Consider the following 144179-nt stretch of genomic DNA (forward strand, 5'->3'; position numbering starts at 1 on the left):
TAAAATACATGAAAAATAATTCAAAAAAATAGAATGACCAAAGTACCTATTAGATGTTAACGTTATTTTGGTCCTTTTATTACTTGTGAATTATTTTTTATATCGTTAATAGTTGTGCCTCTATGAGGTCAACTCAGTGTTAAATTTTCATGTCAACATATGATCTTAAAAAACATAAATAAAAAAAATAAAAATAGGGGTGAGAAGTGTACACTTCGTCCAGGGGTGGAAGAGCACACTTCATTTTTTGAGAAATGCAAACCTCTTGGTGTTGTGCTGTTCCTAATTATCAAAATTGTAGTTGCTATAGTACCTTGGAAAATTTTGATTTTGACACCGAAACTTCTAGTGGGCAAATACTCCTTGAAAAACAAGAGAAAAGAAGAAGCAAAATGCAGATACAAACACCCAGGCCACATATACTTTTTATTTTTTTGTATTGACTTCTGTTAATAAATTAAGGGATGTCTATAAAAAGATCATTTATCTTTTAGAGGTCACAATCATTCCTACTCATTAGATGTCAAATTGAATGGCTTGGGCTGAACCACAAAGTCCGATAATTTTTCCTTTTTGGAACTTTGCGTCCATTCAATAACACTCTTACAACCAATTATTTTGAAATTTAAAGGACGAAAAATGATTGTGACTGTTGTGCGTACAAGCTTTAAACCCGACAGGTTGATTTTTTGGCAAATAAAATATGAAAAATAAAATACAAAACACATACCACAAGATTACAAAGATTTTCGTGGTTCACCCCAGAATAACTACATCCACGGGCATGGCAAACTGAAATCTACTATGAAAGTTACATTAAATATTTTGGAACAAACCTCTACAAAAACTGAGTCAAGAAACCACTCCCCCTTCATTCTCTTGATTCCTGGCAACCATTACCGACAACAACATATATAGATGCGAGATCAACGAGAAACTGATTTTATCTCTAACTTAAAAAGAAAACTGCCAAAAATCTCAATGATAACCATTTCTCTATAAGAAACAAGCATATCAATCTTTGAGAGTCTAAAAAGGGCATTATCACAATGTTTTTCTCTATAGGAAGTTCTTTTCTCTCTAAGAAGAAAACTTGCATCTTATGCACAAGAAGCCTTGCCCCCCCTCTCTCTAGAGGAACCACCATTCCCATATAATGACCCAAATAGGGCACACAAATTTTATGCACTTTCATCCCATATATATAAAATTAAGAATCAATGCTAAATAAGAAACTTGTAGATATTACATATATTTTAAAAACCAAGAGATATATCCATCCAATAGTCTTAATCAGCGTTTTAAAAAACGCCAAGTCGAACCGGACTCGCCCGGTTCGACTCGGAATTCGTGAAAAGGAACCGGATCGGTTGAAAAATCGGAAATCGTCTGGTTCTAGAGAGAACCGGACGATTCTACACAGTGACTCGCCGATTCACTGTACGGAATCGGCGAGTCCGAACAGTGAATCGGCGAGTCCGTACGGATTTTTTTTTTTTTTTATTTTTATTTTTTTTAAGTAATCCATGATAGATTTTTTTGTAATACTTGATCGATTTTTTTGTAATCCATGATCGAATTGTTTTTGTTTTTTTGTAATCCATGATCGAATTTTTTGGTTTTTTGTAACCCATAATAGAATTTTTTGTAATCCATGATCGAAATGTTTGTTTTCTTTTCTTGTAATCCATGATCGCTTTTTTTGTTTTTGTAACCCATGATAGAATTTTTTGTAATCCATGATCGAATGTTTTGTAATACATGATCGAAATGTTTGTTTTTCTTTTGTAATCCATGATCGAAATGTTTGTTTTTTTTTTTTGTAATCCATGATTGAATTTTTTGTTTTTTGCTTTTTTTGTAACCCATGATAGAGTTTTTTGTAATCCATGATTGAATTTTTTGTAATCCATGATCGAACTGTTTTTTTCTTTTTTTGTAATCCACGATTGAATTTTTTATTTTTTTTTGTTTGTTTTTTTTCGTAATCCATGATCGAATTTTATGTAATCCATGATCGAATTTTATGTAATCCATGATCGAATTTTATGTAATCCATGATTGAATTTTTTGAAAATTTGTGATTTTTTTTTTTTAATCCATGATCGAATTTTTTTTTGTAATCCATGATAGAATTTTTTGAAAATTTGTGATTTTTTTTTTAATCCATGATCGATTTTTTTGAAAATTTGTTATTTTTTTGTTAATCCATATTATTCAAAGAGAAAATGAGAGAGATGATGATTCTGAGGCCACCCTATCCCAGCCATATTATTCACATATCGAGTCCCAACAGCAACAGTGTAGGGATGAACACGAAATACTGTAAATTAAATGCTGAATGGCGGTTCATGCAGGGAAAGAACATATCAATATTCGCATATTCATTCAAAAACATGAAAATTCTTAATGGGGTACCCTCATTTTTTATTGAATTCCTAAAAAACAATATTTATAATGAATTTTAATAATTTTTTCGAATTTTTTTTAAGCTTTATTCTGACGGATTCACCTGATTCCCGATCCGGATCGCCGATTCGCCGATCCGGATCGGTTTTTTGGAAGCTTGATCCGGGTCACCGATCCGTTTTTTAAACCATTGGTCTTAATATTTTTGGATTTCTATTTCCATTAGGAAATTTATCGATATCATTCTCAAACCCACATAATATAGAAATATCTCAATTCCACATAATATAAGATTTCCTTATGTGGGTGATTTTGGATAGCACCAATCCAAGAGTGACCTCCATGTACAAATAGATAAATAGTCTTGCTGTAGACAATCCCATAAATTAATCACTGAAACAACCCACCAACATGGTTTCCAATAGATCCAAACACGCCTTCGTATGTGAAGAGTATTTCAACGTGCAATAACAATATAGTATTGTAATTTTGGATAATGTTTAGCCAAACCAAATTGAAGATGAAAAGTGACAGTAAGTGGCTTCACCTACTTTTGTCATACTCTATAGATCGCCAAATTTGTACTCATCATCTCAAGCACAAATGGATAACTCCAACTATTTACCACAAATATCATAAATCTTAATCGGATGCAGTTCCTATAAAGTCTAAGTTTTATGAAAACAAAATAAAGCCTCATTTCGAATCCACATTTGAAAAGTACTTTGGGCATTGCAGTTCTCCATGCTAGCTCTAAAATCAATTTCCAGCATCCAGTATAAAATTTGAAGCTAAAAAAGTAGTACAGATCTTGCGGATTGGTAAACACTTATTTTAGGATAAAATAGAATGATCTAGATAATATGTTACAACTATTTTTATGAGTATTGAAATCCTAATTTTTTCCACAACCATAATGGCCACAACCGAGATGATCGATTTAAAAGTTTCCAATGCTAAAATTGTAATTTTTGGTAAGTTCCAAGGTGAGACTTTATTTTTAATTTTTGATAGGACTGCAGCCTATCAAACCATTATCCATCTCAATAACTTAGCAGATTAGGTTACACATAAGATATGATTGGACTGAAGCCCTATCAAACCATTTTCCATCTCAATAACTTAGCAGATTAGGTTACATATATAAAACTATTGAAATCAGCAATGATGGCCATGTGGAATGATGTGCCTTATCATTTGAATTCAACGCCTTCATAAAAATTTCTTTCCAATAACGTCATGATACTTACCTACTCATCTTATCTTTTGTTAGGTAGTAAAGTTTCCGACATAATCTTTTATGGTTCCAATAATTTGAGTCTTGACCACCATATAAGTCATTATGTTTCATACTTTTCGAGTCTTGAGTCTTGACCTAATTGGATCTTACATGATATTTTGCCTTTGATATTGGGAATCACATGGGCATTCACTTCGAATAAAATCCAATGCAAAAATATTTTGAGAATCATAAATTTTGGGGATGCGACCATTTTAATTTAGCCACCAAATTCAATAAATGGTTTTAATAGGAGTTCTTATATGGAACAGAGAAGAGGTCAAGTCTAACTCAAAATTTAATTTTTATTAGAAATATCTTCCATATAGAAAGCAAGACATATTTTTTAGCAATTGCGAGATTTCATTAAGATAATGAAAGTACAACAGAAGAAAGCAAAACAACTGAAAGAGAAAAAAAAGAACATGGGAACAAAGAAGAGAGGAGCAGAAAAAAAAGGGGTAGGACCACCGTCAATCATGATGTGGCCCTCTTCGCCAAGTCAGTGTCAGAGTTGAAACCTTGGATCACATGATGAAAGATTATTTTATAGTCCCTAAGAAGGACCAAGATTTCATCCTTAACACCACTGAGCTTCCATGGAATGCAGTCTAGATTAGTGCACCATCTTATCACATTTGCCGAGTCTTCTTTGATGATTACTCAAGAGAAAGAGTGGTCCAACTTAGATAATCCCATTTTCAAAGGCCAAAGCTCGGCTTCATTAATTTTACAAAAGCGTGGTCCCATTGTGGTCCAGGAAAAAACCCCCAAAACTAGAGACCTGTCCCTTAACACTATCATCAAAATTCAGCTTAACCTAAGATTCAGGAGGTTTAGTCCAGACCCAACGATAGGAAATACGTCTTGGTTTGTACTGGAACAGATCCCTATAGTTAATGAAGAACATTTCCTTTGGCATTGCAATGAGAGGGAGAAAAGCATAATCCCAAGAGATAATGGACCGTTGGATTGCTGCGAGAAAAGAAGGCAAGTCTCTGCTACACCCCTCAAAAGATATACAAAGCAAGAGATTGCTCATGCCTTATGGTGTCAACCAAGAATAGCTCACATGTTTGGGTCTAGGTTTCGTGTAGGGAATATTTTTTGTCTAGACAATTTGTTTTTGTCTAGACAATTTGTTTAAAAGATTAAATTTTTGTATATCATTTTATGCTCGATTATTCAAAATTTGGATGGTCTCCATTCAATATTGGTTGTTATTTTTTCATGCATATACACAATATGCTATTTTTTTATTTTTCTTATACATATGCAAGCGCAAATAAATCTTAAATTTTACCTCAATGGACTCCCTTTCTTACATGGTACTCCTTAAGCTACCAAGAAAATGACTGTGATGTTCTCTCAAAATGTTGCCAAATAAGTAATATTTTTAGTGTTTGATTTTCCTAGCGTAATTATGCAACTTCACTTTGCATAAAAAAAAGGTAGCTCTTCTGGGTAATTTTTAAAAAATTGGAGAAAGCGTGGAAGAGAACTAAAGAAACAGAGAGCAAAAGAAGAGAACTGAAAGAAAATCTATGGTTTGATTCATTGGGGTTTCACCATTAAATAGAAAAAAAGAAAGAAAAAAAAGAAAACAGAGAAACATAAAAAGAGGATCTTTTAAGAGAGAGGGAAAGAAAATCCTAAATTTTATATTTAATAAATTATTAACTTATATTGAGAACTTTATAATTGAATTACTCTTCAATGATAAATTCGTAGCAGAATGTTACTCATGAAAATAACATATGGATTAAACGTGTACCACCCATCTTGTTGCTAGTTCCTCTTATTAAAGTAGGTTAAAAAATTCTTTATCAATATAAATGTCAAAAGTGAGCCTTTTACCCAAAGGAATAAAAATATAGTATGCTTCTGATAAGAGTACGCTTTCAATGCGCTTTTTAGGGCATAATCATGCACCTCTACCTAAAAGTAAACATTCACCCCTAAACCGTCCCAGCACAATTTGAATCTCATGCAGCTTAATCAACAGGCTACAAGATTCAGAAGTTATTTTCACGCCTAAAATACCAGCAGAAAACGAAGAAAAACTGAATGTTTGCTTTTACATAAGTTGCACGACTATGACCTAAAAGACGCAGGTTGGTTAATCTGTTTTCTTATTGATATTAAGAAACGGTATGAATAGTTACTGGTGTTCAAGGGATAGAAGTAAACACATGGCCAGGAGCGATGAGCCCACTCACCTGTTCTTGTTGTTTATTTTAAAAAGATTTATTTACGTATTAGTTTTTTTTTTCCAGTATTTTTTAAATGGTCCAGATTTTTTCAGATTTTATGCGGGGGTTCTACTTTTTTACATTTTTTTAAATTTTTTCTAGTTTTACTTCAGATCTGATGCTACAAACACCAGACTTGTTTTTTATTTTCTTATTTAATTTTATTGAACTTTAGGGCTGTTTGATAGCTCCGATGACAAGTTTGGTTCAATCCAATATTTGAAATAGTGTACTACCCTAAGGTTGTGTATTTCGATATTCGAAACATTGGATCTCTTCGTATTAATTATATCTCATCTTTTGGAGTGGTACAATGTCTCCAACATCAGATTGATCCGTAATTTCTTTTCTAGTTTCCTTTGAATTCGGTTCAATGGATGAAACATTGGACCATCCTCTATTGTCTTGTTTTCTAAATTCTTTTCTAAGTATTCCTGAACCCCTATAAATATTTAAAATTTGAGTGCTTCATTTAAACTGCAACGCCTTCAACCTAACATTTCCTTTCTGAAATTTAAATATTTTGTTATTCTTCTTACTACTTACCATGTACGGAAATTCACTATGCTTATGCTCAAGTCTCGCCTTTTCCAGTTTTTTCGTTTCTCATTTTACCCCTATTCCATACAGCAATTGTCCAATATGCTTTTTTTTTTTTGTTGTTCAAACATCTAATGTTCGAACCACGTTTTATTTATAACAAGAGTGATTAAAACATTCAATGTCCAAACTACGATTTCACTAAAAAAAGTTACAATGGAACATCTACTATCCAAACTACTTGCTCTTCCCCTCTTCTAAATCCCTTGGATTTTTTGAACTTTGTGGAGCAAAGTTAAGTTGGAGACGCAAGCATCGCATGCTTACATACATAAATGGGTGGTTGCTTAGTTTCATTGAGTTCACATTTTAAGAATTGGAGGCTTTGGAAACGTTGCACATGCTATAATACTTTTTTTTTTTTTTTTTAATGGTAACATGTAATTCTTCTAAATAATTAACCATGTGTAATGAGCACGACGTACATTTGTCATAAATCAACTCCAAAGAGTATACAAATTGACAAGAAATGAAGGCTCACCTTGAAGGGAAACGTTAGAATACTTATTATATATATCAAGAGAGGGAGAAAGAGAAGGAGAAAGAGAAGGAGAAGGGTAACATTCCTTCAAGACAACTATAGCAATACTTCTTATTGAAGGAGATTCCTCCAATGTTATTTCGTAGTGCAAGGAACCCAAAAAAACCCCACAGAAATGGCGACAACTTAGTGGCAGGATCTTGCCGTTGCTACAGCATGAGGAGGTATTATTTGTTAATGCTAATACATAAAGGAACGGTGTTGGTGATAGCCTAGCCAAACAAGCCTCTTTCTGATGCCATGATTCTTGGTTTCGTCTCTCTTTCGACCTTTTTCAATTTTTTCTTTTGTTGTGTTTTGCTCTCTTTTGACCCTCTTTGTACATCTCTCATTGTACAAACGTTTTGTCAAGTCTTTAATGAATTTACAACTAACGGTGCTGGCCGCGGTCTTGTTGCTGTTCTTCAGTGGCTTTCAAGCCTTCTGTTCTGTGCACGTTTGTAGCCGGTGGCTCTCCATCACTGCCGCACCTGTCGGGTGAGGGCGAGGCTCTCTCTTGCTTTGGTTGTGATAGTGTGGTGTTCTACATTCTCTCCATCTCTGTGCTGCCGCAAGTGCAGTTGTTTGATAACCTTCTCTCTCTCTCTCTCTCTCTCTCTCCTTGGTTGGGTTTGCGAGATGGATGTGTGAAGAAAAGGTTGATTGTGGATGTCATCTTTCCTCTATCAATGACGGTGGGGAATAGAATATGTGGTCGTGACGATAGTACTAATTTTTTATAATATAAGGCGGTCGTGATCTTTTTTTAGCTCTCATTTAATATAACAAAATTGAAAATAAGGAAAAAGTTATATAAGGATCCGACCTTATAATGTAGAACTACGGATGCACCTCAAAAATCTATCGAAAAATATAGTTTTAATATTGAAAAACCCTTTGATTGATCATTTCGACATCGAGATGTATGACTATGAAAGCTAAAAAGATTTTAAGTATCAGAAATAGTGCATTTTACAACATATTATATACACAGTCCATTTTCAAGATTTTCATATGTTTAGTCCATTTTCAAGATTTTCATATGTTTATAAATCTACTTGATTTTAACTATTTTTTAAATTTAAAATTTTATAATTAAATATAAAAATAGATTTTGAGATAATTCTAAGAATATTTTATATTAAAATTATATATCATGATAAAATTTGAAGGTGCACCTTACCTCTACAGCTACGGATGCATCCGTATGCCAACTGCACCCTTAAAATAATTATATCGGGTTCTATATCTATTGTGATCTTCTTTTATAAAGAAAAACATTCTTATTGGGAAGGGACTGGGTCGTGGTGGTAGCACCCCACATCCTAGTCAACACATTGTAGTTTCTATTTCCACCACTAATACCACCTCACTAACATCTTCAAAAAGATAACTCTTAATCTACTTGAAGAAACGGACAGGGGCTGTCTTCCCCACTGAATTACCCAAAAATAAAAAAAAAATTCTTATTGCTGTCTTCCCCACTGAATTACCCAAAAAAAAAAAAAAAAATCTTATTGTATACTTTTCTGCGTTAAGAAACTACATGAATACACAAACCTACCTAGATAGAGAAACCAAATGTCACTGCAAAGCACCATGCCTCTGCCCTTGGGGCCTCTCATTATTTCTCACACACGATTTTTACAAGTACATTAATAGAAAGTGGAAGTTTGTTGGTTTGGTTATTTAAGAAAATGTGTTTTCTTTTCACTTTCTTGCCATATTGTTGGATTGGCGTAAGGAATGTGATGAGTAACATGAGTCTCCCTGGATTATATTTTAAAAATTGTAGAATTGGAAAAATATATATATATATATATATATATATATATATATATATATATATATATATATATATATATATATATATATATATATATATATATATAGAGAGAGAGAGAGAGAGAGAGAAATCTTCTTAACGTCTATAGGCGAAAATGAATAGTCATTTCATCTACTCTTATCACCGTTCAAGTTTCATCGTGCGGTCACGATTGTCTGGTAGTATTTTATTTTTCATTTGTTTTTTATAAATCGAAATGACTTGAAAATTGGAGGGCCTTTACATCTTACTAAGTTGCATATAATAAAAATATATAAAAAAAATTATCTGCAAAAATAAAATTGACTGAAATACCCTCGAAAAGTTTTGGGGGTATTTTGGTCGATTTTTTTATGTAAAATATTTTTTTTATATGTTTCAAAGATTCCCCTATTTTTGATAAATACACATTCCAAATTCAAGTTATTCTGTTTTGTAGCAAAAAAAATAAAAAATAAAACACTACTAGACAATCGTGACCACGTGATGAACTTTGGACGGTGATGGGGGTAGGCGAAATCACTGTTCATTTTTGCCTGTAGGCGTTGCGTAGTGTTATATATATACATATATATATATATACAAACGTTAACAACTTTATTTATGTGAAAAGATAACAAAAGCGTGGTTACAACATGAGATACTACAAGCAAGGGCAGAGAAGCACCCCTATTCTTGAGATTATCAACTACTTGATTTGCCTCCCTATACATATGATGAAATGAAATCCGTAATGATTCTGCCAAATCTAATTCTTGTGGGCTATCAATTTCAATTCTTATGGGACTCTTTGCCATATAATGACATTCAAAAAATTCCCTTCCACCATGCAAAAATCTCCATGATTTTCTTTTGTAAAGAGCTACAAATCTTGGCAAAAGGCTGAGAATTCAGCAAAGTTAGCCGTGGCAAAATCAATAGGACTAGCAAAAGAGACAATCTCTACACCATTTCAATCTCCAACAATCCCTCTAATACCCACCACACCAGGGTTACCTAGTGAGCTTCTGTCAAAGTTGAGCTTAAAGCAACCCGGTATTGGAGGCAGCCATTTACTTCTCGGCCTACTTTTGACAACACATATTCGAAAAAGATAACTGCCCAAATTGAACTTTGTAGACATTTTCCTCCCCAATACTTTTAGTATCACACCCTAATTCTAAACATAGTTTTTTCTTATATTCACACCCCCCAGTCCAAAAGTAAAAAAATTGAGACTAATATGCTCTTATCCTATCTCACTCACTCTACCCACCCTCTCTCTTTCTCTCTACCCGCTCTCTCTCACTCTCTTTACATTCCTCTCTATCTCTCTCTTTCTCTCTCTCTCTACCCCCTTTCTCTCTCTCTCTCTTGGGTTTTGGTGTGTGGGGGCTAGGATTTACAGATTGAGGAAGTCAAATTGAGAGACATTTTTTTTCGCCCTCTCTCACTCTCTTTACATGCCTCTCTATCTCTCTCTTTCTCTCTCTCTACCCCCTTTCTCTCTCTCTCTCTCTCTCTCTCTCTCTCTCTCTCTCTTGGGTTTTGGTGTGTGGGGGCTAGGATTTACAGATTGAGGAAGTCAAATTGAGAGACAAGTTTTTTTTTTTTTTTGTGGTTTTGTGTTGGTGGTGATGTAAAATGGCAGATGGGTTCTAATGTGTGGGGCATATGTTTTTACAGGTTGAGGTGGTTAGCTTTGTCGAGGAGTTTTTTGTTGTTTGGTTGGTTATTATTTAGAATGAGATTTCTCATTTCTATGACTGGATTGAAAAAAGGATTTGAAGAATCCACTTGTTCTATTTATGGGGCTCCAAGCTTGTGGTGACGATTCTGCCTTGCTGATCTACGATCAGAAGAGAAAGAGTGAGGCAGCTTCTTTAAACAAGAAGTGGCAAGTGAATCTGTTCCCTATGTTAATTTTGATTAGTAAAAAGGAGAGAGAGGGCGGGTAGCGAGAGAGAATGAGAGATAGAGAGAGGACGGGTCGAAAGAGAGTGAGAGTAGGCAAGTAGAGCGAGGGGGAGAGAGGACGGGTAGAGAGAGAGAGAAATAGATAGGGTCATGTAGAGAGAGAAAGAGATAGGGTGGGTAGAGAAGGTGAGAGAGCGCATATACAGAGAGAAAGAGAGAGGGTAGGTAGAGAGTGACAGAGGAAAGATATATTTTAGTATCAATTTTTTCTACATTTTGACTTGGGGATAAGAAAAAAAGGGGTGCAGTTTGTATAGAGCCTAGGCTCTAAACAGTCAAATTAGAGTCTACCTTCAACTAGTTTCGAGAAATGTGGTTTCAATACTGGAAATTTATGTGATAGCCTTAAAATATATTTTCATGTTTATTTCTAAAGTTTAAAGCTTCAAAAATAGCGTATATCGACATATCTATGAAAACTTGAAAATCCTAAAAATTGACGGTACAAAAATGCGTTACAAAATAGACTATTTTCAAAACTTGAAATCCTTTTTTTTTGCATGTCCATTCATCTTGACATCGAGATGATCAATTTTCAGATATTTGGGCATCAAAACAACCTATTCTAGTAGATTTTTGAGGTAGGCTCTATGTTTTTGGACAAATAGCAAGAACTTTATTAATAAAGGAAGTTACCCAAGAGGGATTACATTAACAAAAGAAACCGAAATAGAAATAGAGGGTAAGGACACACCATCTTTAGCAACAGAGTCAGCAACATAATTGGCTTCCCTCAAAGTGTGTTGAAAAGAGACTGAGAAGCCAAACACCAGATCACAGATCTGAAGCCGAAGGGATTTCAGTTCCCAAGGAACCCTATGTTCTTTGTTACATCATCAGAAGACATTCAATGAATTTCCTTCTGCAATACATACTTGCCCAAGGTTGTAGCTACGAAAAGCTTAAGACCCTGAAGGACAGCAGCCATCTCTGCAAAATTTGCAAATGCTCCCCCAATAGGTCCTACAAAACTAAGAATCAAAGAACCATTGGAATCCCTAAAGACACCCTCAACTCCTTCAATCCCAAGATTACCCTGAGAGTTCCCATCGCAATTCAACTTAAGCACACATTGGGGGGGAGGAAACCAAACAGTGCGAGGCCTTGGCCGAATTGTATCTAGAATGAATAAGTTATTAAGATGAAGCAACACATCAGACTCTAAGATGCACCATCTTTCTTTAGTAGCTGCTAGCCAACACCACAAAGTGTGCTTGATCTTAGCCAAGATTCTGTCAAAGGGTAAGCTTTGTCCTTCAAAAACTCTCCTATTTCGTTCCAGCCATAATTCCCACAAGATAACTCCCCGGACAATTTTCCATATAGCTCTCCCAATCGTTGGCAGTTGCGAGAATGAGGGATGAATAATAACACCAAGAACATTATGTAGCATAGGTATGTTAAAACCCAGAGAGTAGAAAACCAGTGCCAAACCCTAGAGGCGAAATGGCAGTGTAGAAAGAGGTGGGACCCTAATTCAGCATCATCCTTACACATTAGACAAATGTTAGGCATAATTTTTCCTATCTTGATAAGATTATCTATAGTTAAGTTTTTGTTCAATGCAGCCAGCCAAATAAAAATTTTCACTTTATGACGTATTGACCATCTTCAAATCTAGGATACTTGGGCCATGAACCATCTCCACCGGTCACGAAACAACGACCTATAACAAGATTTGAGTGAGAATTCCCTGTCACTCTCAACTTCCCAAATAATCTCATCCTCTGCATTTAGTGGTATATAGATCCCTTTTAGAAAACCCAGCAAGGAACTCAACTCTCCTATGAGAGCTTCACTTATCCTGTTGTATGGTAAAGACACATTCCAAAATATTTGGTCACCAAGTCCTTCGCAGACCTCATAAATTTTGGAATTTTGGTTAGATACCTTCTAAAAAATCCCAGGTAACAAACGTTTTAAAGAACAATTACCAACCCATTTATGGTGCCAAAAGAAGACATCATTCCCATTACCAATCATCCATCTAATATTACTCTCAACAACTCCTTTGTAAAGAGCAATGGGTCTCCAAAAGGTTGACACCATACCCCCACGTCAAGCACCTAACCACATACCATGTCAATCTATCCCATACTTGGCAGCCAAAACTCTAAACTACAACTGATCTTTAAAGTGGAGGCTTCTGCACCACTACTTACAAAGGAGCGCTCGATTAACTAGTTTGAGATGCCTAATCCCAAGACCTCATTCGCTTTTAAGGTTGCACACTTTATCCCATCTAAGAAAGTGAAATTTTTTTTCACCTCTAAATGAACCCCATAAAAAATATCGCATCATTGTTTCAATCTTTTTTACTATCACCGTTGTTATTTGAAGCAATGACATCTGATAGATAGGGAGATTTGTAAGGCAAGATTACAATAAGGTAGCCCTCCCTCCCAAAGAGAGAAATTTTGGCTTCCATATAACCAATTTAGTTTGCACACGATGACACATTATCCCATACTGAGACATGTAACCTTCTATCTGAAACAGGAAGCCCCAAATAAGTAATACGGAATTTATCAACCTTGTAACCCAAAACATCCTCCAATTCTACCATATTTACCTCTTCACAACAAGTACCAATAACAAAAGTTTTGTTAAAATTAACTTTCAACCCCAATGTGACCTCACAAATATTAAAAAAGGTGACAATATTACCCAATTGAGCTAGGTCAGTTTCACAAAAGATTAAAGTATCCTCTGCATATTGCAGATGAGAGACCCTAATATCCCCTAATTTGAAACCATCAAAGTCACCTCTTCCCTCAATATTTTTAATTATTAAGTTGAAACATTCCGCATAAATAGTAAAGAGGAAATGTGAGAGAGGGTCTCCTTGCCTCAAACCCCTTGAAGCTTTAAAAAACCCAGTGGTGCTACCCTTATAAAGCATTGAGAAGTGAGCCGAGGATAGACATAAAAAAATCCGGCTTCTCCATTTTTCTCCAAACCCATATTCTTCATAATTTTCATAAGGACCTCCCACTCCACTCTATCATAGGCTTTTTTCATATCTAGCTTTAACACGACCTTTGAAATTTGGCTCAAAATTCTTGAATGGATGCACTCTTGGGCTATTAAAGCACTATGTGAGATCAATTTATCTTGGATGAAAGCCGATTGAAGCTTAGATATGAGATTAGGCAATACCATTTTTAACCTTTCAGCCAACATATTTGCTACAATTTTTTACAAACTAGAGAGAAGGCTAATAGGTCTGATATCTGAGAGCTCTGCAAGAACAGTCTTCTTAGAGATCAAAGCAATTTAGGTAGAATTTACCCCCTTAAATAGCTCTCTTTGCCTCATAAACTCTTTCACCATAGCAAGTAGATCCAATTTAGTCAAATCCCAAAGTCTTTGAAAGAATATCAAAGGGAATCCATTAGGTTCAAGTGCCTTATCACCTGGTAGAGCAAAAACAACCCTTTTTAATTTTTCCAAAGAAATATCAACCTCAAGTTGGTTACTGTAAGAAGGCAATAACTTTTTAAAGGGGATGCTATGCAGCTTGGGAGTGAGAGAAGCTTCCATAGTGAAAGCCTTTTTAAAATGATTAACAATTGCACATTCCACCTCTTGATGATCATCCCCAAGAATGGTTATACCCGAAATATCATTATGTCTTTTGCAGGCACTAGTAATCGCATGGAAATACTTAGTATTGCGGTATCCCTCTCTTAAATATTTGGTCCTTTATCGTTGTTTCCAGTAAATCTCATCCATTCTTCTTAAGTAAAAAAGGAACTTAAGTTTAACACGCCTATCTACAGCCATCTCTATTGAAAGAACACCTTCATTGAGGATATGAAGATCCATCAGCTCTAGATCTAGTAGGAGCTCATCAATTTTTTACTTAATCGAGTATCTAGTCTCTTGTTTCCAAGTGAGCAACTTCTTTTTGATATCAATCAACTTCTTGTGCAATTGAAAGTCAATCGACCCCACCGCAACTGAGTTTTTCCAAGATTGACGAACAATATGTAAAACCTCTTGTTCCTCCTGGCACCCAATTTTAAATTTGAAAGGTTTTGGATCCCCCTCACTCACTATGAAACTTAGCAAGATCGAGATGTGATCCGAGGATAGTCTAGGTAGAGCACGAACAGATGCCAAAGGTAAACTTCAACCCAACATGAAGAAACTAAGAACTTATCCAATTTGGACAGTGAAAGGTTCGTAGTGCTACTGTTTAACCAGGTGAAAATAATACAAGATATCAGGACATCCAAAAGTGAATTTCTCTTTGTAAAAAAATTAAACAATCGCATAGAAGAGTTGAGGGCAGCCATGGAAGAAGATTCCTCCAGTCATTGAATAAGATTAAAATTCCCATCCAAACAAACACAAAATGAAAGTTCAAACAAACAGTGAAGACAAATTAGAAATAAAATGTTATTTCATAGAAAAATAACTGGACCATAAACATTCAGTAACCTCCATGAGAAACCAGGCAAGGGCCCAAAAAAACCAACCAGCAAAAGTCTTTCCCTTACAACAGAAGTAAAGCATTGCAAAACTGAGGGTGCCACAACAACCATAATCCCCCAAAAGCATCTACTGAGTCTATCCCCAAAAAATCAACCGTCCCAAATTTCCCGAAACCCCGACACATAAGGGATGGGCAATTTGGTCTCTTGCAAAATTAACAATCAGGCTTATACTTAGACTTTAAAAACAAAATGTCTTACATCTGGGGTCTCCCAAGCCCCTCACATTCTAAAAAATGATTAACATTTAACATGGAGGTTTAGAAGAAGAGCAAGGACCATCCACACAAGGTCCAAAATATGCCCCTTCTAACATGAGGGCCTCCTTCAAAACTGATGAGTCGGAGACCTCACTATCATCAAAAGACGACACCTTGCTGCTAATCTCCACCATAGCCTAGTCGTTCGAGGGAAAAAGCTTCGATTTGGGAACACTCTTAATGATGCCCCTAGAAGCATGGGAGTCGATGACCTAGACCCTCAGCAGGAACTCTTCCCTTTTCTCTTCTTATCTATCTTCTTCACCTGAGTTTGAATAGTGTCAGACGAATTCTTTATAACATCCTTCACCAGCATTTTTTCTGCTACCACTCTTGCTTTCTTCCTCAGCTTGATTTCATTGAGGATAACTTTAAAGGGCACATCCCCATCCATACCCATATCTTCCATCATAACTCCCACTTTAGCTCCCTCCTCCACATCCGCCACTTCAACATCTCTTCCAAGCGCATCATTCTCTTCCTCTGTTGACAAACCATCCACCACTGCCTGATTACATAGGGGAGGCAAAAAGGCAGGTAACTGAACTGGCTCAGCCTGAGGAAGCAAAGCCAAAGGCTGAATATCACCCTCAACTGGAGCCAACTCTGGATCGAAGAACTCATCATCAGGTCAGTGGGATCATCAACTGCATCTACCTGATCAAGCAACTGCTGAGCTGGAACAAACTAATCTTCCTATGGGTCTAGAACCACTATAGCCATTGGGTCAATACATAGTGGATTGAATTTGCTTCTGGACCGAGCAGGCTGACTCTTGACAGCCGCAAGATGAAAATGTAATGGATACATCTTTCTCCAAGGATAGGATCAACATAACCAACCACAAAAACAGGGGATGACATTGATGCACACCAAGACTTGTCGAAAATGGGGACCAGAGAGAGAGGGCCACCAAATCAAATTTAGGAAGGCTTTTAGAGAAAGGATGGGTTGCTTGGAGAAATTAGAGAAAGGATGGGCTGCTCGGCTCTATATACACTTGTCCAAAAAAAAAGAAGAGTTTTTTCGATCTAGGGTATGATACTAATAGTATTGGAATGAAGATGTCTACAAAATTCATTTTAGAGAGATATTTATAATTTTCCCTTACTTTACTTCATTGAGTTCACATTTTATTTGACATGTGCATCATGCAAGAGCATATCCTTGGCCACGTTTCAATAATAAACGCACTCTGGTGGGACCTATGCAAGAGGTAGAAACAAAGATTTATTAATTTTAAAGTTTTAGGCCAGTACCAATAGATTTCTAACTCAAACATAATATTATTACTTCATTAATTCAAATAAACTTTAACATGGATAACTATCATATTGAGACTATGGGACCTATCAGTTGTGCAAATACCTAATATTTGTATCACATATGAAATTGTGATGCTATGTTTAGAATTTGATTTGAAGAAACGTGCCATATTCTGAGTAAATAAGGGAAAATGTGGCATGTAAAGCTTACCAAAGTTTGCATAAGAAGGCGACCGGGAATGGGCATGGCTTTGAAGCTTAGATCCAAGGCTACCGACCAAGTAAAAAAAAAATGAGATGAGGAAATTGGCCGGGGTTGGGGGGGGGGGGGGGAGGCATCAACGGTTAGGAGGGTGGATGTCTCAATGTAACGTCGTTTTCTATTCCCGTTGTTAAAAAAGGGAAAAAAAGAAAAGAAAAAAAGAAAAAAAAAAAAAAGGCTATAGCCCCTTCTAAGAATTGGAAGCTTTGCAAAAGCCGCACATGTTATAATATAATATATATATATATATATATATATATATATATATATATATATATATATATATATATATATATATATATATATATATATATATATATATATTGAATGGTAATTTGTAATTCATTCCAAAAAATAACCGCATACATTTGCCAAAAATCAACACAAACGAAGTATACACAAATTTACGAGGAAAAAACTAGACCTTGGATTCAAGGAGCCACATAAGGCTTCCCTTGAAGGCAAATGTTATGATACTTTTATTTATATATATATATATATATAAAAAAGAGAGGGAGAAAAAGACGGAACAGCACAACACTCCTTCAAGACACTATAGCAATATCCTCATTGAAGGAGATTCCTCCAATATTATTTCATGTTTGCGAGGAACCCAGAAAAATCCCACGAAAATGACGACAACTCATGGGCAGAGTCTTGTCGTTGTTGCAATACAAGGAGGTACTATTTGTTAATGTTCATAGAAAAAGGAACGGGGTTGCTGTTAGCCTACCCAAACAACTTTCAAGCGTTGTGATTCTCGATTTCATCTCTCTTTCCACCTTCCTTTCCCTTTTTTTGTTTTTGCTTTTATTTTTCTCTCCTTCGACTCTCTTTGTACATCTCTCATTCTACAAACATTTTCTCAAGTTTTTAATGAATTTATTGTTAATGTTAAAAAAAAGAAAAAAATAACTAAAAAAGAGAGATAGCGGAGGAGGGGCGGGAACAGAGCGGTTACCAACCCGTTTAAGAGTTGGCTGCTTTCCAATCATAACATTTTTTACTCTCCTACTTTTGATATCATATTGCGTTTGAATTTAAAAATTCGTTGAATGATGCTTTTCACTTTAAAAAATTCGTTAATGGGTCTACAACTACATATGAGTCCAACGGTCCAAATTGAATCTGAACCGATCCAATGATCACGATATCATTTTGTATTTGAATTTTAAATTTTTTATAAATCCAAATAACTTACAGTTTTGGACGTATGTTCTTTAAAAATAGAAGAATCGAATAAAAATATCAAAAAAATATTTTGTATAAAATAAGTTGACCAAAATACCCCTAAAACTTTTAAGGGGTATTTTGATCAATTTATATTTTATGAATTAAATTTTTTAATATTTTTATTAGGTACGTCTTGATGAGAATAATAGACGTCTAAAATTTATATAATTTAGATTTGTAGAAAAAAAGTTAAAATTCAAATATGAAATGACGTTGTGTTTGTCTGATCATCCCAAATTGAATCTGGGCTGTTAGGCTCATATATAGCTGTAAACCTACTGGCCTACACTAGCATTTCCTATATATATATATATATAGTCTTCCCAACGCCTATAGGCGAAAATAAAAAGTGATTTTACCGACTTTCATCACCGTCCAAAGTTCATCGAACGGTCACTATTATATGGTAGTGTTTCATTTTTCATTTTGTTTCTACAAATCAGAATGATATGAAATTCGAAACTTGTGTACATCTTAGTGAGACGTACCTAATAAAAATATATAAAAACAAAATTTCAAAAAAAAATTTGACCAAAATACCTTTGAAATATTTCGTTAGTATTTTGAGCAATTTATTTCATATAAAATATTTTTTTGATATTTTTCGTAGATTTTCCTATTTTTGATAAACGCACACTCCAAATTTCAGATCATTCAGATTTGTAAAAAAAAAAAAAAAAAAAAATTAAACACTATCGAACAATCGTAACCATGCGATGAACTTTAAACGGTGATGATGGTAGGCGAAATCACAGTTGATTTTCACATATAAGTTTTTTGTAGTGTCTTCCATATATATATATATATAGCTTTTGCGTGTCAATCAAGAAATTGGTCACAAGTTTGTGCGGTTCAAATACGTGACATACAACATATATTCACAATTGCATCCAATATAAGTGAGGAAAGTTGCCCAAGGGCGTATGGGTACTCACCACAACTTTTACTTAAAACTCAAAGTTTAGATTTTACTTTTTAAAATATATTTTTTAAAGTAGATCTCTACATTTAGCGCATACAAAATACTATTAATAAAATATACTTTTACATATTTCACGGGGGAGTGGTGTACGTGAACTACAAAAGTTAATTTTTATTCTTCCGAAATAACTCATAGCTTTATTTTAAAAGACAATACAATACCTTCCTTATATTTAATAATATACAAATATATAGTATTTCCTTTTGATTGACAGTCTATTGTTATCATCAAATTTGATCGTTATTAGTTTTTATATAATAATTAAAATCATGAATATAACATGAAATTACAAATTTTATGCAATAAAATTAAGAAACATCATTATATCTATTATACTTTTGAAATTAAAAATTTTATTTAAAATTTAAAATAAATTAAAATTTACAATTTGGTAATTAAAAATTATACTTTCACTTTGATAAAATATTTCACAACTTACAAATGAAACAACATATTTGATTTAAAAAATTCTACACTCATGCTATAAATTTTACATTCATGTTGTTCTCTATTATTTGATTCAAAAGCTATAAATTTTATATAAAAATTAATATTTATTTATTTTATGTTATTTTCAAATATTTATTTTGACACTATAAAATTCTTATAAAAATAATGTCAAAAGGTCAAATTATTATTTAATAAATAATTTTAAAATTATAACTATAAATTAAACTTTACAACTATAACGATAAATTAGAATTTATAATTATAAATATAAAATAAAATAAATATTTACATAATTTAAAAATTATAATTATCTATAAATTAGAATTTATAATTATAAATATGGAATAGAATATATAATTTTAAATACAAAATAAAATTTATAATTGAGCAATATCATAACTAATAATAAAATTAAATTAAAATAATTAATACGCATATTCTTCTTTTATAAAGTGTGTGAACACTACGGTGATCAAATTGTTAGGTAAGCTTTTGAATCTTAATTACCTATTTATTAATTCATAAGTGTAATAGTAATATTGAAAAAAAATATGAAGGAAGTAATGTTAGGAAATGCTATTAAGGAAGAAACAATGTTTTTTGAATTACAAGATTAACATGATGATTTTTTTATATCAGTTCTAAATAAACTCTACAATGCGGTTTGTATAGAGCCTAGGCTCTAAACAATCAAATTAGAGCCTACCTTCAAATAGTGTCAGAGAAATGTGATTTCAATACTAAAAATCGTTGTGATAGCCTTAACATATATTTTCATCTTTGTTTATAAAGTTTAAAGGATAAAAAATATTGTAGATCGAGAAATCTATGAAAACTTGAAAGTCTTGAAAATTGACGGTCCAAAATGTGTAACAAGATGCACTATTTCCAAAACTCGAAATCTATTTTTTTCTCATGTCAATGCATCTTGATGTTGAGATGATCAATTTGAGTATATTTAGGCATCAAAACAACCTCTTCTAGTAAATTTTTTATTGTAAGCTCTAATTTAATTGTTTAGAATCTCAGCTCTATATAAACTTTTCCCATCTTTTTAAAAATAAATTTGACACAATTGAGTGGGTAGCACAACGTAGTATTATTATAGAATGCATAATTCACTATAAAAAAGTTTGTCTTGTAAATTATAGTAGTATAAGTTTATTAATTTATTATTTCTAATATATTAACTTATACATATATATAACCAATACATATACAAAGTACCTTACATATTTCTAACTTATAACTAATAACTTACAAATATGTAAAGGGTTTGTATATAATGAGACAATTTACTTTTTGTACTGGGAGGTCATAATTACTTACAACCAATCAAGGTGAAATCTGATAGCTTAGGTGTGTCACAATCTTCGAAAAAATTTGATAGCTTAGATGTGTCACAATGTTCGAAAAAAAATTGAATTTTGAACTTGGTCAATGAAAAAAATGTAACCACCCGATTAATCGTCAAGATTATGTTGGGTGAGTATGGCCATTAAAGGCCTTATGAATGCTTATAAAATGAAAATATATATAGTAGAACATGAACTCAATCGGAGTGTGGTCCAATGTAGACCATACTAAGCAAACAATGTTTGCTGATACTAGACAATGCTTGACATGCTAGGCCAGTTTGGTTGGGAAAACTCATGTTACCGAGACTCAGATAAAGAAACCGATGATGGTTATATGGGTCATCATTTGATGAGGTTGGAGTATGCACGGATGAGTGAACTACTAGACTGTGTGACCTTTGTGTGTGATGGAGGCCTTCAAAGACAGGGCCAAAGCCTCATCATTTGTACCATCATACGGCATACACATCTATAACTATTTTCGGAAAAGCATATCACCTTTTAAGGTGAAACGTGTGCATGTGCGAGAGATATCCCTTGTGCACCATCAAGTTATAGATTGCATCAAGTCAGGATGACCTTGGTTTCGTCTCTAGGGGGACATTAAATCCATATATTGGACTACGACCCCTTATCCATTGGCTAGACTTTGGTGACCCACTAATGATCCCCTGCATGGACAGTAGATCGTGGGCAACACTAGGTCGGTTTGAGATAGCATGTGTGGTTCTTAGTTTGCGGTTGGACACAGAGTGCCCTAGTAGATATTTATTCTTAGACCATATGGATCATTGTCTCATCAAAGCTTTTAATTTTGTTTATTTTAATAATATATGATTTTTATAATTGTTATTTGAATTTTTTTAAATCTCTTAATAATTTATTTATCAAATTTGAATTTATAAAAACTGAGATATTGATTTTATAATGATTTAAATATTCAAATAATAATTTTGTGTATTTTTAAAAATATAAAATAACATTATTGCATAGGAGGTCCAATAAGTCTTTTGGACCCACCATTGCATATTGGGCGGGCCCCATTATGGGCCACCATGGGTGGCAGGCCCCACCTAAAGAACTTTTTAATTTTGTAGTCAAGCTTTGAAGCTTGGAAGATAAGAAAGTATTGATTTTGGAAAGCTTAAGCCTTGAAGAAATTTTGAATACTATTTTGGTATGTTTGAGAAGGTTTATGCACAAAATGAAAAAGGATAATATTATCATATATTAGTTTTTTATTTGAATTTATTGATAGGAAAATGGTTTAGAAAGCGGGGGATAATGATATAGCATATTCCATAGGATGTTGATGACTCATTTATGGAATGGAGAGCTCATATCTCTCACCCCACAAGTCACCCAAGATCAATAGTACATATTCTATCTCACATGAGTAGCAATTTAAAGAAAACCCTAAGAAACTCTAATCTTGTTTGAAGTACTATAAAAAAAGATTGATCCCTACCAAAATCTCTCACCTTATCTCTTACACATAGTTTCGATCTCTTACTCTATTAACTTACCAAAGGGGGCACGCCCCACTTAGAATATCTCTCTCTGCAATAGAAACTCCCTTTCTTAAAAGCCTTAAAGGGGGACACGTTCCACTTTCTCTCATCTCATGGTGTCTCGCATGATATCTCATCTCTCTTTGGGGTTTAGACTATAGGGTTGTGGTAGAAAAGAGAAGCATCTATCACTCAAACTAGGTTGCTAAGAGAATTCACTTATGATTTGAGTTTGTGATCAAAGGGGTTCATGTTCCATTGGTGTGACCTGTCCAAATTTGCTTTCCCGATTGAGATTGAAGGTTGACTATTAGATCCTGCGCCATCGGAATGTGGTGACTCGGTATGGGGTGTAAGAAGCTCGATTGAGGTAATATCTGGCATCTTCTTTTGTTTCTTCCATATTTATTTATTATATCTTTTATTCCCAAGCATAGGTTGTGTTTTTTATTTGTTAATGAAAAGCGTAGTTTTGAATATCTTCGAGTTCTTGAGATCTTATTGTATTCTTTTATTTTATTTTATTCGAAGTTGTTATATTGTACAATGACTTCTTGTGAGTGATCTAGACTGCGAAGAAAAGAAAAAAATTGAAAATGAAAGAAAAAAAATTATTATATACTCTGGCTAGATCACACGATTCTTTATTTCGATTAAATGTGACCACCTTGTGCAAAAGTTAAATGGTATTATTATATACTTTCTCATATGTAAATTGTTTTTCTTATAAGTTATAATAAACTATAACTTATTTAGAACACACAGTTAACAAATTGGTTAATAAATTAATTAACTTAAAAAATATAACAAGACTCCAATAAAAAACTTTTATTGTTTTCTTCTATGTAATTAAAGCATTAAGCCCCTACGTCAATTTGTAATACACATATCCATTTCAAATATATAGTGAAATAATATATTCGTTTTAAATAAACTCTACATTCATGTCGACATTTTTGAAATAAACATAACACAAGTTAAGAAGGTAACAATATAGTACCACCATAGAAATGACACATTACAATACTATAAGATTATTTAAAAACAAACCTACAATATAATCTAGCAAGATCATTATAAAGAACTTGTATTTTATAATTTTTAAGAGATCCAATGCACATGCCCATTTAAACTCTATCATGAAATAATATGTCAAGTTTAAAAAAATTATACATTCATGTTAATTTTTTTAAAATGAATTTCACACAAGTTCAGTAGGTAGCACAACATAGTGGCATCACAAGAACGACGTTTTGCACTGTTCGAAGTAGTGATTTATTTAAGATTAATACTTTTTTAAAATAATTTTAACACAAGTTGTGCGGGTATTATAACATAGTGCTACCACAAAAATGACATATTGTATTGTTCTACGCAGTAGTTACTTAATATTAATAGCAATTATATATAAAGACACCATTTAACATTTGTACATAGTGGTCATAATCATTCCCACTTATAAGTTGTCATCATTCCTTGGTGTTTCCTTGCACCAAGAAATAACATTGGAGGAATCTTCTTCAATGATAATATTTCTATAGTTGTCTTCAAGGGCTGTTACCCCTCTCTTTCTCTTTCTCTCTCGGGATATATATATATATATATATATATATATATATATATATATATATATATATATATATATATGGAAAAAGTTCTTGTACGTTAATGTGTGTACCGCTATAGTAAACGCTCAATGGCTCATATCGAATCTGGGCTGATCTGACGGTCACAGTCGTCCGAGAGTGTTTGAATTTTAAGTTTTTTCTACGTATCAAAATAATCTGAAATTTGAAATGTGTGTACATCTTAGTGAGGCTCACCTAATAAAAATATATAAAAAATAATTTGTAAAAATAAATTTGACCAAAATACCCCTAACACTTTTCGAGGGTATTTTGGTCAATTTATTTCATGTAAAATATTTCATTAACATTTTTTGTAGATTCACCTATTTTTGATGAATGCATGCTCAAAATTTCAGATCATTAAGATTCGTAGAAAAAATAAAAAAAATAAAACACTACTGGATATCCGTGATCATCAGTTCGGCTCAGATTCGATCTAGGCTGTTCTGCGTTTACTATAGCGGTACACGAATCAGCGTACCATAGCATCTTCATATATATATATATATATATATATATATATATATATATATGGGAGTCACTGTTGTGCACCCATATGCGAATGACCTTGATTGAATCTGGGCCATTTTGTCGCCAATCTGACACTCACAGATGTCTGATAGTATTTGAATTTTAATTTATTTCTACAAACTGAAATCATTTAAAATTTTAGGCCTGTGTTATTCTCATCAAGGTGCACCTAATAAGAATATTAAAAAAATAATTTGTAAAAAATAAATTGATCAAAATACGCCCAAAAAGGTTCTTTGATATTTTTTATAGATTCATCTATTTTTGAAGAACATACACCTAAAATTTTAAATAATTTAGATTTGTAGAAAAAAACTTAAAATTCAAACAATATCAGACATTCTTGATCGTCAGATCGGCCCAGATTCAATCTGGGCCGTGGACGTTTATTGTAGCAATACGCACTTGGGTGTATACCATCTTTTCCATATATATATATGAAAAAGCTTAGGTCAGCCCACTAACTCATAGAATAGTATAAGCCCAATGGCTTTGAATCTGGGCCGATTTGACGAACACGAATGTTTGGTAGTGTTAAATTTTAATTTGTTTTCTACAAATCCAAATCACTTGAAATTTTAAACGTGAGTTCTTCTATTCAAGTTGCACCTAATAAAAATATAAACAAAAAATTCATGAAATCAAATTAACCAAAATACCCTTGATATTTTGGGGGTATTTTGATCAACTTATTTCATGTAAAATAGTTTTTTGATATTTTTGGAAGATTCACCTGTTTTTTATGTACACACGCTCCAAATTTCAAATGATTTGAATTTGTAGAAAAAACATTAAAATTCAAACACTACTGGACATCCGTGATCGTTAGATCAGCCCAGATTCAATCTGGGCCGTTGGGCTCATTTTTTCCTATGAGCTAGTGGGCTCACCTTAGCATCTTCCATATATATATGAGGAATGATCCAATGCAACGGTTGTGTCATAGTATAATGCAACGACACTTTTAGAAAACCATGTTTGTAGTATTTGTATGACCTCAAATTTTGTACACACACTCTCTTTATCTCACAATCAATCCTGTCCCAAAAAAAAAGTTCAATTTGAACCCTAGATATTGTCAAAATGAGTCCCCTTCGAAAATGAATCTAGACCATTCATTTTGTGAATTTCAAGATCTTATCCTTTATAACCTCAAAATCATTTTTTTTCTTTGTTTAACATTGTTTATCTAATGATAATAAAGCCATCCAAAAAAATTTGAAAATGACAAAATCTTTCTAAGGCTTAGATCTAAGCATCTCACCAAAATGAACGGCATATGTTAATTGGGCTAAAAAAATACTTTCTAAGTTGTGTTTTCAACTTCTTCTTTTTTTTTTTTTTTTTTTTTTGTGATTGTTCATTAAAATGTAAAGAGTGTATATTTTAAAATTTGGATCAAACAAATGGCCACAAGATGGCTTTTTATGGTTGTTGCATCAAATTACTATACAACGGTTGCAAGATATATATATATATATATATATATATATATATATATATATATATATAATCACTGCCTACCCTCATTACTATCCTAACTTCATCACACGATCACAGTTGTTTGGTAATATTTCAATTTTCAATTTTTACTGATCGGAATGATCTGAAATTTGAAGTGTATGTACATCTTAGTGAGGTGCAATTAATAAAAATATGAAAAGAGTAATTCGCAAAATATAAATTGACCAAAATACTCCCTTAAAATTTATAGGGGTATTTTGGTCAATTTATATTTTATAAATTATTTTTTTCATATTTTTAATAGGTGCGCCTCACTAATATGTACGCACACTCTAAATTTCAAATAATTTGGATTTGTAAAAAAAAAATAAAAAATAAAATACTATCGGACAACTGTGATAGTGCGATGAAGTTTGGATGGTGATGACGGCAGGCGAAATCAATATTCATTTTTGCCTATAGGTGTTGGGAAGAGTTAGGAAGATACTACAAAACGCCTATAGGCGAAAATAAACAGTGATTACACCTACCCTCATCACCGTCCAAAATTCATCGCACGGTCACGATTATCCGGTAGTGTCTTATTTTTCATTCTTTTTTTCTAAAAGTCAAAAGGACTTGAAATTTGGAGTGTGTTTTCCTAAAACATAGTCGAATCTACGAAATATATAAAAAAAATATTTTATATGAAAGAAATGATCAAAATACCCCAAAAACATTTTGAGGGTATTTTGGTCATTTTTTTCATGAATTATTTTTTTTACATTTTATTAGGTACGTCTCGCTAAGATGTACACACACTCCAAATTTTGGATCATTCCGATTAGTAAAAAAAAAAATGAAAAACGAAACACTACTGAATAATCATGACTGTACGATGAACTTTGGACAGTGATGACGGTAGACGGAATCACTTTGAGAAGACTTTTCTTATACTCAATAAATATATATATATATATATATATATATATATATATATATATATATATATATATATATATATATATATATATATATATTAAGTATTATAACACTTGCCTTCAAGGGGAGCCTTCTTTTGCGCACCGTTTTTTTCTTGTTAATTTGTGTATACTTCCTTGTGTCGATTTTTGGCAAACGTACATCGTGTTCATTGTACATGGTTATTTTTCCAAATGAATTCGAAGTTACCATTAAAAAAAATGCATTATAGCATGTACGACATTTGCAAAGCTTACGAATCTTAAAGGGGGTTATAGCCTTCTTCTTCTCTTTTCTTTTCTTTTTTTCTTTTGGACAGGTTAACAGGGGGAATAGAAAGTCGGATGCTCATAACCGCTTGCTAATGCCTCAACCCCATTCCCAAAGTTTATAGCACCCCTCGCTCTCTGTAGCCTATTTTCAAAAGGGTGTGGTTTTTATAACATTGCAACCTTAAACATTTCAATTAAAGGCGCTTTCCAAATCTTAAACGATCCAAACTATGCAAAGGTTCCAAATCTTAAACGATCCACTCGCCTTCTTATGTAGACTTTAGTGAGCTTCAAAAGCCACAATTTCCATTATTTACTCAAAATATTGTACGTTTGTTCAAATCAAATTCCAAACATAGCATCACAATTTCATATTTGCACTGTGGTAGTTATCCAAGTTCAGGTTATTTGAATTAATCAAGTATTAAGTTTAGTTAAAAATCTATTCATACCGGTCTAAAACTCTAAAATTAATAAATCTTCTTTGAGTGATTTACATACATACCCTAAAATTTTACGTAAATTACATAATGCTGGTGAAACCCTTTATTTTTATTTTTTCCACAATCGATTGTTTCAAAACTTATAAAAAATAAAAAGGAACTGAGATGGTGGCATGGCCAATATTTTAGCTTGGCATTTCGTCAAAACTCATTTCAAGTCAAGAGGTAAAATGGTGACGTGTACTTGTCAAAAAAACTTAAAACAAACGTAGTTCCGTACGTACCCGTAACCAATAAGCCAAATAATCCATTAAACCATACCTAAAGGGTGCGGTTCGTATAGAGTCGAGGCTCTAAATAATTACATTCAAATAGTATAAAAAAATATAGTTTTTGTATCAAAAATATTTGTGATAGCTTTAAAATAATTTTTATATTTAATTATAAAATTTAAAACTTTAAATATAATGTAGGGTGTACATGTTTAAAAATTAAAATCTATTTTTATCTCATATCCTTCCATCTTGACATGGAGACGAGTAATTTGAAGTTATTTGAGCGTCAAAACCCGTCGTCTAGTGACATTTATTGACGCTCTATATAAACGTTTTCGTACCAAGAGCCCTTATCCGTTTGCATAAAAAACTAATAAAGAAAAAAGACGTGTACTCCTTCGCTTTTCTCCTGTAGATTTGGTCGGGGATAAACCCTCGGATCCGTGGAAACCCCTGAGTAATAACGTGGAAAACCCTTCACTGACAACGTGGAAAAGAAGATCACGCAAGAGCATCATTTCCACGCGCTTTATTGTACAATTTTTGTAATTTAGCGAAGAGGAAACTAAATAGACGCATCCTTATAGTATGCATTGTAAATAGATTTTGTTTTTTTTAATAAATTAATCCTTGTCAAATTTTTGAATTTAGCCCTCCCACTTTTTCATAACATTGCAATTGGAGGTATTTCCCCATCTTTCAAAAACAATATTTTAAGAGCTTCTCTTCCCTCAACTCTCCTTTTTTTCCTATACTTTATTCCCTTCTCTCACATGTTCTATTTGATATGAAAATTAGATACATTCTTTGCTAGTTTCACATTTTCTCTCTAAAAATCCATCCCACGAATGCCTAAAATATTGGATGCAAATTTCATCTGAAAAATGGATAAGGGAGCGACGACGCACATCTATATATGAGTCGGCCGAGGGAAAAGTTTATATAAGGTGTCAACCTTATACTGTATAGGTAAGGTGTACCTAGAAAACCCACTAGAGAATGTTGTTTTAATATTGAAAAATTGACTTTGAAATTCAAAGACAAAAAAAGGGATTTGTAGTTCAAAAAAAAGATGCTAGGGTATAAAGTGGGCAACACGTCGGGTGATGAAATTTGCGGTGTTGGATCCCAGGCTTGAGTCCTATAGGAAAAAAAAGAGAAAAAATACAAATTTTTTTATCATTATTATTTATCAAAAAAAAGAAAGGGATTAGTAGTTCAAAAAATAGTTCATCTTCTAACCACATTATCTGAGCCATCTATTTTCAAGACTTTCGGCATAGTTTTGAGACACACCTTACTTCAATAGTATAAGGTCGACACCTTATATAAACCTCACCCTTTATTTGGATCTTCTCCAATAAATGACAATGACTAGAGGTGGCAACGGGTCAGGTCGGGCCCAGGATCGGGTCCTAACCAGACCCAAAGTATTGCATCCAGACTCGGATCCAATTGGATCTGGACCCGAACATGATTGGACCTGACCCAAAAATAAAAAATAAAAATTTTAATATATCTAAATGTTATGTTGAATGTACATATGTATTATTGTATAGGGTGGCAATGGACCCGGACCCAACCAGGGAACCGACATTCTGATCTGGCCTGGGTCTGGGTATGGGTCCAAGAATTGGACCTAGCGGGTTGGGTCTGGGTCAAATCTTGGACTTGAACAATATTCGGGTCCAATTCCATGTGGACCCGACCTGAACTCTATTCGAATAGTGTTATTATATAAATATTGTTTTAATAATATTTAATTGATATAGAATATTTAATAATATTTAATTAGTATTAAAATAAATATAACTATATATTTTTGTTATAGTTTTTAAATGGGTATGGTTTTTATAAGGCCTTAAACAATCCAATTACGACGCATCTTTAAATTTTATCATAACATATAGTTTTGGTGTAAAACATTCTTAGGATTACCAAAAAATCTATTTTCATATCTAATTATAAAATTTTAAACTAAAAAAATAATTAAAATCAAGTAGATCTATAAGCATATGAAAATCTTGAAAATAGAAAGTCTAGATAATATGTTGCAAGAAGCACTATTTCTTGGACTCAAAATATATATATATATTTTTAAATTCATATATCTCGATGTCGAGATGATCAATTAGAAGGGTCAACATTAAAACAATATTTTTCGTTAGATTTTTTATGTACATCATTAACTCAACATTTTAAGGTTTCAAACTTGTATAAACTTTTTCCTTTTTAAATAGCCAATGATATAACCTATAATAATTTCAAATATTTGGAGAGTGCCTTAGTCCACATTGCTTTTAAATGAAGAGGCCACATGTTACTCGCGTTATATAATTAAACCAAGGCCCCAATCGTTTGGACACCATACATTGAATTGAATTACAAAAAGTGATGAACCTCAAAATTCCCCATCACATTCTATAAGTACAGCTCGAACAAGGGCTTCCTGGTGTACCAAATCTCCCCATTGCTTTTTTCGCAATTTCCAAAATTTGACCGGGCGAAAGCAATGAGATATCGACGTGAGGCCTCTGCATCGTCTCAGAGCTTGGATGAAGAAGCTTGGGTCATCCAAATTAGGCATCACCTTGAACAAGAAGAGATTGAAGGGGACGATAATGGCGTTCCCGTCTCCATTTTCACAGTCCCAAAGCCCCTCTCCAACATTAAACCAGAGGCCTTTACGCCCCAACTCGTCGGCATTGGACCTTACCACCATTGTAGACCGGAGCTCTACGAAATGCAGCGCTATAAGTTATCGGCTGCTCGTCGAGCTCAGAAACAATGGGGAAAGTTGCATTGCTACAAGTTGCAGAGCGTCGTGGACCATATATCTAAATTCGAGAGCAGGGTTAGGGCTTGTTATCATAGGTACCTTGATTTCAGTGGTGAAACCCTGGCATGGATGATGGCTGTTGATGCCTGCTTTTTGCTAGAGTTTTTGAAGGCTTATGGGCGGCGCGGAGAGGGAGAGTCTTTCGCCAGGGTTAGCTCGAGAATGGAAAATTTGGTTGATTTCACTAGGAGGAAGTCAGCCCATAATGCGATTATCAGGGATTTGATGATGATGGAAAACCAGATTCCTTTGTTTTTGTTGAGAAAGCGTCTTGAATTGGAGAACAGTTGGGGTTCTAATCAAGTTGAAGAGGATTTGGCATCAATGGTATCTGGTTTTTGTGCTGAGATTTCACCATTGAAAGTCAAGCCTTTCTCAGACAAAGAAGTTTCACAGAGTGGCCATTTGCTTGAGGTCCTGTATAGAATGATGGTGCCATGGCCTAATTCACAGGAGGACCAGGAATTTGATCAAGCTGAGCCTGATTGCATTGAACCAGAGAGCTACGAGCCCAGCACTGCTGGCTGTTGCGACCGTGAACTCTTGAGCTCTCTACGTGAGTTGTTCTCCTCAGTGATGTCATCGCCCCCATTTCGTCCACTCCAAAGTCTTCTCAACTCAAGGCCATTGAAGGTCCTTCTCAAGCTTCCATGGAATATCCCTTTCTTGAAGACCTTAATTGTGTATCTTATATTTTCTGATAAAAGCAACGAAGAACGGGCCTCCTCAAACGTAGAGGGCTCGATTTCGAAGGCCCCGTTAATGGAGGAGCTCCACATCCCCTCTGTAACTGACCTATGCAATGCCGGTGTCACCCTTTCTCCCTCTACAGGAGGCATCTCCTCAATCCAGTTCGACCCTGCTTCAGGCTCTCTTTCTCTGCCTTCCATCTCTCTGGATTGCAACTCAGAGATAATTATTCGAAATCTCGTCGCATTTGAGGAAGCATCAGCTCCAGGTCCATTGATTTTCACCAGATACACCGAGCTGATGAATGGGATCATCGACACCAAGAGAGACGTAGCTTTGATGCGAGAGAGAGGGATTTTGGTGCACCATTTGAAGAGTGACAAAGTGGTAGCTGAATTATGGAATGGGATGAGCAGAACAGTGAGCCACAATAAGGTGGAGGGGTTGGATAGAGTGATTGAGGAGGTTAACAAGTACTATGGGAGGAGCTGGAGGGTGGTCATGGCTAAGTTTTTGAGACGGTATGTATATGGGTGGTGGAGGGGGCTCACGGTGGTGGCGACGGTGGTGTTGCTGCTGTTCACTGGGATGCAAGCCTTTTGCTCTGTGTACGTTTGTCGCCGGTGGCTCTCTATCACCGCCGCACCTGCCGGGTGAAGGCGTGGCCCTCGCTCTCTCTATCTCTCTTGCTTGTGTGGTGTCATCGTCTCTCTCTCTATGGTGCACGTGCATGACACCCCTTCTCTCTCACCGGGATGGACGTGTGAACGAATATTGATTGCGGATGTGATCTCTCCATTCTAATACAGTGTGAAGCAGAATATGTAAATAAAGATCGATACATGCAATGCAACGGTCATAATCATTTTTTTTTGGCTGTCGCATTTATATTTAAATTTTAAAAATATATAACCAAATTTGAAATAATTATATATGTATTTACAAGGCTTCAAAATAATTTTAGGAGTCATTGGACTTTATCAATGGCGTGCATGCAGCCCTCCCTGTTTTATATCGATAGTGATCTTCTTGTATGCATAAAAACATTCTTATTATGAAAGGGGTTGGAGTTGGGGTTGGGTTGGTAGCATCCCATGCCCATTTCCCACATTAAGGGTCGTCCATTAAGAATTTTGGATATTTGAAATTCAAGAAAATCTATGGGTTTTCAGTATCAAGAATTCTTGGATGCATTACTCAAATCTCTTGTCTGAATAAACTATATAAAATTCATGATTTCCTTACAATCATTTCCATTTCTATTGTTTAGTAACAAAATTTCCCACATTTTTTCTCTCTAAAATTTGTTATATTTTCTCTCTCTCTAATACTCAAAATTTGAAATAGCCTCTCTAAAATTTTTGAGATAGTTTAGTTTCTCTCTCTCTAAAATTTGATATTGTTTTTCTCTCTAAAATTTTTATATACTTTTTCTCCAAAAAATAAAATTTGAAATTATTTATCTAAAACCTTTGAGATAGTTTTTCTTTCTAAAATTTTCCGCTACTTTCCCTCTCTAAAATTTAATATAGGTTCTCTCTCTAAAATTTTAAGATGCTCTCGCTCTAAAACTTAAAATTTAATATAGTTTCCCTCTCTAAAAATTTTAGGCACTTTTTCTATTTAAAATTTGATATAGTTTCCTTCTCTAAAATTTTTGGATACTTTCGCTCTCTAAAACATAAAATTTGTGATAGTTTCTCTCTCTAACAAATTTTAGATAGTTTCTCTCTTTATAAAATTTGAGGTAGTTTCTCTCTCTCAAATTTGATAGAGTTTCTATACCTAAAATTTTAATATATTTTCTTTCTCTAAAATTTAAAATTTGAGTTAGTTTTTCTCTTTAAAGAATTTGAGATATTTCTCTGTATAAATTTTCTTATACTTTCTCTTTGTAAAATTTATCATAGTTTTTCTCTCTAAATTTTTAAGAATACTCTAAAACTTAAGATTTTAGATAGTTTTGCTCTCTAAAAATTTTGAGATAGTTTCAATCTCTAAATATTTTTAGGTACTTTATCTAAATTTTGATATAATTTCTCCATCTAAAAATTTTATGTACTTTCTCTATCTAAAATTTGATATAGTTTCTCTCTTTGAAATTTTAAGATACTTCTACTTTCTAAAAATAAGAATTTGATATAGTTTCTCTCTCTAAAAATTTTCGATTTCAAGTTATGGAGACATGGCAATTTGTAATGTAATATTTATCTAGACCATCTATTTTCAATATTTTTATGTGTTTATTAAAATATGCTTGATCCGTACTATTTTTAAAATTTTAAATTTCATAATTAGGAAAAAAAAAATAGATTTTTACGCCGTCATAGAGATTTCAAAGACTGGACTTGCATCTTGCATCATGGACTTGCATCTTGCAACATATTTAGGTGGAAGGCCTCATTCTCATTGTTTAACATACCAACCTTATACAAACCACACTCATGACAAAAAAAGACTTGCCCCAATTACCTCCCCACTCGAGCCTTTGCAACAGTCTTTAATGTAGTTTTATGCATTTAGAAGGGTTTAATCTTATCCAAGACAGAGCTAAATATTTATAAAACTAGCAATGATTTCATGCAACGGTTGTCTTATAGTATAACGCAACCACACTTCTAGAACACTATGTTTTTAGCATTTATAAGATATCAAATTTTGCACACACATTCTCTTCATCCTCATAATTAATCCTAGATATAGTCAAAGTTACTACTATCCAACAATGAATCTCGACCATCTATTTGGTGAATTTCAATATCTAGGCCTTAACAAATTCAAAATCACTTTTTTTATTTTTTTTAATATTGTTAATCTAATGATGATGTCGCTATGTAAAAATTTTGGGAATAGAAAAATCCTTCTGAGGTCTATATCTAACTATCTCGCTAAAATGGACGGTTTATATTAATTAGGCTAGAAAAACACTTTTAAGGGTGTTTTTTCAAAATTATATTTTTTTTGTGATTATTCTTTAGAATGAAAATAGTGTACATGTCAAGATTCGTGTCAAACAGATGTTTCTAACATGGTTTTTTAATGTAATTGCATTATACCACTATACAACCATTGCATGAGATCATATATATATATAAAGATTTCGTGTCAAACAGATGTTTCTAACATAGTTTTTTAATGTAATTGCATTATACCACTATACAACCATTGCATGAGATCATATATATATATATATATATATATATATATATATATATATATATATATATATATATTATGGGTTTATCTAGAATTAACAACCCTTCAAAATACAAAAATTAATATTAGAAGGGCTTGTGATGGATGTATTTATTAAAAAAAAAATTTATATCAAAATTACATTTATAATAAAATTTAGAGGTGCGCCTTATTGGATTATTCTAAGTTGCAACCTTATGCAAACTACGTCCTATAAAATATGCATCTATATACTAGAAGCAAAATGAATAGAACATTGTAGCATCACCTAATTGTCATAGTGCACACGAAACATAGAGACCGTAATTCAATCTATTTGAGAACAAATAAAATATGCATCAACATACAAGGATCAACATGACATATAGGACAGTATAGTTACTGATGTTTAATGCACTCTAAAAAGATTAAACAAACACAAGTATGAGTGATCTGAATTTTTAAACATCGGACCCATGTTGTGGTCCGATGTTTCAATGATCAGATCGCCTGCAAAGGTGCGAATAATCTGACCAATTGGGGTGGAATATTAATCAAATGGTTCGACGTTTGAAACATCGGATCAAACGAAAATTTGAAAAATAAAATTAAAAAATTCACTAGTACTGTCCTTCCATATAAATACGGGCTATTTGTGGACCTTCTCGCTGTAACACCCAAATAAAATTGTACTTGTGTAAATTTCCAAAAAAATTATCGGGACAGTTGAGCGTATATTTTTGTAAAGTCATCTTTGATTCACATGAGACCAATTGGGAAGTATACATTGATTTTTGTTTCTCCATTCTTCTGATGTTTTAAAACTTTATATCTAATCATCCATCAAATAGACATTTCAAACTTCAAGCGCGAATTAATTTGGAGCATGTTTTAGTTCCATGTCATTCTGTTTTCAAATTGGTTTTAAAAATGAATAAGAATAAACCGAGCATTTTGGGTTCAAACAAATCCAATAGCAAGGGTTTTGGTTGCATGATCAAACATTGTTTGGAAATCCAGAGATTAGGGAATTACCGATCTGGATGGGATTCAATTGGGACCAAACCGAATCAAATCGGACCACAACCGACCCGTTGCCACCCCTAATCATTGCCATTTATTGGAGAAGATCTAAATAAATATTGGGAGTTGACCGACTCATATGTAGATGTGCATCTTCTCTCCATTATCTATTTTTCATCAAATATTTCAAGCAGCGTTTTAAAAAACGCCGAGTCGAACTGGACTCGCCCGGTTCGACTCGGAAATCGCGAAAAAGGGACCGGATCGGTGAAAAAATCGGAAATCGTCCGGTTCTAGAGAGAACCGGACGATTCTGCACAGTGACTCGCCGATTCACTGTGCGGAATCGGCGAGTCCATGAAGAACACGGGTTGCACAGTGTTCTTCACGGATTCTTTGAAATTTGTCATTTTTCTTGTTTTTTTTGGCATGTGATCTGATTTGCAGGCTGTAAACAGCTTTATTCAGCTTTTTCAAGGATTAAATGGTGGAAAAATTTGTTGTTTTTGGATCACGAAAAATTCGGTGTTTAGGATTTCCGCCTTTTCTGAAATTTCATGCCAAATTGGGCATGAATCTTTCAAAATTTGTAGGCATTTTGATCTTAAAGCTGTGAATCAAAACCTTTTGTTACTAATTTGTGATAATCGTTGAGAACAACAGAGTTTTTTGGAGATTGAAGGCTTCGGTTCACAAAATCAGGTAAGAACTTTGGGTTTTTTTTTTTTTCCGCTATTTGATTTATTTCACGGCATATTTTGAACATAATGAGTTCAATAATTAGGGTTTTTAATCTTTATTGTGTCTAGTATGATTTAAAATTTTCAGTTTTAAGTAATCTGGTCAATTACAACAAGAAATTTGATATGAATACTGAGATGTCTGCGGAACCAAATTCCGCTGTTTTTTTTTTTTTTTTTCCGCCTTTTGATTTTGTTTTCATGATATATTAGAAATAATGTGTTAAAAATTTAGGGTTTTGATTTTATCAGAAAATATACTCAATTGGATGTAATTTATTCACTTAGAGGTGAATTTTTGAGTTAAAATCGCTTATGTAAAACGACTCTGTGAAGAACAGAATTTTTTTTTTTTTTTTTTTTTTGTAGCCCATGATAGAATTTTTTGTAATCCATGATCGAAATTTTTGTTTTTTTGTCTTGTAATCCATGATCGAATTTTATTTTTTATTTTTTATTTTTGTAACCCATGATAGAATTTTTTGTAATCCATGATCGAATGTTTTGTAATCCATGATCGAAATGTTTGTTTTTTTTTGTAATCCATGATCGAATTTTTTGTTTTTTGTTTTTTATGTAACTCATGATAGAGTTTTTTGTAATCCATGATTGAATTTTTTGTTATCCATGATGTAATTGTTTTTTTCTTTTTTTGTAATCCACGATCGAATTTTTTGTTTTTTTTTGTTTTTTTTTTTTTGTAATCCATGATCGAATTTTATGTAATCCATGATCGAATTTTTTGTAATCCATGATAGAATTTTCTGTAATCCATGATCGACTTTTTTGTAATCCATGATCGAAATGTTTGTTTTTTTTACTTGTAATCCATGATCGAATTTTTTGTTTTTTTGTTTTTTTTGTAACCCATGATTGAATTTTTTGTAATCCATGATCGAATTGTTTTTTTCTGTTCTTGTAATCCACGATCGAATTTTTTGTTTTTTTATGTTTTTTTTTTTTTTTGTAATCCATGATCGAATTTTATGTAATCCATGATCGAATTTTATGTAATCCATGATCGAATTTTATGTAATCAATGATCGAATTTTTTGTAATCCATGATCGAATTTTTTGTAATCCATGATCGAATTTTTTGTTTTTGTTTTTTTTTTTGTAACCCATGATTGAATTTTTTGTACTCCATGATCGAATTGTTTTTTTCTGTTCTTGTAATCCACGATCGAATTTTTTGTTTTTTTATGTTTTTTTTTTTTTTTGTAATCCATGATCGAATTTTATGTAATCCATGATCGAATTTTATGTAATCCATGATCGAATTTTTAGAAAATTTGTGATTTTTTTTTTTTAATCCATGATCGAACTTTTTGAAAATTTGTTATTTTTTTTTTTTAATCCATGATCGAATTTTTTGGAAATTTGCTGTACTTTTTTTTTTTTTTATTTCTTTTTATCCATGATCGAATTTTTTTGAAAAATGATGATTTTTCGAAAAGATGTGAAAATCATGATAAAGTTTTGATTATCATGATGTATTAAACCCAATTTTTAATTTTTATTGTTTGAGTTTGCTGTAATTTTTTTTCTTTTTTTTCCATGGTCGAATTTTTTGAAAAATGATGATTTTCCGAAAAGATGTGAAAATCGTGACAAGGTTTTAATTATCATGAGGTTTTAAACCATATTTAAAATTTTTATTGTTAAAGTTTTTGTTGAAGAAATTGTATGTTGATGGATTATTTATGCAAAAAAATGCATGTTATTATATTTTTAATGCAAAACTGTATTTTTTTTATCTGTTGTTCATGGATTTTTTAGTTGGAATGACTGATGTTAGCCGGCTCTTTGAAGAATTGTTTTTATTATTAATTTTTTAATGCAAAAAATGTATGTTCTTGATAACTGAGTTGTAGCCATGTTTGGAGCTTGCATTTTGTATTATTCTAAATGTTTGTAATTGATATGTACGAAAATATTATTGTCAAAAAAGGTATTTTGCAATAACAAATAACAACGAATATGACTACATGAACTACCGCAACATATTATCACTACATATGGTAATTATTTTTCTTTTTGAACTGTCAGGTTAATTTAAACTTTTTACGTCTTAAAACAGTTGAATCATGTCAAGATCTACAGAAGACCCTGCATGGCAACATGGGGTCAGACTTGATCCCAACAAGAAAGACAAAATTATTTGTAATTACTGTCAAAGAGTGATAAGTAGTGGGGTACATAGGTTCAAGCAACACTTGGCAGGGGTTAAGGGAGAAGTTTCTGCATGCACTAGTGTCCCTAGTAATGTAAAAAAACAGATGGTGGCAATTCTTAATGCTAGCAAAGGTAAAAAAATTGCCAAACATAGAATGAATGAGGACATAGCTAGTTTATATACACCATCAAGCAGGAATGATACAGAAGAGCAATATAATTATGACCTAGAAGAGCAATATAATAATGAGCTGGACATGGCCACAAGATTGAGTTTACATGAACAATATCAAAGGGAATGTGGGTTTAGAATGCCTGGTGGGTCTAGCTCAGACATGCATGGTGGGCGTAGCTCCGATATGCATGGTGGGCCTAGTTCAGATATGCATGGCGGGTCCAGCTCGAGCATGTATGGCGGGCCCAACTCAAATATGTATGGAGGGGTTGGTGGCAATATGTATCAAGAAGAATCAGTTGTTGAAGAAATTGTTTCTAAGTTACCTAAGAGTGCCAGTATTGTAGGTCATGGTCATAAAGACCCATTTCTCTCAAAACCTAAGTCACAACAGATGACCCTAAAAGGCATGGTTAAAGGTACAAGAAACATGTTAGGGAGATATGTTGGTAAATGGTTCTACGATAAAGGGATTCCCTTTGATGCAGCCACTAGCCCATATTTTCCACCTATGATTAGTGCAATCCAGAGAGTCGGACCCGGGGTAAAACCCCCGATGGCATATGAGCTCAGTGGGCCAATATTAGATGAAGAGGTAGATGAAGTTAAAAAGTGGATTGAAGAATATAAACAGAGTTGACCAAGGATAGGAATTACTCTCATGAGTGATGGTTGGTTGAATAAAGTTAGCAAAAAGGAGTTTTTAAACTTCTTGGCCTATTCCCCAAAAGGTACAGCTTTTTTGTCTAGCAAAGAAATATCAGGGACGAAGAAGGATGCAAACTTCTACGTACGACTATATGATCAGATAGTGGAGGAGGTGGGAGATAAGCATGTAGTCCAGTTTATTACGGACAATGCGCGTGCATGTGTTTCTGCGGGCAGCAAGTTGATGGATAAGAGGAAGCATCTAGTATGGTCCGTGTGCTGCACACAGCATCGATCTTATGTTAGAGGAAATCGGTGAGATCAAAATTGTGAAGGAGACTCTAGATGAAGCAAGGTTGGTGTCGAGATTTATATACAACCACTCTAAAATATTATTTCTGTTTAGAGAACACTCTAAGAAAAAGAGATAATCAGGCCTGCCATAACCCGCTTTGCGACCGATTACTTAGCTGTGGACTCCATTCGACAATCTGAAGGTGCATTAAAGAGATTGTTTACTTGTGAAGAGTGGTTAAATAACCGCCTCTCGAAGTCCAGTACCGGTATAAAAGTGGATAACATAATCTCAAATAGGCTGTTCTAGTCTCGATGTTCCAGTGTTGTAGAGGCCACTGCTCCTTTGGTCACGGTGTTAAGAATGGTGGATGCTGATAAGAAAGCTACCATGAGTATCCTTTATGAAGGTATTGAGAGCGCGAAATCAGCTATTGGGGAGAAGTGTAATTTTGCTAGCAAATTGATCAAGATTATAGAAAAGAGGTGGAACACCAAATTTGGACGTCCAATTCATTATGCTGGTAAATATATATTTATATCATTACAATGTTTCAGTTTAAATCATTTTTTTATGAAATTGTAAATGACATTTTTCTACCTATATATTTTTTAGGTTACTACTTCAACCCAAAATTTTTCTATTTGACACCTGAACAACCCCACAAGATTATGGAAGGGGTCAGATACATTATTGCAAGGTTGGAGAGAAGCCATCGAAACCAAGTAGCAGCAATACAAGAGGTATTATTTAATGTTTGGGTAAGAACTTCATTGAGTTGTTATATTTGTGAGGAATAATGCACTAAAACGTAATATATTTGTTTTAACTTGCTATGTATAGGGATGCTATAGGATCCGTCGGAACTAGACTTGCCAGAAATTCTCGAACTATGATGGATCCAGGTTATCCCCTAGCTAATATTTTGTTTATTCATATATTTAATCTTATGAATTGTTCTTGCCCTTACAATGCTTTTTACATTTTAATCCAGCTGAATGGTGGGAGATATATGATACTGATGCACCTCACCTAAAGAGGATAGCAATCAAGGTGCTCTCCCAGACATGTTCTGCTATTGGCTGTGAGCGCAACTGGAGTACGTTTCAATGGTTGCACACTACTAGGAGGAATCGACTCGCTTCTGAGAAGCTTCATAAACTAGTCTACGTTCATTATAATTTAAACCTCAGAGAGCGACAAATAAGAAGGAAGCTTGAAGACTATGGGCCGATAGACTTAGACACAATATTTGTCACAGACACAGCAGACCAATGGGTAGTAGAAGAGGAGGAGCCAGTGTTGCACAAGAGAGCGTTCCTTGAGGCTATCGGTGATGAAGATATTGAAGAAAGTGATGAGCAGCATGAAAGAAGAAGCAGCCAGCCAATGTATCCTCAATATGTCGGTGATATTGCACCTAATGAGGGAGAGTGGGAAGGGGGTCTAACAGAAAATGAGGGAGATGATGATTCTGAGGCCACCCTATCCCAGCCATATTATTCACATATCGAGTCCCAACAGCAACAGTGTAGGGATGAGCACGACAGTGCAGGTGAGCATGAAGGATGGACAAGCTTCGGGGATTTTGGATTGGGAACACAACAAAACACTAACACTCAGGGATTTGGGAATAGTCAGATGCCCGCTAATATCGATGATTCGTTTTTAGATCGAATCAATGAATTGTCAAACGAATTCAATCAATGGCACCAGCGTGACCAAGAAGAACAACAACGTCGTCTATCATTTTATTTTTAGATCGTATGTTACTAATTTTATGCTTTATTGTAGTCCATGTATGTTGATATACTTATTCCATGATAATTCTATGTTTATCCTTTTGTGTGATGTAAATTAAATGTTGAATGGCGGTTCATGCAGGGAAAGAACATATCAATATTCGCATATTCATTCAAAAACATGAAAATTCTTAATGGAGTACCCTCATTTCTTATTGAATTCCTAAAAAACAATATTTATAATGAATTTTAATAATTTTTTTGGTTTTTTTTGAAGCTTTATTCTGACCGATTCACCCGATTCCCGATCCGGATCGCCGATTCGCCGATCCGGATCGATTTTTTGAAAGCCCGATCCGGGTCATCGATCCGGTTTTTAAACCATTGATTTCAAGTATTCATGGGTTGCATTCTTAGATAGAGAATGTGAGAGTAGGAAAGAATGTATCTATTTTTCAAAGGGAGAATGTAAGAGAAGGGAAGAAAGTAAAGGAAGAAAATGAGATTTGAGGGAAGAGAAGCTCTTAAGGTACTGTTTTTGAAAGATAGAGAAATCCCTCCAATTGTCATGTAATGAAAAGTGGGAGGGTTAAAGTCAAAAAAAATCTACTTAAAATGTATAAAAGGATGCTTCTATTTAGTTTCCTCTCCACCAAATTACAAAATAATTGTTATTTGCTATTTATTCTAAGATAGATCAAAAAGAAAAAGTCTAAAAAGCCTGTGAAAATGAACTTTGTTATCATGAGCCCTTCTTTTTCTTCCTGCCCACCAATCCCACTAGTGTCCCCCCTTTTGGAAAATACCAATAAGGGAGAAACAAGATAAATGAGGGGAAAAGATGGGTCTTGCGTCATCTTCTTTTTCCGGTTATTAGTGTAGGGTTTTCCACCTGGGGTTTATATGAGACCAAATCTACAAGAAAAAGGGGATGGAGTACACCTCTAATTTTTTATGATACTTAATTTGGAAGATGTTTGAATAGGCTTTATAAAAATAAAATAAAGCCTTACCTTAAATCCTCATTTGGAAAGTGCTTTCAGCGATAAAAATCTCTATAATTTATCTAAAATCAATTTTCAACACCGATAATAAAATTTGAAATTTAAAAAATGATACAGATCTTGTAGATCTGTGAACACTTATTTTTAAAGCAAAATAAATGGTGTAAATAATTTATTACAATAGATACTATTTTTAGAAGTTGAAATCCTTGTTTTTTTTTTCTAACCATAATGTACAATGTAAATGTTTTCCTATGACTTGCAATTTTCAATGAGGTAGGAGGTGAGGACTTACTTATTTTGATAGGGCTGCAGCCCTATCAAACCATTTCCCTTTTAAGTTTTTATGAAAGTTGATGAGGGTTTTAAGTATGGACGTGGTTAGCACATGTAGAAATGCCGGCCTCTTAACAAATTTATTTTTTAGATGTATTTTTAGACAATTTTTAAGGATATGTAATCTCTCATGAATATGAAAAAAAAATAAAAATTTAAGAGCTTAAAATAATAATTCTATTAATAAAACATTTGGACCGTTAGTTTCAATTATTTTTAGATGGACCGTGTATGCAGAAATGCGGTCCAGCCCACTTGAAACAATTTTCCTTTAAATATTGTTGGTTGGTTTTAATGGATACTTATCCAAGTTGCGCTTCAATATATCCAAAAGAGGTGGTCACCTGCCTTTTAGAATAGAAATTGCGCTATGTCACTATCAAACGGGTCGTTCTACTTAAATGAAAAAGGGTTGCGTACGGCTTGACGTACTAAAACCAGTTTGGATGTACCCAAAATTGCAATATTTTTGGATTGCAATTCAAAAATCTTGTGAAACAGATTGAACAGTTTGGATAACCTCAAGATTTTGTTAGATTTTTAGATTGAAATAAAAAATATTGCAATGTCATTGCAAAAGTTAGGGTAAAAAAAAATTCAAGTCAAACTTGAATTTTTTTATGAAAGTGTAGCTCTCTCACCCCTACAAACCTCAACCCATGACATGACCCAACAACTCTGTGAAACCTCATAAACCCCCAATCTACTCTATCTTTATGAATAAACAGAGCATTTTCAGTTTCTCTCTCTAAAAATTAGAGAAGATCAAGACCCATCCATGGCTTCCCTAGGCGTCTCTCTCTTCAAACGGCTAGCCTTTTCTCTTATACTACACTCATGGGAAGCCCCATCTCTTCATGAATAAGGTGAAGCTCGGGCTGCAAAAAAACCAGATAAGCTCAAGCCCCATCTATGGCAGCCCTAAGCGATGTCTTTGTATAGCCAAGCCCTCTCTCTCTCTATACAAAAGGCGAGCCTTTTCTCTCATGCTACACCCATGGGCTCGGATGGTAAAAAGCCAAAGAAACTTAAGCCCAATTCATAGTAGCCCTAGGCGGCGTCTTTATAAAGCCAAAGCCCTTCCTCTCTCTACAAAATGCAAGTTTTTTCTTTCATACCACACCCATGGGAAGCCCATTCTCTTCATGAATAAGGAGAAGCTCGGGTTGCAAAAAACCAGAGAAGCTCAAGCCCTAGGCCTTTTCTCTCTGTACAAATGACGATCCTTTTCTCTCATACTACACCCATGGGAAGTCCCTTCTCTTCATGAATAAGAAGAAGCTCAGGTTATAGGTTTGCTTATTGTATGGAAGCAAATTGTTTACTGCTGCGAGAGATACAGGAAACTCTTTTGGATTGGCAAGAGAATTTTGGAAGGGTAGAATGCGACTTTGCTTTTAGGATGTTAACTCCATCCAAACAATCCAGCATAATAATAAAAAAAAGATGGGAATGTTTCTAAATTATGGATGAAGAAACTTATGATTTTTTTCAATGTGAAGGGTTTTTTATTTGACATCCAAACTGTCTCTAAACTATCAAACTACATAGCAATGTTATTAAATTCACTTCGCTTCGGATTTTAAGCATAAATCAAAGCGAAGAGAAGCATGATGCTACTGCTTTGGTCAGATTCGTGCCACTTTGGGCTGCTTCAATATGCTTCAAGTTTGCTTCGATCAGAAAAGAAATACCTATATAAAAGTATTTTATTTTAATTTTTTAATTATCTTTTTCATTATTTTATATATTTTATATAAAAATATCTAATTTATTTATATTAATTTATTTTTTTTTAAAAAAATTCTGAAGTCTTTCCCCTAATCAGTTGAAGTACCGAATTATTTCATTTTCGCACCAAAAACCGAAAAACACTCTGAAGCAAACATAACAACATTACTACATAGATTAATTCAAGGGAGCGGTTTGTATAGAGTTGATGCTCTAAACAATCAAAGTAAAGTGGACCTTCAAATAATGTTGAGAAATGTGGTTTCAATACCAGAAATCTTTGTGATAGCCTTAAAATATATTTTTATATTTAATTATAAAATTTAAAGCTTCAAAAATAATAATGTTTGAGTAGATCCACGACAAAATCTTGAAAATTGGTGGTCCAAAAATGCATTACAAGATGCACTATTTTCGAAACTTGAAATCGTCCATGCATCTTGATGTTCATCTTGATGTTGAGATTGTCAATTTGAGGATATTTAAACATCAAGATAACCTTTTCTAATAAATTTTTTGAGGTGGGCTCTAATTCAATTGTTTAGAGCCTCGGCTCTGTATAAACTTTTTCCTTAATATTCAATAGATCTAAAAGAGCTGGTTGCCTGCCCTTTAGAGTAGCCATTAGCTATAACTAGTTTGGGTTCTATTATTGGTTTTATAAGGGAAATGATCCAATGCAACAGTTTAGTAGTATAATGCAACCACACATCTAGAAAATCATATTTTTGGCATTTGTATGACCCCAAATTTTGGATACACATTCTCATCCTCATAATCAATCCTACCATTTTTTTTTTTTAATTTGCACCCTAGAGATAGTCAAAATTAGTACCCATCCAACAATGAATCTCGACCATCCATTTGGTGAATTTCAAGATCTAGGCCTTAACAAATTTAAATCACTTTTTTATTTTTTAGCATTATTAATCTACTGATAATAACGCTATATAAAAACTTATGGAAGAAAAATCATTCTGAGGCCTATATCTAACGATCTCAATAAAATGGATGGCTTATATTAATTGGGTTAGAATGAAAACTTTCGAGAACATTTGTCCAAATTTTTTTTTTTTTTGATTGTTCTTCAGAATAAAAAGAGTTTACATTTAAAAATTCATGTCAAACAAATGTTTCTAACATAGTTTTTTAAGATGGTTCCATTATACTATTGTACAACCGTTGCATGAAATCATTCCCTACACACACACACACACACACACACACACACACACACACACACACACACACACACACACACACACACACACACACACACACACACACACACACACATATATATATATATATATATATATATATATATATATATATATAATAATGATCCTATAGGACCCTCCCTCATCTATGTGTGTAGGACCTCAAAGGATCACCATTAAAGTTGGCATGGATCTCTAGAAAAATTATCATATGGGTGTGGGACTTGACTTTTCTATAAATTCGTGCCAAATTTAATGGTGATCCTTTTGGGTCCTACATACATGGGTACGGGAGGGTCCTATAAGATCATTTCTCATATATATAATATATATATATATATATATATATATATATATATATATATATATATATATATATATATATATATATATATATATATATATATATATATATATATAGGAAAATTTTTTCCAATGCCTATAGATGAAAATTAATAGTGATTTCGCCTACCCTTATCACCGTTCAAACTTCATCGCGCGGTCATGATTATCTGGTAGTGTTTTATTTTTTATTTTTTTTGTACATATCGGAATGACTTGAAATTTGAAAAATACGTACATCTTATTAAGGTGCATCTAATAAAAATATATATAAAAATTATCCCTGAAAACCAAATTGACCAAAATACCCCTGAAATTTTTCGAGGGTATTTTGGTCAATTTTTTCATATAAAATATTGTTTTTTTAATTTTCAAAGATTCCCTTATATCTGATGAATACACGCTCCAAATTTCAGGTCATTGCGATTTGTAAAAAAAAAAAAATGAAAAATAAAATACTACTAGACAATCGTGAGCATGCGATGTACTTTGAACGATGATGAAGGTAGACGAAATCACTGTTCATTTTCACCTATAGGCATTGCGTAGTGTTTTCCATATATATATATATATATATATTTATTTGGCATTTTCAATGTTAGTGCACTATAAGGCCCATAGGTATGTAGCCGCATTATGCAATTTGTTTTATAGCTTCAAAGCACTTCTCCTATATAGTAAAGGTGGCACCAAGCAAATCCAGTGGAAAGACAAGCAACGAGCAAAGCCTCTTCTATAGGGCCTTGTGATGCATTACGATGGGATCCCGCCGGACGAGAAGACCGATACCAAATAAAAAAAAAGGGGAAATAAATGATGGACACTTAAAAACTAATTTGAGGTGCCACTATAAGTCGCATGATAACTTAACTCTTTCACTTACCCAGTGAAGCATTCTTGGGATGAAGACAGTAGCTCGCTCAGTTGGCTTAAGAGTTCCAAAACTATGAGAATCAGTGGTTGAGTTAGCGTAGCCGCCTGCTTACTATATATATAGTACAACATAGTGAGCAGCGAGTTAGCACCTATACGCTAGGTGGATTATTCCATTCGAACTCACTAGAGTTATTTTATTTGGGTTGGGGATGGGTCAGTATTTGGAAAATCGAACCAGGATTGAAAACTGGTTAAGGGCTGGGTTTGAGTAATCGATAAATTGGCCGGTCCAACCGGGCAGCTCCCAGGGGGTTAAAAAAATATTAAAAAATAAAAAAAAACTATATTTAAAGCATGATTAAATAAAAAACATCCAAATGAAGTAAAAAAGTAGTGAAAAATGTAGATTTTTTAAAAACAATGTGTTTAGGGGTATTTTCAAAATTTTTCAAAAAAAGAAGGGAAAATATAAAAATAAGTGTTCATGGCTAAAACACTTTCCAATCTTTGCCAAAATGATAAAAAATAAAATAAAAATAAAAACACATTACATACAAATACTGTAATTTTTTTAAAATTTTGTTTGAATTTTCTTAAAATACTGTGCTGGACCACCAAATCAGATCGACCAGTGCCCGGTTCCGATTTGACCGGTCGGTTTTGAATTGGATTGGCAAAGACTGGGGTGGGTTGCAAGCCCAAAGCAAGTATTTAAAACATGGCTAAAGAGAAGGGGTGACAAACAACAAAAAGGAAAGGGTTGTCCTAAGTGTGCATGTGTCCGTGAGAGAGAGGGAGAGAGAGATCCTCCGACACTAATTTTTGTTGCTATTGAAGAAGGCTGAGGGTCGACCCGATCAATATCTATCGTCAAAATGTAGCAAGAGTAGAGATTTGGGCCCGGGGATACTTCAATTGCTTAAATTCCTTTGAAAAGCAACATGTACCTCTTTACACTTGACTTGCCCATGCTGACATTCTTATTTAATGATGATTATAAGTGTTTATTTTTTTTGGGTGCCGTTGGAATATCGATGCATCTGCAGTAGAGGTAAGGAACACCTTTAAATTTTATCGTGGTATATAATTTTGATGCAAAATGTTATTAGGATTATCTCAAAATCTATTTTTATATCTAAATATAAAATTTAAAAATGGTTAAAATCAAGTAAATCTATAAACATATGAAAAACTTGAAAATAGACAGTGTAGATAATATGTTGTAAAATACATTATTTCTGAGATTTAAAATCTTTTTATTTTTCATTGTCATACCTCTTGATGTCAAGATGATCAATCAAAGGGTTTTTCAATATTAAAACTACATTTTCCGATGGATTTTTGAGGTGCATCCAAAATTCTACATTATAAGGTTGCATCTTTATAATAAACTTTTTCCCTATTTTTTTTATTTGTCTCTATTGACAGGATATTCTTTTTTATTTTTTCTTTGGTAAAGGATAAGCGCCTTCACGGGAAATTTTGATGTCTCCTTTTCTTGGGAAATTCATTAAAACATAAACCACCTTCGAGAGGCTATTTTTCGTATAAACCATTTCTCTTGTCATAATTTTAGAACTCCACTTTTTTTAAAAAAAAGACTGTCTTAACGGGTCACTTGTAAGTTTTTAGTATTTAAACGAAAAAAAAAAAAAAGACTGTCCGGCATTTTGGCTCTTCCTGCATTTGAATTTGACCATTTTCATTATCCCCATTTCCACTCATTTATCTTTAGGAATTTCAGGGGATAATAGTGGGCATTTGGGGGCATACCTTCTTTTAGATCGAGGAAGATGAGTGTGAGAAGCACCTGACCTTTAACGACCACGCGCCTGCTTCCGCTTCTGGAGCAATGGAACTTCACCAGAAGCATTCTTGCACCACTCTTCAAGCTCCATAGCGGGCAACGATAATACCAGATCTGAGAAAGCAGAGAGGAAATCACCATCACCATCACCATTATTGGTGAGGGTGAGGGGAAATGGGCCACTCACTTTTGGAAAGTCCAAAAATCTTTTGTCCAGTATTTGTAACATCGGATAAAAAACTTTAAAATTTAAACTTAAAAAACTTAAAAAGTTGTTTTGTATTTGGGGCATCAAACAGCCTTTTTTTGCTTTTAGTTGAAACACTGGTTCAGTTTACTGAACAAGGAGTACGCGTTCCAATTTTGAAATTGATCCTTTCCTCCGCCCTCTTCCCAATATTGCCCACACCTAAATTTCTCTTTGATATATTCACATTAAGTGTTCTAGGACTAGACTGAGTTACTTAGCGTTTTTCCGAGTCTGTTGTACGTTTAACCGAGTCTGTTGTACGGCATGTATGTATAAGTTATATAAAATAATATGCCTATTTCACACACATATATGTTCAAATTGCTAGTTGGTAGCATGCATCGTTACTTTCCCTTATGGTGAGGTTTTAAACCCCCTCCTTTTTTTTCTTTTTTCTTTATTTATTTATTTATTTATTTATTATTGTATATTTTAAATACAAGAATTTTAATATATACTTTTTTCGGTCTTTATTTTTGTTTTTCAGAAAAATATACAAATAGATCATTTACTTTATAGTACAAAGAGGTCACAATTACTCTTATCTTTTAGATTTCAAAGTTGGTAGTTATGAGTATGTCATTGACTAAATTTAAACTTCAAACAAATTTTTCTTGAATTTTGTGACACACTTCAAGTCGTCTAATTCAACATCTAATGACCAAAAAATTGTAACCACCCTATAAGGAAGATAAATGATCGCTGAATAGTTGGGAAAAGACTCTGATGATGATAATTTTGCTTTTTTAAATTGGGTTGGACTAAAGCGAAGCACTCAAACTTGCCCGAGTAACTCATCTCGGCCAAAAGCTTAGTACCTTGGTCATGGTGAGTCCTTGATTCGCATTTTCGAATGCCAAAACATCACTACGTAACACAATATCCATATTATTAATTTTTTTTGTGGGTAAATACAATATCTGTATTTTCAAACACTGTTATTTCACCAATTTTATGAGATATTGGATCTTTAATAATCAAGGTTCTCGCAGATGTTCAGTTTTAACGAGATATAAAAAAATTTCAAACACGAAACAAATAAGTCACATATGACATGTGTTTTTGGAAAGGAAATCTAAGTCATTTATGATAAAAAGATAATTAAAAATAAACTGTTGGGTTACGTTATAAACTTTTTAAAATTTTTAGCCAACTTCATGTACACCTCTGCCACTCGATTTCATATCTAACAGTCAAAAATGATTGTGAGATTTTTATAAAAAAATAAATAGTCTTATTAGATAACGAGAGGGTTAGAATTGAAGTCCTCGGCCTGAAGTTTTGTGCGCAGAAAGTCGATAGTCAGGCTCCCAATCTTATCGCTGAAAAGGATTCTTCCAATGTTATAAAATGGTGCTTGGACCGTAATTCAATTCCTTGGAGATGGTTTAGTGTGATGGATGAGATTTTCTCTTAACTTAACGGGTAGAAGAGTGGCATTACAGTTGGTGAATAGAGAGAAAATCTACTTTGGCAGATGAGCTCGCTAATTTCTCAACATTTTATTAAAACTATAGTTAACAAGTCTGTGTTTATATAAAAAAATCTCCAATTTTTTGAAATCCATTGGGAGCTCCTAGTTTTCAAACGATCTTAAAAAATCATGTCTTTTAATGGAATCAACGTAAATCCTCATTTTAACTTTTTTCAAAACAATAATTTCTAAAATATTTATTCTATATAACTTTATTTCTTTATGAACTTAACATTATGGGTGCGGTTTCTATAAGGTTGCAACCTTAAATAATCCAATTAAGGCGCACATCCAAATTTTATCACGACATGCGATTTTGGCATAAAAAAATCTTAGGATTATTTGAAAACCTATTTTTATATCTAATTATAAAATTTAAACTCAAAAAATGATTAAAATCAAGTAGATCTATAAATATATGAAAATCTTAAAAATAGACGGTCTAGATAATGTGTTGCAAGATGCAATATTTCTGAGACTCAAAATATCTTCTTTTTTGTCATATTCATACATCTCGATGTCGAGATGATCAATTAGAGAGTTTTTTAACATTAAAACAACCTTTTATGATGGAGTTTTGAGGTGCATATGTGATTCTACAATTTAAGGTTGCAACCTTATGTAAACTTTTTCCTTATATTATTGAATTTGGTTTAAAGATAATCACATTAACAGTGAGAATAAATTAAGAATCTTGATTTAATAAAAAATTTTGTTAAAAATTTCATCAATAAATTCCCCTAACAAAATTGTACGAGAAAATGAGCAATATATGCTCCCAAAAATAAGATATCCAAACGGTCGTAAATCTCAAAGTAATAGGTAAAGTTAGAAAACGAATAACCCAATGAAATATTGTTTTTTTTAAATCCAGAGCGACCTTATATAGAGCAAGAGAGAGATTCAATGATACTAAAGATTTAGGTAGTTGAGAATTCAATGTGAGATTCAAATTTGCTTAAGTATTTCGTTGTTTACTTTATCCGTGGAGAAGTTTGATTAATTTCCTATTTTATTTTATTTTTTATAAGTGTATACAATATTGCATTTTGGATGGAACACTATTTTATATATTTGGGCTTTTGTGTTTTGTTTTAACTAACTCCAATTCTATATTGATGGTCTTTGTTTATTTTTTTGTTCCTTTGAGAAATAATCCTATACTTTGGTTTACAGTTCTTGTTATTTATTAATGCAGTTACTATTATGCAGATTAAAAACGGTTCTGAAGGACACGGAGCATGAACAATAGAGTAAGCATTGTTACTAGAGTTATTTGTTATTCTAACGACACCATGTAAGGCCATAAAATTATTATTTAATGGCTTTAATAAATCTATACAATAATTGCAAATCATAATCCTATAATATGTTGTTTTTACATATCCGATTTTTTCACTCCATTGTTTTCAGTCAAATCCAAAATATTCACGATTCTATAACTTATCATATTTTTTGACGATCTGTATTTTTCACTCGATATTGTCTTCCAACTTTTTGAAATAAAACTGATCTATTATCAATTTTTTGGCTTATTGATATATTATTAGTCCCCGACTTGCTAAATATGATTGAAACACAATGTTTGCACCCTAACTCACAGGTGCGAAAAACTTGGTCTCGAAGTTCCATTATTTTTTAAAAACGTTCACTTAAATTCTCCCAAAATTGTTGCTGATGATTCAAAAAAACTTTGAATAGTCAGGAGTCAAGGGATATCCAGCCCCAACCAGACTACCAAATGCAGTAATCCTTAGCAAGGAAGGTAAGAGCAGAGGAATTGTTGTTGGAAGAATGTTTGGTGAGCACTGCACCTCTTTGACTAACTGGTGAAGCAGGGAAGAAGAGTAGGTTCCAAATCTCTATTTTTTCAAACCAAAATTTTTTTTCACTTTAAGTAATGACTGCATAGATTGTGCTCCTATAGGAATGTACTGTATATCTACTCCCTCAGTCAAAATACTTGAAAGGGTGATTTTTTTTAGTCTAAAGTTTGTGGATCATATAACAATTATTAGATGGTTATTTTTTACAAGAGTTGAATTTTGAGTTTTGTGAAACTAAGAACTAGCCCTTAAAAAATTGGACTTACTATTTAATCTTGAGGTATTAGGTTTTCTAATACCTAGATTGTTTATTTGGGAAATTTTACTTTTTACTGAGATTATGCTATGCATGGTAGAAATTCCATTGTCAAAACTTAAGATCTAAAAGGTATCCTTGAAGGAGTAATCAAAATACTGTGCTCCCACAGGAGTGGGAAATCTTTTGGTTTAAATGATATAAATATGGCCTCCCTGGTTCCTCTCTCACATATCTCTAAAGTACGCTCTAATTACCATTTCATATAACCCGTACTCTCTCCCCCTAAAGTAAGCTGCACTCTCTATTTTACATAAACTCTCTCTCTCTCTCTCTCTCTCTCTCTCTCTCTCTCACTACTTGGCCCTAAAAAATTTTAGCTTGAACATGGGACCTGGAGGTCCAGGAGGTGGGGGCGGGCCTGGTTTTGGAGGTCCAGGAGGAGGAGGAGGGGGCGGACCTGGCTTTGGAGGTCCTGGTTTTGGGGGTGGTCCTGGTTTTGGACCTCCAGGGTTCGGACCAGGGCCGGGCTTCGGCCCTCCTATTCTTGGAAACTACTGGGGAGGTGGTCTGTTTGGTTGTTTCGAACAACTGTAAGTTCTCTAACTGGTATCTCTCGCTCTCTCATATCCATCTAATTTTTGAAGGTTTAATTAGGTTCATTCCTTTGTTTACGAATGGAATGTGACTTATCATTCATTTGCCTATGCAAAAACAAGAAAACTATCGACTGTAGAAGAGACAGTTATGATCCGAGAGACTCAGACTCTTGTACCTATGTGACAAATATTTGATGTGTCCCATAATCCATGCTCTGTATTAGGGGTGGCAACGGGTTACGTGTGGGTTGGGTCCGGCAAGACTCAGACCCAGACTCGAATAGATTCGAATCTAGGTTTTGGACTTGGACCCGAACCTGACCTGTCGGATCCAAAAATTAGACCCCATACCCGTACTTGTCGGGTTTCAGGTCCATTGTCACCCTCACTATGAGCTTGTTTTTTTCTTTTCACGGGTATGGATCGGGTGCAGCTCGGGTCCAGTTGGACTTGGACCCGGACCCATATAGTGTTCGGGTCAAAGTTTTGTACCCGGACCCTAACCATTGCTCTAAATACTAGACCCATACCTGACTTAAACCATCAGGTCCAAATACTGGACCCATACCCGACTCGTGTCGGGTATACCCGGCGGATCCCAAGTGTTGGGTTTATGTGGCCTTTTAAGGGCTTTATGAGAGCTCGTATAAACATTGTAGGTCGTGAAACATAAACTCAATGGGAGTGTGGTCCTCATGTAGACTATATTAGGCAAATGTAATTTACCGATAATAGGACTAGGCTCAACGTGTTAGGCCAGTCAAGTTGGAAAACCCCAAGGTACCTAGGCATAGAGATAAAACCGAGAAAGATTTAGTGAATTAGCCCTTGATGAAGTCGGAGTATGCCCGGATAAGAGTCGAAGGATTGTGTGAACCTTGTGTGTAATGAATAGCCTGTAGAGATATGGCTAAAACCTTATCGTTGTATCATCACACGGCATATATATATATATAGCCGTATTGAGCTAATGATTCACCATTGATGGCAAAACGTGTACATGTGCGAAAGATTATCCCTATACACCATAGAGTTGTGGTTGTAGCATGGTCTAGGAGGCCATAGTTTTTGTCTCTAGGGGAGAACCTAAAATCTACATATTAGGATTGTGTCCCCTAACCTATTGGTTGACTTTAGTGGTTCAATCATGAGCCCCTATAGTGGATTGTGGCTCATGGGAACTGCTGGGTTAGTTTGAGAAAGCTAGTGTGGATTGTGGTCCGCGGTTAAAGATGGAGTACTCAAATACATTGATAAATTCCTAGGCCTAGATGGGTCCGATTCTCATCAAAATTAATTAATTTAATTTTATGTTATATGATTTTTAGAATATTTATTTGAATTTCTGTGATTCTCTTGATATTTTGTTTTTATCATTTTGATCTATAAAATAAGATAAAATCAACTCTCAATGTTTTAAATAATCAAAGTGACAAAAAAATCATTTTAATTCATAAATATTTGAGAGGGTCCATGGGGGCCTAACAAGTCTACCATTGTGATATGTGTGGGTTCACATAGCGGCCCATGGATAGCACACCCCACTTAGTGGGGGTCCTTTTTTATTTTCTATTCTTGTGAATCAAGGCAATCAATTAAATTGAAAATTTATGGAAATTGTTTTATAGAGATTTTGATTAAAACAAAAATGGAATGCCTTTACTATCAAGATTGCTTGACTAAAAGAATCGGGAATAAATATTTACTACATGAGAAAGTATGAGTAATATTTTCTTTATTTAAATATTTGATGGGATTAGGTTTAGGAGATGGAGGATAAGTTTCTAGGGTCGAGCACTTTTTTTGAATCTTGATGGTGGATCTAAAAAGTTGATTAATCGAATCTCTCATTATACAAGTGTCTTTAAATCGATAATCAAGATTTGATCCTACAAATTGAGACAGACCCTAAGACATAAGAAATCTATAAAAAGAGACTCTCCCCTTACCAAATCTTTATACCTCTTCTCTCTTTTCTTTTTAAGAGTTATTTTCTCTCTCTAAGATTCCTAAGGGAGCCATGCCCCAACCTAACATACATCTCTCTCTCTCCCAAGTTATTCTAAGGGGCCACGGCCCAATCTAGCCTCTCAATATCTCTAACGGTGGTACACTTAGGGCTAGGATATATCACATCTCTCTTTTGTGGATTCTAAAAGTTGGCATGTCCATGCTAGGCTGGATCTTTATTTTTGTGGGGTAGTAAAGATCTCCCCATCTCTCTTTGATTTCTGAGCATTTTTCTCTTTAAAAATCAAGTAAAGAGGGTTTGAGTAAAACTAAGGAATTCATACCTTTGGTAGTTGGTTTTAAATCGAGATCCATATGCTTTTGAGAAGGTTTTGTCATAAGTAGAATAATCAATAGATCCATCATAGATTCGAGCACCATCGGAAAGAGGAGACTCGGTGTGGGTGTACTATGCTCAATTGAGGTAATCTCTGGTAATTTTACTTATTTAAATTTTAATTTTGTGTTGAGCTCTTCTATTCCCATAAAGCACTGAGTTAAATTTTTTATTTAAATAATTGTATTCAATGGTAGTCGCAATTGAAAACCGTATTTCACTTCTTTTCTTCATTTGTTTCAAGAGTTATTTATTTGTAATTGGACATTATAAGTGGTCTTGCCGGTGTAAGAGTAATAAAAAATATGAAAATTTTTAATTTAAATACATCACTCGATCACATAGTCCAACTTTCACCTCGTTGGGTTTAGGTCCATTGCCACCCAACTCCATATCCTTGAGATGATCAACAATAAACCGATCAGCCGAAATTGTCTAAAAATTTGGAAGATTCATGTCAGCTTCACTAGTCATACATATGCACTGCTCACGTAATAAGGAAACCTTATGTTTAAAATGTTTATAGATATATATATGGGGTGGTTTGCGTAAGGTTGCAACCTTAAACAACTAAATTAAGGTGCGCTCGTAAAATTTATCACGAGATACAATATTTCTATTGAAAATTATTAGAATGGTGCGAAAATCTATTTTTATCTTTAATTATAAAATTTTAAACTGCACAATGGGTTCCAATGAAACATATCTATAAATATACGAAAATCTGGCAAATAAAAGATTACATATTGTGTTACAATATGCATTATTTTCAGGACTTAAAATGTATATATTTTTTCAAATCTATACATCTTGATGTGGAGATCATCAATTAGATATTTTCCAACATCAAAACAACATTTTTCGAAGGATTTTAAAGTTTCACCTTAATTGTTCATTTTTAGGTGGCTACCTTATAAGGATTTTAGACTTTTCAAGTGGCGTACATAGTGTTCATGAACACCTCGAGATGGATTTGAAGTTGGTTTAAGAATATCAAATACTAATTGCTTTAATGTACAATGCTACAGGCTACAGATCTTGTGTTGCTGCTGGCTATTTCAAGCATGTTGTGGAGGGTGCTGCCCACAGTTTTATGGGCCGCCTGGACCGCCCGGACGACCTTTTTAGTTTACACGAATGTTAGTCATAGACCTTATCAAAAGTGGCTACTTACTTTTCATTTGCTTCTATAACCTTTTCTTTTTTTTACTTGTTTGCAAGTCATTTGAAGATTTCTATGTCAGTCATTATTAGTGAGTGGTCGTATTTTCTATGTTCTTAACGTGTTTGAGTTACATCATACTTCATATGAAATTAAACTCTTTTAATAAGACTGAATTGCCAATTAAACTGTATGTTTGGGAAGACCACTAAAAATGAAATGTTACTTTTTGAAAGATTTATTTCTAGTATTTTTCTCTATGTTGCGATGGCGCTAACGACTTCTCGAAACATTGTCTAATGAGTTTGGTTATCTAATAACCTTTTTCTCTAAGGAAAAAGTTTGTATAAGGGTGATACCTCAAACAATCAAATTAAGACGCACTTCAAAAATAAACTCATTAGAAATGGTGGCTTAGATGTTGAAAAACCTTAAATTCAATCATCTCGACCTCAAGATGTATGGACATAAGAAAAAAATAGATTTCAAGTATTGGAAATAGAATATCTTATAATGTAGTATCTAGGCCGTTAATTTTTAAGATTTTCAAGTGTTGATAGATTTGATCGATCTACGTTATTTTTAAACTTTAAATTTTATAATTAGAGATGAAAATAAATTTTCAGATAAACATAAAAATTTTTGATATTGAAACATCATATTTTGATACTATTTGAAGATGCCCCTTATAAAGCAATGGATGTCTCTCAATAGTTTGGACAATGGGTCTATATATATGGTCCACAACTTACCTACACACTCACCTTATTTACATTGACCATTAAGGCCTACACACCATTGCTGCTGGCCACCGAGTTTAGCAGGTACACCACACCTTACCCCTTAATTAATAAGGTCCCACATGAATCATCAAAGAGGAGGAGGGGGCTCTTACACGTCCAGTCAATGTACTCCTTCGGTCATCATTGCCTATGCACCCCACTTCAAACATACTCTTAATACCCTGGTAAGGGACAAACATTTACCTTCACCCTTTGGGGCTTTCATGGTAGTATCAATTAGTCTTATGATTAAATCTCAGACTTAATTCTCACCAAAGCTTAGGGCCCTAAATCCCCTTACCTATTTAACTTACCCAAAAAAAAAATGTAACTCACCCTCTCTCAAAAGACCACTGCTGCACAAGCCCATATTGGGGCAACGAAACATTTCAAATTTAAGTACGCTTGCTCTAGGGTAGGTCCATGTTCAAACATCTCTTAACATGTTCCACACCCATAACCTGTCGGGCAAATCTATCCATAGTTTGACCAACCAGCTTTGGTATGTTGGTCTTGATGGTCCAACAAGTCTTACCAATTTAGCCATATATCTGCACCTCTTTTATCACTTGTCCACATGTTCATGCGTATGGCCTCCGGTCTCTTATAACTGCATTGCATTTATTAGTTGCATTGGACATACTTGTCCATGAGACTCCTAAATGAGCTAAACTACTTTTAAGAGTTGCTTTTGTGGGAAATCTTTAGGCTTGTGTCCACTCTTGCAGATCAAGCAGCCTGAGAAGATCTACATATGTGCCTCTCTCTCTTCGATCCTTTGGGTTTCGGCACCATCATACTTGCAAGTTCCCAATATTCGCTTTGTAAGAGCTGTGAAGACTTTCATGTCATCCATAAATTCTTTCCATATGAGTATCATAAGCACTACAATTGTCCTCCATGTCATCTTCCAAGTCACTAATTTGACCCTCAAAGGTGGTGAAGTTCAGTCTCAATTCATTATTTTCAATCCCTTGGGTTATGATTTGCTCCGACTAATCCTCAAGGTGGTTGGCACACTACCGAATTCCTGTCGAGACACCACCAGCGCCAAACCACAGTTTGACACAGATTGTATGGGGGCTAATTTTTCACATAGCCAAACCTTGTAACAAGAAGCCAAATTCAAACCCAGACTACGGCAACGCCAGCCTTCTTCAAACCAATATAGCAGGAATGGAGCAACTAACACAGGGCACACAGAAGTGATCGAGCAAATAACCTATTGTGGCAGTTACATAGCCGTCCATAAGTCTCATTATATATGGGGGGTGGTGATTGGTGACATGGGTGATGCACTTCGCCAAGCATCTCTTGAGGAAGCATGTAGCTGAGACATGTTAGCTGGAGCCGGTGATTTAAAAAATGCCAGGTCGGCATGGAATCGTCCAATCCAACCTGAGAATCGGTTACGTCATTCCAGTTTTGAGTATATATACGAAAATGATCAAATTTAGAAGGGAACCGGCAGTTCCACATAGTAAATGGCTATTCTCTACTGTAAAACGCCGATCAGCACCACTAATTCATCGATCCAATCCTGTTTTTGGCCGGTTCACTGTTTTTGCACTTGTTTTTTCACGGGTTTAGTATTTTTTGCACACAGTAAAATGACAATCCGGACTGTCGATTCACCGATCCAGACCTGTTTTTAGTGTATCCGATCTACGTCACCGATCCATTTTTAAAATCACTGGCTAGAGCAAAAAATGACTAGAATAGGAAGACAAAAGAAGTTTTGGAAGTCAGCTTGGAGAAAAGTATCTTCCTTGTTATTTTTATAAGAATGAGATAAATGGCAAACTGGAGAAACTAATCACAAATGCCTTACACCATCAAGAAACAAGCAATTTCACATAAAAATAGAAAATGGAATTGAGATGAAAGGCTAAAAGATTTTTTCTCATAAAAATAGGAAGCTTTGCACCCATGGACATGATTTCTCATTCTATACTAAAACCTTGATGTAAAAATTGATGAGCATTAGGAAAATTAATGGCCTGGTGCAACCACTATCTACCAATCACTATTTGCTCCCCTTTTGGGCAGGCATGCCATTAAAAAGAGAGATTGTGTGAGGTGAAGCTTCTAGATGAAAATAGGTCCAAAACCTTTATTTTTATTTTTAGAGTAATTTACAAATGGACTCTTAAATTTTTTCTTAAAATACGAAATGCTTCTATTTATAGACAAAAATTACAAAGAGGTCAACTATGGTTTTTTTTTTCAAAATTTTCTCTCGTTCCGAGAATCCTCAGACTGGATTTTCATTTTTTTTTTGTTTTTTAATTTTAGTTTTAGTTTCCCTACTAATGTAAAAACAAAACAAAAAAATTAAAACTCGATCTGAGGATGGAATCTTCAAACAGTGGGCAATTTTAGAAAAAATAAAAACATGTGAGTTGACCGTCATTTTTTGTAATTTCTACCTATAAATTAAGCATATCATATTTTAAGAAAAATTTTAGAGTCCCTACATAAATAACTTTTTTTACATATTTTAACGAAGATCAATAATAGAAGAAAATAAATGCAAGTTGTGGGAAACGAAAACTGAGAAAAAAAACACTCCCTCTTAAAGGATTATATCTGAATCTTGAAATTTTGATACTAATAAAAAGAAAAAAGAATTTACTTTATCACTATAAGTGACCAATGGGATGAATGAAGACTGGACGTTGAGAAGATGGTCCAATTATTTCCCCCCCTTTCCTCCACCGTAAAAGTTCACTTTTTATCGCATCGGAAATGAAACGTTTGTATGATAAATGCAATTTTCTCTTCCTAAGAAGGAAGTTACTCTCCTTTGTTTTAAATAAAAAAATTCCCATCAATAGCATTAATGGGAAGAAACGTTCGAAACAAAAATTGCATTAATGGGAAGAAATTATATAAGTCTAAAAAAGCTGTTAGGAAAAGTCAGTCGCCGCAGGAGCCCGCATTCGATGTTTTAAAAAATCCCACTGGTAGAAATATTTCTAAAAGAATCATATTTTAAATGTTGATTTATGTTATTATTTATTTATTTATTTTTCATATTCACTATCATCTTGCCAATTAGTTGAAAAAAAGCTTTTGGATTAAAAATCCATCTTTAAAATAGATTAAGAGGGACCCGCATATGTACAATATGAATATGCTTACTAATAGAAGAGAAATGTTTCTATAATGGGAAAGGTTTCTATACTTCTCCTACAATATAAAAGATCTATGCTTCCCCTACCATCCAGCCATCTAATTTTGATCAAGAGAGCCACTCACGGTTTGATTTTAGATTTGACGTCTCAAAGTATTTTATTTTTAGTTTTTTTATACAAATTGTATGATTATGAAATTTGGTACGTGTCATCTTCTCATTGTTGGGCACCTATAAAAAATATTAAAAATAATTTTTCAATAAAATATAATGATCAAAATACCCCTTAAAATTTTTAGGGGTATTTTTGTCATTTTATATTATTGAAAATATTTTTTTTTATATTTTTCGCTAGTGCGAGTTTAATAAAGGATTGAGCGTACAAATTTTTATGTTAAAATAAAAAACAAATAAAAATAAAATAGTGTAAAGATGTGAGATTGTGATTACGGCAATATGAGCCCTCTATTCAGAATGGTCGGTTGGATAAGGGAAAGTATATAAGTTTTATGTTGTAACCCTCCATTCAGAATGGACGGTTGGATAAGGGAAAGTATATAAGTTTTATGTTGTAGGAGAAGCATAGAAAGCTTGTCTTCTATAATTCCCCTGCAGCATAGAAGATCTATGCTTCCCCTACCATCCAGCCGTCCAATTTTGATCAAGAAAGCCACTCATCGTTTGATCTTAGATTGACGTCTCAAAGTATCTTATTTTTATTTTTTTTATATAGATTATATGAATATGAAATTTGGTACATGTTATCTTCTCATTGGGACGCACCTACAAAAATATTAAAAATAAATTTTTGATAAAATATAATGACCAAAATACCCCTTGAAACTTTCAAGAGTATTTTGATTATTTTATTTTATTTGAAATATATTTTTTTACATTTTTTTGCTAGTGCGAGTTTAAAGCCTAAGCCTATACAAACTTCATCGTATAATGGTTTTTTTTTTTTTTAAAGGACTTCTTCTTTTAAGAAACATTTTAAGGGGGAGTATCTTTGAAAAACTTTTCTTTAATAATAATTGTAATGTAGTTATATTATGTCGTTATCCAAAAAATTGGTTCAATATATATATATATATATATATATATATATATATAGAGAGAGAGAGAGAGAGAAGGAAAATATCTTGTCCCTGTCTGCTCATGAGCTGGTAGAATAATATAACCTCTATGGCTCAGATTGAATTTAAGATGATCTGACTGTTACAACCTCATTTTATAAATCCAAATTACATGAAATTCGGGATATTTATTTTTCTCAACAAGGTGCACATAATAAAAATTTCCTTTAACATGTCCCAACCCCAGGTAAAAGGACTGGGTTATATTAGGTAGGCAGTCAACATAAAACCTTCTCAAAACTTCTCATGAATCCGACATATAAGATATCTACTCATGATGGATCTTGAGTAAAATCAGTTCTCAAACTTAAATTTAATTAAGCTATGAAATTAAAATTTAACCTTTTTAAACAATTAGATACATTGTTAATAGCATTACTTATGAATGATAAGTTTACCCATTTTTGTTTTTGAATATGATATCAAATCATAGTTTTGGGTAGGGAAAAGGGAATTAATTTAGGTAAAATATCCAATAAAAATAAGATACGATGAGCAGCATACTAAGCTTAGGTTATACAATAGAAGGTTATGATAGTCCATTTCCATTAGAAATGAGATGAGAGATAAGACAAGTTTACAATTTATTTATTAAAGACTCAAATATAAGATTTTCAATCTAAACATGCCAAATAAAATGGAAGAATTTCGTCTCGTTCTCTATTATTTATACGGGATTTTCAAAAAATGATCGGTCACTTTTGAATTTTAGGATGTTATTTGTTGTAGGCGCATATATATAGGGTACATGATCCTGTTTTTTATTTGCATGGATTCAATTGATCCTAAAATTACTATTAAATTAGTTTTCTTTATTTCGAATTAATATTATTAAAATTATATTATATCAAATTTATATTTACTAAAATGGTCATAATCAATTGAAATAATACTCTTTACATATTTATTTCTATTTCATATTTGAAAATCAAGTTTTTACTCAAAAAGTAAGACATTAAATTTTATATTTTTGTATTGATAAAAATCACCTAAATTAATAAATAATTTACAGATTTATAAATATATTTAAATGATAAAATTAAGGATACATCAATATAATATTGAAGCACAAAATTTAATTGCCAACTAATTTATAATATTATCTAATGAATAGAGAGAGATAGAGAGAGAGAGTGAGTGAGAGAGAGAGAGATTTGAGGTCACTAATAGCTTTCGTGAGAGTATACCATTTTTATCAAATAAAGTAATTTTATTTCCAGAGAAAAAAGAGAGGAAATATAGGTTTAACAGCAAAATAGAGGCGAATAGTTATGAGAGAGTTAATGTTTGCATTTTTAAAATAAAGAGTCAGGCAATATGGGTTTATTGAAAAATACAGATAGTAGTAGTTTAAATAAAGAATTGAAGTTTGCACTTTTGAGAGAGAGGAGGACGAGGGTTTAAAGGAGAGAGAGATAGGACATGTAGGTTTAAAGAGGAAAGACAGTTAAAATATGTGCTTTTGTGAGAGAGAAATAGCGGCAATATGTGTTTAAAGGGGAAAATAAAGAAGCATTGGTTTAGATAAAGAATTGAAGTTTGCACTTTGAAAGAGAGAGGAGTAAGATTTTAAAGCAGAGAGTATATGAGAGAAGAGAAAGAGGAGAGAATTTAGGTATGTGTCTTCTTCAATTCTTTAAGAAAGATAATCTTTTAAAAGGAGGGAAGAAGAGGCTGAAATTTTTCTTAGCAACTTATTAGTTCACATTGAAACTTCAAAGTTGCGGTGTAAAACATTTACAAATGGAAAATTGTTTCATGCGGGTTGGACCGCATTTTTACAATATGTGGTCCCAAGATATAAAGCATTCATCTTAAAGATGGATGCAAATAGGTTATTATTTTTTTTTCTTAAAATTTATTTATTTTTGTATATTCATGATCACAAGGTTAGAGATTACATGTCCTTAAAAATTGGGTCAAAAAATCTATTTCAAAAATAGATTTTTAAGTGTCGACTCATTTTCTACATGGACTCATAGAACTGTATCCTTTTCAACTCTATGAAATGTTTATATTAAAAATGCATATAACTTTTTTAATAATCATCACATCATCATCTTAGATTTTTTCCAATTAATTGAGATGAGTTACATAAATCCTGATTTTTCATTCTGCTCTATTAAAGACCATATCTTCAATGAGGCAATAAGTCCCTATATCTTTGCAAACTACTTCAATTATATCCTTTTGGTGTATTACTGGCTAACAAAGTTGTTCAACATGGTGTTGAGAACCATAAAAATAGTCATATTCTATTGCTGATGAAATTTTTTAATAATAATTTTGTACATTACTAATGAAAATAGAGCATTCCTTAAACGTGCAGCTCACATTCTATTGCTAGTATATTAGATGCAAAATCCATAAAAAAAAATAGAAAATGAAGAGAGGACACACATCTACATATGAGTCGGTCTACTACCTATATTTATTTTATTTCTTCTCCAAGAAATGGCAATGATATAGCCTATAATCGTTTCTAACAATTTGAGACTCCATACTCATTTTAAATCTAGAAGTAAAATGGTCACGTGTTTCTCCAGTTACATAATTAAACCGAGGCCCTAATCGTTCCCACAGCAGCCACCACCCGTTACACCACATTGAATTACAGAATGTAATTAATCTTAAAAGTTAAAACTCCCCAAAGAGAAGACCGTCGGAAAATCATGGCGGAATTCTCAGGCATTAGCCAGAAAATCCAATGAAATCAGCAACTAAAAACTGTCATGACTTATGAAAAAAAAGAAGAAGAAGCGAATACCACCCCCTGATTTAAATAACGGTCTAAAAACTGTCATGACCTATATATATATAAAAGAAGCAAATACCACGCCCTTGATTTAAATAAGGGTGTGGTTTGTATAAGGCTGAGTATGTAAATGATCAAAGTAAGGCGCACCCACCTTGAAATAGTGTTGAAAGATGTTATGTCGACATTAGAAATCTTTGTGATGGCCTGAAAATTTATTTTTATCTCTAATTAAAAAATTTAAAGCATAAAAAATAGCATAGAGGGAGCAAGTCTATGAACACTTAATCTTGAAATATCACGGTCCAAAAAATATATTACAAGATACATTGTTTTCAAGACTTGAAATCCAATTTTGAGGTCGAGATGATTGATTTGATGATTTTTGGACATCAAAACAACTTCTTCTAAGCATTTTAGTTTGATTGTTTAGGGCCTTGCCTTTACATAAACTTTTTCATTTGAGTATTTTAAAGATGTAAAAGGTTTGTATAAGGTTGCATCCTTAAAATGTAGAATTAAGGTCACTTCAAAAATCCATCATGAAAGGCTACTTTGACGGTGAAAACCCTCTAATTGATCATCTTGACATCTGGGATATATGAATATGAAAAAAAAAAATAATTTGAGTCCTAAAAATATCGTATCTTGTAACACATTATCTAGACAATATATTTTCAAGATTTTGAAGTATTTATAGATCTATTAGATTTGAACCATTTTAAAAATTTAAAATTTTATAATTAGAGATAAAAATAAATTTTCAATCCATCCTAAAATAATTTTACACCAAAATTATATTTAAGATAAAATTTCAGCCTTATACTTTAAACACCCCTGCAAGATAGCCCACCATCACATTATATAAGCACAATCTCGAACAAGGCCCCCTCTGATCCCTTGGCTTCTTTGATCTTTCTGTAATTTCCTAAGTTTCAGAGGGCAAAAACGATGGGTTCTCGACGGGAGGATTCTGTGTCGTCTCATAGCTTTGACGAACAACGTTGGGTCATCCAAATCAGGCAACATCTTGACGAAGACGAGCTTGAAGAGGACGATAATGGCGTTCCAGTCTCCATTTTCACAGTCCCAAAGCTCCTTTCCGCCATTAAACCGGAGGCCTTCAAGCCCCAACTCGTCGCCATTGGACCTTACCACCATTGGAAACCAGAGCTCTACGAAATGCAGCGCTATAAGTTATCGGCTGCTCGTCGAGCGCAGAAAAAATGGCGAAAGTCGCAGAGCTTCAAGTTGCAGAGCGTGGTGGATCAGATATCTAAATTCGAGCGCAGGATTAGGGCTTGTTATCACAGGTACCTTGATTTGATTGGTGAAACCCTGGCATGGATGATGGCTGTTGATGCCTGCTTTTTGCTGGAGTTTTTGAAGGTCTACGGGCCGCCCATTCATGAAGGAGAGGGGAGATCTCTTGTTAGGGTTAGCTCGAGGATGGCACATTTGGTTGATTTCACTAGGAGGAAATCAGCCCATAATGCCATTGTTAGGGATTTGATGATGATGGAAAACCAGATTCCCCTGTTTTTGTTGAGAAAGCTTCTTGAGTTAGAGAACAATTGGGGTTCTAGTCGAGCTGAAAAGGCTTTGGCAGAAATGGTGTCTGGTTTTTGTGCAGAGATTTCACCAATGAAAATCATGGCTTTCTCAGCCAGCGAGGTTGCAGAGAGTGGCCATTTGCTGGACGTCTTGTATAGGATGATGGTGCCATGGCCTAATTCAAAGGAGGATCAGGACTTTGCTCAAGATGAACCTGATGGCATTGAACCAGAAAGCTCTGGGCCCAGCACTACTGGCCATTGCCACCATTTCCGCAAGCTCTTGAGCTCTCTACGTGCATTCTTCTCCTCGATACTGTCTTCCTCCCCATTTCGTCAACTCCAAAGACTTCTCACCTCAAGGCCATTGAAGCTCCTTCTCAAGCTTCCATGGATGATCCTTACCAGTCTCCCCCTCTTCTCTTTCTTGAAAGCTCCATTGGAGTTTCTTGTATTTTCTGATGAGAACAATGACGAGGGGACCTCCTCAAACAAAGAGGCCTCGATCTCAAAGCCCCCACTAATGGAGGAGCTCCATATCCCCTCCGTCACCGACCTATGCAATGCCGGTGTCACTCTTTCTCTTGCCACAGGAGGCATCTCCTCGATCCAGTTTGACCCCAGTACAGGCTCTCTCTCTCTCCCTTCCATCTCTCTGGATGTTAACTCAGAGATAATTATTCGAAATCTCGTGGCCTTTGAGGCAGCATCAGCTCCAGGTCCTTTGATTTTCACCCGATACACCGAGCTGATGAATGGGATCATCGACACCGAGAAAGATGTGGCTTTGATGAGAGAGAGAGGGATTTTGCTGAACCGTTTGAAGAGTGATGAAGAGGCGGCTGAATTATGGAATGGGATGAGCAGATCAGTGAGGCTCACTAAGGTTGAGGGGTTGGATAGAGTGATTGAGGAGGTTAACAAGTACTATGGGAGGAGGTGGAGGGTGGTGATGGCTAAGTTTGTGAGAGAATATGTTTATGGGTGGTGGAGGGGGCTCACAGTGCTGGCGGCGGTGGCACTGCTGCTGCTCACCGCGGTGCAAGCCTTCTGTTCTGTGTACATTTGTAGCCGGTGGCTCTCCATCACCGCCACACCGGTCGGGCGACCGTAAGCCTCTCTTGCTCATTCTCTCTCTCGTGCTTGTGTGTGATACTCTCCCCCAGTATGTGGGTGTCATGGTCTCTCTCTGTATCTCTGTTGGCAGTGCGGGTGTGTGATACCCCTTCTATCTCTCCTAAGGTTGTGTGTGGTTGCACGTGTACGAGTGTGTGTTTTTGTATGCACGTGTGTTATGCATGCATGCATGCATGCATAGGGAGATCTCTCATTGAGTGCGTTGAAGCTTGGTTGTGGATGTGTTGGTTTTTAGAGATGGACGTGGAAGAAAGGTTGATTGCACTGTAAATAATGTAATGCTGCGTTTCTTGATGTGGGGAATAGAATATCTCCGAGGATTGTATGATACAATGCTAATTCTTTATAATATAAAATGGTGGTTTGTATAAGGCTGAGGCCTGAACAATCAAAGTAAGGTGCACCTCAAATAGTGTTGAAAGATGGTGTTCGAGTATGGAAGATGGAAATTTATTTTTATATCTAATTATAAAATTTAAAACTAAAAAAAAGCATAGATCTAACAAATCTATGAGCAGATGAAAATCTTGAAAATTGACAGGCTAGAAAATACACTACAACTATTTTGAAGATTTTAAGTTTTTTTTTTTACATCCATGTATGTCATGGTCGAGATAATCGAATTTGAAAGTTTTTTTGACATCAAAACAATTTCTTCTAATTAATTTTAGAGGTGCGGCTTGATTGTTTAGATAAACATTTTTCCATTTGAAATCAAGCCATAGAATTAGAAGTATACAACAAAGTTTGAAATAATTATATGGCGCAATGGTGTCCACAAAGCTTGAAAACAATTCATCAGTCATTAAACTGATACATAGTGCACATCCAGCCGTCCCATTCTACAGCGATTGTGATCTTCTTGAACTTAAAAGTTTATATAGACCCGACGCTCTAAAGAGTCAAATTAGAGCCCACCTCAAAAAATTCACTAGAAGAGGTTGTTTGATACTCAAATATCATCAAATTGATCATCTCGACATCAAGATGCACGCACATGAGAAAAAAATGGATTTCAAGTTTTAAAAATAGTGCATCTTGTAACGCATTTTCGGACTGTCACGTTTCAAGGTTTTTAAGTTTTCATAGATATGCTCGATCTACACTATTTTTTAAGGTTTAACTTTTATAATTAACGAGAAAAATATATTTTAAGATTATCACAAAGATTTCCAATATTAAAAACACAATTCTTGATACTATTTGAAGGTACGCTTTCCAATATTGAAAACACAATTCTTGACACTATTTGAAGGTACGCTTTACGTCGATTGTATAGAGCATTAGCTCTAACCATGCCTTTTTTTATTATATACTTTTTCATAGTATATTTAATTTCACAATCTCCAATTTTCTTTTGGAGGGTCCTCGATAGAGAAATCAAATATCTCAACTTTTAAGTTGGATTGGGTGGGGTGCAAAAAGAAAATGCACTTAGACAGTCCTACATATTTTTGTAAGGAAAGTCCAAACTAAAGGTGAAGGTTGAGAGAGTTTAAAGGTGAGCTGTAATTATTGCATGCGGCTCCACCTTTGTGGCTTGAAGTATTTTTAAAGTTGAAGAAAGATAGTACTCGGAGGGAATGCAACCTGCCTTATCAACCTAACACACATATATAATTACTAGCGGAATCCATGTGCTTACCACGTCATTTGAATTCTTTTATAGTAAAAAAATCATATGTTTGTGATGGTGAGATTTTGAGTTGCCAGCTTACCTTGTGCGATGAGTTTAGATGCCACTGATAAGTGGATCTAGAGATACCTAGTGAAAAACGTATAAGAATAATCGATTTAACTTATATTAAATTAGAACAAATGAAACTTAAAAATTATAATTTTTCAATTTGACTGATAAATTCATATTATACTTGTAAAGATATATATTTAAGATTTAAAGTTAGCATTCGACTTATATTATTATGAAGTAAACTATTATTTAGAAAAGTAGAACGTGTCTTTTTTGTTGTGGCACTATGTTTTGCTATCCGCTATATATATATATATATATATATATAAGAAAAACCTAAAATGCCTATAGGCGAAATGCTACAGTCAGTGGTTTAAAAATCGAATCGGTGCCTCGGATCGGGAACCCCAAAAACCCACCCAGATCAGTGAATAGGCGATCGAAATCAGAAATAAGCCGAATAGGTGGGATTAAGCCTTAAAAAAAATAAAAAATAAAAACTAAAATTCATTATAAATGTTGTTTTTTAGGAATCCAATAAAAAATGTGCGTACTCCATTAAGAACTTTCATTTCTTTGCATCAATATGCAAAATGGAGATGTTCTTCCCCTTATAAACTATTGTTAACCATTAAATTTACATCAGAAAAAGAGAAGCATAGAATTATCATAGATTATAATTAGATGAAAATAGAAAAAAATATTCTTATACTAAGAAAAACAAAAACATACAGTCATTTGATGTATCAATCAAAATTTAATTACGTATCTAGATTTAGGAAGATACACTTTTGTGCATAAAAAAAAAATGACGATAAAATTAAAACTTTTAGATGTCATCATCTCTTTTGCCAACAAATTATAAAACTTTTGCCCCATTCAATACTTTAAGATGTCATCATCTCTTCAAAAGACTTACAATGTTAATAAATCAGAAAGACTACAAGCACAAAACCATGAAATGATGGCAATGAAACATGAATACAGAAAACTATGAAACTTAATAAAAGCATTACATTATTAGCATTTACAGTCATAGAAGAAAGGGAATAGAATGAAATGCCACAATCTTCATAAAAATTCAAGTAATAATATTACATATTTGATATTTGCATCCATTACATCTAGTTCAGAAAAATAGGAAAATCGACCAAAATAAATGCTTAATCATAAAAAATATGCCTACAATCCTTTGAGTAACACTTTAAAGTTCAAAACCCCTCTTATTTTGATCACAAAAACCACTTATTTATCCTAAAATTAACCAAATCGCGGATTTTATATGAAACTTAGGGTTCATCGTGAATCAGTCGCGATTCCTTCATAAATTGATGAACAAAAATTTGTTAAAAATCAAACATTAATTATACAAGAAAAAATCGATTTATTCAAAAATCGAGCTCGATTTCTTCGAACTCAAATACATTGCCTGAACTCGATTTCTTCAAAAATCGAGCTAAAGAAGAGTTGAATTGGAAAAAATACTTCTACAATCATCTGAATCACACATTGAACTTCAAAAATCATCTGATTTTGATCCAAATAACTCACTAAATCGGCTCTAAATCATGAAAAGGCGGATTTTAATTGAAACTTAGGTTTCTTCATGATACAGTCACGATTTCTTCATAAATTGATAAACAAATACTTGTTAATGATAAAATTAAATTATACAATCATCAGATGAACATCAAGAGCTTCAAAAAGCTTAAGAAATCATGCATTTTGATGCTCAATTTCAGCAAAAATCATAAGTTTGGTAGATTGAACTCAGAGACGTAACCTGAGCTCGATTTCTTAAAAAATCGAGCATAAGAAAAGTTGGATCAGAAAAAATACTTATGCAATCCTCTGAATCAACCCTCTGATTTTACGTAAACTAACTCACTAAATCAGGTCTAAATCATGCAAAGCGAAAAGTTGAGAACTCCACCTATTTTTTGCAAAACCGTTGATCCAATCTCCCATTTTATAACATTTTAATGAATTATTGTGAGCAATAATACTCTGCAAAGCCTGTCATGCTTCAATAATGCATCAAAAAGTGAAAATCACAAGATAGTTTCATTATTCATGTATGAAATCAGTGAGACTTGCCCTAAAATCGGTCAAACTTAGCGTTTTTTTATAGGAATCAGGCAAATCTTGTTTTTTCGTAGGATCCAGACTATGGTTGCTGATTCCCGATCTTGATCAGATCGGCTTTTTTTTTTATCCCTTACTACAGTGTTTTGCCTCCCTCACAGACTTGCTATGTCCTTGGAGGTTTATTGAATGGACCCGCAATAGATGGCGCCATCCGATGTAGTTTCGTGCCATCTGCTGTGTTTTCCCACCATCCATTACGGTTTATTAAAAAAATGCTCCATATATAAAACAAGGGTATAGAAGTGTCAAACATTATTGAGTATAATGATAAATTTCTCCGTAGTGTGAGCACCATAACATAACATTTTATATATATATATATATATATATATATATATATATATATATATATATATGGGAAAAGGTAACAAAACATGTGGTAGCTATAATGAATATTAATATAGATGGAATCTCACTTGTTAGGTCTTCATCAGATGGTTCAAAATACATATCACTATCTGAATTTTAATCTGTTTTTTAAAAAATTAGATCATGATGAAATTTTAGGCGTGTACTAGAAAATAGGGCGTACAAGAAAAAATATAAAACAAATATTTTCTAACATATAAAATGATTAAAATATCTCTGAAAAATGATGGGGTTAATTTGATCATTTTAAATTCTTCAAAATATTTTTTTTATATTTTTATATTGTGCTCAATAGTATTAGGTATGTACACCCAAAATTTCATTTTAATTTGAATTATAAAAACAAATATTAAAATTAAAATAGCGATATGTATTTTGAACCACTCGTTAAAGATCTGACGTCTAGGATCACACCTATATTAATATTCATTATAGCTGTTAGTGTTTGGTTGCTTTAAAGTCTCACCTCGAATCTTCATTTGGAGAGCGCTTTGGGCATTGAAAATCTTTATGATGGCTCTAAATCAATTCCTAACACTGACTCTGAAATTTGAAACATTGTCAAATCTTGTGAGATACGTATACATTTATTTTTAGGGTGAAATGGAAGACTAGATAATGTGGTTCTATATACACTTTTTTTTGTCTTGAAATTGTATTTTCTTTTTTCATAACCACATGGCCTTGGCTAAGGTGATCAAATCCAATGTTTTCCGACATAAGAACTGCAATTCTCAGTAATTTTTTAAGTGAGGCTTTACTTATTTTGATAGGGCTACAACCCCACTAAAATATGTTCCTATATATATATACAGGAGAATGATTTCATGCAACGGTTGTACAGTAGTATAATGCATCCATCTTCAAAAACTATGTTAGAGACATTTGTTTGACACAAATTTTTAAATGTACACTCTTTTCATTCTGAAGAACAATCACAAAAAAAATAAAATTTGAAAAAATGCTCTAGAAAGTTTTCATTCTAGGCCAATTAATCTAAGCCGTCTATTTTATTGAGATGGTTAGATATGGGCCTCAGAGGGATTTTTTTATTCCCAAAATCTTTATATTGCTTTATCATTATCAGATTAATAATGCTAAAAAATAAAAATAAAATGATTTTGAATTTGTTAAAGCCTAGATCTTGAAATTCACCAAATGGTTGGTCGAGATTCTTTGTTGGATGGGTACTAACTTTGACCATATGGTGCAAATTGAAATTATTTTTTCGTATGACTGATTATGAGGATGAAGAGAATATGTTGCAAAATTTGAGGTCATATAAATGTCAAAAATATTGTTTTCTAGAGGTGTGATTGCATTGTAGTATTATACAGCCTATGCATTAGATCATTGCTTTTATATATATATATATATATATATATATATATATATATATATATATATATATATATATATATATATATTAGTGTTGGGTTTGATCAAGGCAGGTTCCATTCCCTCGCCGTACGATCATTCTTCAACTTTAAAAATATTCCCAAGCCACAAAGGTGGAGCCGCTTACAATAGATACAGCTCGCCTTTATGCTCTCTCTACATAATCCTTTAGTTAGAGCTTTATTTTTCTTTTGTTGACAAGTACCTTGGTGGTGCTTTGAAATATTTGGTTTCCCTATGGATGACCCTCCAAAGAACATTTGAGAATGTGAACCAGTAATATATTTCTTAATATGAAAAATTATATGATAAGAATATCCTTCTTTAGTGCAAAGATCACAATCGATGTAGAATGGGATGGCTGGATGTACACTATTGATAAGTTCAGTGAACGATGAACTTGTTTTCAAGCTTTGAAAAAACCTTTGCTTAATATAGTTATTTTAAGACAGCTAAAAATAATTATGACCACTTTATATTATGAAAAAATAGTATTGTATTGAAAAAATATTTTCATACACTCTCTCTTTAGATTTTATTTCCCTAACAAACCCAACAATTCAAAACATATCTAATGGTATGTATTATATTTTCTAACCATCAAGACTAACTTTTATCGCTTTGACCATATTTATTTAACATTAAAAAAAGTAAAAAAGGCAGGATTTTTATTCCTTACTGACCCCCTTCCCTCTCTTCTTGTGTTTCTCCCTCAAACCTCTCTCTCTCACTTTCTCTATTGGTTTATTTTTTGGTTTTTTTTTTTGTTTAGTTGTTTTGCATAGTTTTATTTTGTGAATGTTATGCAAAATGAAGTGCGAAGAGAACCACAAAAAGAGAGATAAAAAGCTTTAGAAAAGAATAAAATTTGTTTGGACCAAAATAACGGGTCAAAGGGATAACTATGCCCCAGATACATTTTGAAACCTTAAACATGTTGACAAATGCCACTAAAAACCACATCTACACTGATATTTTCCGCATTGTATGATACAATATTTACTGGTATATTTTATTCCCCACATAAAGGAAGAAAGGATCACTTGGGATCGAGCTTTCTTCACACGTCCATCTCTCAAAACCAAGCCAAACTTGAACAACCTCACACATCAGCCGCGCTCAATAAGAAATATCTCTAAACGTGGATGAATGCACCCCACACGTGCACTAAAAAAAACACAATCACACACAACATTAGGGGAGAGAGAAGGAGTATCATACACCTGCACTCGCCGTGCCACATAGATACAGAGAGAGCGAGAGACGGCAGTATCACAAACAAGTAAGAGAGAGGGTGAGGTTCGCCGTCACCCAACAGGTGCGGCGGTGATGGCAAGCCACCGTCTACAAACGTAGACAGAACAGAAGGCTTGCACCCCTGTGAGCAGCAGCAGCGCCACCGCCGCCAACACCGTGAGGCCCCTCCACCACCCATAAACATACTCCCTCACAAGCTTAGCCATTACCACCCTCCAGCTTCTCCCATAGTACTTGTTAACCTCCTCAATCACTCTATCCAACCCCTCCACCTCAGTGAGCCTCACTGATCTGCTGATCCCATTCCATAATTCAGCCACCTCCTTATCACTCTTCAAACGGTTCACCAAAATCCCTTTCTCTCTCATCAAAGCCACGTCTTTGTCGGTGTCGATGATCCCATTCATCAGCTCGGTGTATCGGGTGAAAATCAATGGACCTGGAGCTGATGCTGCCTCAAAGGCCACGAGATTTCGAAGAATTATCTCTGAGTTAACATCCAGAGAGATGGAAGGGAGAGAGAGAGAGCCTGTACTGGGGTCGAACTGGATCGAGGAGATGCCTCCCGTGGAAAGAGAGAGAGTGATACCGGCATTGCATAGGTCGGTTACTGAGGGAATGTGGAGCTCCTCCATTAATGGGGGCTTTGAGATCGAGGCGTCTTTGTTTGAGGAGGTCCCATCTTCATTCTTCTCACCAGATAATGCAAGAAATTCTATTGGAGTTTTCAAGAAAGAGAAGAGAGGGAGACTGGTGAGGATCTTCCATGGAAGCTTGAGAAGGAATTTCAATGGCCTTGAGATGAGAAGACTTCGGAGTCGACGAAATGGGGGAGAAGATATTACTGAGGAGAAGAACGAACTTAGAGAGCTCAAGAGACTGCGGATTTGGTTGCAATAGTCAGTAGTGCTGGGCTCAGAGCGCTGTGGTTCAATGCCATCGGGCTCCTCTTGATCAAATTCTTGATCCTCCTTTGCATTAGGCCTTGGTACCATCATTCTATACAAGACCTCGAGCAAATGGCCACTCTCTGCAAACTCCTTGGCCGAGAAAGCCATGATTTTCAATGGTGAAATCTCTGCACAAAAACCAGACACCATTGCTGCAAAAGCCTCTTCAGCTTGATTAGAAACGCAATTGTTCTCTAACTCAAGAAGCTTTCTCAGCAAAAACAGGGGAATCTGGTTTTCCATCATCATCAAATCCCTAACAATGGCATTATGGGCTGATTTCCTCCTAGTGAAATCAACCAAATGTTGCATCCTCGAGCTAACCCTAACAAGAGATTTCCCCTCTTCGCCATGAATGGGTGGCCCATAGACCTTCAAAAACTCAACCAAAAAGCAGGCATCAACAGCCGTCATCCATGACAGCGTTTCACAACTGAAGTCAAGATACCTGTGATAACAAGCCCTTATCCTGTTCTCGAATTTACTAATCTGGTCCACCACGCTCTGCAACTTGATGCCCTGTGACTTTTGCCATTGTCTCTGAGCTCGACAAGCAGCCGATAACTTATAGCGTTGCATTTCATAAAGCTCTGGTCTCCAATGGTGGTAAGGTCCAATGGCGACCAGTTGAGGCGTGAAGGCCTCCGGTTTAATAGTGGAGAGGGGCTTTGGAACTGTAAAAATGGAGACTGGAAAGCCATTATCATCCTCTTCGAGATCGTATTCATCAAGATGTTGCCTAATTTGGATGACCCAACGTTGTTCGTCAAAGCTCTGAGACGACGCACAGTCCTCCGGTCGAGAACCCATCGTTTTTTCCCTATGAAAACTTATGAAATTGCAGAAAGATCAATGAAGATAAGGGGTCAGACGAGGTCCTTGTTCGCTTATATAATGCGGTGGGTTTAATTGTGGGAAAACTGTGTGAACCAAACAACATATAACTATGTCACCACATTTCTTAGCCCTTTGAATCAAAATCAGTGGCTACAATTGTTAATGTCACACATAGTTCTTTTTTTTTTTTTTTGTACAAAATAGTTTCTGGTGAAATTTTGGGAAGTCTTATCAAAAACCTACGGTGAACATGGAAAAAAATAAAAAATTAATATTTTTTTTATAAATATAAATGATCAAAATATCCTTGATATTTTTATAAATTTTATATAATTTTTTTTCATAGAAAATATTTGTTTATTATTTTTATCATGTACATCCCCATCACATCTATGCGCATGCCAAATTTTTCTTCAAAATGATACATAAAACAAAACTTAAATACAAAAAACTACGAGTCATCCAATCAAGATATGACGAATAGGAACCAGCTTGTGACATTGTGATTCATGCCATCGCAGCCATCTACTCAGATCTCACGGCTACGATTAGAGGTCACATAATTCCCTTTTAAGATTAATTACTTTCTATAATTTAATGTATTGTAACGTGCGGATACTGCTGTGGAAACGCCGGCCTTGGTTTAATCATGTAACTCGAGGAAGACGTGACGATTTTACTTCTTGATTTAAAATGTGCATGGAGTAAGGCACGCTCCAAATATTTGGAATGATTATAGGCTCTATCCTTGCATTCCTTGTAGAACATCTAAATAAATATAGGGACTTGGCCGACTCATATGTAACGTGCGTCTTCTCTCCATTATCCAATCTTGAGATGGATTTTGCATCCAATAGTTCAGGTACTAGCAATAGAACGGGCATTAAATCATCAAGGCATGCACTATTTTCATAAGTAATATACAAAATTATTGTATATTTTTAATATAAACATTTCATCTTATTTTTTGAAATATATTTTAGGACTTAATAAATTTATTTTTACTAATATAAAATCTCTCATGCATTTTCAAAAATATAATAGGACTAATGTCCCGTCTTAATTTTAATAAATAAATTTTATAATTTTCTAATAATTTTGACTATTTTCAATTAATATAGGGAAACTCATTAATAAAAATTTGAAAGGACAACACATAAAATATTAATTATGAAATGTTCAAGTTCTAACTATATGTATATTGTCAATAACAAAAAATTTTAAACTAAAAATTTAGTACTTTATTATTTAGTTAATAAGTTTATATTATAGTTACATATCGTTTATTAGAATTTAAAGTTAATACTTTATTGATGATAGTCCTTTGGCTACTGGCTTTTTAATTTATTCCTTGTAATTCTAAGTGCAACTGTTGATCTGATCATCTAAACGAAAAAGTTTATATAAGGAAGCAACCTTATAATGTAGAACTATGGATGCACCTCAAAAATCCATTGGAAAAATGTAGTTTTAATGTTGAAAAACCCTTTGGTTGATCATCTCGACATTGAGATGTATGACCATGAAAAATAAAAAGATTTTAAGTTTAAAAAATGGTACATTTTACAATATATTATCTACACCATCTATTTTCAAGATTTCCATATGTTTATAGATCTACTTGATTTGAACCATTTTTTAAATTTAAAATTTGATAATTAAATATAAAAATAGATTTTGAGATAATCCTAAGAACATTTTACATCAAAATTATATACCATGATAAAATTTAAAGGCGCACCTTACCTCTACAGCTACGGATGCATCTGTATGCAACCTGCACCCTTATCTAATTGTTAGGTCGATAATAAAAATTGTGAGTGACCCCATTGATACTCTTTATGGTTTAAAAAATTAATACAAATATACTTTATATAGGTTTATTTATGCCTATTTTGCTGTATAGTATACACCTATTTGTATTATTTCATCCAAAAAACTTATTTTGCATTATAAATTATACATATTTTGCATTATACTTATTTTTCATTATAAGTTATTATTATCAATTTAAATCGTTTATATTTATTTATAGAATTTTTAAAATTTAAGTTTTTAAAACTATACTTGTAAAATAAATTATTATAAATATGATTTATATTTTTAATAAAAATTTACCTTGTGTATATATTTGTAGCTTTCTAAATAAATATTAAGAAATACTATAAATGTAAATATACTAAATTTGATATATTTGTTTATCTTAGAATACAAATTATATTTGAGATTATCTACAAAGAGACCATTTATCTTTTGTACATGGAGGCCACAATCATTCTCACTCATTTGATGTCAAATTATATGGCTTAGGTTGAGTCACACAGTTCAAGAATTTATTCTTTTCGGTAATTTATTTCTATTCAATGACACTCTTACAACAACCCATTTTGAATTTAAGGGACAAGAACGATTTTGACCTCCATGTACAAAAGATAAATGGTCACAATCTCATTATATTTTATTAGATATTCAAGAACTCAATTGTCTTTTTCTTTAAAAATGTTGGTCATTTAATAAAAATTCTAAAGTAATTGTTTTTGCTTATGCCAGGTCAAGAAATAAATGCTATGGTCTTTCGGGTTTGGAAATTTGTATAACATACTCTTTTGGGAACATACTAGATAATAACTCTAACAAAATCGACTAAGTATTTTTTAGATCTAATATTTAGAAATCAATGCTTAATCGCAAATGAATACTTTTAGTTCAAAAAATGAACTTTTTTATTTTTTAAAAATACTAAAATATATCTGAGGAAAAACGAATGGTTGTATGTAAACACCATCATGAAACTTTACCGTATTATCATTTATGTACATGGTAAATCTAAAAGTTATCCCAATCAAGCCCCTAACGTTGAAAATGATTTCTTGATGGACAGTGCTCCCAAAGCTGTTGGTCTTTCGGGCTCCCTTGATCACTCATTATTTGTATCGATTTTGGATCCAAATTTGTAATGATCTATAACCTACATTATAATAATCATGAATATAATAAAATAAAATTTTAAAATATTTTTATTAAAATATTTTTAATAAAAAATAAAATTAACAAGTAGTTGATGTTCCGAACATGTCAGACCCAGGGTAAAGTGCAAAAACGAATATAAAAATTCCATGATAGGAAACCAGGCCCAGCTCCGGTTCCTGGGGCAGGAGCGTCAGATCGACAGCTGCCCAAAGGTTCAAAGCTAGGGGAATTGAAAAATGGTGCTGCTCTATTCATACTACATACACAGAGAAGAGAGAGAGAGGGTTGTTGCTTCTTCATACAAGGCAAATGGATTATAGAAAACATTGGCCGTATTTCGTACTACACACAGGAGGGTGGTCTCTATGAATTGAAGGATATGGATTTCAGAATCAAAAGATCTCCTTATTCATATCAAACAAAGAGACACAGTCGAACTGTCTTGCACATGGTAGAAAAAGCTACGATCAAAATGGGGAACTGAAATACGCCTCTTGAGGCTCAGGGTTGGTAGCTTCCACGTCTTGTTGGTCATGTCGCGCTGCCCTGTTGCTTCCTCCCATTTACGCTGCAGCTCCTCATTCCTCTTCTTGTGGAGCTCCAGCTCGCTGGTTAAGCATCCGTTCTCCAATTGCAGGTTCCGGATCAAATCCAAAACTCAATTTTGTGATTCTTGGCCTCCTCTCTCTCATCTTCAGTTTCAATTTCTTGATTCTTGGCCTCCTCTTGCTCTTTCTGTGCCATTATTTCATAAATTTCTTGATTTCTTGGCCTGATCTTGCTCTTCTTGCGAGGGAAAGACAGGGACAACCTGGAAACGATCCTCATCAAAATTCGGCCTCCTCGTCCTCTTATGCAACGCATCAGCTCCGTCCTTGTCGACCTTCCGCTTAGGGAGGCCTCCGGCCTCTGCCATTGCCCTGAACCTCACCTCCACACTTGGCAAAACCCTCAAAAAATGCTTCACCAAATACTTTTACCACTTGCAGTGCTTAAAGAAGGAATGCTTCAAAAACCCAGAGGGGGTAGAGAGAGAGAGAGAGAGTTCGAAAATGAGAGGGGCCGGGAAAGAAGGTAGAATATATATATATATATATATATAGGGGTGTGGGAGATTCTTGAGCGGTTGGTTGGACGTTACAGCTCGACACCGCTCGCTATTCATACTCTCCACTCATTTGCGCACCTCTGCTTTGGCAGTTGGCATGAGACAGTTGGGCCGGATTCCATTTCTACTGCTTGTTGGTCAAGTACAACCGTGATCAGTCTTCATGGTGAGGTTGAGGTTGAGGGAACACCTGTCCGCTCCTTACAAAACTTGATTCTGAGGTCTCGACCATGGTTACCGGGAGCGAGAGCGGCTCCTGTTCCTGAGAGCAGGTGTGATGGATCGATGGCTGCCCAAAGCTTCGGAGCTCGAGGAGCGAGCTCCCGTAAGGGTAGAAGTTACGGATCGAGATCCCGTCCATGTAAAATGGGATCGTGCTCCCGTGTCTATTAGGATCACACTTCCATCGACAACAAGAACGAAATTCTATTTAATGTTGAGTCTTGCCCCCATCTAAAAAATACCGTGATCCTATTTGGATAAGAGCGAATTTCTTTCATTGTAGGATCGTGTCTCGGACAATAGTGGTCTGCGCCCCAATCGCAGAACTCCACTTGTATGAAGAGCCCAATTGCATTATATATAGATTCGTGCACCCACTAAGCAAGGCTGCCCTTTCCCATACAAATGCGATCTCGATTTGATTAAATTTAGAAACCATTGTTATATCTAGCAATGGCCCATGCGGCTAGATCCATGAACAACCAATCATGGATGTCCATAGATTAATTAAAGCCCATTAATCTAGTATGAAATAAAGTCTTCCATTGCTAACAACGATTAATGTTAGTATTGCTTAAAATCTCATACATGATACGGAAATGAGCTTTATATTGGCATTTGTATACATGGAAATATATTGTCTAGGAATCAAATTAGAGTAGTGATCTAATACAACGGTTGTATTATAGTATAATGCAACCACACTTCTAGAAATCCATGTATGTGGTATTTGTATGACCCAAAATTTTACGCACACATACAATCTTCATCTCAATCATCAATTTCAAAAAAATTAAATTTCAATTTGAATCCTAGATATGGTCAAAATCAGTCCCCTCCAACAAAGAATGTAGACCATTCATTTGGTAAATTTCAAAATCTTAGCCTTTACAAACTCAAAATCATTGTTTTATTTTTTAATATTGTTCATCTAATGATAGTAATACCATCTAAAAAATATGGAAAAGAAAAATCCTTCTAAAGCCTAGATCTAAGCGTCTTATTAAAATGGACGGCCTATGTTAATTTGGCTAAATAAATACTTTCTAGGTTGTATTTTAAAAATTATTGTTTGTGATTATTCATTAAGATGAAAAGAGTATATATTCTAAAATTTGGTTCAAACAAATGGTTCTATCATGGTTTTTAAAGATTGTTGCATTATATTACTATACAGCTGTTGCATGAAATCACTGCCCCTCGAATTATTAGAGTAATACATTAAAACATAATGTTGTTGTTTGGGTACTATTTGGATCCAACCTAAGCATATATGGTTATTGTTAGGCTTAAATTTGGGAAATGCATCACCGTTATTTTTGAGTTGAAATAACTATATGAAAATTTTACTAAAAATATTAATTTTTATATTTAAAAGATATTTTTATTTAGGAAATTTCTTTAAGAAAGTTATAAAATGGTAAAATAAATTTATTCAAAATTTCAAAAAAATTATTGTCAGAGAAATAAACGTAATTTTAAATATATGTATATATATATATATATATATATATATATATATATATATATATATATATATATATATATATATATATATATATATATATATATATATATATATATATATATATATATATATATATATATGGGTTTGTAGAGTTAACAACCCCAAGTTAGAAGGGGTTGTGATGGGTGTATTTATCAAAACAATGATTACTTTTTTATTAAAAAAAATTTTAAATGGGTAACTTTACCATTGACTAAGGGCAAATTTGAAATTTTCACAAAAATATAATGCCATTTTGGAAGTTAGTCTCTTGGAACTTTATTTATAGAGTGTCATTGTCATTTAGTTAAAATTTGAATTTTACCCTTGATGGAGATGACAAAAGTACCATTTGTCTTGTAGTAATATTTACAAAATTGCCCCAAAAGAATAACTTTTTTAAAAAATTAAACTACAAAATTAGTAATTCCACCATTCACAACAGTCTCTATCTTAAACCTTTGTAATTTTAAGGGTTGTGAAGTTTAGATTATTCCTATATATATATATATATATATATATATATATATATATATATATATATATATATATATATATATATATATATATATATATAAGAGTAGATTCAATCTGGGCTGATCTGACGATTACAATCTTATTTCGTATTTAAATTTTTATTTTTTTTTCTCAAATCCAAATCACTTGAAATTTTAGGTGCTCATTCTTCTCATCAAGGTGCACCTAATAAAAATATAAAAAATATAACTCGTAAAATATAAATTGACCAAAATACCCCCAAAACTTTTCAAGGGTATTTTGGCCAATTTATATTTTGTGATTTTTTTTTTAAATATATTTTTATTAGATTCTTATATTTTTGAAAAATAGACTCTCCAAATTTCAAGTGATTTGGATTTGTAGAAAAAGTAATGAAAATTCAAACATGAAATGAGGTCGTATTTGTCAAATCGGCCTAGATTCAATCTGAGCCATTGGCTAATACTGTAGCTATCTGCCCGTGGGCTGACAGGATATATATATATATATATATATATATATATATATATATATATAAGACGCTAAGGTGAGCCCACTAGCTCACAGAAGAAAATGAGCCCAACGGCCTAAATTGAATCTGAGTCGATCTGACGATCACGGATGTCCAGTAGTCTTTGAATTTTTTATTTTTTTTACAAATCCAAATCACTTGAAGTTTGGAGTGTGTATACATCAAAAATAGGTGAATCTTCGAAAAATATCAAAAAAATATTTTTCATGAAATAAATTGATCAAAATACCCCCAAAATATTTTAGGGTTATTTTGTTCAATTTTTTTTTGCGGATTATTTATTTATTTATTTATTAGGTGTAGCTTGATGAGAAGAGCGCACACTTAAACTTTCAAGTGATTTGGATTTGTAGAAAAAAATTAAAATTTAAATACTACCAGACATCCGTATTCGTCAGATCAGCCTAGATTTAATCTAAGCCTTTGAGCACATTTTTTCTTATGAGCTAGTGGGCTCACCTAAGCTTTTATATATATATATATATATATATATATATATATATAATCTAAACTTCACAACCCTGCAAATTACAAAGGTTCAAGATAGAGAGAGCTGTGAAGGGTGAATTTATTAATTTTGTAGTCTATTTTTTAAAAAAAGTTACTTTTATGGGTTAATTTTGTAAATAATACTTTTCGGGAGTATTTTGGTCAATTTATTTCATGTAAAATATTTTTTTGATATTTTTTGAAGGTTCAAATATTTTTTATGAACACACTCTTAAAATTTCAAGTGATTTAGATTTGTAGAAAAAAAAATTAAACTTCAAACACTACCGATCATCCGTGATCATCAGATCGGTCGAGATTCAATATAGGTTGTTGGGCTTATATGTGCATATGAGCAAGTGGGCTAATCCTAGCTTTTTCCATATATATATAAAATACCTTAAAACAACTAATGTAAAGTTATGTTGTTAAAGACAAGTCAAGCCATTCTATTTTTTAAAGGGAAAAGTTGTGAGGATATGGTCTGCATTACTATATTTTATATTTAACTCTCTTTTGGAAATATCTTATATTGAATAAATTTAAATCCCAATTTGGAAATTCATTTGAGAATGTATATAGTACTTTATAAAATAAAAGATATAAGAAAAAGTTTATATAAGGTTGCAACCATAAAATGTAGAATTAAGGATGCACCCCCAAGAATCCATCGGAAAAGGTTGTTTTAATGTTGAAAAAGTCTCTAATTGATCATCATGACATCAAGATGTATGAGTTCATGGGGAAAACAAAAAAATTTGAGTGCCAAAAATTGTGCATCTTGTAACATATTTTCTACACTGTCCATTTTAAGATTTTTCATATGTTTATAGATCTACTTGATTTTAACCAGTTTTAGAGTTTAAACGTTTGTAATTAGATATGAAAATAGATTTCAGATAATCCTAAGAATTTTTCACACAAATATTACATGCCATGATAAAATTTGGTGGTGCTTCTTAAATAGATTCTTTAAGGTTGCAATCTTATAGAAACCACACCCAAGGATATATGAAATTGGAAATAATAAATTTCAAGTTTGGTATGTTATGGCAAACTCTGATGGAACATGGACGCGGGCGCACACGACTACTCAACGTGCGATCTATTTTCCATTGAGGGAATAGTTCAATGTTTATTATATTTGTTATTACTTAATGACCATTTTGCTTCAGCATGAGGTAAGTTTACCCATCACGTGATGTAATCCATTTAGCCACCCTCTCAACGTGAATTGAAATACAAGCATGTGGGGGAAATCCTGCGTAATTTCTAGTAATCTCATTTCATTCCTACTTACTCTGACGTACACACACGTTGTAAGTAATAAACATCCTTGTAATATACAATGGCATTATGATAAAGAAATAACAATCACCAAAAAAGCCATAAAGAATGTATGAGAGAGAAAATCATCAATCTTATTCAAGCACGAATTCATTCAAAAGTTACATAGTCCCAAGATGTGTGGGAGGGGGAGGGGGGTTAGGGGAGGGGAGAGAGAGAAAGAGAAAGAGAGATAAAGAGAGAGAGAAAGAGAGATAGAGAGAGAAACACAACTAGATGGTCGTCGATGGCAAAGCTTCATCGATGGCAAAGCTTCACCTCAAGTGGGTGGGGTCGCAATCGAAGATTGCACTAGAGTATGGGGTTGCGAACCGTGATCATGATGGAGATCTAAGGGGCTATCATACTCTTTTATAGTAGGCGGGGGAAGAGCAGGTCAAGTACATGGCGGGGGAAAAGCCAAATCATCGTCCGCTAAGGCACCTATGTCATCAACAAGGTAGTCATCGTCAGGATGAGCATCCCAGTTTTTGTAGTTGGTCTCGTAATAAGTCCTCAATTGTTGAGTAGCCTATCATTGTAATGAACGTAAACCAAAGATTCAGATCGATCAGTATTCAGTCGATTACTCTTAAAATTGTGGATGTAACTACACATGCTCCAACATCTCTCGATGCATGAAGAGTTAACGCTTTTGGACAACACCTTAACTACAGCTGAATACAACTTTGGGGGCCCACCACCATACAAGTCTCACCACGATACTGGTGGCATTATACCTCTATCAGTTATGAACGTTGGCAGTGAGAAACTCCCCCTACTACCAATAAAATCATTTATTTGTTGTCGTACCCTGCTCGGCTCAGCCTCATTGCTTACTGTCCCATCAAGAGCATCATGGTCGCGTGCAGACACCTTGATATCTTGATGGGGCTTCACCCCCCTCTCCCCACCAAGTGTAGGCAATGACAACCATTCACGAGAATAATATTTAGGGCTAAGAAGAAACGCAAGATAATGAAGTGGAAGGTTAGCCTTAATCCATATGGCAGCCACTAAGTCCCTGACTTTTTGAAGCAACACTAGATCATCATATAGAACAATCGATATTTCTCCCAACATGGTATCCATCGCTCGTATGCATCTACAATTACAGCCTTATCACTATCTGTAAACTTTATCATCTTCCAGATTGGCTTTGTAAACCCTAATATTTTTTTGTTTGTTGTCAAAAAATTATCATCCATTACTATTCTACGAACTTCATGCTCTGCATCTCTCGAGCCACATCTGAGTACTTCCCAATAGTCGCCCAAGATGAGGGTGTTATAGGGTAATTTTCAATACTTGTATTCCTGGAGTGAATAAGGAGGAAGTTAATTGCAACATAGGCCTGTGAGTACCAAAATGCCTGCAGACTACAGAAGCACTATTAAAATAAGCCCTGCTCTGAAGAAAATTTTTGAAAGGCATTGGATCGGTCCCATAAAGCATTGGATCGGTCCCAGAAAGCATGTGGGGGTAGAATGTCGCTCGTTAAGAACACCCGTCAAGTTTCGTCGCTTCTTAAGAACACCCATCAAGTTTCGAAGATCAAGTAATATGTCAAAACGATCACCTCGTTGAGACCATAATTTTCACGACATTCTTTTCGCTAGAAGGTTGCCGGAAGGGCTCGAGATGAGCCCCGAATGGCCACCATAGCCCATGGCCCCCTTTTTGGGGACCATCTTGGCATTTCCAAGATTATGGGTAGGGGCAAAATGGTCATTTTTCCTACCCACAATCTTGGAAATATAAATCATAAAAAGTGTAATTTTTAGCAATTATGGTTAGTTTTGAGCATCCACCCTTGTTCCAAGGGGATGCTATATAAGCATTACATGATCATTTGTAAACACACACTGTTCCATAAGCTCTAAGATTAATGAAATTGGCTTGAGTTTCCCTTGGTTTGTAATATTTTTTCTCTATCCCTTTCACCTAAAGAGAGCGAAAGCTTTCCCCCATAAACCACTACCCTTATAACTCCTCACTTCCTACTTGGAACCCTCACTCTCAACGTAGCCCCCGGTCCAGTTCAAGGGCCACACTAGGTAACCTCTAACTCTTTCTCTCTCTTCCACTCTTCTCTTTCTCTCTCTGCCTCACCCTTTTCCTCTCTTCCCCTTTCTTTTCCCTTCTCTCTCTCATCTCCCCTCTTTCTCTCTCCTTCTCTCTTTTTCTCCTCCCTCTCTCTCTCCCGACCAGTTAAGCTGCCGGCACGCCTCCCTCTCCCTCTCCTTCTCTCCCTCTCTTTCTCTTGTCTAACCGAGCTGGCGGCCCCGCCTCCCTCTCCCTCTCTGCCTCTCTCTCTCCCTTCTCCCTTTCCTTCTCTCTCTTTCTCTCTCTCCCCCTCTCCTCTCTCTCCCCCTCTCTCTCTCCCTCTCCCTCTCTCTCGCTCACCTAACTGGGTCGACGGCTAGCCCACCTCACTCTCCCTCTCTCTCTCTCTTTCCCTCCTCTCTCTCCCTCTCCCTCTCCCTCTCCCTCTCATCGTCGACTTGCCTCCCACTCTCTCTCTTTTTCTCTCTTTCTCTCATTCGCTCTCTCTCCCCCTCTCTCTCGCAGCCAGCCTACCTCCCTCTCCCTCTCCTTCTCTCTCTCTCCCTTCTCCCTATCCTTCTCCCTTCTGTCCTTCTCTCTTTCCCTCTCTCTCTCGCCCAACTAGGCCGACGGCTAAGTGGTCGGCCCGCCTCCCTCTTTCTCTCTCCTTCTCTTTCTCTCTCCTCATGGCTCAGACCAACGGCTTAACTGTCGATCCCCTCTCTTCTCTCTCAGTCCCCGTCTCTTCTCTCTCTCCCCTCGTGGCTCGGACTGACGGCTTAGCTGCTGGTCCCCTCTCTTCTCTCTCTTTCCTACTCTCTCTATAGGTTTCTACCACTCTCATTTTCTCTCTCTTTCTCTCGCTCTCCCTCCCTCTCTCTCAGCATCTCTTTCTTCCCCTTCTCTCTCTCAGTTTCTCTTTCTTTCCCCCTTCTCTCTCGGTTTCTCCCTCTTTCCCCCTCCCTCTCAGTTTCTCTCTCTTTCTCACTCTCTCTGTCTCTTTCTTTCTCTCTTTTCTCCTCACCCTCTCTCCTTCTCCACTCTTTCTCTTTCTTGTTCTCTTTTTCTTTTGTCTCCCTCTCTCTCCTCGTTCTCTCGCTCTCTCTCTTCCTCATTCTCTCTCTTCTCCTTCTTTCTTCGTCCCTCTTTCTCTCTCTCATTCCTCCTCGCTCTCTCTCCCTCTCTTCCTCATTCTCTCTCTCTCTCTTCCTCATTCTTTCTATCTTCTCCTTCTCTCTTCTTCCCTCTGTCTCGCTCTTTCTTCCCTGCTCTCTCTCTCTTTCTGATTCGATTCCTCTCTTATCTCCTTCCCTCTACTTCTATCTTTCTCTCTTCTCTCTCTCATTCTCTGTTCTCCCTCTCTCTCTTTTTACACTCTTTTTTCCTCTATCTTTTGTAAGCTATTTTCTCTTTCTCCCTCAACCCTCTACTTCCTCGACTTTTATCCTCTATTCTCTACCATTATGTTACTCTCCTCTTGACTACAAGAATTATGTTCTAGAACTTGTATTTATTTATTTATTATTTATTTACATGAGGTTGTTTGTCAAAAAGGACGACGAGAGGCTGTCAAATTAATAAACAATCTCTCGTCACCCCCTACCTTTTACATATATACACATCTAACGATAAGTAGGGTCTTTTGACCTACTTATCTGGTCTTCTTATGCGTGTGTGTTGATGAGGGGCAGAGTGCGAGCAAGGTAGCTAGAGCGGAACCAGACTCAGACTAGGGGGCTTTCCATCATTATCTAAGAGGGTGCCCGCAAGTGCCCGACGTGTCACTAACCCATTACGAGGAAGGTCCAGTTGGAAATATGGCCTATCAAGACCTAAATTTCAACAGTCTTTCATTCAGTGGGAGCGATTGAGAGATTGAAATATTGGTGCCTTGCAAAATGGAGCTCATATTCTTTTACCTCAAGTACGCATAAGGCATCGAGAGTTCACGTATTGAGAAAACAATTTCTCAAGGAGGTGTGAGGGTCACCTCCTGTCAGGATTTTATAGGTTAGCCTCATGTTTAGCTACGATTGGCCAGGGCTTGGAGAATCCTAACAAATAAAATAAAACTCAAGTACTTATTGAGTATTCACCCTACATGGTATAGTCAAGACTTATGAGATATAAGTCCATATACTATATATATGGATGGGGTTACATAAAAAAAGCTTTCCCTTTAAAAGTTTTAAGATTAATTACTTTAAGTAATTCTATGTAATTCAGTATATTGGAACAGGTGGGGGCTTATGTGGAAACGCTTAGGGCCTTGGTTTAATTATGTAACTCGAGGAACACGTGACCATTTTACTTCTTGATTTAAAATGTGTATGGGGTAAGGCACGCTCCAAATATTTGAAATGATTATAGGCTCTATCATTGCATTCCTTGGAGAACATCCAAATAAATATAGGGAGTTGGCTGACTCATATGTAGATGTACGTCTTCTCTCCATTATCTATTTTTAGATGGGTTTTACATCCAGTATTTGAGGTACTAGCAATAGAACGTATGCTGAATGTTTAAGGCATGCACTATTTTCATAAGAAATATACAAAACTATTGTTCAAAAATTTCTGTATATTTTTAATATAAACATTTCATCTTATTTGGCATATAGATAGAGAGAAGGAGACAAAATTCTTCCATCTTATTTGGCATATTTAGATTAAAAATATTGTATTTGATTCTTTTATAAATAAATTGTAATCTTATCTTATATCACATCTCATTTTCTAATGGGAATGTAACTACCCTAACCTTCTATTGTATCACCTAAATTTAGTACGCTTCTCATCATATCTCATCTTTATTGGATATTTTATCAAACATTAATGCCATGTGCCCTACCCAAAACTATGATATAATATCATATCCAAAATTGTAAAATTGTTCATTCATAAGTAACTCTATTAATAATGTTATTTAATCATTTAAAAAACTAAAATTTTAATTTTATAAGTTAATTAAATTTATAATTTTGAGAATTATTTTTACTAAAGGCCCATCATGAGCAAATATCTTATATATCGGATTTATGAAAAGGTTTAGTAAAGTTTTACGCTGGATGTCTACCTAACACAACTTACCCACTTTACTGGGCTTGAGACAAGTTAAGGGAAAGTTTAGGGTTTCAGCCTTTTCAGACCAACATATATCTACGTCTATAAATATACATATGCATATTTTCATACACATATAATGTGGAACATAACATATAATAATTATATAAAGTGCTTATCTACTGATATATGCAAGCATGCAAACACACACATTCAAAAATACACACATACATGGATGCGTACGTACATACTAGACCATAAAATTACATGTATAAATATTTATTATCTAAAATAATAGTATGGTATTACCGTATATCGCATACACCATGGGAAGTAGACCCCTATGGTACATGGCCCACAACATGGATATCCACTGTTTATTCCCGAGTCCTGACAATCAATTCATCTGACATCCCATGATCTATATCAACTAAAATAGAGTTAATAACAATATTATTTTTCAATTATTTAATACTTGAATCTCTCCCTTGCCCGGTTTCTATGATACTGAGCCCACATATGTAGAAATGCGAGTCTCTTAATAAATCTATTTTGACATAGATTTTAGGACTTAATTTTTAAGGACACATCTCTTACATGGAGATTGTGAATATGAAAAAATAAATAAATTTTTAAAACTAAAAATGATAATTCTAATAAGAAAACATTTGGACCATTAGTTTCCATCGTTTTTAGAAGGAACGCCTACCTGTATCCATCTTTATAATGGATGCATTACAGTTTCTGGATTGCATATGCAGAAATGCGATCCAGCCCGCATGAAACAATTTTCCCTAGTAGAATTGCCAAAATACAATTATTTACTAGGCATACACGTGAAGAAGCGGCAAGGAATTACAACTATCTAATTATCTAATGTGCACATACAAAATTCATGCTGCTGCAAAACTCAGCATTGATTTAATCTCCTAGTTAGAGGAGAATAACATAATTGTTTTTACTCAACGTGAAAGTAGTATTTTTAATAATACAAAATCTCCAATGCATTTTCAAAAATACAATAGGACTAATGTCCCGTCTTAATTCTAATGAATAAATTTCTAATTTTCAAATAATTTTGACTATTTTCAATTAATACATGGAAACTCAATTATAAAAATTTGAAAGGACAACACCAAAAATACTAATTATGAACTATGTTAGGTTCAAGTTCTAACTATATGTATATTGTCAATAACATATATTTTTTTACACAAAAAATTTAGTCTTTTATAATTTAGTTAATAAGTTTATATTATAGTTACATATGGTTTATTAGAATTTAAAGTTAATATTTTATTGATGATAGTCCTTTGGCAACTCGCTTTTTAATTTATTGCTAGTGATTCCAAGTGCAACGGCGAATCTGACTATTTAAATTGTTGGGTGGATAATAAAAATTGTGAGTGACCCCCTTGACACTCTTTATGATTTAAAAAATTAATACAAATATACTTTATAAGCTTATTTATTCCTATTTTGCGGTATAATATACACCTATGTTGTATTATTTCATCCAAAAAACCTCTTTTGCATTATAAATTATACATATTTTGCATTAAACCTATTTTTCATTATAAGTTATTACTATCAATTTAAAATCATTTATATTTATTTATAGAATTTTTAAACTTTAAGTTTTTATAACTACACTTGTAAAATAAATTATTGTAAATATGATTTATATTTTTAATGAAATTTTACCTTGTGTATATATTTGTAGCTTTCTAAATAAATATTAGGAAATGCTATATATGTAAATATACTAAACGTGATATGTTTTTTATCTTAGAATACAAATTATATTTGGGATTATCGACAATTTATCTTTTGTACATGGAGGCCACAATCTTTCCCACTCATTTGATGTCAAATTAGATGGCTTGGGGTAAGTCACACAACCCGATAATTTTTTTTTTCGGTAATTGGTTTTTATTCAATGAGACTCTTACAACAACCCATTTTGAAATTTAAGGGACAAGAATGATTTTGACTTCCATATACAAAAATGATTTTGACCACCCCTCCGTGGCTTGGGGTGGTCACAATCTCATTATATTTTATTAGATATTCAAGAACTCAATTATCTTTTTCTTTAAAAATGTTGGTCAGTTAATAAAAATTCTAAAGTAATTGTTGTTGCTTATGCCATGTCGAGAAACAAATACTATGGTCTTTTGGTTTTGGAAATTCATAGAACATACTCGTTTGGGAACATACTATTTAATAACTCTAACAAAATTGACTAAGTATTTTTTAGATCTAATATTTAGAAATCAATCCTTAATCGCAAATGAATACTTTTAATTTAAAAATGAATCTTTTTATTTTCTAAAAATACTAAAATATATATATAGGGGAACATAAATGATTGTATGTGAATACCATCATGATACTTTACCGTATTATCATTTATGTACATGGTAAATCTAAAAGTTATCCCAATCAAGCTCCTAACCTTCAAAATGATTTCTTGATGGACAGTGTTCCCAAAGCTGTTGTTGTCGCGGGCTCCCATGATCACCCATTATTTGCATCGATCTTGGATACTAATTTGTAGTGATCTATGATTTATATTATGATAATCATAAATATAATAAAATAAAATTTTAAAATATTTTTATTAGAATATTTTCCTTTCCATTGGATAGGAATCTTTAGTTATAGATGTTCATCTTAAAGATGGATGTCTGTGATTGTGCAGGCTAGTGAGTCCGCTAACTCACATAGCACTTTTTTTATATATAGAAGAGATACATAATCTCCAATACGAGGATCATTAATATATAACAAAAACTAAAATTTAAAAAGTTAATTTTTCTTTTGAAGAATAATTCTTGAACGCTTGTTTTAGTCCTTGTGGGTAAGATGGATGCTTGGTGCCACAAAGTAAAAAATTGCATCCCCAAACACACCATACACTTTTCCATAAATAAACAATCCCATGTAATTGGATAAATCAATAGTTATTAATTATTATTAATCATGCTGTAGAGCACTTTGAAAAAGGAAGGTGGGTAATTAGCCACTTCATTTTTGTTAATCATCCTCGTGATTAGTGGTGGGTAACGCATATTATGTACCCAAAATGACTAGGAGATAGGAGGATGATGTCTTGAGGCAGATAACTGATTATGTTGATGGAAGATACCCAGCAAAATATACTCAATTCTAGGGCTTACTACGGGGCAGGTCTAGGATACGCAAGCCTTGGTCCTAAGTCCTAACATGGCCTGAGACGCCCTTTAGTGTCGACCCGGGCCAAATGGGTCCTAGCCAAGCCCAGCCTTGGCGTGATCCTGGCCAGCCCAGGCTTGACAAATTTGGGGAACAAAATAAAATAAAATTATGAAAAACACATGGGTGGGCAAGACCGGCCTATCGTGGCCATGTCCTAAGCCCGGCTTTTGCCCAAAGGCTCATTCTGCCGATTAAGCCGTACTTTTTTAGGGTTAGGCCGAGCTGACCACCGGACCCAATGCCAGCATAAAATCCAAAGGACTATAGCGAAATTATAGTCGGCCATTACCACTTATTAAAGTGATGAACATTGGTGAGAATTTTCAAAATATAATAGGATTTTTTAAGTCTCAAATTTAGGGATCTACTTTAAAATCAGTATTTTCAAAATATGGCAAAATTAGTTTTTATTTTAAGACTTGATCTAATTGTCCAAAATTGCATGGTATCCCATCAATCCAAGGGCGTGATTTTTTTCAATCACTTTTAGAATACGCATAATTATCGTTATTATTAGTTATTTATTTATTTATTCTTTTAAGGTTGGTCTGTAGGTTATGTAGGGTGCTCGTAAAAATATTACTGGCTGTGGTTTTTTCTGAGGGAGTAAAGTTACAACGACCATAAAACCTTAACCCATTAATAGATACCAAACAACCATATGGATAGATAAATATTCATGCGACTAGAGTTTCTCAGGAGGCAAATATGTCAAGTCAAGATGGCCTAGTAATATGAAATCCAGACCGTCAATTTCTTGAAAGTTGAACATCAGCATAGTAATATGAAATCCAGACCATCCCACTTGCAGTATGCTTACAATACTTTAATTTTTTGTGATGCAGTTATGACTTAAATTAAGAATCCCCGCACTTTTCTTTATTGCTGCCAACTAGCCCACGGCCTTAAGGTGAACTTCCACAAAGCTTCCCTCGTGGGTGTCTCTTGCAACCAGGATCTTGTGGACACTCTGCTGCTATTCTTGGGTGAAAGCTGAAAAATTTCCTCTAAAATACTTACGAATTTCTATTTCAGATTCTAAGCTTCCTTGGGTAGTATAGGACCTTTTTTATTCATAGATATCAAGTTAGGCTAGATCTGTGGAAAACCCAAACTTTATCTTTAGGAGGTCGTATAACCTTGGTTAAGTCCATTTATGTTAATTTGCCCATCTACCTGATGTCTATTCTTCAAATGCCCGATGACGTTATTAAGATAATTGAGCTGTATTTACGTAATTTTATCTTGGGGTCAATTGATGATAATCACAGAAAGTATCATTTGATTGGATGGGACAAAATTTGTTCTCCGGTGAAAATGGGTGGGCTAGGTATCCAGAAGTTGAAGCTCATGAAATGGGCCCTCCTATCCAAGTGGTGGTGGAGAATTATTCAGAGCCCAAATCCTCTGTGGAAAGATGTCTTGGCTGCAAAATATGGTTTTGATCATATTTCCCATTTGATTAAAAAGGGCTGAGGAGGTAAATATTCTTCACAAATTTGGAAGGATATTTTCAGTTGCAAAAACATTATCATGAGCAATGATGAAGAATCTGGAAGCCACCTTTTCTGCATTACCATTTTCCTTTAACTATATGGTAATGGGCATTGAGAAAATTGGGACTTTTTGTTATGATACCAAAGAATTCAATTGGCTTTATAAAAGGAGTTATTATTTGGAAAAAATTTAGGAGCGCTATCATTTGGTAGATTTAGTTGGAATGCAACATGAGAACATTTGATGGCATTTCTTTGGATTTGGAAGGAGTTAAAGATTGTATTTTGCTGTCTTTATAGGATTGGTTTTCTTCTAAGGGTCGTGAATCTTCACGAGCTGAAATTTATGTTAATATGAAGAACCTAGCCTCCTCCTTCTCCCACTTTTGACGTCTTCATTCAGTTTGGAAACTCTCTTATGGGCTCTCTCAAACTTAATTTTGATGGAAGCTCCTTAGACAATTTAGGTCCTGTTGGAGTTGGAGGACGACTTTGAAACCATTAAGGGATAGTTATCTTCTGTTATGCAAGACCTTGTGGCATCACTTTGGCTAATCAAGCTGAAATTTGCTCTCTTGCATGGTCTGGAAATTATTGTCACAAGAAGTTTTGCAGGAGACATTCTTATGGAGGGGGACTCCTTTAATGTTATTAAATGGTGTAAGCGCAAAGAATTCCTTCGTCTCCCCGCATATTTTAGTTGAAAATATACAATCTTTGTGCTACACCGGGGCTTTGGATATCCTTTTCCCATATCGACCGTGAAGCAATTGATGTTTCTGATTGTCTTGTAAAATCTGGGGTTTATTTATTCTCTTTTCTTATTTCTAGTGCTCTAATGTCCTCTGTATAATTTGATGCTTTATTAGTACTTATTCAATAAAAGCTCTTAACATTGTCCCAAAAGCCAGTTGACCATCATTTTAAATGAAATACGATACGGATTGTATACTATGAGACTATTTACTATTATTATATGGAGTTTCAATCATTCCTAGCCATTAGATGTCACATTAGATGGTTTGAGGTATAGCATGAAGTTTGAATTTTGAGTCTAGTCATCGACACATTTACAACCATCCAAATTTAAAATATAATAAAAAATAGTAGTTGTGGCCTTCTTGTAATATAGTAAATGGTGTCCTTGTAAACTTTTCCCAATATAATATGTTATTACAAGTGGTATCTATATACTATATTATTAAGCTACAATTAAGGGGTGGATAAATCACATGAATACATGGGGATCGTGTCTACATAGAGGATGTAGGGTAGGTGACCTTCAAGAAGTTTAGAGGCATGATGGAGGGTAATCCTCTCTTCTTTTTTTTTTTTCTAGAGATATTTTAGGATAGGACAGAGAAAATCTTTGTACTTTGAGAGTTTTTAGGAAAAATATATCATGTATGGAGTACATATTATTACAAGTATGTGAAGGTGAAAATAGATTCCCAAGATCTAAACATTTTATTAGTTTTAAATTTTATTATCGGTGTTGGAAATTGATTTTAAAACCATCATAGATATTTTCATTGCCGAAAGTTCCTTCGAGACGAATATTTGATGTGGGTCTTTATTTTGTTTTCATAAAACCTAGGCTTTATTGAAACTTCAACCATTTCTAGTTCTCCGTAAAAAAACATGCCATCTTTATTCAAAATGTGGAAGTTAGTATTCTCTCCCCCATACGTATTTAAATGGATCTATTACGTACAACACATACAAATACATTAATTAACCATAATTACGGGGTGGGAACATGTCGTAAGAATAAAACGGGACGCCATCTCTAGAGAAGATGTAGGAAATGTGACCCTCAAATAGATAATTTTAGAACATGATGTAGGATATCTTTCCTTTTCAAAAAAAATAAATCCTATTTTTTCTGGATAGAAAAAAAAATAAATCCTATCTTTTCTGGATAGAGAGATATTTTAGAATAGCATAGAGAAAAAACCTGTGTTTTGAAAGATTTTAGAAAAGAAGTATATCATAGATGGAATATATATTATTAAACAATACATAAAAGTGAAAATAAATATATTTTAATGTACATTACTCCCATTTTTTTTTTAGGGACATTACGCTGGCCTTTTTTTAAGAAATATGTAATTCATAAAGGAAAATATTAAATTATGAGTAACATATGTCCAACGAAATATACTCATAGTATTGTTATTTATAATAAATAAATATCAAGTGATTGCTATTCCAAAAATAATTATTTCAAATAATAATAATAGTAGCAGCAATCGCAGCAAGATTACGTGTGTATCATAATACCAAAATTAATGGTGATGATGATATTTCATAATTATATTCGTTGAAGAAAATACTTAAATGATCTCTTTTCTAATATAAATATTTTCAATATAACTAATAATACTAATAGTAATAGTAATAGTAATAGTAATAGTAATAGTAGTAATGATGAAGATGATGATAATGATAATAATAATAATAATAATAGCAGCAGCAGTAGCGAGATTACGTATACATATAATATATATAGTATCATAATACCAATATTAATGGTGATCATGATATTTCATAATAATATTCATTTAAGTAAATATTTAGATGATCTCTTTTTCAATATAAATATTTCCAATAATAATAATAATAATAATAATAATAATAATTTATTAAATATGAATATTGTAATGTAAGTGTTGTAATAATTATAGAATATTATAATATCATAATGTCAATATTAATATATATAATATCGTAATAAAATTATTTTGTATATCGGTTATAAAACTTGGCAATGCAATAGTGATCAAAATTTAGAAGAATATAAAAATGCTAAACAAATAGTAAAGCTAAACTTAAGGCATATGATAATCAATATTATAAACTGGGGATGAAAAAATAGGAAAAAGGCATCTTCCAATTAGCAAAAATAGAAGAGAAATAATGTAAGGATATGTACTATATTAAATGCATTTAGGCTAAGGATCAAAGGATCTTAGTGAAGGATGAAGAGGTCCACGATAGGTGGAGAGTTTATTTAAAAAATTATTAAATAACGAACATAATGGGAACACAGCAGTAGAAGGAACCGTTGACATAAATAAGGGTAGAGGTCAACGATACATTTGTCGGATTATAATATCATAAGTAAAAGAAGCTACGAAGAGAATGAAGATATAAAAGGCTTTCGGACTAGATGGTATCTTGATAGAGGTTTGGAAGTGCATGGAGGAAATCGATATTTACTGGCTGATCAAGTTGTTCAACAAGGTGTTGAGAACAAAATAAATACAGACGGATGAAAGAAAAGTATTATAGTACCTATTTACAAGCACAAAAAATATATACATAATTGTGCTAACTATCGAGGAATCAAAACTTATGAGCCACACTATGAAGCTGTTGGAGAGAGAGATTGAGTAATGATTAAAGCATGAAACAAATTATCAAAAAATCAATTTTGGTTTTATGCAAGGGAGGTTAACAACTACGGATTTTTTTCCTACGTAGACAACTGATTAAGAAGTTTAGGGCGAAGGGAAAAGACCTCAACATGGTCTTTATTGATCTAGAGTTTATGATCAAGTACCTCGAGTTTTCATTTGGTGGGTGTTGGAAAAAAAAGAAGTTTCTAGATACCAAATTGACTTAATAAGAGATATGTACAAGAAAGCACTAACTAGTGTGTGGACAACTAATAAAGATACGAGTTAATTTTCAATGACAATAGGTTAACTTTAGGAGTCAATGTTAAGCCCATAGGAGAAACATTTTAAGATTGAATTGAGACCTAATTTTTTGACACTCAGACCTCTAAGTGTCCAAAAACTCAAAACCAATTTTCTCCTTTTCTTTTTCCATCTTTTCTTTTCCAAAATATAAATCTAGTGAGAATTAAATTCGTTTAGGAAAATAAATACTCTATCTTTGAGAGAGTTATTACGCAACATACTTCTTTTCCATCTTTTCTTTTCCAAAATATAAATCCAGTGAGAATTAAATTCGTTTAGGAAAATAAATACTCTTTCTTTGAGAGAGTTAATACGCAACACGTTTCTACTAGAGCAGGTAGATTAGGAAATGTACACAATAAGATCATTTACTTTACAATCATTATTAACCGTTAGATGTAAAATTGGTGGTTAAAAATATGTCATTGATTGGACACAAATCTAAATTAAAATTGATCGAATGTTGTAATACACTTCAATCTATTTGCCTTCAATCTATTAGACGCTAAAAATGATTATGCCGTCTTTGTATAACAGTCTCATTGTACACAATCCGCTATTCAAATGTGGCATAAGAAAATGCAGGTGGCGATTTTCACATAAGGCGGCATTTTAGACATTCCAAATACATGACCGTGATTAGATTTTGTCACCTATTTTCTGACCTTGTAAGTGAAGGGGCAGAAATTAAAAATAAAAATAAAAAACCATGTGCGATTTAAAAGTGGACCCCAAAATTTCATATTGAAAAAATACTCCTAATTATGTATCCTGCCTGAGAGAGTAAATGTACAATGTGCTCCTACAAGAGCACCTTCTCATATTTGCGCCTTTTTCTCTATTTGGAATTACAATCACAAAACTTGTAGACTTGGGAGTCAACAAATTATAGTAGATTTAATCGTGTACTATGAAAAATCAGCTAAACTTCACCACATACACCAATCACTCACCTCATGCTTCAATTTTCTAAAGTTATAAACATCAGCCAAATTTGCCCAAATCTAATCGACCCCACAATTATGAATATGCACCCTAATTCACTTGCTCAACAACGAAAAAATATATCTAAAATTAAATATCAGCCAAATTTGACCATATCCAATGACCCGCACAATTATAAATATGCACCATACTCACTCACCCTCCAACAAAAAATATAGAACCACCTTTTCTTAGACAAGAAGCCATGACCATGGCCACCTCTGGTGAAGTGAAGATAATTGGCTTATGGGCAAGTTCCTATTGTGTGAGAATTGAGGTGGCTCTCAAGCTCAAAGGCATAAGCTATGAATACATAGACGAAGACTTGAGCAACAAGAGCCCTCTCCTCTTACAACTCAACCCAATTCACAAGAAGGTGCCTGTGCTTTTGCATAATGGAAAGACAATTGCTGAATCTCTCATTATTCTTGAATACATTGATGAAACATGGCCAGATTTGCCAGCTCTGTTGCCCAAGGATCCTTATGAGAGAGCTCTACTTCGATTTTGGGCCAATTTCTTCGATAGCAAGGTAAAATAAGAGTGTTTGACTCGGGTTCAGCGAGGATATTTCCAGCATTCATCAAGCAACAGTAAAATAAATGAAACATTCTCATCTCCCCCTCTCTCTCTCTCTCTCTCTCTCTCTCATGTCATCTAACTCTTAGTGTCCTTCCACAGCTATCAGGCAGCGGCAGAACGATTTTCATTACCGAAGGTGAAGAGCAAGAGAAGGAAGTTGCAGTGTTAAAAGAGAACCTCAACGTTCTAGAAAATGGCCTTAAGAAGGACTTTGGCGACAAGAAATCCTTCTGTAACGGCGAAACCCCGGGTTACCTCGAAGTGGTCATGGGTCCGAGCTTTTTCTGGCTCAAAATTCTCGAAGACGTATCCAGAGCAAAGCTGATAGACCACAAAAACACCCCATTTTTGTTTTCATGGCTCACTGAGTTTTGTGAATTTGGGGTGGCAAAAGACGCTCTTCCTGATCAAGCTAAGCTCGTGGCCTTTGCCAAGAAGAGGAGAGAGATGTTAATGGAGTCCTCTAAACATCAGTAGAGAGAGAAAGTATATCAATTTGTCAAAAAACAGAGAGTTTATCGATAAGAAGAGAAGAGACAGGAAATGGTGGTGCTTAGAGTTGGTTGTAGCATTTTAAGCAATCCAAGCTTTATTAATTAAATAGCATTTAATAATTTTCTTTGATGTTTCTTTAACTTTAAGGCTTTATTGGTCTATGAGATTTACTGAAACCAAGAGCTTTAATAATTCTTCATTTATTTTTGCCTCAATTTTGGCCATTGGATATGATGAACTGCGGCCAAGGGTGGATGTTTCAGTTAAACCACGGCAAAAACAGAGAATAATAGCTTAATCACAACAAAAACCATGAATTTCAGCTTAACTACTGTAAGGTCAACATTCGGTGGGGGCACTTTCGGTGCCCCCAATATTGACTTGGAAAACGTTTATTTAAGGGAGAGCCCTGAACAATTAAATTAAGTCGCACGGCATCTCTCGTCTCTCTTTTGGAGATCATCTCCGTATTCCAAATTCATTCCCGTAACCCCAAAGGGATGAGGAGAAGTATGTTTTCTTTTATCCCACAACCCCAAAAAGATGACCCTCAAAAAGGATAGGCAGTGTGTTTTCCTTTCATCCCTTTCATAGAGATTATTGGAGGTTTGTTTTTTCTGTTTTTCAAAAAACTCTTTCAATTTTTTTCATAATACCCTTAATTTTTTATTTTTTTCTATAATACCTTTAATCTTTTAATAAAAAAAATAGATAAATTTTGAGACATAATTGGCAAGAGAGAGAACCAGAGACACTAAGGAAGTGAGAGGAACATGAATATGGATATTAGGTTTACAATGGGCTAGGCCCCCCCTTCAACCAAGCCTTAAAACTAGGGTCTAGCCATAGGGGTGGCAATGGACCCGGATACCTGACATAGGTCCGGGTATGGGTCCAACATTTGGACCCGAATACCTGACATAGGTCCGGTTGGACCCGATCCGTACCCGTAATTTGTTGGAGATAAAATACTTCAAGCCCTAAGGATCATATACAATAAGAACTCATATTCATCTTTCGTTAATAGCAAGTGATTGTGACTTTTGTTGCCAATAATATGGGTATATAATGATAAAAAACATAAAAAATAAAACTAAAAAACAATCAAAGAAGCTCATAATGAGGGTGGCAATAGACCACACCAGAGCCGAAACCCAATGGAATGACCTGATGGGTTATGGATGGGTATGGGTCCAATTTTTTGATTTGACGAGTCGGGTCTGGGTCTGGGTCCGGGTCCAATACCTGGACCCGAATACTATTCAGGTCTGGGTCTGGGTCTGGGTCCGGGTCCAGGTTCAATCGGACCTTACCCGTTCCCGACCCGTTGCTACTCCTAGGTCTAAGCCTGGTTCGACGATTAGGCCTAAGGCCCGCCGTAGGACAAGACCTCTTCGACATAGTACAGGGCAAGCCAGGCTCGGGCTAGCCCTATAGGATCCATGGCTGGCCAGGCCTGTCGGAAGCCTACTCAAAGTTAACATACTCCCGCAGAAGCGTATCAACCGCCCACTCTCGGGTAACTACTGAGGACCCTAAATATTGGGGACGTGACCACCTCAATACCATTAGTAGGACCGCAAATTTTTCCTTCATGGAGCACCCAACCTAAAAAAAAAGAAAGACCACATGTGCTTAAAAAACAGTGGGCTAATTTTCCGATGATAAGATAATTTAAAAACTCAAAAATTCAAATAAATCAAAGTACGTCCATACTCCAAATCCAAATTCCTATATAGAAAAGACCCATTTGGGTAACTGCAACATCGATCCCATAGTTTTAGATGAAAGAAGTCCTCCTAACTAGGTCTCTTGCCCGAAGGAGTAAGAGTATGGTTTTGCTCCCTCAAGGGTACACATCTCTTTGTTTATCACACAAGCAATCCCTCACCCCTTATTTCAACTTATTTGACTTAAAAAGCAGCCAAATTTGACCAAATTGGATGACCTCTAAAATTATCAATATAAGGGAGCCTATTCACTTCCCCATCAACAAAGAAAAACAACAATCTTAACTTACACAGAAAGCGATGGCCATGGTCACCTCTGGTGAAGTGAAGTTAATTGGTTTGTGGGCAAGTTCTTATTGTGTGAGAGTTGAGGTGGCTCTCAAGCTCAAAGGCATAAGCTATGAATACTTAGAAGAAGACTTGATCACCAAGAGTCCAGTCCTCTTACAATTCAACCCAATTCACAGGAAGATACCAGTGCTTTTGCATAAGGGAAAGTCTCTAGCTGAGTCCCTCATCATTCTAGAATACATTGATGAAACATGGCCGGATTCGCCACTGATGCCAACAGACCCTCATGAGAGAGCTCGGCTTCGATTTTGGGCCAGTTTCTTCGATACTAAGGTATGATAAACATGCACACTAGATGCATTTCTACTTTACATCCATCATTTTTCTGCTCCAAAAGTATTGCAGATTTGATGACCTGCAAACAAGTTCAAAAATAATTTAGTTTTAAAAAACAAAATCTGTTTTTTCTTCATATTCATGAGCATGATATTTCAGGCTACTTTCTGCAAATTTCATGAATGCCATACTTGAGAGTTGAGACTAATGACCTGTGAAGTTTTAGATCTAGTATCCATCTCAAATGACCACATTTGAATAGATACATCAGCTCTCTTTCTCACACACACACATTCATCATGTGATGAATATTTTCTGTTGCACCCTGCAGATGTCAGGCAGCGGCAAGACCATCTTCTTCGTCGAAGGTGAAGAACAAGAGAAGGAAGTTGCAGCGCTCAAGGAGTTCCTCAATATACTAGAAAATGGCCTTAAAAAGGATTTTGGAAGCAAGAAACCCTTCTTTAATGGTGAAAGCCCCGGTTATCTCGAAGTGGTCATCGGTTCGACCATCGGATGGTTCAAATTACTCGAAGACAAAACAGGAGCAAAGCTGATAGACCAAGAGACCACCCCATTTTTGTTCTCATGGATAACTGATTTTTCTGAATTTGGGGTGGTTAAAGAAGCACTGCCTGATCAAGCGAAGCTACTGGACTTTGCTAAGAAAAGGAGAGAGATGCTACTTGAATCCTCTAAACATCAGTAGAGACAATAAGAAAGAATATAGAAAATGATGATGATTTGAAGGTCTCTCTTGTTGTATGCACACTATTACCCTAAATAAACCCTTAGTTTTAGCTGCTTAAGCAATCGGACACTCAATTAAAACAGAGTTAGAGACAAATCCTGTATTGTCTTGTGATACTTTGGTTAACTTGGATGTCTATTTATTGTTGTTAAATAAACGGGTGTGTTTTGTATTAGGTGTCAACCTTGAACCATCAAACTAAGGTGCACATTGAAAATATTGCTAAAATATGCAGTTTCGATGGAAACCCTTAAGGTGGTCTAAAAATCCATTTCCACATCTAATTATGAAGTTTAAAGCTCCATAAAAAGGTATAGATCTCAACTTTGTTAATCTTACTTGTTGCCATCTCACATCTTAGAACACTGAAAAAAACTTTGTTTCTTCTCTTATCTCACTATAAGAAGGCTTCATTGATTCTTCTTCCCCTATGCAGCACTGAAAGAAACTCTGTTATTTCTTGTTACTTAAGTGATTCTTCTTTCCCTCAATCAAAATATCTATGGGATGCAGTTGCTATAAGACGACAACCCCATGTAAGGTTGCAATATTTTACACCATCCACTCTACTTGTACCATATAAGTTTGGCCCATCCTTTAATGCAACGCCAAATTTTGACGCAATCTTAGAAGACATCAAACCTACGTAGTGTAGATCACTGCAAATCTACTACCTTATATTTACAAGTTGCTGCCTTGTACAAACTTCTTCAGATTCTAAATGAAAATGAAATTGTCTTATGGACTGGTCATGTCCCAGAGAATAGTTTTGGGGTACGAAGCTCCAAAATTAATATCTACGTCGAACACTTGTAAATGTATTCTCAAAGTTGTGATGCTAACTATGAACACAGACAAATCTTTTCATTGCTTTCAAGGGACAAGTAAATCAAACCCATCCTATAACTGTTACTTTGTGAGGGAAATGTAGAAGCCATTACAACACCATCATGCAACCAAAAAAAGGGGAAGGATTGACAGCTCTCAAAGAAATTATAACAGGAAAGAAAAGCACCACTACAAAAATTTCAAATAGCAATTGGAAAAAAATTCAGATAGTATTAGAAGGAAAAAGAGAGCCAAACAGAGTATCCATAGGAAACTACTGAAAACTTCAAACCTTACAGTTCCTTTCACAAACAAATCACTAACTCAGGTAGCTGGACAAACACCATAAAGGGAAAGGAACAAATAATAAGAAACCAACAAGATGGAAAATATGAATTGTCACCAAGTAAACAGCCGATACAATCTTTTATCATGAGCATCATTTCACTGTAATCCAAAATTTGTTTCGCATACAGAGCACACGGAAGTTTTCAGTGCTTAACTCTTGGCGGCCTGCTTTTCTTTGGCCTTTTGGATTTCAAAACCTTCTTAACAATCTTTCGCTCATCCACCAGAAAGGCCAAAATGATCCTAAACCAAAATTGAAGGAAAATCTTGATATCCACCTTTTAAATTTGAAGTAGGAGCTGGCTCAAAGCTATATTTATTTGACTATGGTTTATATTGAGAAATTCTTTTCATGGAAAGACACTGAATGAGAGAATGAATCAGGAGAGAGAGAGAGAGATCTAAGCACTTATATTTGCATTCTTCGTTGTTCGTAATATTGGTGCTGAGTAATTGGCTTCTTTGAGCTCAATTACATAGGTCTTCTTTCTATACTTCTAGAGTTCCTCAAGAGCTTTATCTTTAAGCACAAGTTGTCTTGTATTTTATCCTGAAGAACCGTCATCGGATGCACATAAAACTTAATCCATCTGACAAAAAATTCATCAAAAAATACAATCAGTTGCTAACCATTTCTTGCAATCCATTCTTGTCTTGAGTTTGACAAGACCCCTAATCTCCATATCAAAACATATAATCATTAGCCATGATTCAAGGTGAAAAGACATTTCTCATATTCAAATTCGGATGAAAGGGAGCGACTCGCTATAGTCACACAGAGAGAGAGAGAGAGAGAGAGAGGTGGAGGTGTATGCAAGGTGAATATTCAAACTAAGAAGAGTAGGACCCATATATTAAACCACAAGCGAGAATACACACAGAGAACATACATATATGCAATTTCGAATTAAACACTCACACATACAGATTTCATATGGTGTGGCACATGTTACCTCTCCTTACTTCTCTTCATAAAGCTCATTTGCAGCGCTGTATGAATATCTTATTGTGCTCAGGTTCGTGGATTCTCCATCTCTTCCCTCCATCCCTTTTTGTGAGCTTCTCATTGAACTTTCATTGTTTCTCTCTAAACCTCCATTACTCCAAGTTTTTAGGACTCTGCTCAATCTCTCTCTCTTCCCTCTAAACCTTCATAAATTCGAGGCTGCAGGACACTTCTCAATCTCACTCTTCTGAGAGCCACAAACCAAACCAGGAACAATTCCACCCAAGCTTGCTTTCTGCCTGAAATAGGAAACCATACTCTTCCAAGTCCTTGTTTCTAGTTTTCTCGAGGCAACTGTACTCTTCCAAGTCCGTGTTCCCACTTGCCCTTTCTTTCTTTAGGAAGAAAATACACCTTCTGGCTCAACTAAATCATTTGCAAATATGCTGTCCACGCTTCACTTTTGGTATGAAGTCAATTGGATAACAGTATTGTGCGAATATGTATAGCCTCCATATTTATTTGGGAACTATGTAAATTTTTTTAAACAGTCAGGCTTATCAACAATGGGTGCTACACACCCTTCAATCCTTCTCCAAGCATATTGGACACTTTGACTCTCAAACGGCAGAGGCCCTTGCCTTGCTCAAGGCCCTCAGATTGTTCAATCCACAGTGGAGCCCTTCCTTAGTCGTTGAGGGAGATTCCAAGAATGTGTTTCATTGGGCTTCTGCTGCCTCTCCTTGCCCCTGGTCACTTTCCCATATTATTTATCAAATTTCGCATATTTGCAAGGGATATGGACGTCTCATGGAGTCATATCTGGTGCGAGGCCAATGAGGCCAACAATCTCGCCAAGGAAGGAACATCACCAGCATAGCATGACCCCTGGGACTTCTCGGTGCTTCTTCTTGTTATTATCCTGTGGGTGGATTTTTTTGTATCTAGTGTTTATCTCACCTCGTGGGTGATCTTTTGCACAGAGCTACCCGTCAGTGGGTAGTTATTATATGTTTTGTACAGAGCTCCTGCCCTGCAGGTAGCTTATTTTTTGCAAACAGCTCTCGGCATGTGGGAAGCCTATTTTTTTTATACTTGTACTCCTTTCTTTTCTCAATAGAATAGAACAGTTGACATTTTCAAAAACAAAATCAAGCTACTCAAAAAGACCAAAACTATGTTATAAGACTTTCCAAATAGTTGAGTTTCAAGTGCAAGGCTCAATTGGCAGACATGGGATATTGCAACATTGAGTGGTTCAAACCAAGAGAGCTATTTATTTATTTATATTTTACTGGCAACTGTACACCCTGAGAGCTATGTTCACACACGTTCGTGTGCTCACACAGAGAGGAGAGAGTTTCCTTTTCGCATAAGATCAAGGAAAAAGGATATGATTTTCTTTCCCCTCTCTCTCTCTCTCTCTTCTTTCTCCATAGTTAATGAGAGCTACCTTTGGCATAGGCAAATCCCGATTGAAATTTGATAAACGAACATACCAAGAAATGCTCATGGGCTATGAAATAAATGAGTGAACATAACCAACAGTTGGTCTTTTACAAGAACAGAATAAGTTTAAATGCAGCCCAGGGCTTTAGAGGAAACTGTATCTGATATCGGGAGGAAATTACGGATAAGGATGGCGAAAGTAAGATATTCAGATAGAGGCAAAGGAGTTTAATGACGATGAGCAAAAAGAGGTAACCATATAAAGCAGAAAGAGAGAGAGAGTTCATATGATTTGGCACATGTTCTCTCTCTTTGTTTCTCTTTATGAAGCTCATTTTCCTGTATGAATGTCTTATTTTTTCTCATCTTTCAAATGCAATTTCTTCCCTGTATTAGATGTAATTTACTCAAAAGCCTTGGGCTGAGTTTTCATTATCGCATCACTCTTACAAAAGCAATGTTGGGTATCTTCACTCATTTGTTTCATAGGCTCACGACCATTTCTTGGTATGAAAGCACATCAAATTTCAATATGGATTTGCCAAAGTTAAAGATTGCACAAATCAGCTCCAGAGCCAAGAAAATGAAAAGCAATAGATAAAATCATAACCTTTTCCTCCAACCACACATAAGAAAAAACCTCTGTTTTTGTGTGTGTGAGAGTGTTAATGTACAAGTCCCTGAGTGTGAACCTCCCACACCCCCTCTCGCCCCCCTCCTCGTCATCTCCTTCCTCAAGGTTGCAACATCAACTGCCTCCCAGTTGAGCTTTGCACTCAAACTCCAAATCTTAAACTCTTTCGAGACAGTTCTCAAATAAATTTTGAACATGAATGCTACCAATTCACATGAAAACTGTAACTGAATGGACTACGGAAAACTGCATTTCATTGGAAGCAGAGAGACCCCCCTTATAACAGGGTATGACCACAATGGCATCAGTAACTCCATCTCTCATCATGGTCACAATCAATGGATGCTGATGACCCAATGGGTCATGTTTTCTTCATCCACTGAATTACATTAGACTTATCCCATTCAAAACCAGCAATTATTGGTGCTTCTAAACAAGAACTATTGGCAATGTTTCCTATCAAAGTGTTTTTTGTTGATAAGAGCTACCAAGGAAGTGTGCACAACTGTATATGTAACAAGAAGAGTAGAGAGAACGAACCATGGGAGTGGCAGTTAAAGATCTCCATATCTTCTTTTGTGACAAATACCCTACAACACACTCTTTCCTCCATGATGAAAGTGAAATGAAGCATATATTGGGAAATACTCAAATGTCAATACAAAAAGAAAATACTGGGTACTAGGAATATGCCATGGAATATGCATCGACCACATTAACAACAATTAAAATATACGCCTGAGTAATATCAAGCACTAACTGCTTGAAGCATAGTGAATCTACCACAAACAGCCAAATAATTTTCAGAGGAAACCAGGAATATGAGAAGAAAAATCCTTATAAAGGCAAACTCCTTTACATTTTAATGTCTGCTTAATGCCTTTTTCAAACTTGCTTTCTGATTATTCCTGAATTATATTTGTAAAACAGGCCTACATGTAGATATTTGAATTTCTAAATAAATACTTCCACCTTTAGTTTACAGTGACAGCTCACCCACCATTACCAAATATGTGACATACTGAGAATCAAAATATCCACAATTTGGGTTCAACACCCATATATATTACATTTAGTGCAGCATGTGTTATATTCAATACAACATACAAAAATTTTCAAATTTTTTCCTAGAAGCTGAAGGGGAGAATCAAAATTTTCAGTTGTTTTTTGCTTTGCTTCGTGTGACTGGCTGGACACGAAAACTTCGGACAATTCGCCCAAAATTAAGCGAAGTTAACAACATTGCGATACATATAATAAATCAAGATAACAACAGAATGTATAATGTTAAGGTAAAGTAAAAGTTTACAAGTGATACCAACAAAAGAAATAAGCAGAATTCTCTTGAGAATGCTAGAAAGCATGATAAATGAGATAGGCCACCTGGGCACAAGATTAGAGACCAATAAACATAAAAACCTAGCAAGAAGAGGACATAAAACAGAAAAAACAGTTTCACACTTTAGACCATTTGTCAATGGGGTTGCAATCATATCAAATAATAGAAAATAAGTTAAAATCACATTACTCTTCTCAACTATATCCTGAATGTAATGGTATTGTACCTCAATATGTTTACTTTTGAACTATTACTCCACTTTGTAATAATTAAATTATGTATAATTATCACAAAACGTTGGAAATAACATGTTGATTATCTATAGCTTTAAGTCATCAATGAAGAAAGTCATGCAGGGGCATAAGTACGTGCAATTTATTATGCTACCCAAGTATATCCATTTGCATCTTACTAGCCTAATAAATAGCTGCACCTCAAAGAGGTAAACATACCCTGAGGTGGGTTTGCTATCATCCTATACCGGGGACAATCAGTATCCTTATATCCTAGAAATTCAAGCTTTTCTAATTGAAAATACAATTTTTAATATGCTTGATTCCCTTTGTGTACCTAAAATTCTTTTAATCACCTTCCAGTGGGCTATGCTAAAATTAATTTGATACCTACTTAAGGCACCAAAATTATTTTGATACCTACTTAAGGCCCATAGTATACTCAAATCTGGCCTTGTACATTGTGCAACATACACTACGTTACCAACATCTTGTGCATAGGGAGCCTTAGGATTTTCTTATCCTCCCACGAGACAATCTTTCTTAGATAATTTTAATTTGTTTTCAAGACAATGATTTATAATTTTTCATTTTGAAGATCTTAAAAATTTTGTTAATAGGTCTTTCTTGACTCAAACAAAACATTCTAGACTTTGCATCTCTAGTTATCTTTAGGTTATGTCATAGGATGTCTTTCCATGTCTTTCTTCTCAAATTGAGAAGAAAACTATGACTTGGTCTTATGAATCATTTCAAAATTCTATACAACTAATAATATATTAATATATTATCTATATATATATATATATATATATATATATATATATATATATATATATATATATATATATATATATATATATATATATATATATATATATATATATATATATATATATATATATATATATATAAAGATAATATTATAAATTTACTTCCACTTTTCATGACATAGGCACCATGATCGAGTTGGTTCACTTCATATCCCATTTGATGGATAACATTATGAAAAATCAATGCTTGGGCTATATATGTATCTCTTTAACCTATATACCTTATTTTGATGGCCTTTAATTGTAAAGCCTTAGGTTACGGTCAGAAGATGGCTTCTGTCAATATGCCCCATTAAAAAATGTAGTCTTTATGGTAGAGTTCTGAGTTATAGGAGCAACACTAACGGAAATTATTTTGATGGATGTGAACTTCGAATTGGGTAAGAAATGTTAACATAGTCGACTCATTTTAATTGGATAAAGCCCTATGCTATAAATCTAGCTTTGAACTTTAATCATCAAAATTTTAGTTTTTCTTTAAATACCCCATAACAACCAATAGCCTTCTATTTTTAGGTATTACAAAGATCCCAAACTTGATTCCTCTCCATTGAATCGATCTCTTCTTTCATGAAGTTCAGCCATTCAGCCTATTGCTTTCTATTTATAGGACCCTTTCTGGGGCTACAGTATGGAGGTCGCGCCCACCTGATTCTTTGCTTCTCCTACTTTCGAATAATGTTGCTTGCCTCCCCCTTGATAGGGTTGTAAAATGATCTCCATTGTACAATATTTCTTTCTAATAAAACGAGTACGGGTCCAAATTCCCACTGATCAGCTAAAAGGTCCTGACAAACAAGGTTTTCTGTCACATATGGAGCTATGGCAAAGTCCACATTTGATAAATCTCATCTATTTCCTATTTTCCGAAGTAAAATGAAAAAGAGTAGAATCTCAGCTTTCTAATTTTTAAATATTTTAATTTTCAAATTTTGTTTAAAATAGATTTATTGTCAATTTGAAATAAGATATTCAAGAATACTTAAAATTGTGCTAATTTAAAATTAAGGATTTAACTCTTATCTTTATGCTATTTTCTTGGATTGAAAATAAGGTTTGAAGGATTACAAGTCACTTCCGACGAAGGAAAACATTTTTGAAAGAAAAAGTTTATATAGAGCCGAGGCTCTAAACACTCAAATTAGAGCACACCTCAAAACTTTCACCAGAAAATGATGTTTTGATGCTCAAATATCCTCAAATTGATCATCTCGACATCAAGATGCATGGACATGAGAAAAAAATGGATTTCAAGTTTTGAAAATAATGCATTTTTGGCAAATCAATTTTCAAGATTTTCAAATTTTCATAGATCTGCTCGATCTAAACTATTTTCAAAGCTTTAAATTTTATAATTAGATATGAAAATATATTTTAAGGCCATCACAAAGATTTCCAATATTCAAACCATATTTTCGACACTATTTGAAGGTGTGTTGTACTTTGATTGTTTAGAGCATCGGCCCTATACAAACCACACCCTTTTATGAAAATATGATAACATTTTTTTGGATTATGTTTTTTTTTTTTTCCTTTTCCAATTTGATTTTAGTTATTTACCCAATATAAAAGAGGTGATTTAGTTGTTTAATACCATATACGAATGGATTTTTGTTGGTTGAAGTCCTTTGACCATGTCCAACAGACGTATTGTTTCACAGCACCAATACAAATATTTATTCAATTTATTTCCATTAGTAAATTGGTTGTTTAAAATTCTTAGGATAACCGTATTATTTCGGGCTTCTCTAATTGATGAAGAGAATTTCAATATTTATTTTATTTATTTCCTAAGATAAGCCAGAAGATTTCCTGCTCCCACCGTAGCATACTGTCCATTTACTCCCTCGGGTATAACACATGCTAGGTATACCTTTTAGATTTTAAATTTTGGGGATGTAATCTCTACAACCCATAAACTAATCTTAAGAAATAAATAAGTAAACCCTCTATGTACTAGAAAATAATATAACGCCTCAAGATTGATTGAATATACCCTCCATGTACTAGAAAATAATATAATACCTCAAGAATGATTAAATATAGTCCATCCAATTTTTGAAGAGCTAGATCTAAGTATCACACAATCCAAAATTCAATTTTTTTCTTTTGAAAATAAACAACTAGTTGTTCTTATATGGTTTCAAAAATTTTAGACAAAAATAATACTTCTAAATAGGTGTTTTGCCTGAAGGAATAAACGCATAGTATGCTTCCACAGGACCATAGTATACATGCTCAAAAGATATATGATTATTTTTTTGTTTTGTGGAAGTTGGGATTTAGTCATGTAATTTCAAATAATTATAGTGAAGAACTAAAAATATATATTTTAAAAAAGAAAAGAAAAGAAATTGAATGAAAAGGAAACAGTATATGATTATGTATCACATGGGCTGTGATGACTCTTATTCTAAAGAATAAAATAACTCCAACTTTATCATTAATATGCGGAAGCCGTTTCCTAGTACTTTTACAACTTGGTGCATTGATAATCACCTGAAAATCCAAAATGCCCTTCGATCACAATGAAATGCACAAATATCTTTAAGGAACTTCCAATCAAATCCCAGTCTTGATCATAAAAAACTCATAGTACTTTTTCCATATTAGAAGTGACATAAGGAAGTATTTCGTAACGGTTGATTACACAACTTGAATTATTTGCTCAAGGTTGCAATCTCAAACAATCAAATTAAAGTGCACATTCAAAGTTTGTCATGAGATACAATTTTAGTGTTGAAAATTATTAGGATTGTACGAGAATCTATTTATATCTCTAATTATAAAATCTCAAACTCCAAAATTGATTCAATCTATAAACGCATGAAAATTTTAAAATTAAACGATTCAGATAATGTGTTGCAAGATGTATTTTTTTTAAGATTAGAAATCTCTTTTCTTTTTCTATCTATATACATCTCAATGTCAAGATGATCGATTAGATGTTTTTCTAACATCAAAACTACCTTCTTTGAAAGATTTTAGAGGTGCGCCTTAATTCTACATTTGAAAGCGTCAACCTTATATAAACTTTTTCCTAATTTACTATGAGAAGAGAATCCAAGTAATTGAACAAAAATTTTATTTCTTCTCGAGTGAACCCTGCACTCTTCCTGCCATCGATACATTACTGGAAAACATGTTTTGGGCAAATTAGGCCCTTTTACATAAGCTAAACTAGTGATTTGAAAACCGGATTCAGGCCCTCAATCACCTAGGCCATCTCAATATGCTCTACCCAATCTGTCGAGTTAATTGCACACTTACAATTACAAAGATGAGTCAAGTGATTTCACAGTTTCTCATACGTGAATCACCCACCTATCGTTCCCGACCATACTAAAGCAATTCTGATTCGAGTCGACGAACTTCTTATTCATTGGCCTTAATAAAAAGATGTCAAAGTTCATGAATCCACATCTGAATAGGAAAAAAGCATTACATAAAAAAATTGGAACCATCTATCCAAAGTCCAAGCTTGTGATGTGTATCCTAGCCTAGTGCCACTCTACTATCCACTACCAACAACCAGTCCAAGAGATGGACAAAATGAGAAGACTCCTTTGGATAAGGCCAAGTGGCAATTCAATGAATTTGGAGCATGGGACCCTCAAGAGAGTTTGGTGCCTTGTCAACAAATATGTCCACTTGTCTCCCCCTTTCCTCGGAGATAATCCCAATCCTTAAAAAAAAAATTTCTCCAATTCTACTGTGTAAATATTAGAGATAAACCGGATTCCTAAAGTTATATCCCCAATTCTAGTTTATATATATATATATATGTAAACTACAAGTACAAGTAAAAGAGATTCAGAGGGGATTGGGAATGATGGCCTCAAGGGCTCCTCAGAGATGCCTGTGTTCACCTACAAGCCATCCAGGTTCTTTTAGGTGCAGTTTGCATAGAAAGATGAGGAAAGGGTCAAAATGGTCTTTCGATACTTCCACTGGTACTGGTATGGGTGCTGGTACTGGTGACGGTGATAGTCGTAATGGCTATGGCGGATCAAAAGATCAGAGGGTTTACTTGGCAAAGAGGGTGTTGCTTTGGCACCAAATAAGGCCTTCAAGCCATGATGCTTCTAGGAGGAGGGATTTTCAGGCAAGGCCCACTAGGTTTTGTCTCACCTCCTCTAGATGACTTCTCTCTTTCTCTCTACTGCCATGCTTGTCTTTTTCATTAGTAGATGTACATGTTAAATATATGTACAAGTTATAAATTGTAAGACATTTTGCAGAGAGGATGATGACCGAACTGTTCCTGAAGTAATTACTCGCTTTTAGTTTTCCTCATAAGTCTCTTTGAGTAAAGACTTGGAAGTTTGATCACAGTGTACATACAAGGATCCCCTGTCAATTAGGCACATGAACCAGATCTATCATTAAACACTTGGTGTGGGCTAAGGTTTTATTTTATACCGTTAACCACAATTAATGTAACTCTTTATTATTATAATTTAAAAAGTGTTCTAAAACTTGGCGATTACTTATGTGAATGGGAATGACTCGGGACCAAACCGGGATTACTTATGTGAATGGGAATGACTCGGGACCAAACCGGTCTAGGTTTCTGGCATGCGTCGTCACCCTAGAAATCCCTGACATATTTTTCCCCTTTTTTTGAAACATTTTTAATGTTTGCTTAGGTCATGCTCACCCTATAAACCTGTATTTTAATTTTTATTTTATTTTCTTTACTTTTTAACCATTTTTATGTTTGGACCAATCGAAACCCGATCTTGATTGCAGATCCAACAATCCAACACAGATCTATGGGTAAAATGACCCAAAGTAGTTTCAAATTAAAAATATAACTAAAATATGAAAATAAAGTATGATACAAGTATCCTTTGCTTCGATTAAAAGTTAGAATTTGACAATTTTTAGAATTTGTCATACTTTATTTATTGCGATTTTCCCATGTCATACTTTACTTCCATTATTTTCTATACCCCTTATTTTAGATTGGTAATTTTTTTGAAAACTACAAAATAAAACGTAGTTTTTTTATTTGCTGAAAATTTTAACAAAAGCATAGAAATTAAATTGTTAACTTATTCTTGTGTATATGGAAATGAAGTCTTAATGTCCTTTTAACACAGATAATAAATAAATTAAAAATACAAGAAGTCATGTTTACCCTTTATATGTGTAGAGACCTTATTTATTAGGACTCTACAAAGAGATATTCCAAACATAAATATCTATATCACTATTCATTGGAATTCTCAAATAGCATTAAATCTACATCATTCCCCATCTTTTTTTATGATATGGCCCTTTTATCCATAATGGTCCCCAACTCACCAAGAAATCAAGTGAAAAGGGAATCCCGCAATTAAACATTGATGACAGATAGACATTAGGCTAGGTAACGCGCCTTGGCCGGGCCTAGTTTTGGACGGATTCACGTCAATATTGTCAAATTCGCTTCGAAGTCTTCTTTTATGATTTGTTAAGAAAAATGAAGCAATTTAATGCTTCTGCCGATTCAGGAGAGGATTTTGGATTTTTTTAAAATATAATATAAATAAAAAATAGATATTTATATATATAATATATAAAAAATAGATATCTATATATAAAATATATAAAAAATAAAAAATTAGAAAAAAATACTTTTATATAGTTATTTCTTTTCTGACTGAAGCATAAACAAACCGAAGTACGTTGAAGCGGCCCGAATCTGACCAAAGCGGCAACATCACGCTTCGATTTATGCTTAAAATCCGAAGGCTTCAGCCTCTTTGGCCGAAGCGAAATGAATTTGATAACATTCGTTCAAGCCACATGTTAAGGCTTATTTGGTAATTGCTCTAGATCCTACCTAGTTTATGCTTCCTAATGGCCTAGTTCGGGTCGTTGTGAGTGTGTCATTAACTAGATCGAAACTTCAAAAGGAAATTTTTAGAATTTTGTATCACACTCCAAGCTATTTAATTTAACATCTAATGGCTAGTAGCAATTGTAACTTCTTTGCGACAAAGATAAATGGGCTAACTATATGAAGCCCATCATATCTAACTTGTCATCCAAGAAAATTAGAAAAATGCTGACAAATAAAGAGTTTACTAATATATCAAATGAATAAAAAATAACATAAAATTGTCTAAAAAGAGACCATTTATCTTTTGCATATAAAAGTCACAATCATTCCCACTCATTAGATGCAAGAATGATTGTGACATCCATGTACAAAAGATAAATAGTCTCTTTATAGACAATCTCATATTAATTATATATCTAAATTAAACTTAAGAAAGTTTTTTATAAAATTTGCCACTAGCTAGTTTGTTTAATTGATAAGCATGAGGCAGTTTTCCTGATGTAAGAGCATGAATAAATAAATAAACATTTGAGAACTTAATCCAAGATGAATAAAAATCGTTTTTAAGTTGGAAAAAACCTCACCCGGGTTAATTTGACTATTTAAATGATATACGATGGATGGATAGTGTTTGTATATTGTATGTTTTATTTGACAAAATTTTATAGGTAAGGGACGTGCAATGCTTATCACTCCTAAAAAAGAAAGAGACGTGCATTGGTTGTGGCAAGCTAGTGGGTTGGAATCACACCACTAATCATCATCATCATCGGACCTTATCTAATCAATTCGGGTCGGTTACAAGAATCATGTTCCATTATTCTACACTATCAAGGGTCATACCCCCAATGAGATCATATCCAAATTCTCCACACTCATAGATTTGAATCGCACCACCCATGCTAAATTGGCAAAACCTGGGTTGGATCTATAAGCTAAACTACGCAAATCCCCTGTTATGATATGGATAGCCTCTAAATCCAACCAAGGTTATGTAAATCCTTTATTTGGTACATTTGTTTTAGGGATGAAGTTTTTATACAGCATAGGCTTTATGAAAACAAAATAAAGACTCAACTCAAATCCTCATCTGAAAAGCACTTTCAGTATTGAAAATCTCTATAATGGCTCTAAAATCAATTTTTCAACACCGACAATAAAATTTGAAACTCAAAAAATGATACAAATATTGTAGATCTGTGAACACTTATTTTTATGGTGAAGTAGGTCTAGATGATCTGATGCAATATACACTACTTTTAAAATTAAAAAATCTTAATTTTTTTCATAATAAATAAAATTACCAATTTAAAGGTATTCAACACTTAGAATTGCAAAGTTTGGTGAGTTACCGTGAGGGTTTACTTATTTTAACAGGATTGCAACCACATCAATAAATACCTAACTCTAGGAAGAAAACTCAACTCAATCACGTGAACCAATTCATAGCTACTAAACAAAGATAATCTAAAACCTTTAGTGGTCCCTCATCCTTATTCTATTTGACTTCAACCTCACGTGACATGGTAGGACTCCTAATTACTTGGGAGTTGAGGATGACCTCCAACAGGAAATGGTTGTGACCTCCATGTGTAAAAGCAAATGATCAAATTTAGGGTAATTTGCAAAGAGAAGACATATGCTGGAGATCAAGCCCCAATTCTAAGTTGAGAGAGATCATCATCGTTAAAGTTTTTTTTTCAACTAATTGCGATCGATTGTTGTGGGAACCTTTACCTATTTTGTACTGCAATCGAACAGCCTTGCGACTCATCACTTCTAGAGAACACCCTAGCTAATCTTTGCTCATTTGTCACTATACCAGGGGTCCGATACAGTGCATCGCTTCTGAGTAACACCTTAGCATAAAGAGATACTATAGGTTCAGTATTCATGATCTAAATAAAGAGAGATTCGGCCCAATTAAAAGAGGGAGAGAAAAAAAGAAATTAGGCCGTTTATAAGAGAAATCAAATGTTCAATGCAAAAGAGAAAAGAAAAAAAAAGCGAGTACATGCAAGAGAGCTCTTTTTTGAGGCTGTCATGTTATGCCCATTGTTTGCACACACCCGGAAAACATGCTTTTCGTGGAGAAAAAGGTGTCAAATTTTGTTCCCCGATTTCCAAACCAACTTGGATTTGCATACGCAGATATCCAAAGGAAAATTGTTTCATGCGAGTCGGACCGTATTTCTACATATGTAGTCCAAAGAGTGTAAAGCATGTGTCTCAAAGATGGATGCAAGTAGGTGTTCCACTTAAAAACGATGGAAACTAAGGGTCCAAATGTTTTCTTACTAGATTTATTATTTCTAGTTTTTAAAATTTATTTATTTTTTTATATTCATGATAGATATTACATGTCCTTAAAAATCCGTCTCATTTCTAAATATACGGGCTTGGCTGCATAGAAACCAGGTCTATATCCAAAAAACCCATTAAATTTTGTGGGAGATTTGAGGATAAAACCTCTCTTATATGTAATCAATTAGAGATTAACCTGAAAGTATCTCCCCATGTTTGGATTCAAAGAGAGATGGGAAATGAAGAACCTCTCTTGGGAGATTTGTTTGGATTCAAAAAGAGATGTAATCAGATATTAACCTGAGATTCGAGTATATAACGTCTCTTTGTGACACTTCCGAACTATCAGATTTCATTGTAAGTAATTGTGATCTCCTTGCATCAAAGTTAAATGGTCTCATTGTATACAATCTCTAATTAAAAAATCTATTTATATTTTGTAATAGGATTGTATAATGTGAGATCATTTATCTTTGATACATGGAGGCCACAATTACCTATAATTGTTTGATATGAAATCTGACAGCTAAGATATGTCACAATGTCAAAAAAAATTATTTTGAACTTTGAGGTGGGTTAGTGTAGTAAATGCAGCTACCCAATATTACATCCAATTGTCAAAATTACTTCTGACTTCCATTTATCAAATATAAATGGTCTCATAGTATACTTTTTCTTTTGTAATTTACATTTAAATCCTACTTTTTAGAGGACTTGTTGTATTTAAAACGTTTTCCTTTTATACGACCTATTAAGCTTAAACTTAGAAAATCCCTTATTCCCACCATCATGAATGAACATGTAAATAACTCCAAAAAAGAAAAAAAGATAAAATGAGCAAAATACCCTAGAATTTGTAGGGATATTTTAATCATTTTATTTTTATAAAATTATCTTTCATATCTTTGCAAGTGTGTGATTGAAAGAAGTATAGCGACAGAATTAGAACTTTATCTTATCTAAAAAAAGGAAATAAAATTAAAATAAATACTCTCAAAACATCAACATAAAATATAAAATATTAGGAAATGAGATCTCTTTGCAAAAACCTTCTCAAAAGAAAAAGATTGAAAGCATGACATATGAATACTAACTTTTGCTTTTCCGAATTGGGTCTACAATACTTAATGATGCCGGTGCTTAAAATAAAGACAGATGAGCTCATTTTTTTATATAAAATAATTTTCATATATTTACAGGTGTGTGATTGTGAGAAGTATAACGACTTATAAGTTGAACTTTATCTTGTCTAAAAAAAAGAAATAAAAAAAAGACCTCTCGGAACATCAACATAAAATATAAAATATCAAGAAATGAGATATTTTTGCAAAAATCTTCTCAAAAGAAAAAGATTGAAAGCCTGACTTATATGAATACTAACTTTTGCTTTTCGGAATTGGGGTCTACAACATCTAATGATGCGGGCCCTAAAAATGATGACAGATTAGGATTAAATGATTATCACGACAGCTGATATTTGGGTATCATCTAAGTTATTTATAGGCTTGACTATGCATAGGCTTCAATATTGCTTTTACCAAAAGATCTCCGACTCTCGAGGAGTTTACTATACATTTACTCTCAGATAAAATATAATGGGAATACCTTTTAGTTCTCAAATTTTTAATATGTAATCTCTGTAACCTATAGAATAATCTCAGAAATATTTTAAAATAAACTCTCTGTATACTATTAAAAGAAAAAAAAAAAAAAAAGCCATATTACCTCAATGGAAATTGTCCAATTTCTAAAGGGCTAGATTTAACTTTTAAGTGTTGCAAAACTCAAATTTCAATTTTTTATTTTAAAAATAATCACGTAATAAATCTTATGTGGTTCCCAAAATTTTAGAGAATAAATATCCTTCTAAATAAGTATTTTACACGAGGGGGTAAATTTACAAGATGCTCCTATAGGAGCATAGTATATACGCTCATTCCTTCTTTTTTTTTCTTCTCTACTTTTTAGCTTTGGCAATTTAGCTCTTGTTTCCTCATAGAGAGAATTGAGAGGGCCTAGAACAAAAGCAGCAGTCGCACTGGCACCATCCAACCCATCACCATTAATGTTGTAGGCCAGGGCAGCCACCGGGCCGGGCTCGGCAGAGGAAAACCCTCAAAGTTTCACTAGAAGGACGGCCCAGGGACGGACCAAAAATGCGATATTGGTTTCTTTCCGAGCCCAACCCAAAATATTTTGTTCATGCCTGGCCTTGGCTCGAACTAGATCTTCTTTCCTTTTTTTTTTTTTTTTTTTTTTCGTTTTTTGAGAACTCAGTGTAGATTTGGCTCGGGTCATTACAAAAAGTAAAAATAATAATATTAATCTTCTCTATATGAAATGGCACATGATTTAGGCAAAAGATGGCATTCAAGAAATTGATTTGGATATTAGTTCGGATAAAAAATAACTGTGGCAAAATATCATACATACGACCATATAATAACTGTACATAGAACTATCAAGTGAGCTATGTTTCTATGGTATAATCCAATTTGGCTAGAAACTATGTATAGAATTTTCAGAAAATAAAAAAATAATTTTTTTGTATTAAGTTTCATTTGTGATTAAATGCAAATATTATTAGATCCCCAAAATACTCATCTATTTTTTATATAGTAATTGTATAGTATGCTCTCACAGGAGCATGTTATACAAATTTCTAATTAAAAAACTTATAGAAGTTATTACCGTGTGAGTAGCAAAGCAAAAGTACATAACAAGTACACACACAACAATCAAATTAGTTGTGTCCCCTCAGGCATACCTTATTTTGAACGAAATATGCATATAGAATTCTTAGAAAATATATATAGAATTCTTTGAAAATAAAAAGTTTAATTTTTTATACTAAAAGCCTTCAGCTGTAATTAAAAGTGCATTTTTAAATATTAGATCTCAAAAATATTATTGGATTTCTGATAGAATATTGCATAAAATGATCTTATGAGCATGTCATACAAATTTCAAAGAGAAAAAAAAAACTATAGCATTTATTATTGTGTGTGGAAAAATTAATTTAGAATTTTTATAAAATGATCATTTTCTTTAAAAAATGACAATTGAGTCCTTTATTTATTTCATAAAATACATCACTATTTAAAAAGGAATATCTTTATAGAGTGTAAAATCATATCCAATTTAATAAGTTTTTACGTTTATAGTATTTCCTAATATTTATTTAAATACAAATATATACAAAAGATACATTCCTCTTAAAACAAATCATATTTGGAATAACTTTGTTCTATGTCTAGTTTTAAAAAGTCAAAATTTAAAAAATCTATTAATAAATATAAATGCATTTAAATTGATAATTATAACTTCTAATTATATTTCAAAATAGATACAATTTTTATATCTATTTTAGATTATACTTATTTTGAGATTTCTAACCTATAATTATAATGCAAAATAAGTATCATGCAAAATTTCTAATACAAAATAGGTGTAATTTATAATGCAACTTATAAAGTATATTTACATCTACAAGTGGGGAGAGAGAGAGAGATAAGAGATGTTCACCCCTAGAAAGTTTATGGGGGTGTGAGAAGAGAGAAAATAGATGAAAGCGAACTAAGACGAGTACAGATGAGTCTGCTAAAAAGATGAACAAACGGTGAAATTAGAAAATGAGTCGAGATGTGAATATGGATTCATAGTAAAGCAACAAGACTACAAGGTAAGATGATCTTTATTTTCTCTCAACCCATGTCTCTCCCTCACAAACCTTGAGACCTTTCGTTTTCTCTCTCTTTGATTTCTCCCTCACTCAGCTCGCTCTCTCTTTCTCTCTATCTCTCTCTCCTTTTCGCTCTTTTCGATTTCTCCTCTCTCTATCTCTATCTCTATCCCTATCCCTATCGCTATCCCTATCCCTCCCTCCCCCCCCTCCCCCGTCTCTCCGCCGTCGATTTATATGCTTTGCATAGGTCTTTAAATTTTTTTATGAATGCGTTTGAGGAACCATTGAGGCACGAATGGCGTCAATTGTGCCTCGACTAAGGCTGGTGAAATGGAGGATTTGATTTGATGAAAAAAATGTTCCAAAATGTGGGAATTTCGATTGTATATGATTTTGGCAATAGTTGATTTTCAAGAACCCCAAGTTTTCCTTTGGTTTGAGCTCGAGTAGAGAGTGGCTAAAAAAGGCCAACAAAAAGCCCTTAGAAGAAGCATTTCATTGGAGAATCCCACCATGACTGCTTCCTCTTATGTCACGAGAGCTCCTTCTTGTTCTCTGCCAAAAAAAATAATGTAACGACACTTCTAGAAAACCATGTTTGTGGTATTTGTATGATCCCAAATTTTGTACAGCTCTCTTCATCTCAATAATCAATTCCAAAAAAAAAAAAGTTCAATTTGAACCCTAGATATGGTCAAAATGATTCCCCTCCATAAACAAATTTAGACCATTTATTTTGTGAATTTCAAGATCTTAGCCTTTATAAACTCAAAATCATTGTTTTCTTTTTTAACATTGTTCATCTAATGATAATAAAGCCATCCAAAACAATTGGAAATGAAAAAATCCTTTTAATGCCTAGATCTAAGCATCTCACCAAAATGAATGGCCTATGTTAATTGGGCTACAAAAATATTTTCTAAGTTGTGTTTTCAATTTTTCTTTTTTGTTGTTGTTCATTAAAATGAAAAGAATGCATAGTTCAAAATTTGGATCAAACAAATGGCCATAAGATGGCTTTTTAAAGTTATTGAATCATAGTATTGTACAACAGTTGCATGAAATCATTGTCCTACATATATATATAACTCTTTCCATATCAATACCATGATATTATTAACTAATATGTTTATGCCCACAATAATTGAATATCTTGAATAGAAGGGCCTAAAAAGCCACAATTTCCAAAATTCATGAAACACGGACAAAGAAAAGACATGTTCACATACCTCAAAGATTGATAAAGGGAGGAATTTCTTCTACCCATCAATCATTTATTGGAGAATCGTGATAGTGATTTTTAGGGTTTTACATTCAGTGCAGGGATTATAGATATTGTGGCCCCTCATCAACTCACTTGGGGCAACAAAAAAACCTAATAAGTTGCATTCCGATAAAGATAAGGGTGGCAATTGGGCCGGGTTTGCCCGACCCTTATCCCCATAGGGCTGGCTGTCGGGCCAAAAAAAAAAAAAGAGGGTCGGGCCGGCACCGGTCCTAGTCTTACTCTCAAGCCACAGTTTGTGGCCCAGGACCTACTTTTTTAGTGATGGGCTAGGCGGCCCGACCAAGTTTTAAAAGATAATGCATCTTGTAACATGTTATCTAGAGCAACTATTTTCAAAAAAATTAAATATTTATTTATTTACCTAATTCAAGCATTTTTTTCAACTTTAAATTTCATAATTAAAGATAGAAATAGATTTTCAAGCTATCATAAAATTTTGAGCACCAAAACTACATCTTCCAATGGAGTTTAGAAACTTGATGGGTGAAATGGGTCTCTAGAATTTTGGTAAGGATATTTAATGAAAATATAAAGAAAGATGGTAGACTTTTCGGATTTCAGTCACGCTAAAAGCTCTATTAGGATTTTATTTGGCCCCCTTTTTGATAAAATTCAATGTGACAGGAAGGTAGACCGCGAAAAACATTCTTTGGGATACCTGAAAACAGAAGATCAGAATGAAAATCTTATTTATTATTATTGCACAGAATAGGAGAGCCCGCATAACACTAGAGCTGCCCAAACTAGAGAAAGAAAGTGGCACAAGTTTTAGTGAGAGAAAACTCATAGACAATCATAAAGAGAGAGAGGATCAAGTGAGAAGTGCATAGTGTGCCTTAAGCGTCAATGTGCCGAAGTGTGTGAATGTCATACGTTTCACGTGCACCGACACTCGTCGATGTGCGTACATATCACATGTTTCACTTGTATCGACACTCTCTAATTTTTTCCATGAAAGTAAGACATGAAAATGTTTCCATATAAATTCCACTCTTGCTTCACCCTATTTTTCAAGGCAAGACTAAATCCCACCATTTTCTATCTCTAAGTATTAAGAACTTAGAAACAAATCATTTGCAATCAATGTTATTTTGATATACTACATAACATTTTTCAAAACTAAAAATACTAAGAGTTGATGCCAAGATGCTCGACCATGCGTTACCAGCTATACCATCTAATTCCATCTTTATATTTTGAAACATACAACTTATATAATATTAAATAACTTCAATCGCCAACGAAGTAGAAATTGATGCAATCCCCAACATTTTTTTGTTTTTAAGGTAGTTCAGTGATAAGAATCAAAATTAAAATGCAACAACATCAACTCCTAACTGCTCAAGCCCAAGCCCAAGCCCAGTTCCTCTGTAGTCAGACATTCCTTCTCTCAAACTTTTCAAATCTTGTGTTTAAATGCAAGTTCAAGAGCAAGACCCATAACGCATTTGAACCTAAATTAAATAAAATATTCCTTTGCTATAAATAATTAGTTTTTGTGGTTCATAATTAGTTCCAAAACCAATTAAAGAAAAAAAAAAATTTACATAAGGATGCTACTTTATAATGTAGAACTACGGATGCCTTTCAAAAATCCATAGGAAAAGGTACTTTTAATGTTGAAAAACCTTTTGATGGATCATCTCGATAATCGAGATGTATGAGATGCTACCTTATAATGTAGAACTACGAATGCCCTTCAAAAATCCATGGGAAAAGGTCGTTTTAATGTTGATAATCTATTTGATTGATCTTCTCGATTTATGATTATAAAAAATAAAAAAAAATTAAGTCTCATAAATAGTGTATTTTACAACATAATATCTATACCATCCATTTTCAAAATTTTCAAATTGCTTGGTCAAGTTGGTTATTGGTGATAAACTTTATATTATTGTTCTCACTCTGTGCAACATTCATTGTGAATCACGTATTTGTGTAATTTTTTATCCAAATAGTGAGATTTTCATATGTTTATAGATCTACTTGATTTTGTTGAAGATAGACCAAGTCAAATTGCTTGGTCAAGTTCATTGTCAGTCAAATTGCTTGGTCAAGTTCGTTATCGGTGATAAGCCTTATATTGTTGTCCTCACTCTGTCCAAGTTCGTTATTGGTGATAACCCTTATATTGTTGTCCTCACTCTGTCCAAGATTCATTGTGACGCATGTATTTGTGTAATTTTTTATCCGTCCAAGATTCATTGTGATTCATTGTCTAAGATTCAATGTGATGCACGTATTTGTGTAATTTTTTAATTAATTTTTTATCCGTCCAAGATTCATTGTGATTCATTGTCCAAGATTCATTGTGACTCACGTATTTGTGTAATTTATCCAAATAGTAAAGATGTAGCTATTGGGCTTTGGATCCGTAGACGTAATTTTTAAATTTTTTATCCTATTGGGCTTTGGATATGTGGACGTAGGGCTTTGGCTTGAAGCACGTAAATCTTATGTTATTTCTTTTCTCCTCTCTCTATAAATCTTGTGTTATTTCTCTTATCCTCTCTCTATAATCTTGTGTTATCTCTCTTCTCTTCTCTCCATAATCTTGTGTTATCTCTCTTCTTTTCTTTAGATTCAATGTCTGTGCTCATGCTCTCTTGAACTTTAACATGATATTAAGCAAAAGGAAACCTCTAGCAAAAGAAAACCTCCGGCCTCAAGCAAAAGAAAACCTACAGCCCATGCTCGCTCGAACTTTAACATGGTATCAAATCAAAAGAAAACCTCTTGCTCAATGCCATGCCCCAAAATAAAACCTCCTGCCACAAGTGTTGTGCCATACAAAAGAAACCTCCTGCCCCACATACCGTGCAAAAGAAACCTCCGGCCCCAAGTACTGCGCAAAAGAAAACCTAGGGCCCAGAAAAAAGAAAACCCGCAACAGAAGATAACCTCCTCCGGCCCCAAGTGTCGCGCAAAAAAAGAAAACCCGCACAAGAAGAAAACTTCCAAGTGCCTCTGCACAAAAGAAAACCTCCAGCCCCAGCCCAAAAGAAAACCATCGTGCCGCGTAAAATAAAACCTCGGGTCCCAAGTGCCCTAAGTGAAGTGCTGCGCAAAAAAAAATCTCTAGGGGTAAAAGAAAACCTCCCCGCACGAAAACCTCAACCTCCAGCCCAATGCCGCATAAAAGAAAACATCCATTTGAAAGAGCCGAGCAAAAAAACCTTCCAATTCCAATTTCAGTTTGATAAGTTGATGCCAACTTAAAGAGAGTGTTGAAGATAGACAAAGTCAAATTGTCAATTTCAGTTTTCAGTTTGGCATCTGGCAAGTTGATATCAACTTAAAGGCAGTGTTGAATATAGGCCTAAGTCAAATTGTTCGGTTTATAAGTGATAAGACTTCGACGTCAACCACATAAATCTTGTGCTATCTCTCTTCTTCTCTCTATAATCTTCTGTTATCTATCTTCTTCTTCTCCATAATCTTCTGTTATCTCTCTTTTCCTCTTTACATTCAATGAGCACATCTTGTGTTATCTCTCTTCTTTTTCTATAATCTTTTGTTATCTCTCTTCCTCTATTTACATTCAATGTCTATGTTCATGCTCTCTTGAACTTTAACAGAATTTAACCATTTTTAAAATTTAAAATTTTATAATTAAATATAAAAATAAATTTTGAGACAATCCTAAAAACATTTTATATCAAAATTATATACCACGATAAAATTTGAATGTGCATCTTACCTCTATATCTACGGATGCGTCCCTAACCTTTTAGGTAGATCACATACCAACCTCCTCGATTTGGATATGATATGCCCACTCATGAGGGAAACCTGAAAAAAAAAAAAAAAATTGGATTTATTCTACAGGGCGTGAAAGATTCCATTAATTTTCCTGAGTATAGGGCGGATAAAGATCATTTCACAAAAACAAACGCCATGCGCTGTTACTTCAAGTTCACAGGAAAATTAATGGAATCTTTCGGGCCTTGAGAATAAATCCTCATTTATTTATTTTTCCAGGTTTCCCTCATGGTGAGTGGGCATGTCATATCCAAATCGAGGAGGTTGTGTATGTTCTACTAAAATTTTATTTATTTATTAATTTAGTATTATTTGTAGTTGAATGAGAAAGTGGTTGACATCAGCAACAATATTTCTGCCAGGACCAGGTCCATTGAAAAGGAACCCACCCTTTTTTTTTTACTTATAAGCTTTTTGCTCACCCTTATTTAATATTGTTTAATTCTTGAGATTATTTTTATATTTGCCTAGCATATAAGATACTAAAGAAGCAAGATTACTTATAAATAGGGAAATTATTGCTAATATATTTTTATTTTAGTAAAATAGGAAAAAGAAAACCTCCAACTTTCCAAAACCTCATACACCCTTTCTCACAAATTTCTGACTTTTTTTGGACTAAAATGACATTCACGGTAGTATTTTTACCGTAATACATTTTCAGCTTTAAAAAATTCAAAGAGTATTACAGTAATAGTTTGAATTTTTATTACAATAATTTACTTATCGTATGGGAAAGGTTTTACAGTATTCTTATTACCGTAATACTTTCCCGGTCAATTCCAAACCCCTATAGGTTGAAAAGCTCCAAACCGAAGTTAATATCAGGGCTGCTCCTATCCTCCCTTCACGTAGTCTCCTTCCGAGCTGTATTTTTCAAAAAATCCATGTTCCCATGGGAGCACGATGTGTATCTACTCCCTAGCTCAAAAACCACCTATTGAAGACAGTTTTTGTTCTAAAATTTTGAAAACCGTATAAAAATTACTAAATTATTTTTGAAAGAATTGAATTGTGAGTTCTGTAACACTTAAATCTAGCTCTTTGAAAATTGGATAGTTTATGTTCAATATTGAAGTGTTACGTGTTTCTAATATACAGAAGAATTTACTTGTAAATTTCTTTTGCTGAAATTATTCTATAAGTAGTAGATATTATATTCTAAAAATTTGGTATTTAAAAAATACAGCTAGCATGAATTTTTGTCAATGGAGTAAACAAATAGTAGACTCTCGAGAGAGCAGAAAATCTTTTGTGTTCCTTTAATGAGGTGTGGGCAATATTACGATAATTAAATTACCGTAATACTACTTTAAGGTATTACAGTATTTTAATTACAGTAATATTCCTTCAACTTATTACGGAATTTAAATTACCGTAATATTCTTTACGGTAAAAAGACTACCGTGAAAGTTATTTTGATCCAAAAACAGTCAAAACTTGTGAGAAAGGGTGTAAGTGAGGTTTTGAAAAATTAGGGGTTTTTTTCCGATTATAGTAAAATATAGGTATATTAGCGATAATTTCCCTTATAAATATATCAAAGTAGGTTTTTTTAAGGGTGTGGTTTGTATGGAGCCGAGGCTCTAAACAATCAAATTAGAGCCCACTTCAAATAGTGTCGAAAAATATGGTTTCAATACTGTAAATTTTGGTGATAGCTTTAAATATATTTTCATCTTTAATTATAAAATTTAAAGCTTTAAAAATAGTATAGATCGGGCAAATATATGAAAACTTAAAAATCTTGAAAATTGACAGTCCAAAAATGCATTAAAAGATACATAGTTTTCAAAACTTGAAATGTATTTTTTCTTTTTTTCATACATCTTGATGTCAAGATGATCAATTTGAGGGCATTATTTAAACCTCTTCTAATGAAATTTTTGTGGTGGGTTTTAATTTGATTGTTTAGAGCCTCGGCTCTATATACACTTTTTCCTTTTTTTTTTTTTTTTTTTAATGTATGTATTTCTTTTTTTTGTAGTACACCATGGATAATTACATTCAAGTTGGGACTTACTGCTTTCTCCTATTTTTTATTTCTTACAAAGGTAACTAAATTCTATTCTTTGAATGTAAGTATTGGATATTTGGATACCACCAAAAGGGAAGTCCTAATTGCGCGGTTTTTTTATTTATTTATCCTGAATTTAGTAAAAAACCATTCTTTTTTTATTTTGAGGGATTACAAAGTCCCATCACTACCTGCCTTAAATCCCAATCTAACCTAAAATAAAAAGGAAATAGTTGTCACATGATTTTCTTACTTTTAGAAGTAAAGGAACTTGTCTGGAAATAGTTGTCACATGATTTCCTTACTTTTAGAAGTAAAGGAACTTGTCTGTTTTATTTAAATGATATGGATTTTAATATTATCTTCAAAATATAAACAAATCTGCAATCCCTAACTAAAATAGATGGTGTAGAATATCGTTATTATACAAACGATGCCTAAATAAAAAAGGTTATTGTAAATATGAAAGAAAAAAAAGGCAAGTTATGGAAATATATTTGTTACACTATTTAAATGTTTTTTAGCTTGTGAATAGGCGATCTAGCAAAATAAAAGAAAAACAATAAACTAAAGATTTTTTTTTCGAATTTTTTCCATACTATAATATTTTAAGATATTTCAAAGAAGATTTAAATATAAATCTAAGATATTTCAAATAGAAAGTAAATTTAAACATATGTAAATTACTTATATAGGGCCATTTATCTGGTTTAATTCAAAAATTGGAATCGATGACAAAAATTCTCGATGAGGATTCATTATGCCTAATTAGCAAACTTCTAAACACTGCTTGTTTGATAAGAAGGTTTATTTTTTTTATTTTATTTTTGGGCTTATTTGGGTAGTCAAAAGTTCAATTAATGGAAGGCTTAAAAAAATTATACCCTCTCTTTCTCTTCCCCTCCATCCACAAACCCAACAAGAAATTGAAAACCCTTGATCCATTTGATCACTTGAGCTACCAGAGCCATTAAAATCGACTGGTTATATAGTGAATTGCCAATAAAACTATGTAACTTCAAAGAGAAGCCGAACCATGGGAAATAGAGGTGGGGACCAGGGTTTGAAAGAGAGAGAGGTGTGAGCAAGGGTTTGAAAGGGAGAGGTGAGGGTTGGATAGGTGTAGGAGAGAAAGGGCAAAAACTTAAAAAGAATAAATACTTAAAAGCTTTTGACTGGTTGTTGAAGTTAAAAAAACTATTTATTAATTAAAGGGTGAGAGCCATATTATAAAGCTCTGGGAGATAGTGATTGAGTGAAGACTAATATATGAAATGAGTGTATCTGAAAATCAATTTGGTTTTATACTTTGAAGGTCAACAATTGAGATTATTTTCCTACTTAGGCAACTAATTGAGAAATTTAAGATGAAGGGAAAATACCTCCACATAATCTTTATTGACCTAGAGAAAGCTTATGATATACTACCTCAAGATTTGATTTGGAGGGTGATGGAAAAAAAATGAGTCCCTAGACACTATATTGACTTGGTGAGAGATATGTACGATGGAGCGTTAACTAGTGTGCAAATAACTAGTGGAGAGACGAGTGAGTTTTCAGTGACAATAAATCTACATCAAAGGTTAGCATTAAGCTCAAACATCTTTGTCTTTATTATGGACGACTTAACTAGGCACCTACAAGATGAAGTACAATTATGCATGTTGTTCGTAGATGACATAGTTTTGATTGATGAGACCCGAAACGGCGTCAACACAAAGTTAGAACTTTGGAGGGGTGTTATAGAATCCAAAGATTTCAAAATGAACCAGACTAAGATAGAGTATATAGAATGCAAGTTTAGTGGTAATAAGAACCAATAAGTAGTTAAGATTAACGACCCAGAAGTACAAACAAGACTGCAATTTCGATACCTTAAGTCGATAATATAGGAAAATAGAAAGATTGAAGAAGATGCCGCACATAGAATTAGAGTTGGATAGGCGAAATGGAGATGTGCAGCTAGAATTTTATGTGATTGTCGCATACCAATGAAGTTAAAGGGTAAGTTCTATAGGATTGTTGTAAAATCAGTTTTGCTTTATAGGGCAGAACATTGGGCAGACAAAAAACAATACAGTCATAAAATGAATGTAGCGAAGATGAAGATGTTGAGATGGATGAGTAGCAAGACAAGAAGTGATAGAGTCCAAAATGAATCCATTCGAGAAAGTTTAAGTGTGGCACCAATAAGATGAGAGAAAGTTGACTTAGGCAGACCGACTATATGTGGCATTGACCAAGTACATCACTTATTAAGAGGTACAAGTTAATTCAAGTAAAAAGATTAAAAGGAGCAAAGGGCATGCCTCAAAAGACATGGTTAGAAATAGTCTGAAAAGATATGGGAACTTATGACCTCACTGAGGGTATAACTTTCAATAGAGTAAAATGACGTAGCTGACCTCAATGAAATGGGAAAAAGCTATCATGATGATGATGAAAAGGTATGGTTTGCATAAGGTTGTAAATTTAAACAATCCAATTATGGGGCACCTCAAAAATTTATCATAAATATAATTTTAATGTAAAAAATTACTAAGATGACTTGAGAATCTATTTTCATCTCTAATTATAAAATCTTAAACTCCAAAAATGGTTCAAAACAAGTAGATCTATAAACACTTGAAAATCTTGAATGGACGGTCTAGATAATGTGTTGCAAGATGCATTATTTATTTGAGAAATAATCATATAGGACCCTCTTCACTTATGCGTGTAGGACCCCAAAGGATCACCATTAAATTTAACATGAATATCTAAAAAAATCAAGTCCTACACCCATGTGATAACTTTTTTAGAGATCCATGCCAAATTTAATGGTGATCATTTGGGGCCCTACACACATGGGTGAAGGAGGGTCCTATAGGATCATTACTCTATTTATATTATCTTCGCAACTCAAAATCATTTCTAATGGAGGATTTTTATGATGCACCTTAATTCTAACCTTGTAAACATTTTCATTAATTAAAATGCCATATCAAACTCACATTACCCTACAAAGATATGACACTCCATTTATTCAAAAAAATTTGGCGACATGAAGCACTTACCATATGTTAATACTTTCAAACAATGTTTTAAAATCTACATCAGTTGAGCAAAATCATTTGTCGGATCGTTGGATCATTGAAGTATAAATCCTATAAATGAACAATAAAAAATATTAAAAATAAATAAAATAAAATAAAATTTAAAATAGATATTTATGTGAGGTATTCAAAGGGAATATAAAAAAAATAAAATAAACTATAAGAAAAAAGAAAAAAAAATGTAAATCAAGATTTTAAAGGAAAACCAAGGGACCTATACCATCCTATAGCTAGTTGGGCCCAAATAGAAAATATTAAGTTTAAAACACCTCTTTTTTAAGGTTTTAAAACACTTTTATATCAAAGATATATGGAGATTCACAATCTCACTATCCACAATCATAATGTCCTTCACCAATATCATTCGTAGAAATTACTTGAAGGGAGTCATTTTTTCTATAATTCAGTTAATTCCATGGGGCCATAGAAATTATTTGAAGGCAGACCTTTTTTCTATAATCCACTTAATTCCATGGGGACTAACCAGGGCCCCTGCAGGGGTTCCATATTGCCACCCTATTTTAGGTGGCAGAATAAAAGACCGCACTATAATCTCCTAGTTAAAAGCCAAAAGTTGGTTCATTTTTTTGACAATTCCAGTTCAAGTCCACCTTTTTTTGAAAGGCTCATTTTAACATTTTGTATTTCAAAGTATTTTTCTCTTTTATCACCATTAAAAAGTCCTTTCGGTTGTTGATTCAACCCGTTATTATTTTTGGTTCCGTTTCTCAAAACGTTCCGTTCCTCAATTCATCTCCTTTGTCTTCTTGTGCAGGCTTGTCCCTCAAAAAAATCACTTGTGGCTAAAGTTTCTCCCATCAATTTTGGCTTCAATCTCCAGTCTTAAACGTATTAATTCCTCCTTCCAAGATACCGCACATGAAATCTAAGCAATTAATCTTCATCCGTAGATTCATTCAACCATTTCCAAGATCTCGAACTTTTCTCTCCGTTCTATTCGAATTCCAATTCTTCCGTTTTATTGAATTCCCATTTCTCAAATATTTAATGACGACCACGTCCAATTCTTCCGTTTTATTGAATTTCCATTTCTCAAATATTTAATAACGACCACCTGGGGACGAATGATTTTTTTCTCACAAACTTCTTAAAACCTCATTTCCCGCTTTCTCCATCGTCAACACAATCTTAGCCGTTGTGGAGAGCCTGCAAAACAATTACAAAGAAAAAATACATAATACTTACATAAAAAAATAAAGAAACGGTAATTGAAAAGAAAATTCCATCCCCATAAAAAAATAAAAATAATAAAATAAAAAACAAAGGAAAGAAACCAGTTACCTCAACACGCATGCAAATAGATACGCCACGCGTGTTTGCCCAAGCAGAACACGAAATGCACCAAACGCGTTGTCCCAAAGAGATGAATACTTGAAACGAAAACACAGATGAATACTTCAAAACGAAACCGAAAATTTAACGAAACGAAATTTACCTGAACGAAACGCAACGGAGGAGAACAGATACGCCACACGGAACAGGGCCAAACGGACAGGCCACACGCAACGAAGCCGAACGATACGCCATGTGTGTATAAGCGAACGAATAGAACGGATAACGCCCTCGACGGAAAACACGATGTATAGCGGAACGGCAACGGATAACGGACCTTTCATTAAAATCCATTATGAGAATACGAAAACGAATTATAGTTATATGTGGATTTTTGCATTTTTTTCCCTTTATTGAATTTTATTTTGCTGTGCGTCTGTTTATTCATGAATATCAGGTTTGTTTTCAGAATCCATATAAGAATGGATATTCAGTATCAATAATTCTATGTACACAAACGAATATCTTCTCCCTCTACCTCTAGTTCTCTCACTCCATTATCTCTCTGCAATACAACACCATCACACGATCACAGCCGCCCGCTTCACCTATGGATCTCGAGCAAAGGTCAAGATCCGTCTCAAATCGGACCCAATTCGCCAGAAAATAGAAACTTACGCTGGAAACTGATCTGATCAACCGGAAAATCCAGCTCGGTCGGAGATTTGCCGGAAAATTACGCTTCACCGGAGATTAACCGGAAAATACACTTCGGCCAAAAATTCGCCCAGAAAATCAGATCTAGTAGAGATAAGGCTTTATCCACCGGAAAACCAAGATTAGTAGGGTTTATAAGGTCTAGGACACGATGAACAAACCTTTTCTCTAAGAGCCATCATCATCAGCCTTGGACATAACAGATAGCCTGCTAGGCCTAGGCTGAAAACTCATTCTCCTTTTTTGCGAGTGCGATGATGGCCTTATCAGAGCAGTGAGGGCCCTACGAACCCATTCTCCCTCAACTGAGCCAATTCGAACCAGAGAGTTCACCATCGATGACCTCCGGGCATCAAGTCTCGCATTAGAGGCACCGAACCCTCCTTTATGAAGGCTACACCTGAAAGAACCAGGGTGATTCGTAGGAGCACAAAGGCATGTCCTCCTGGGTTGAAGCGGAGGAGTTCTATTTCCAATCGGGCTCTGCTGCTTCTTAAGAACGCGATCTCGAGTAGAAACCATCACACCTGCGATCGATCGGCTCGGTGACCTCGATCGATCAAGAGAGAAACGAACAGTAGGCGCCATAGCAACACCGTTATAGAGATTGACTCTTGTTGGAGAAGCAGATCGATGAGAAGAGAAACCAGATGACGAATAGTGAGAAGAATAGGGGGTAGAGAGCCTCCCTGTAGGTGAAAGGGATCTCTGGTAGTTTTGATTCAAAGGGAGAACCGGTGCGTTGGATCTAGTTCTGGAGGACGCCATTAAAGGTTGAGAAAGTTGCAGAAGAAATAGGGTTAAAAGAGAAGTGATGGGAGGTAGAAACCCTGACCCTGGAGGGCCGCTTTGGCTTGCTAAATTGGCAAACCTAGCATGCCTCGGGTGCTGCATTTATAGAATTAGGGTTTTACCATTGATGGTGAAAATTGATAGTAACTCTTTTTCATTGGCTCTGTGATAATATTTTAATATTAGGAAGCTTACCGGTCAAGGATCCTGGTTAACTTACCCGTCAGTTTGGTTAGTTAACCAGAGGATTGGGTTAGTTAACCAGGAGGCCGGTTAAGAGTTAACAAACAGTGGCTTTGTTTCCAACGGCTCCATGCTGTGGGCTGCTGCTGTCCTACCATAAACACCGCCACGTATCACTTTCGAGAAGGCGCCGAAGGACAAAAATACCTTCTATTAACTTCATATTTTCAAGAGGGTCCTCTAAATTTTCAATGACGTAAATAGCTCTTCATATTTTCAAGATGGCCGCGCTCACTAAGTTTCTACTCTCTAGAACCCAAATTAGGGGAACAGTGTTATTAGTGCCGACATCTCGATTTTCGTCATAATTTTAATTAATTGAATTTGCTGCTGAAATTTCAGTAACCATTGTGAAATTTTAACGGCCATATTCAAACGGTCAAATATTTGGGTTTTAATTTTAGGGAATTTAATAAAATTACATTTACGAGATCAACTATTAGACTTTTTTGTTTGAACAATATCGACTATTAGATTTTTTTGTCATTTGACTTATTTCAAAGTGCCATCAAAATGCGCGTGATCATAAATTTGAATAGTTGAAAAAGGATAAATTATTTTAATTATTAGAAATTTAGACATAATTTCTTTGTTTAATTTGGATCACAAAGTACATTGGTTGGTTTCTCATATCAGTATGGGATCTTTGGTGTCCATTGCATTTACTATTAGTACCATTGTTTTGAAATTTTCTGATCTGGATCCGGGTATTGCTCATCTCTGATCTGATTGGGTGACAAAGCTTCTCGACCTGATTGGGTGGCAAAGCCAATTCCTAATTGGTGTTAAAAAACCATCCAAATTTGTCTAATTTATTAAAGAAAAAATATAGAATGTGACTATTATCTTTGGTATAAAGTGATCACAATTAATCTGAAGAGTGGCTGCATTTATTCCATTGACCAGGCTCAAACTCCAAAATAAATTTTTTTAAAGTTTGTGATATACCCAAACCATCAAATTTCATATCAGACAGTTGTAAGTAATTATGACCATCTTGTATCAAAAGTAAATAGTCTCAAAACCAAGTAACTTTAAGTTTAAACTTGCCTATTATTTTTTGTTTTTTTAATTTTTTAGATATATCATCAATTCGGCCAATCCGAACAAATCCATAGTTTAAACTTGCTTATTATTTTTTGTGTTTTTAATTTTTTAGATATATCATCAATTCGGCCAATCTGAACAAATCCATGAGGGCCGATCCGACACAGCATGTGACACTTAGGTTCCATTTAATCAAACTTAGGTGGATTCCAATGGGGTCAATATAATTGTGAAGGGGGCAACGTGGAGAAAATGATGTTATGGCTAGAATGGTTTGATTGAAATTTGTTTATTTGGGTGGATGATAAAGGTCAGGAAGGGATCAAACCGTATTTATAGATTGAAAGTGGTAAGGAATCGGATAAGGCGAGTCATACTTTTGGAGGCTTTCTCAAAACCTTTTTTCTTTTTCTTTTTTCTATTGAAAACCAAGCAATCTGAAAGTAACATGGCTGGCATGCCATTTCATTTTCATATCCGTATGTTGGATGTGTATTATTTGTATCTACATATATCTATATTTTTGAGTTGGTTCTGGCCGGCTTGTGTACAAAGAGAATCCAACCTAACGACAAAATGGACGGTCCCGATCCGTTACGGCAGTTGGGGGCACCTCAAGCTTCTGGTTTTTTTTTTTTATCCTTTTTTCTTGGGTAATGATAGGGAAAATGCATATATAATTTGTATGTATGGAACTAGAAGTGGCAATAGACCAGATCTAATCTAGATATGGGTCCAAAAATTGTACCCATTCGGTTGGGTCCTATCTATGTAAACCTGACCCGGATCTGACCTGAATAGTTTTAATATTTAAATAATATTTTAATATAATTTAAATAAATATAATTATATATTTTTTAGTTATAGTATTTAAATGATAACTATTTATATTTAACATAATATTAAAATCTATTTAAATGTTTTTCTTTAAATTTTCGGTCGGGTCCAATGTGGTTCAAGTTCAGTCCGATAACTTCGGGTCTCGGCCGGTCCGAGTCTAGGTCAGGTTCCCATAAACTTTTTTTGGATTTGGGTCCAGGTCGAGACAGACCCGACCGGTTGCCTCCGCTAAAATAACTTATAACTAAGAGAAATATATTTTTTTAACAGAAATTTGTTCTTTACAAGAGCTGCTTTCCTTTTTGAATGCCACTTCGTTGGAGTTTTCCCCACAAAAGTGGGGGAGGGAGAAGCGGCCTTTCTTGATTTGCGGAACCAAAAGGACATACCCTTTACTAATTCATTGAATCCCTTCTTCAAAGAATACTTGACGAGCTTTTTCTCGGTCTTTTGAAAGAAATTATTGCAGGGCAAAATAAATGTATATTGTGAATCACCAATAAAAAAGGGAAAGTTTATATGAAATAGTAATCTATGTCATAGGAGTATGGTGCACCCAAAAAATATGATATGGTATCCTGACGTTCGAAAACTTTTCAATTTATGATCTCGACCGCCAGATCTGTAGATAACATAAGGAAATTGGAAATTTTAAGTTTTAAAAATAGTATATTTTTTAGCAAGTTATTTTGATTGTTTATTTTTAAAATTGTTAAGTATTTATAGATTTGTTCGATCTGTATTATTTTTAAATTTTTAAATTTTATAATTAAGATTAAACATGAATTTTTGAAACCTTCTTACGCCAAAATATCATCTAACAACAAAATTTAAAGGTGTTGCTTACTTGTATAAACAAAGCTATTATGCATCCCCCATACTTTTCCAAGGGAGACGGCAGAAATGACGAGTTCTAGGAGTTCAATGCTGTCATTTTCATATGCGAATAGTGTAGTACACTTTTTCTTTTGAACTCTTGTAGTGCACTACAATTACCTTTCCTTTTTGCCTTTAATTATTTTGATTTCATGTAAATGCAAAGAGGTGTCCGGCATTCGTAATACTGGAAACTAGTTCCTTTGTTCGGTAGTGTTGATATCGGACAATGGTGTAGTTCTATGCTGTTCGGTGTTCGTAGTACTGGACATCTCTCTAAGATCTCCCAAACTCCTGTCCGTCCTTTCGTGTCCTCATGTCTTCTCTGCTCCCTATCGCTATTGCTTTCCTTTCTTTCTATACAACTAGGCCTGCCAATGGACAGCGTTGGGCCTCAGGCTTCTAGACTGGGTTGGCTAACGGGCCTCCAGCGGGCTGGTTAATGGGCCGTCAATGGGCTGCAGACCGGGCTGACCCCTATTGGGTATATAGTATTATCGGATTGGGCCTAGCCGGGCTGAAAAAGCCCGAAATTTGGTAACCTGCCCGGGCTGCTCTAATTAGCTTATCTCATAATCTCTCTCTTGGATACACACATTAACTGCATGTTCTCTCTCCCACACATACGCACACGCACAATGACACACAGAAATTCGTTGGATGTGTTCTCTCTCTACATCTATAACATATTAGTACAGACTACATAATCCTCCTCTATTCTATGGAGTTGTTGGCATGATCACTGTTTGCTCATGCACATAATCTCTCTCTCTCTCTCCCGAGTAGGTGCATATCCTCTCTCTCTCTCCCAGGTGCATGTCCTTTCGGTTTTTGTTCCTTCACTGATAAAATATCACTAAAACGCAATAAAAAGCCAAATATAACCTCTCTCTAACATAAACAATTTTCTTAGTTGCATGTCATTCTGTTTTTGTCTCTTCCATGATAAAACATCTCTTGAACTCAAGGAAACCACCCATAAACTCTCTCTCTCTAGATTTCTCTCTAACTTACATAAACGATCTCTCTCTCTAACTCACATAAAAAATTTCTCGCTCTAGAAGCCACTCATAACATGTCTCTGACTTGCATAAACTCTCTTTCTCTCTCGCTCTAAAATATATAAAAATTCTCTCTCACTCTAAAAATAGAGGTCTTCTCTCTACAAATCTTTCTCTCTTTCTAAAAGTGTGTACAATATCTCTGAGAAATTTTACAAGTTATTGGACCCTAACCACAAATGCCTAACTTTTTCTTTTGTGCGGTCTCCTATATGAGTTCATTTGTACTTTGGAGCATCATGTTGATGTGTTTTAAGTCTCCAAATAATTAGCAATTGAAGGTAAATAGAAGACAAAATAATTAGCCTTTTTTTTTTTTTGGCTTACAAAAAAAGTTTGGAGAGATTTTAAAAAAAAAGAATTAAAAAATCTAAATTGGGCATGGCCAGGCCCAATAAGTCTAATGGGCTGGGCCGAGCTTCTGAGTATAATTCTGGGCATTAACAGGTTGTGACGGGCTTTTGGGCTTTTAACCGGTTGGCCTTACCGGGCATAGTTCCGGTCCGGGCTTTCCTGGGCTCCGAGCCAGACCGAGCCAGCCCAGGCCTTGCCCATCGACAACCCTATATACAACCCAGAGCCCTCTCTGGCCGCAAAGTAGCATCTAAAGCTCCACAACTACATACACTTCGTCCTCTAATCTGGTAGGTTTACATCAATGCGCATCTCCTTGAAGTAAATTTGATTGGTGTACATTGTCTTCGGGACTATGAATTTCATGTTTTCTAAAACTGTGAATCCAGAGTGTTGCCTGACAGTTGTTTTACCGGACAACATTCTGGAACTGCAGATATTTGACTTCCAGAAAGTTGTTTTGATAACCTACCTAATTAGATGGAAAATGTCTACGGTTGCAAAGCTTCGGTGAGCTACTCCGCATAGAGAGAGAGAGAGAGCTCTTCGTTTTAGAGAGAGAGAGAGGAAAGAGAGAGCTAGAAAGAAATGAGAACAATATAGAACTACACCATTGTCCGGTATCAACGCTTTCAGACGAGAACTTAACAAAGAAACTAGTTGTCCGGTAATACGAACACTGAACGATTCTCTACATATGTAAAAAAAAATAGGCCCTTACAAATTTCACAGCCAATGATGTTGTAAAAAAAAGAAAGCATAAAATATAAATAAAAAAATTCTCAAACTATATGGAAATTTAAACTGTTAAATTTTTGGTCGTCCAGGATAAATGTGACCACCTCCTATAAAAAATACACAACTTGTTTTGCTGTTTTGAAGCTTTTTTCTTATTGTATTCGTCTCACATATGTTTTTTACTATACGTTTTCCTTTGTTTCCATTCAATTGGAACCTCGTAACCTCAATGTATCATATTTTTCTTCTACAAAGGATCAGCGGCTGTGCATGTATAACCCGTATTGTAATAAAAATCAAGGAAATAATGCAAGGTTTTAGATATTTTTAACCCTGCGGATTAAAAAATCCAACTGATATTGTCAACATATGATTAGCCCCTAGTTAATGCGACTCGACGTGACACGCTTAGCGCGTGCCAGTGCCTAGTCAAATTGTATTTTGGAGAATGCATTCATTTGACTTGGGACTCAAATTGGAATTGTGATGGTCAAGAAAATGTGGGGTAATGTGTTGTAATTGCTTGGAAATAAAGGTTGGGTATATTATTTATTGCTTTACTATTATTCGTTTCTTATGCTTGGGTTGAAACATCAACTTGGACAAGTTGCCTGTCATGAAAGAAGCTTTTCTTTATACCCAAATGGCCAAAAAAGGCACTGCTAACGAGTCTCCCTTGCCTTGAAGAGGAAGTCAAGCCTCCATAGAAAGAATGACGTTTGCATGTGTGTTGTGGTACCCACTTGCTTTGATAGGACTTTCGGAATCCCATTCTAACTTTATCAAATTCTCTTCCAAAAATACTACACCTTTTTTTTTTTTTTTTTTTATAACGGCAAGTATAAGTCATTGAGATAATGAAAAGGTACAGTGAACATGAAAATAAATACTAACTCATTGATGGACAGTGGACCACCAGCATGGTTTTAAGGAACCAAGAAGATGGGTGGCAATGGGCCCAGCCTGCGGCCTTCGCCCTATTCAGGTCTGGTTGGATTAAAAACAAATAAAAAAATTCAAAGAAAAAACAAGAAGAAAAAGGGGGCTGGGTAGGCAGAATTTGCCCTGCACTAGCCCTAGCTCGGCCCCCGTCCACAGTTTGTGGCCTACTTATCTAGGGTTGGGTTGGGCCTGCCCATTACCAATGTTATTATGATAAGTGGCATTTCGAACTAGCTACGCATTTGATGGATTGTAAAATTTTGGAATTTTTGCTGGAAATACATATTTATTTAAAATTTGTTGGATATGGTGACATCCAAAATCACCCACTATAAAAAAATCTCATATTATGTGGAATTGAAATTGATATTGACAAGTTTTTTAAAAGAAATAAAAATTCAAAAGGATTAGGACTCTAGGATATATCTCTTCTTAATTGATGTGGATTCGTAACCTTATATATATGATGAAAGTGCAGAAAATTTGTGTTCCTTGTTTGGGTCACCATATGAGAAAATTTGTGGGTCATCATATGAGAAAGGTGGCTTCGTCTAAAGAGAGAGGTTGGACCTCTTCTGACCATGGATGTGTCTCTTGTACATTGAGAGATTGGTTTCTTGTAGAAAAGTAATTCCCATGAAGATTTTGAGTAGTTTTTCTTGATTTTTTTTCGGAACAACTGCTCATTCGATGGTTGCTCGTGATTTAGCAATGAAATAGAGATGAGAGGTCGACGATAGTGCCGATGAGGAGACTAGGTCTAAAAAGGTTTACTCGATTAGGTTCTGTCGAGGGTTAGAGAGGTAACTCTATGTCCCAAAATCTGTGATGTAACTTTCATTAATATAGTAAATTTCTGTGATGTAACATTCATTAGTATAGTGGATTTAAGTTTTTTATGCTCGTGGATGTATTGTCGAGGGTTAGAGAGGTAACTCTATGTCCCAAAATCTGTAATATAATTTTCATTAATATAGTGGATTTTTGTGATGTAACTTTCATTGATATAGTGGATTTCTGTCATCTAACTTACATTAGTATAGTGGATTTGAGTTTTTGGTGCTCGTGGACCACAAAAATCTTTGTGTTCTTGTGACGTGTATGTTTCATGTTTCGTTTCTCGTATTATGGCTCGTGCTCTTTCCTGTTTTGTTTCTAGCTGGATAAGTACACGATCTTGATAGGATCAAACTTTTAGGATTCTTGTTTCCGTATCTAAGAGGGCTATTATATCTTAACATAGTTAACATAAGGCCTAGGGCTGCACCTCAAAACCCCACTAAAAGAAAACTTTGTGGTGATCCGAAAATTTATTTCTTCCCTTAATCATGAAACTTGGAGTACAAAAGATGGTGCAAGTCTAACGGATTTGTAAGTATTTGAAAATATAAGAGCCGGAAACTTTTTTATGAGATACACTCGTTATAGTACTTTGAATTTTTTTTTTTCTTTTTCAACTCTGCAACTATCGATGTCGATATGATTAATTTGAAGATTGCTGAGGTTTGCGTTGTAAGATTTACTAACCATATATAAAACATATTCTCTTAATTAGTTCTACATTATTTTTCATGTAGGCTCGTTGCTACCTAGAGAGGCAGCGTTTTGAAGATCTGGACCTTCCATTTGGAAAATCTAAGTGAAAGTTTTTGATGAGTCCGGGAACGCATGCATCCCCTTGACCATCAAACACCCATCTTTACGATGGAAGGCCCTAAAGAATGCCCGACTACAATATCAAAATAGATGGTGAAAATTTTCAAAAAATATTATTTTTAAAATTTTAAATTAATTAATTTATTTATTTACATATTTTTATCTTCATGTATTAGATTATGGATCTTGTATCCAAAATCTATGCTTAACATAAATCTTGGAAGGGAGACACATATAAATAGGTGAGTCGGCTGACTCACTAAAACTGGGTCCGATATAGGTGTGCAGGCTTCTTTATTTTCTCTAGATTAATAAGGATCATGGTTATGGTTTTGATGGACATTGGTTTTGATGTTTGCGTATGTCTTTATGTGCATGTTGTGAAGATATTTATAAGGTTAAAATATTGGGTACGGTTTGTATAGAGCCTAGGCTCTAAACAATCAAATTAGAGCCTACTTTCAAATAGTATCACGAAATGCAGTTTCAATACTGGAAATATTTGTGATAGCCTTAAAATATATTTTCATCTTTATTTATAAGGTTTAAAGATTCAAAAATAGTGTACATCGACATATCTAATGAAACTTGAAAATCTTAAAAATTGACGGTCCAAAAATACATTACAAAATACACAATTTCCTAAACTTGAAATCCATTTTTTTCGCATCTTGATGTCGAGATGATCAATTTGAAGATATTTGGGCATCAAAACAATATCTTCTTGTGAAAGTTTTGAGGTAGGTTCAAATTTGATAGTTTAGAGCCTTAGCTCTATATAAACTTTTCCCTAAAATATATGTTAGCAATTTATGGACCTTATCTATACATTGTTTATAATAGTGTTTATACATAAGTACACTTAGTATTAAAGCATATTTTGAGATAATGTTTCACCCTGGAAGTCTTTTCTTCCCGAAGGTGGTTCCAATATATTATGACTACAAGAAGGATATTTTATTATTTGGTCACATCATTACTTAGGACATGCATTTGAAGTTCTATCACACATGATCATGTAATCGGATGAATGGCTTTCATGGAGGCTTCTAAATAAAGGGTGAGCAAGACCAACACTCCTATTCACCTAAAAACACAAAAGAAAATTAACAGGCCCATTCACTTCTTCTTTTCTTATCTTTTTTTGAAATAAGTGAGTGTTTTTTTTTTAATCTTCCAATTTTCTTTTTTCTTTTTTTACAAAACTTTACCCTTTTATGAGGAGTCAAAGTAACAACCAATGTTCTAAAATGGGGCGATTTTAGATATGGGTCGTTGATCTGGATGCGAATAGATCGGGACAGAAACGGTACTAGAATGGTGTGGGTCTCGGCCCGGTTCCCCTCTAAAATGTCATTTCTCTTTTTTTTTTCTTTTTCCTTTTAGCTTATCTAATGTTGTCTATGGTTCTCTTTAATTCCCCATCCCATAAATTTATATTTTTTAGTTTTTATATTATTTTATTTATTTTAATTTTTTGGATCAACGATCCAAACAATTGAAAAACAATCTGGATTGCCGATCCAGCTGACATGGGTCGTAGG

The 144179-nt window shown here is 34.1% G+C and overlaps 5 protein-coding genes, 1 long non-coding RNA gene and 2 other non-coding genes across 9 annotated transcripts; 5 read left to right on the top strand and 3 right to left on the bottom strand.

The window, feature by feature from the left end:
• The first annotated feature begins 30594 nt into the window (after positions 1 to 30594).
• LOC18442532 (putative UPF0481 protein At3g02645) lies at positions 30595 to 32747 on the top strand. The gene has a single exon (XR_016047499.1). It is a non-coding gene; the product is annotated as a putative UPF0481 protein At3g02645 (transcript).
• A 20316-nt stretch (positions 32748 to 53063) lies between these two features.
• Positions 53064 to 59305, top strand: LOC18440923 (uncharacterized). Its single transcript, XM_088856622.1, has 5 exons — positions 53064 to 53099; positions 53264 to 53450; positions 55835 to 55890; positions 56832 to 56942; positions 58476 to 59305. The coding sequence occupies exons 1-5, from the start codon at positions 53064 to 53066 to the stop codon at positions 58857 to 58859; spliced, it is 774 nt and encodes a 257-aa protein (XP_088712748.1). The 3' UTR covers positions 58860 to 59305.
• Positions 59306 to 65674: 6369 nt separating this feature from the next.
• On the top strand, positions 65675 to 67792 carry LOC18442534 (transmembrane protein, putative (DUF247)). The gene has a single exon (XM_006852749.2). It carries the CDS (start codon positions 65726 to 65728, stop codon positions 67439 to 67441), a length of 1716 nt encoding a protein of 571 aa, XP_006852811.2. The 5' UTR covers positions 65675 to 65725; the 3' UTR covers positions 67442 to 67792.
• A 6160-nt stretch (positions 67793 to 73952) lies between these two features.
• LOC18442535 (putative UPF0481 protein At3g02645) lies at positions 73953 to 76400 on the bottom strand. The gene has a single exon (XR_016047500.1). It is a non-coding gene; the product is annotated as a putative UPF0481 protein At3g02645 (transcript).
• Positions 76401 to 99467: 23067 nt separating this feature from the next.
• On the top strand, positions 99468 to 100496 carry LOC18442537 (glutathione transferase GST 23). Its single transcript, XM_020672520.2, has 2 exons — positions 99468 to 99832; positions 99982 to 100496. Exons 1-2 carry the CDS (start codon positions 99506 to 99508, stop codon positions 100357 to 100359), a joined length of 705 nt encoding a protein of 234 aa, XP_020528179.2. The 5' UTR covers positions 99468 to 99505; the 3' UTR covers positions 100360 to 100496.
• Positions 100497 to 102213: 1717 nt separating this feature from the next.
• LOC148779246 (glutathione transferase GST 23-like) lies at positions 102214 to 103668 on the top strand. The gene is made up of 2 exons (XM_088855742.1): positions 102214 to 102731; positions 103066 to 103668. Exons 1-2 carry the CDS (start codon positions 102408 to 102410, stop codon positions 103441 to 103443), a joined length of 702 nt encoding a protein of 233 aa, XP_088711868.1. The 5' UTR covers positions 102214 to 102407; the 3' UTR covers positions 103444 to 103668.
• An 878-nt stretch (positions 103669 to 104546) lies between these two features.
• On the bottom strand, positions 104547 to 106773 carry LOC148779247 (uncharacterized). Its single transcript, XR_016047502.1, has 2 exons — positions 105615 to 106773; positions 104547 to 105251 (listed from the first exon to the last, which is right to left on the bottom strand). It is a non-coding gene; the product is annotated as an uncharacterized LOC148779247 (long non-coding RNA).
• A 25733-nt stretch (positions 106774 to 132506) lies between these two features.
• LOC18442540 (uncharacterized) lies at positions 132507 to 134948 on the bottom strand. 2 transcript variants are annotated; one of them, XM_088855743.1, is made up of 3 exons: positions 133908 to 134948; positions 133533 to 133706; positions 132507 to 133243 (listed from the first exon to the last, which is right to left on the bottom strand). In XM_088855743.1, the coding sequence occupies exon 1, from the start codon at positions 134852 to 134854 to the stop codon at positions 134255 to 134257; it is 600 nt and encodes a 199-aa protein (XP_088711869.1). In that variant the 5' UTR covers positions 134855 to 134948; the 3' UTR covers positions 132507 to 133243; positions 133533 to 133706; positions 133908 to 134254. The 2 variants fall into 2 exon arrangements, with proteins under 2 accessions (XP_088711869.1, XP_020528189.1); XM_020672530.2 differs by having other exon boundaries at positions 133379 to 133706.
• Positions 134949 to 144179: the final 9231 nt, after the last annotated feature.

The sequence above is a fragment of the Amborella trichopoda genome, chromosome 13 (assembly GCF_054954075.1).
Source record: "Amborella trichopoda isolate Santa Cruz 75 chromosome 13, AtrichopodaSantaCruz75HAP2 v2.0, whole genome shotgun sequence".
NCBI lineage: Eukaryota > Viridiplantae > Streptophyta > Magnoliopsida > Amborellales > Amborellaceae > Amborella > Amborella trichopoda.

Bases quoted from the DNA above. Each gene is read 5' to 3' on its own strand.
- LOC18440923 (XM_088856622.1), top strand. From the start codon at position 53,064: ATGGCCTCCCTGGTTCCTCTCTCACATATCTCTAAA. The intron at 53,100-53,263 runs GTACGCTCTAAT...CTGGAGGTCCAG, and splicing joins CTCTCTCACATATCTCTAAA to GAGGTGGGGGCGGGCCTGGT. The intron at 53,451-55,834 runs GTAAGTTCTCTA...GATCCATCATAG, and splicing joins TTTGGTTGTTTCGAACAACT to ATTCGAGCACCATCGGAAAG.
- LOC18442534 (XM_006852749.2), top strand. From the start codon at position 65,726: ATGGGTTCTCGACGGGAGGATTCTGTGTCGTCTCATAGCTTTGACGAA.
- LOC18442537 (XM_020672520.2), top strand. From the start codon at position 99,506: ATGACCATGGCCACCTCTGGTGAAGTGAAGATAATTGGCTTATGGGCA. The intron at 99,833-99,981 runs GTAAAATAAGAG...GTCCTTCCACAG, and splicing joins CCAATTTCTTCGATAGCAAG to CTATCAGGCAGCGGCAGAAC.
- LOC148779246 (XM_088855742.1), top strand. From the start codon at position 102,408: ATGGCCATGGTCACCTCTGGTGAAGTGAAGTTAATTGGTTTGTGGGCA. The intron at 102,732-103,065 runs GTATGATAAACA...TGCACCCTGCAG, and splicing joins CCAGTTTCTTCGATACTAAG to ATGTCAGGCAGCGGCAAGAC.
- LOC18442540 (XM_088855743.1), bottom strand. From the start codon at position 134,854: ATGGCGTCCTCCAGAACTAGATCCAACGCACCGGTTCTCCCTTTGAAT.